General features: G+C 40.6%; 3 protein-coding genes across 5 annotated transcripts; 1 reads left to right on the top strand and 2 right to left on the bottom strand.

Annotated features, from left to right (window-relative positions):
* Positions 1-6,329: 6,329 nt before the first annotated feature.
* Positions 6,330-16,690, bottom strand: IDH1 (isocitrate dehydrogenase (NADP(+)) 1; the record flags this gene model as incomplete). The annotated part of the gene is made up of 8 exons (XM_082001817.1): positions 6,330-6,423; positions 6,936-7,098; positions 7,868-8,008; positions 9,432-9,583; positions 10,034-10,211; positions 12,805-12,910; positions 14,645-14,936; positions 16,569-16,690. 8 exons carry the CDS (start codon positions 16,688-16,690, stop codon positions 6,330-6,332), a joined length of 1,248 nt encoding a protein of 415 aa, XP_081857943.1.
* Positions 16,691-23,506: 6,816 nt separating this feature from the next.
* PIKFYVE (phosphoinositide kinase, FYVE-type zinc finger containing) lies at positions 23,507-85,552 on the top strand (the record flags this gene model as incomplete). Of its 2 annotated transcripts, XM_082001716.1 has the most annotated exons (41): positions 23,507-23,678; positions 25,292-25,447; positions 32,759-32,877; positions 35,683-35,854; positions 36,583-36,790; positions 39,214-39,303; positions 42,501-42,639; positions 45,295-45,452; positions 46,245-46,356; positions 48,122-48,269; positions 48,749-48,916; positions 54,180-54,242; positions 56,465-56,594; positions 56,942-57,122; positions 58,445-58,519; positions 59,187-59,294; positions 61,085-61,225; positions 61,916-62,042; positions 63,142-64,325; positions 65,775-65,875; positions 67,050-67,121; positions 68,737-68,908; positions 70,261-70,439; positions 70,928-71,041; positions 72,325-72,433; positions 72,546-72,700; positions 73,222-73,312; positions 74,274-74,334; positions 74,924-75,067; positions 75,238-75,358; positions 76,476-76,571; positions 77,227-77,307; positions 77,815-77,906; positions 78,548-78,712; positions 79,290-79,349; positions 79,802-79,978; positions 80,706-80,809; positions 81,074-81,202; positions 82,518-82,779; positions 84,318-84,392; positions 85,385-85,552. In XM_082001716.1, 41 exons carry the CDS (start codon positions 23,507-23,509, stop codon positions 85,498-85,500), a joined length of 6,327 nt encoding a protein of 2,108 aa, XP_081857842.1. The 2 variants fall into 2 exon arrangements, with proteins under 2 accessions (XP_081857842.1, XP_081857843.1); XM_082001717.1 differs by lacking the exons at positions 32,759-32,877; positions 35,683-35,854; positions 54,180-54,242; ... (27 more) ...; positions 84,318-84,392; positions 85,385-85,552 and having other exon boundaries at positions 48,749-48,927.
* A 14,783-nt stretch (positions 85,553-100,335) lies between these two features.
* On the bottom strand, positions 100,336-122,791 carry DNAJC10 (DnaJ heat shock protein family (Hsp40) member C10; the record flags this gene model as incomplete). Of its 2 annotated transcripts, XM_082001869.1 has the most annotated exons (22): positions 100,336-100,405; positions 100,977-101,093; positions 102,255-102,374; positions 102,822-102,969; positions 103,370-103,423; positions 104,929-105,062; positions 106,417-106,572; positions 107,582-107,683; positions 108,802-108,918; positions 109,186-109,313; positions 111,071-111,185; positions 111,973-112,086; positions 112,874-112,963; positions 114,087-114,224; positions 114,609-114,652; positions 115,859-115,936; positions 116,158-116,251; positions 117,133-117,264; positions 117,452-117,534; positions 118,926-118,976; positions 120,719-120,884; positions 122,591-122,791. In XM_082001869.1, the coding sequence occupies 22 exons, from the start codon at positions 122,789-122,791 to the stop codon at positions 100,394-100,396; spliced, it is 2,394 nt and encodes a 797-aa protein (XP_081857995.1). In that variant the 3' UTR covers positions 100,336-100,393. The 2 variants fall into 2 exon arrangements, with proteins under 2 accessions (XP_081857995.1, XP_081857994.1); XM_082001868.1 differs by lacking the exon at positions 100,336-100,405 and having other exon boundaries at positions 100,877-101,093.
* Between the last annotated feature and the right edge of the window lie 21,388 nt (positions 122,792-144,179).

Raw genomic sequence — 144,179 nt, 5'->3', positions numbered from 1 at the left:
ATCCATTCTTAAACTGTGAAGCTCCCTCAGATGATTCAAGTCTACAAAATTCACTTTTCTCGAGGAAAGAGACCTCAAGTGCCTGTGCTTTGCAAGAGGACACAAGTGTGAGCATAAAGAGTATCAGACAGAAAACCAACAGAAAAACTAGAGTAATTAGGCAAAGAGATGACTCTGATGAGGAGAATCTGCCCAACAGTATGAAAATACCAGAGGCCAAAGCTGAAGAACAGCCTAAAAGAAGCCAGACAAGCAGGAAGAAGACTGTCACGAAAAGCAGTCGTAGCAATCAGAGAAATGAAGTTGATGTTTTTGGGCCATGTATGGATGTTCAAGGAGTAGTTAAGGGGAGCACAAAGGATTCTCCAAGTAATCTTAAATGTAGCAGGAAAACTTATGTTGTCCGTCCTTTGGATCTTGCAGAAAACTTGTGTTGTGTCCAGGCAGATTTTGAAGGGGGTGAAGTTGTACCTCCCAGGTCTATTCCTGGGAGCAAAGCTAGCAAAATCCCCAGAGTTCAGAGGATGGTAGCTGCTCAGAGCAATAAAAAACAGATGGGGGGCCTTCAAGAAAAGGGGCAAGCTAAAGTTGACAACAACATGAATGCTTCAAAAAAAGAGGCCTATCCCAAACAGAAGCCTCAGCGGAAAAGCAACACCTCTAGACCTCCAGAGACCGATTCCCTGGCCAGACAAAGTGATGGTGCTGAGGTGCTCGTTGGAAGTTCAGCAGAACTTGCATCCAAGCAAACTGTCCTGACAGGGAAGTTTTCCTGCATTGCAGATCTGCTGTCTGAGCCAGATGCCTTCCTGGAGGAGCAGATAGCTGAGATATCGCTTACAAGTAATTTTATGGACCTTTCACACAGTTTTGAATCCTCCTCTGTGACCTGTTCTGCAGCTCTGCCTGTCAGCTCTAGGCTTACAGATGTACCGGTTTCCAAGAGCTTAAGCACTGAGGGTGACAGAATGCCAGAGAAATCCTCTGTTTGGCCAGGAAGCTCCCTGATATTTAAAGAAAAGACTGCAGAGGAAGGGAAAAGAAACCAGACTGAATCAAGTTCTCGGAGCTTACCTTCACAGGAACCTGGTAGGTGGTAGGCTGGGGAGGGGACCTGTGTTCGGAGATGAGTGCCAAAAATCCATGCAGCAAGTGCTTATATTTTTCTTCACCTCCTCTCTTTTTTCAGAGTTAAAGATCAGTGTCCAGTACACCATTTATGCTTCCACTTGTGCTGGCTAGTCATTTCTGTGGCTGCATTTGCTTCTAGTTTATCAGCATTCCTCTAAGAATTTCTGGTCACTTGTTCATGTGTGGATATTGTGAAAAAGACTACGAGCATGTGCTACAAGTGCTGTTTTACCACTCTTGTTATCTACAGGGCATGCCTGTCAATTTAGAAAATCAATTACTCGAGCAGTTGAAAAGTATAATTTGATGCTGACCCTGCCTACTAGAGTCAGCATTATTGGGGCACAGAATATGAAGAATACTGCAGGTTTTTGGTCCAGAATGGTTAGTGCTGCAAGGTTTCAGACTTTATTCCTCTAGGTGATTATCTGCAGTGGAAATTCATCAGGAGCTACCTAAATTCTCTTGGTTGTGTTTTTTTTGTTTTTTTTTTTTTTACAAGGGTTTGGAGGGTGTATCCATTGGCTGGTAATACAGTAGTTAAGCTGAGCCTTTTTGGGAGCTTGCTGTTATTGGATACTCTGTGAAAAGAGTTGTTTTTGGGGATTTTTCCTTCCTGTAGCTGTTGACAAACAGGCCTGTTAAAGCTAGAATGGTCTGTACTTTGTAGAGAGGGAGGAAGTTTGTTTTCCTGCCTTTCCCCTTTTGGCCAACTTCACTTTAAATGCTGCAGTAAACACTGGCAAGGGTTCTGTGTTTTGCTGGAAGTCGTGTAGGTTGTTTGGGTGCCATAAACTTGTTTTCTCCTCCAGGCTGTAAGTTTCTGGGCATTAGAACTATCAACTATCATTTTTGTGTCAGTTTTCTACACCAGGGCCCAATGATACTAGCAGTATTAGTGACCTCTATTTATTCAGTGAGGAACCTAATTTGATTCATGAGCTGACTTTTGAGGAGCAGGTCTGGGATTTTTGGACAAAAAATGGGCTCCTGAGTTTAAAGGGAATATGATTTGATTCAGGACTGTGCAGCGTTCAGAGAAACCTGGTAATGCAGCCCTTCTCTATTTGGCAGCTGTGTAGCTTCTTAGGATATCTGGAAATCATTTGTAAACACTTTGATCACCTCATGTTTGACTGTCTCCCTTTGCAGAGATCAGGCCACTACAGGACTTGACTAATGCCAGGACTCCGTCTTCCTCCAGCTCAGAAGAAGTGTCAGGGCGCTCATCCAGGCGGAGACGGGACCCAGCCTGCTACGCAGAGCCAAAACTCAACAGGTTGGGCTTTAAAGTAGTCCTTCGCATGACTGTTCCCATGCTGCAGCCCCCGCTCTGCTCTCATGTGCTCACGCTCCAGGGCTGGACCCTCTGTCACTTTATTTGTCTTTAAGTTCCTCTTACCCTTTGTGTTCTGTGACCCTCCTTTTCTACCACAGTGTGGTTAAGCCAAAACTCCGTATCAGCACAGATGCATGTGCAGGCTTCTGGTAACAAGCTACCAAAGATGTTATTTCCCTCACTGAAATGAGCACATCTCTTAGCAGACTGCACCTGTGGTACTCCAGTGTTAATGAGGGATTAGCATGAGGATAAACTACAGGCTAAATAAAGACAGCTAAGTGAAAGCCCTGATTTCACTTGCTGCCATTCTGTGATATCTGAAGTTTTATACAACAATTGAGTAATACTTCCATTTTAATTGTGTTTCAGTCAAGGAAATGCTAGGTTTTGAGGAGCAGGCTGTATATTTGCTGTTTCTGGCAGATATGAGTACCTAAGCAAGTAGCTGCATCTTTTCCCTAAGAAACAGTAGATTTTGTACATCCAATGGCTACTGTACAGAACCATTTAACTCCTAAAATGATGACTTTGTTGTTATGCTTCTGGGTAATACTATGTTTTTTCCCTGAAAAGTGTCACAGTTTGGACTTTCTGTGAGGAGCTGGTTATACTAGGTCAGAAGGCACTCCATACTGGTACAGCTGTTCCTGTACTGGTCAAGGAACAAACTGTACTACTCAGTCATCTTATAATGGAAGCATTTCAGAAAAACTAGAAACTTTAGAGACTGAAATCATACACGTATTCAAGAAATACCTTGATGGTTCAATCTAACCCCTTTGGTTCTCCAGGAAACTGAGGCGGGGTGACCCGTTTACAAACACGGAGTTCCTCCACTCCCCTGTCTACAAAACCAAAAAGAAGAAAACTGCCAAAGCCAAAGAAATGACCAACAACATCAAAGAGGAAAAAGAATGGCTTCCTGAAGGATGTCCCAGTGCCAAGGCAGGCAAGCTAATAACAATGGCAAGAGACATGGAGCCAGAAGTAAAATAGTGGTTGAACAGGCAGCCCCCAACCTCCTAGGGGCTTGTGTGTCTTTGCTAGATTATCTCTAATGTTTCGCATAGCTTATTTTTTATTTTAATTTTAAAGTATAAATAAATTCTCCTATGTGGACAGTATAAAAGCTTTTTGACATTTATCCCCCTCTGCCTTTAAATGCTAGGGTGCTTGTCTGCAAAGGCTTTGTGCACAAGTGCCTGTGGCACCACAGACAGCTAGCTGGCCAAGCCTGGGGAGAGTACACCTTGGAGAGCTGATCTTTGGGCACTAGAGATACCCACAAGGGCTGCTGAAAGGGTTGCAGCAGCCCAGGCTTTGACAGCAAGCAGAAGAGGCATGCTGACATGCTGCTTAGTATTACCTCCTGTAAAAGGTGGCTTCTGCACAGGTAGAGCAGTCTGCTGGGAAGTCACACTTAGGGTTGACTACTGAAGCCTTGCACAGCCCTGGAAGTCAGAGCTCTCTGCTCTTCTGGAGGGGAGCCATGTCAGTTAACTGATATATCCCCTCTCACTGTATTTGCTGTCAGTGGGCATTTGCATAACTATGGAATTGAAAACTAAGCCCTCCAGCAGGCCTGAGCATGCAGGGAGTGTTGGTGCAAAGGGCTATTATGGGTGGTAGGAGCTACAAGGGCCCTGTCCAAGAGCTCTGTGAAGCAGCTGGTATACTGTGAAGTAGACAACTGTGTTTCAGAAAATCCTGTGCTCTTTTCCATTGCAGACTGAGTGCCCGCTGGCCTCTAGCACTTGCTTTTTTAGGGGCTACTGGTGTCCAACTTTGAAGGTTATTGACATCAAATGTTTGAGGGAGTGATGAGGAAAACAAGTGATTATATTAGTAGTAAAGGGGAAGGGAATGTGCCTCCTTGGAGGTGGGAAATATGTTTCCTCTTTCTCCACAGCAGAGCAGGGAGAAGAATGCTCTGTTCATATGACCACACTTACTGCTGCTTCTCCCAATGTGGAGACAAGTGTTCCTTTCGCAGCACTTCAGCAACATTCATCAGTTCATGAGGATAGATTAGGTCTTGCTGTATTCTGCAATCCTCCAGAAGATGGAAACTTTGGTAGTACAGAGGAAAAATAGTGTTATCTGAGTCAAGTAAATGCTACTACATTGCTTACACTTAAGCTATACTGTTAAGTCATTAAAACAAACAAAAAGTGTAATATTTAAAAATGCCCCTTTATTTATTTGTTCAGTTTCCTGAAAGCTACTAAGCTTTCCCTGGTACTCTGTAACTCTGGAAGCTGGATAGGAGCTAGTAAGTAACAGGGCATGTGAGGTGCTGTTGTTGTATGACCTGCCTGACTGTGGCACTGTAATTTGAACTACTGGTGTCAGAAGCCAGGCAGGAACATAGCTCTCCAGATGTTCCTGATGATTGTTTCCATTGCTTCTATGGGTCAGCAATGGGACTTTTTCCTGTAAAGAAAGTCCTGTAAGAAGCTGCACTTCTTACATGATTGTGTTAATAACAGATTAAGCAGGGTAATGTGTTCACTCATATTGAAGGCACAGCAACAGTTGCTAGCAGTTGCAGAGCCGCATTTCAAACACATGCTTATCCCAAAACAAATGTTAATACTAGCTGATCTAGTCTAACATTGCATTTCTATCCTAAACAACACTTACAGCTAGTCAGCTGCAGGGTGAGAGTTTGTCTCATGTAAAACCAGTTTCTGATTTTTGTTCAGTGGTGATACATCAGTTTGAGTTTATATTATATATATACCCAAAATAAAACCTCAATGGAAGTGGTACCTCCATGTTCTTGTGCACTACCTGATGCTTACTGCCACACTACAGATCACATCTTGCCCTGAGCTAGAGAAGAAAAAAAAAAAAAATTAAAACTCTAAGAAGGGGGAGATTATTTTGTCTTTATATCACATTCCAACAGGCTGTCATAATGTACTGGACTGGAGTCACTCTCTGAGGCAGAATTTCCCCATATCTGTTAATCACACAAAGGAAGGAGAGACACAAAGAATGTTAGTTGATTTTATTTTAGTTTGAACTAAAATATTCATTAAAAAAGTCCCAAACACAAAACCATGGATGGAATAATTTTTCACAGTCAATCTGACTTGCTGTATCACAACAGGAAGGGTAAGTAATAGCCCAGAGAGCAGGAGAAGAGTTTTGCACCTTTATGAATTGTGGGGTGGGGGAAGATGTAACAGTTCCTATGCTTCACATTCAGTCAGAAGGAGTATAACTAAATGCATGGCCTGCATTTAGACACCGCAGCATGGCTTTATTAGGCTCTTGGCCTATAGGGCTTGTTTCCAGCATTTACTAAGTGCTTCTTCTCAAATGCTAGTCCTGACTGTAGCAATGGGACCAAATCCCTTAATATCAGGATACTATGCTCCAGTTAGCACTAAAAGATAAATTTAGTAAGAGAGGGGCTGCAGTAGAGCTGGCGTAGCCCTGTGAGCTCACTTATACTCAGTGTACAGTACTGGAGAGATGAGGACGGTTCTGATTTCCAAGGTCTGTTGGACAGTAAATCACCACTGGTTTGACCAGAGCTGTGACACAGACTGGCTTTCAGTCTGAGGGGAAGAGAGAAGAGAAATACAGATCAAAGTCATGGAGAAAAACCTCAGGTCTGCTGTGAATGACGTTAGGGATCCAGACCCACATTGAGCTTGAATACTATCACATTCAGCTGCTTAGCAAAAGTAAGGCCTAGCCCAGCAGTTCAAGAGGTTTAAGAAAACATGGTCTTTTAAACATTTAAAAAAGTGTACATGTTCATTTTTTTCTATTATTTGAAATGTTACGCAACACTGTGATTACAGTGCCACTTTGTTAGCAGAGCTTGAGTAGAAACCATGCCTTAAAGTTTGGGCAGAGAGGCCAGCTTCCCCTTCAAGTTTTCAGCAAGCTTGTCCATGAACTCAAAGGTGTTCAGGTAGTCAGAGCGTGTGACACTGCGGGGGGAAACAAAACAAGACAGCCGTTAGTTGTAAAGCCACTCAAATGCTCAAAGCAGGGGAAGACGGTTCGAAGAACTAAGTTTTGCTTCTAAACCCAAGAAAGTTATCTCCTACTCATCAGGCTGATGTTTTTTTGCCAAAAGGCTCTGGAGAAGAGGTAGGCAGGTCATATTTTGCAGTGAAGTAGCTCTACATTCTAATAAATGGACAGGGCAGGATCTGGCCAATGCAGCCAGCCTGTCATAAGAGAAATCTTTGCAGTTTCTTCTTTATTTTTGTCCCCATGCATTTGGTACAATAGCAGGGACAGAGCAGTGTAGACCAAGCTACTTGGGGCAGGGAGTGTCTCGTTCTGTTTGTACGGCACTGGGTACAGATGAGTCCTGTTCTGTGACCAGACTCCAGCAATTCTTCACCATACTAAAATAACTTTCCAGCAAATGCTGTTCAGAAACATGAAGTAAAACAGCCTCCTCCAAGCACAGCCAATTACTTCATACACTTACTTAGGTAGCCCTTTGATACAGGCAGCAAGATCCTTTGTCATGAAGCCAGATTCAATGGTCTCAATGCAGACTTCTTCCAGAGCAACTGCAAAGTTCTTGAGGCTAGTGTTGTTGTCCAGCTTAGCTCTGTGAGCTAGTCCTCTTGTCCATGCAAAGATGGAGGCTGAGAGAGAACACTAGATTACTCTGTCCTTCTAGAACTCGCTGAACGTTGTTCTAAACTGTCATGTGGAACGGTAATTATTTTTTAGTATCAAACTGAAAACAGACAGCAAAAAGATAGAAAATCTAGTATGGGAAAGAGAACACTTCATCTAGGCATTCTTTGCATTTTGTGGAGCTCTAAAGAAAAGCAAACCCCAGAAGCTACTCACTGCCTCCAGCAATCATTTTGTGTGTGCCATTTTATCTTATTTTGTTCCTGCCCAAGTCAGAAAGAATGATGGGTTACACAGAAAGTTGTCCTTATGATAGAAAGGTGCAGTCGTCTTCCTGATACTACATTACACTCTGGTCCCTATGCAATTGTAGGGGATTCTTTCCCTCATGTTCCATTCATGGTGCACTTACAATTTAAGTATGTACATGGTTTGGGGGGTGGCTGCATCTTTTGGAGCATCAGGAAGGGAGTAAAATAAAAAGACAACCAACCTAAACCTTAAGGCTGTTGTGGCTATAAACCCATTGTTTGCTGAAGAGTGAGAGCATGTCTTAAATGCTAGGTTAGGTCTAGCTTACTGCTCACACTCATTCCATTCTAGCCTGTGTTTGCTCTAGGCTGCAGCTGTCTCCATGGAAAAATAAATGCATTATGAACTACCAGTTTCACCACTCAGTGGTGTAATTCTCTGCAGAAACGATGCAGATGTTCTTACTCCGAACCTGTTCTTTCACGTGCAGAGATCACTGAAGGGCAGTGAAAAGCAGCTCACCAATGGGGTTAGTGGAGGTTTCTTGGCCTTTCTGGTGCATGCGGTAGTGACGAGTAACTGTGCCATGAGCAGCTTCTGCTTCAACAGTCTTGCCGTCAGGGCAGATCAGCACACTGGTCATCATCCCCAGAGAGCCATAGCCTACAGAATACACAGTTTAAAAAGTTCAGTGTCTCCTTCACACAGCCCCCTTAATTCCCCCATCCTACAATCCCCCTACATCTCCCAGCCTTGATGCGAGTATTCCTGAACAGCAGTGCTGCTGCTGCTACTGCAACTAACTGGCTAGTCCTGACGTGTCAAAATAACAGCTCATCTGAAGAGAAAGTGCTGCTGAACCATAAGATATAGATATGCAGATGTTCTGCAACATTTCAAGAAAATTAGTATTCTCACCTAACTTGCTGGACAGATTTTTACTGAAAAGGTGCAGTATGAGAACAAAGAATCCTAAATAAGCAGTGTTGGGCTGCTAATTGCTATCTTCTCCACAGGGTGATAGAAAACAAACCTACTTCATATCAAGAGCATCTGCTGTAGTGAAAGGAATCAGGCAAAACTGAACATTCACATCACTTCTAACCCTGTAGGTTTCAGGGATCTGTGCCTTTGAAAGCTTCTTTGTTCAGTAGTCCAACGCATATGCTTGTTCTGTGGGAGGCAGTTTACTGGCATTACTTTAGAAAGAGCATATTACATGAAGCCACGCATCTTGCCCTGTGGGTCTCTGCATCCATATTTGTTTTGGCACCAGGCAACTTGGTTATATAGGATTTTTATCAAGCACTACAAGTCTGTAAAGTCTCTCCCTTCGCACCTGACAGGTAGCTTTAGGTCCTGAAGGTTTTCTTACTTAGCTGTAGAGCACCTGCCAGTATGCTTATCACCAGTCAGCTTAAGTCAAGCTGTCAGTGACAGAATCCCAAGCTCTCTGGCTACCTTCCATTAGAATGGAAAGCCTATCAGTTATTATATTGGTAGGAACTGCCATGTGATAAAGTAGTGCAACTACACAGTCTACATTCAATGGATTTTTTTGTAAAAGTGAAATTGGAAATTCTTTGCCTGCCTGGTATCTCCATGATTGGCTGCAGGTTTGAAATATAAGTTCTGAGACCCAGCACCACCTCCTGGGCCATTACATAAGATACAACAGAGGTCACAAAAGACTGCTACTGAGCCTACTTCAGGGTAGCACAGGAAACATAGGGTTGTGTTCTGTGACACCTTACTTGCTGTATATGTTTCCCATTGTGCTGTCTGGGAAACAGCTCTCTGGGAGCTGGGTCAAGGTTATCATTGTGGTATTTGTATTCAGCATTGCCGTCATCTCTGTACTTTGGGAGCCATCTCTTGGAAACTATTAATAATTACACTTTTTACCTTTTTTCCTCGAAGAGCCAATTTATAGGGGACAATAGACAATGATTTGAATTATATGATGTTAATACAGTATGTCATGACTACTATGGTTGCTATATGCCATGTGAACGGTATTATAGTAAGCAGCACCCAGATTAATGAAACTGAACAAAGAGCAGCAGTGATAGAACCAGAACCATACCTTGCGCAACAGAGTCAGACTGCACATCCCCATCGTAGTTCTTGCAGGCCCAGACAAAGCCTCCTTCAGATTTCAGGGCCTGAGCAACCATGTCATCAATGAGCCTATGCTCGTACCAGATCTTTTTGGCTTCAAACTGGGACTTGTATTCTCTGGACAACAAAAACCAGAACGACTTGTCATATAAAAACAGGGATTGCACAATTTGTGCAAGTAATTGGGCATAGTGAGGTGCACAGAGATAAGAGTGGGGGGAGGGGGAAAATTAAAAGAAATTTGCATACTCTTTACTCTTTTTTTTTCCTTGCTTGTTTTGCTAGGCCACTGCAAGCCTGATTCAGAATCACAGAAGAGCCCATAGAGAATCTGTGACTCTCTGTTAGGAGAGATGAATGCCACAGCCACATTTAGCAGAGCTTTAGACCTTGAGTACCATGTCCTGCAGGACACGGGGGACTGTGTCAGGGAAGGTGCAGTCTCCCGCAAAGTGCTGCTGAGTGTCTGAAAATGCTGAATTAACTGTACAGCTCACAAGGCTGGAAAGGATGTTCCTGCTGCAGACTTACGCACTGTGGTAGGAAGTACACAAACATCCTATTTACCTGTCATAGATCTCTTGGAAAATGTCTTTAAAGCGGCCATCGTATCTCTTCAGGATGGTGTTCTTGGTGCTCATGTAGAGGGGCCAGCCTTTAGACAGTGCCATTTGGAAGGAACTGTGGGCAAAATCCTTGATAGACTGGTCAAGATTGTACATTCCCATGGCTACACCACCACAGCCTGTTAGTGGAAGAACAGATAGGAATCAACTAGATTTAGTTTTGGTTAAGGATTTGACAGTCTCCCCGTAGCACACTCTGGCAGGCAGGCTGGTGTTATCCCCAATTGCCTTGACATAGTCCTCAATTTAAGGCTGGTTCTTTCAGGAGAAGATTACTCTACCCTATCAGCTCAAAGCTCCAACAGTCCTGTGACACATGGATAGGAAGGTGGTTTTGTTTTACAGCTAGGTACATCTTAATACTGTGATCTAATACCCCTAAGAAGTTTCTTCCTAATCCAGCCTAAGCAGCAAAACCATAACTGAAGTGAGTGTGCCTGAACTCCTACTAGACAGAGAAGTAACACAGAGTATTTTTCTATCAAAGCAGCAGGCAGCAGTTTGGAGCAAGGGGTCTCAAAGCTAGAAATGGGTTTGCTCCCATCTTAAGTGTCTTGTACCTTCAGGCTTTAACTGCACTGCAGAACTACCTCCAGCAGTCAGAGGGTGCTTTGCCTAGCTCAGGTAAACGAGTCCTCTCATGCATTCCTGCATGTTTCCAGCACAAGTGTCTGGCCTAGCCTGCAACTTTGTTTCACCTGCTCAGGCTCACTTCCAGCAAGTTGTGGGAAGAACATGCAGTCACTTGGGTGCAAGGGGAAGTTCTGAGAAAGGCTCTGAGGAACTATCACCACTCACAGGACTTACATCATGTGCTAGCAGCTTGAATGCAAATGCCTTAAACTTACAGCCCAGCTCACCTCGGGGAAAGCAGCATTCAGATCATGGGAGAGGCTGACTGTGGGTGAAAGTAGGGTCTAGGGCTTCATGAAAAACTTTGTCATCTTCAGAGCACAGCTCTTTGTGTTTCTAGTGAAAAGTAGATACCATGTACTTAATTTTAAGCACCTCACTACCACTACCTCTCTAGTTTGTAGTACAGTGCCTTTATCAGGGATCTTTGCTCTGGAAACACCCCAGATTTTTTTTTTTTTTTAAATTTTTGAAAATACCCTTTCCTAATAGCATTTTGTCCCTAGCTCTAGGTAGTTGTTACTATATGGACATGCATGCAGAATGAAGAGGCGAAGCCAGAAGAGGTTTGTCTGTTTGCCAAGATAGCAAGGTCATTTAAAGTTGATATTGGCAGGGAATTAAATTCCTGTTGTTACCAGCGAAAATACATGTACCCCTGCCTCTCTTAGTGAGTCAAAGACAGAACAGGTTCTGATCAGCTACAGAGACTGTCCTCTGGAGCCATGATTTCATGGTTGCTGGATGACAGATATTAAGTTTTATTCAAATACTTATTTGCATATAGGTAAAAACACCAACTTGTTGCAATCATACAATCCTACTGCCTACTAAAAGCTCTTGATTCAGCGTTAAGGTTGAACATATTAGTATAGCAGTAGGGCAAGATTCCCTTATGCATTGTGGAGATATGCTGGCACAACAGTTATTTGTGGGGAGGGGAGTTCCCCCAGAGCAACAACAATAATCTGCCATCTTTGCGCTTTCTGCTTGCTGATACAACACAGAGCAGTGCATCAGACTAGCACCTGGAGCTGCCAGATGTCTCCAATACAGGCTCACCAGTCACCTATCAAATGAAAAGATTAGGACTGGCAGTGAAGCAGGTGAACTCCAGATGAAAGGCTGTGCAACAAGAGATAGCAGAGATTTAGGCTCCTGTGAGCAAGAATGACAGAGAAATCACATATTTCAAAAGAGGGTCATATGGCAGTTTGCGTATCTGTTTGCCAAGCCAACTGCATACAAACTAGGATTCTGTGGTTTACATGGATGTATGAGGTTTTGTAGATAGAAGCAAAACATTAGACACTCACATACACAGGTCACCATAAGGCTTCAAATCCTGAAGCCTTTGATCACTGATAGGCAAGAGAGACGATTTGTGTGATGTTTTCCCCGAATCCTGCCCCTAGAGAAACACCCTGGGTTCTAGCAACGTGTGTTTAATTGTTTTTATGCAACAAAGCCCAGCAGTGCCTGGACTCCTCCTCCTGAGCCTAGCAATGTCTGCATCTAGCACTGCAATATTGCTAGGAGGGACACCAATACCTTTGGAACTGCATCTGTTAAAACAGTTAGAGACTACACAATCAGGAGCATCCTTGGCAAACCTCCTTTCCACCTGGCAGAGTAAGTATCAGTTCTCATTTCTGTTAAGAAAAAGACTGCTTAGTAAAGAAAGGTACAAACTACAAAGGTATATAGAGCCCAGTAAGACAAACTAAAACCAGAAAGAATTATATCTGAATTCTTCTCAAATATATCTCCCCTTATGTCAAGCCCTGTTTAGTTAGCAAGTTTCCCTCTGATCAAAGAGAAAAACATACATGCTACTGCCAGAGTCATCATACAAGGAGCATGACAGGTAGCCACTCTAGTATGATTGCATGTTTGATATGCCTACTCAATCCCAGGAAGATTTCAAGTAACTTTCAGTACTTCCCAGATAAATGAAGAAGGCCCATACCTTCTCCCCCACTCTACCTCAAAGTCATTTTACCAAACAGATCTGATACTTTAAGGTTAAACTGAACCAAAAACATCAGTTTTAATCACAACTTAAGAGATAATACCTACTTTCAAAGTTATGGACCAGATATGTAACTGGTTTGCCTCCACCTTCTGGAGTGTAGGTCATCTCTACCTTTCCAGGACCAGGTACCACAAAATCAGTTGCTCTGTACTGTTAAAAAAAAAATGTCCATGATTATTTTATGTATCAGGACAGAACTTAGGAAGGCAGGATGCAGAAAAGTGTAAACAGTTGTACCAAAAAAAACATTGAACAGGCTGTGTCTATTGAGCCATGCGGTCAACAGATTATTTTACTAGAGATTAGAAAGACAAGTAGTCAAGAGTCTGCCTGTTTCAGAAAAGATCTTCCTCTTTAAGGGAAAAAGCTTACAGATTCTTGGGCCCCATCAATTGGCAGAGTAGACATTTTTGCAGATGCACTGAAATTTTGAACTGAAAAGTATCCAGAGTGTTGTGTGGTCTGTGAGTAGAAAGGCTCCTCTCCTTGCCTCAAAAAAACCCATTCATATCACAACTACTGATCTCATGAATAAGGGGGAATCACACAGCACCTTAATAACAGCCATTATTTCTACTCATCATATGACATTTGAAAGGCCAATCTGCAGTAAGAGTTCTTTGAATTCTGTAAATGGGTACACATTTTGCTCCTCTGAGCTACACAGACTCAAAAGAGCCAACATGTACTTCCAAGTTTTTAAATGGTGTCTCATCTTCCCAACTGTCCTGAACAGCACTATTTAAGGTCACATCTCCTTGGAATTCATCATCCTTTTTCATGTAGTTTCCTTCCTATTGAGGGAATCTGTTCCCTGAGCTGTTCTGAAGCTACAGAACTGTCTTGCTCATATGTCCTTTACATGTTCTTGTATTATCCTTTCACTGTAATCTCATACTTTGGCAGGATTTCAATCATTCCCCTCCTAATCCATTGTTTCCTATTATTATTTTGACCTTCTCAATTATTCAGTACCGTTAAGGATGCTGAACCCCATTCTTTTCTAGTGTCAGGGCTCTGCAATTATTTTCCTCTTGGAAATTTGTATTTTACCTTCCCACCCCAGCTAATCTTATGACTTGTCCTCAGTTTGTGGATTTACCCATCTATTTAAGCACTTGGCTCTTCTAGAAGACTCTTCTTTTGTTGTGTTTGGCTGCTTTACAGTGTATCATTACCCATGGAGAACAGTATGGTTGATTCTTGTCCTCTGGGTTGCTCAAAGGCCACGGAGTGCCATGCTAGGGCTTTCCCTGGCCTTGTACTACCTCTGCCAGGTGAGCTCTGATAAAGGATGCTTCCCTACTTCACTACAACAACCTGGCGCACCCAGTATGAATATCAACCCTGCAGGAGTGCTGTGCAATTAAGTTTAAGCAGCAGATTACAGTTTAAAAAAAGAACAAAACCACACCCACACACAGAAGGTAACTTTTCCCACTTCTTAAAAAAAAAAAAAAAAAATCACTCAGATCAATTTTTGCTGTGAGCAACATTTGCCACCAAAAAGTCCTTTTGAGAAGTAACAAAATATTCTTTACGCTGCCTGTCTTCTAAAGACATTGCTATGTAAGGAGGAGGGCTCTGCAGAGGTGAAGAATAACTTGGAGGACTTATACCTTGTGTTTAGGTACAGACCTACCTAACTGAAGCACAGGCCCTGGAACGCTGTTTATACAGCTACACTGTCTAAGTAAGAGATGCACGAACCAGGCTCTCCCATACTTCACCAGCCGCTGTATAAAGTGCTAGCAAGTACCTACTCCCAGGTGGAATGCAAGGCATAAAGCAGCAGCACAGAGATGTCCAAGTCTTTGTAGCTCTGTATCAGTCAGGACTAAGCCTGTTCAGATAAAAAGAGAGGTAAGCACTGAAGTGACTCACTTGATCCCCATAAGCATGACGGCCAATGACAATGGGTTTCACCCATCCAGACACCAGCCGGGGAATGTTCTTGCAGATAATAGCCTCCCTGAAGACAGTGCCACCTAGGATGTTTCTAATTGTCCCATTGGGAGACTTCCACATCTGCTTCAACTTGAACTCCTCCACTCTTTTCTCATCAGGAGTAATGGTTGCACACTTTATGCCAACGTTGTATTTCTTTATGGCTTCAGCAGCTTCCACAGTTACTTTATCACTTGTAGCATCACGATGCTCAATGCCCAAGTCATAGCTGTAAGAAACCCACAAAGATGGTCAGAACTGCCCAGGACATTTGTTCATGTCTGACAGGAAAGAAACCAGAAGCCATATGTGCCTGTGAGCATAGTTCCAGTACTCTGCTGTTAAGTTATCCCTCTTCCAGTGCAAATACTCCTGGACTGGAAGAAAACATAGGGTCATGTACAGATACTTCTGCTGCTGGTAGGAGGTTGGAGAAAGGACAGTTTATGGCTGAGGCCCTCTGCCAGCGTAGGACATAGCTAATATCTCCTTTGCTTTCCTGTCTGAGCTTCCTGCAATGGAAGCTTTCAGTCTGGGATTCTAATGATATGGAGCAGAATAATCCCCAGATGAATATGGGTCTTCATTTCAAACCTCTTGTTCTGAGGGTTCTGGCTTCCTTCATTTCATGAGCATATGAAGCTACACTAGGCTTAAAAAGTGCTTTGACAATGGACCCACAATCCTGCTCTGGCAGCAAAACTGCCACTATTCCCCTCAAACAGTCAGGGGAAGTACTTTTCCCACACTCACTGTTTTAATAGCTTTTGGAGAACAATGGGTGCCCAGCATGGGATAGCCCTGAAGCATAGCCAGCTGTACATGAATCTAGCCATTGTGCTTCCTCAACCAGGGGCCTGCTTTCCCTCCTCCCACCCCTCTTTGAAAAAGGACGTTCTCCAGATCGTGTGCATGTATTATGCTGCTTAGTTCCCATTTGCTTGGTTCTGAACACCAATAAGCAGAAAGCCTGATGTAGGTGGCGTACAGATGACTTCAGGAACAGGGGAAGAGATCAGACTTGTGGGTTTGATAATGGAAGATACCATTGAAGACCTCTGTCCACACGGCTAGGAGCAATGCAGCTGGATACTTCTCTAATAATTACAGCTCAGTGGCTAGAAAGGGAAGAGATTATTTGTTCTGTTGACCAGATGCTGTGGATGGCATGTCCCTTTTGCCATACCAGCTGCTAGTATTTGTTTTTTCCAGAAGGTAGTGTAGGAGCATAGCCTAGGCTCAGGGAATAATTGCAACAGTTAACTCACACTGTCAGCAGCAGAGTTCAAGCTTACAGACATCAGGGCAGAGTCTGTGCCCTACAACCACCCATTTGCCCTCTGGGCAGATCTTCAAACAGAGATGGGAAGAAGCCATAAACCTACTCAGAGTCCAGAGATGCTAGGCTTCGTCAGGGAGTGACTGAAACACCCCACATTTCTAACTGGATTAGGCTGCGAGAAGCCATGCAGACTGCCCAGGTGCTGGAAAGCCAGGACAGAGGAGATAAAAATTCAGACCATGTCTGTGAGAGACCTTCTTAGAGGCACAGTATAGGAAAAAAGCTAACTCACAATTAAGCTTTCACTGCTTACTGCTGTGAGGAACCTCAGAGGGGCTGCCAGAGTTTGACAAAATACCTTCACCATGAGCCCATGCTTTCCAGAGCACTTAGTGATGTTGGCCCTTAAGCTAACCAGGGGAGTCTGCTGGGAATTTACCAGTATAGACAGGCTAGTTAGCTCTTCCTGCACTAGTGCAAAGAGGCTATAAGGCTCTTAGCGCTAAGGGAAACATGATCAATGCCTAATGGCACAGGCAAATTGCAAGACAAAGTGGCTGTGTGTCAAAGATCCATTACCTGTGCAAATCCAGATCTACATAAGGAAAAATCAGCTTTTCTTTAATCAGTTCCCAGATGACCCGTGTCATTTCATCTCCTTGCATCTCCACCACGGAGCCTCCACGGATTTTTTTAGACATCTTGAGCTGCAACAGATATAAAAACCACCAACCTAAGTTAAAAACTGCCAAAACACATCACCAATACATGTGTCCTGCATTTTTACAACACAACTGTAACAGAGGCACTAACAAAGCATACAGCATCTCTCCTAAAAGTCTTTAGAATAATCACAGTTTATCCCTAGTTTCATGCTAACTGGTATTTTTCTTAAAGCCCCAGCTCCTAGGGAGATCTATTCAAGGATAAAAATAAAGGTTAATATCCGAGTTTTAAGGGGTGTGTTCTAAGTGCATGAGCTTTAATTATAGTTGTACAAAAGAATTTGAAAGCATGACCAAACTCTTCCCCCAAATTGCACAGAAAGAGATGAGTACTGTTCTAGATTTCATGAGTTCTAGTCCAGTTCCCTGTTTCTCCCCCTTTTTCTGAAAAATGGGGGTTAATGGACATTATTTTAATGACAGCTCATATTGCTTGCACTATTAAGATTAATACATTGCCAGCTTCTTTATTAGCTTCCTTCCCCAGGAAGGCAGGAAACAGGCACAGAAGTCCAAGGGCCACATCAAGAGTACTTTCTTGTGGCAAGCTTTATTTCTGCTGTTAAAATAAATACGGGACAGATTTGTTTTCTGTATGGAACAGAGGTTTCCCCAAGATATTTCTTCACAAGGCCTCAAAAAATAAACCTGAACTCTGCCCTTCTATTTGCACTTTGTTCATTTACAAAACCCAACCCCACAAGCCACTAAACTGCCCTAGCACAGTGCCCTGCTTCCTAACAGCTACAGTTTCTCAGTTCTCAGCTCTGATTATGCAAGAGCTATGACTTGGCAAGTTCTTCCTCGCAAGACAGCCCCGTTCTTGTATGTAGCTGTTCGGATACTACAGTGAGATACCAAGTCCTTGTGCCTGAGGTTGCAGTCTCACAGATACCAAGGTCCATGAATGGCTTTATCCAGAATGAGGAGTCATACTGTACACAGGGTCTATTCATCTAGATGAAGTTATTCAGAGGTGTGAGGTTTGCAATGCAAAGGCCCCAGGTTACAAGCACGTGGGAAGACTGCTCCCTGGTTTATTTTATTTTATTTCCGTTAAACTAACTTGTGCTGTATTTCCAAAATCCAATCCATTAAATATTTTTAGTCTGGGAAGAGAATAAACTTTCTAAGCTATGTTCTAGCTACTGCATCAAGCTTTTACAAACTTTAAAGAGCAAAGATTAAAAAAAAAAAGTAAAATGAGGTTGTGAGTTACTAAGACTATTTACTATGAGCACATAAACTTGAAAAATTAACTAGTCTGATGCCCTCCCATCCCAAAGGAAGATAATATCTTGGCTTATATTAGGCCTCTCTAGTCTTCATGGAAAACTTTAACTTCACATAGCCACACTCTGTCTGAACTCAGTTTATTTATGCAAGTATTTTGAACCCAATTTTCAATTGTGACTATGTAAACAAGGACTGCATCAACAGTGCCATGGCCTAGGCACAGGATTACCTCTCAGGAGACTTCAGTTTTGCTTTTGGCACTTACAGAGTCTGAGAAACAGTCTGATTCGCTTAAGCCAAAATGTACACAGACACCCACCCACCGTCACTTGTTTTGTGGTTTGGTCCCTACTTAAATGAGACAAATCAGATTATGTCAGTCATAGCAATAGGTTTTGCAAAACTGGCTTCAGACTTATATGGTGCTGCTGTCACAAGGGGAACACAAAGGTACATGAGATGCCACATACCTCCACTGGTATGTGGAAACAGCAGCTTCTTACACGACTCTGACAGCATCCTACATGTTTATCTGATCATGGTCCAAGTACTTTTCCCCTCTTCAAACGCTGATGTCCCCAGTTTCTCTACGCGCAGAGGCCGTACTGCAGTAGCATCCCTCCTCTGCGCACCAAAGCCAAGATGCCAAGCGGTTCCTCTAGACAGCACACACTCCCCCGAGCTCAACTCTTTCTGTCACTCTTCCCCTTTGATTTTATATTACCCAGAACTGCCAAAAGTCAGCATGGTCTTTCTCCTACAGCAGCTCTTCTTTAAACACACTTAACCCAGGCATTTAGCCAAGGCAGCTTAGAAGAAGCTTCGCGCATTTCCAAATACTCCTTGGTACTCAGGAAGGACTCAGGGCCTACAGTCAATAATTAACTATTGCAACAACTCCTTAATTCAAGTTTACAGAAGATCTCCTCAGATCAGGCGCGCTCCCAGGGAGCGCGGCACAGATGGTTGTCACTAACCGAGATCTTGCCGGCACTTGTTTTTTGGCTGCACTGCCCTCCAGCCACGCACGCAGCTGCCCCGACAAGGCGAGGCGGGCTCGCTCCTCCGGCACAGGTAGGATTTGCCGACCAGGCCGCGGGCTACAGCCGGTGCCGCGGCCAGGCCGAAATCCAGGCGCTGGCACCGGCTAAGCCAGGCGCTGGCAGGCCTGTCCAGCGCGGCGGTGACCGGAGGCGCTCCCCACAGCCCAGGAGGGCTGCCCCCGGATACGCGGGCGGCCTTAAGCGCGACCGGCATGAGGTGACGCTACGGACTATTAAGAGATATCTGGATTGCGAGAGGAGAAAGCCCAGCCCCAGGCCGGGGGGACCGAGCCCGGGGCGTCTTCAGCGATACCTGCAGCGTGAGGAGGTGCTGGGGGGGAAGCCTGCCGCGGAGCAACCGCCCCGAACCGCCCGAAAAAAAGCCCTTGAAAGACAGAACTACCCTCACAGGGTCCCTCTGCACAGTGGGGGACGGTGCACCCAGGAGGGAAAGGACAAAGGCCGCAGCTCGCCGCAGTGCGGGTGGGGTGGGGTGCGGCCCCATCCCACCCCGCCCGCGGGGGCGCTGAGCCCCGTTACCTGCAAGCAGTGCCACTCCGGCTCTCGCGGCGATGCAGGGCCCGGCCGTACGCTGCGCCTTTTATGGGGCCGCGCCCACGCCGCCGCCCGGCCCCGCCGCCGCGGCGCCCCCTGCCGGCCCCGCCTACCGGCGGCGGGGCGAGCGGCTGCTTGGCCCCGACCCGCTCGTACTGTGGGTCTGCGGCCGGCCCGCGGCGGTGCCCGCCCCGCCGGGTCTGCCCGGGCTTCACGCGCCGATGCCGCCTTGTGAGGAGGCCGCGGCCCCACGTAACGCGCCACGGCCGTCCCACCGGGCCAGGCAGCCCGGAGCGCGGTGGCCTGCCCGCTCAGCTGGGCCTTTTCCGCGCTCTCCCGAGACAGCCGCAGTAAGTGGCCTGCGTCGCCACAGGGAAGCCGATGGCGCTGGCGCGCACAAAGGCCTGGGCGCCGAGGGGGCTCGAGTGTGCCCGGGCTGCTGGAGCGGGCCCCAGGCAGAGCGCGGGCCTGGCGCTGTGCTGGCCCGGCCCCAGCCGCTGGGCCCCGGCGGAGCAGCGCCGCAGCTCAGCTCAGGGGGTGCGCGTACATTCGGGCGGGCACGGATACGGTGGCTGGCGCGGAGGCCGCCACGTCGGCACCACGGAACCCGCCCCGAGTAGCGAGGCTCCCCGCCCTGAGGGGCAGAAGAGGGCGTCCCTCTGGGGCCGGGGCGCGAGGTGGGGAGTTAGAACCGGGGAAGAAGCCCAGGGAAGCACACGTGCCTCCCCGGGCTCTCTCCGCTGCTGCGCTGCCGGCAGCATCCGCTGTAGTAGCCTGGAACTGCCGCGCCTGGGTGGAGCCTCCTCGCACCGCGTAGCCGGAGAAGGGCCGCGGGGCAGAGGCGGAGCGCAGCGGCAGGGCGGTGCAGCTGCGGGTCAGGCGGTGCGGAGGACACCGCCCCGACGGCCGGGACCGGCGGGTGGATTGGCGCGGAGCCTCGATTGGCGATGCCTCGGCGAGGAGCGCCGCCATCGGCGGGCGACTGGACAGGGCTGGCGGCCGCGCGGCGGGTTGCTAGGGGCGGGGCGGGGGAGCGGGCCGGCGCGGAGCCGGCGCGGGGGGGGTGTGTGTGTGTGTGTGTGTGAAAAGAGGCGGTGCTGCCCTGGGCCTGCGCCCCGGTACCGGCACTCGCGAGGAGCAGGTGAGGATAGCCTGTCCGGGACTGGGTGATCCTGCTTGGCCCTCGCGTGTGCCCGCGGTCGTGGTTTCTCGGAGTGCGCGAGCCGTCGCTGTGGGGCCCAGCCCAGCCCCTGATGGCGGGTGGCGGTGGCGCGCCCAGGGTGGCCCGGGGGTCGCTGCGTGGCTGCTGCTTGCGAGCAGCTTTTCGCTGCTTCCTCCTCGTCCCGTCGCAGGTGATCTTCCGGGTCCGCCATCCTAGGCGGGCGGCAGCCGCCTTCGGCTGTGGCGGGAGAAGGAGGGGGTGTCCCCTTCACAGAGAGGAAAGCAAAGCGGTCTGCGTGGCTCCGCCGCAGAGGTGGGAAGTGAAGTGTGTGTTATGCAGTTATGTTTAACTTACGGCTGTTCATCTTTTACACGTGGGGTGTGCTAGCCAGGTGCTTGGGAATAGCATCCAAGAAACAAGGAGCGCCTGGACCCTTCTGGCACTGAGCAGTTGTGGTCAGTTTTGTGGGGTGCAGGGTGTCACAGAGCCGTTTTGGATGTAAATGCTGAACGTGTATGGAGGCTCACGCCCATACTTGCACTCTGTGTTCTGTCGGTGATGAGTTGGTGATTGCTGAAGATGTTGCAGCCTAAAGTGGCTTTAGATAAATCCCCCGTGGCTGTTTGGTAAGGGTCCTGAGGAAGATTTAGAGTCTGGTTTTGTGCTTTTTGACTGATATGTGTGCTTTGCTTTCTGATTTCCCATAGTATACAAATAAGCGGCTATTTCCCTGTTTCTTTGAGGGGGGTCGGAGTGTTTTCCTTCTTGTGGTAGAACTAAAGCATGTTAAGAATGGGTGATACGTTCCATAGCTAATGTGTTGTGCAGCACAGAAAATCGAGGTGTTTCTGGAGCTAATGCCAAGCACAGTGCTCTTCTTTTCAATCTGTTTTAATTAGGCTAGTACTGCTGTCACAGAAGCAACTGTGTGTTGTTTTTTCCCTTGAAGCTAAAGGGAAAATTTTTCCAGAGTCACATATATGATGTATGCAAGCTCAGAGACTTCCTTGGGGTTTTTTTGTCTTGCTAGGCTATAGCTAGTTGCTGAGCGATATTAATATAGTTTCCCGTAAAACTTTTGGTTGACTTCATAACAGCATTTTTAATGTGGTAGAGTGTGGGGGAGTGCAGCCCTATAGTACATTCAACATTTAAAAAGCAAGTTATCAGCTGCCTTAAGAACTGTTTGGAATAGTTGAAGAAACTATTCCAAATTTACCTGAAGATATGCTCTTGGAGGCATTTTCCATGAACTCTGGTGTCTAAGCATGTTCAAATCATGTGTTGTTTGAATAATAATGGTAACCTGCACAACAGCAAAAAATACTATGACTTACAGGGGAGAGAGATGCAGAAGCATTCCAGACTAAGACTCAACCTTACATAAAGAACCTGACCAAAGTTTCTCTTGAAAGAAAGGTTCGTCTGTTTTCTTTCTTAAGGATATGTGGATATCAGGAGAAACTCTGAGCTAAAGGTGCTTGCTATGCAGAGCAACAAGCAAAAGCCCACTGAGAAGTGATATGATTGACTTGCAGATGCCATCTTCTGTGCATTCATTGTAGGAGTGGTCAAACCTTGCCACATCAGCTGCAGACAGCTTGTTAGCACTTCCAGTGTCACTTGCAACCACGTGGATTTTCTCTGCACTGCATAGATTTTTAGTGTGGCTTCTTAGAACTTGGAAGAAAATGTTATAGTCAGCAAAATATGCCTGTAGTTTCTAGGGAGCAGTTGTGGAAACTGGTATTTCATGAAGGAGCATGTATCAGCCACTAAGCAGGAAGTAGACTCATACAGGGTTTTGATGCTTGGCATTGGTAGAAGTCAGCTGTCACTTCCATCAGCTCCCCGTGTTCCTGCTCTGTCAAACATTTCACTATGTCTTGCTTAAACAAAGATGAAGGTAGTAAGCACCTTAGCCTAGTAGGCTAGAAGTGCAGGCTTAGTGAGGCAGAGTGGAGGAAATCAGATGTATATTGAGGTTATATGGGCTTTGGGAAAGTATGACTCTTGGCCATATGAAGGCTTTGGTACACAGCAAGTATGCTTAACGAGTTTGGCTTCCCCTATATAGAATGTGGTTTGGGTTTTTTTGTTTGTTTTTCCTTAAGGTAGCTACTCTTGAAAACAAACAAGTTTGGAGGTGTTAGATATGACAACAAATAAACCACAGTTTGGGTTGCTTCCCTTGTAACTTGCACAAGGCCTGTACTGTAGTGTGGAGGGGAAGGAAGCAGTGTGCCACCGAACTTAATCTTTCAGTCCTGCTTTTGTTTGCAGTTCATTCTGTTTCTCATTTTGAAGTTAACCGGGTGAAAGGAGGAGTATGTATTGTGCTTACTCAGGCATGCCTGTTTTCAGTTTTCTTGTTACAAGGGCTGCAGAAGTCACAGCATTGACAGCTCCTTTCGAGCCCAAGTTAAAAGTTCTTGGTGATATGCATGCAGAGTCTCCATTTGAAAACTTCCAAGTTCCCATAAAACAGCAACTGAACTGTGTCAGGCAGTGTGGTGGCTGTTTGCCTACTTCGATTGCTCTGTGTGTTTAACTAGGAGGTTGGAATTGCTCTCTGCAAAGATGCTGATCTCTTGCCCGTGACTACACAAGGGACATGGGCTCCTTCCTAATTCTGTGAGTCTTGACCTATGCTAATAGCAGATTTCTGTGGTAGGTGGGGTAAATGTCTCCCCTCTGGCATCTAATGAGACACCTCCTCTTCAGCTAACTGAAGATGTTCTGTTTTACCACCCTGTGTATAATGTATGATGCTGAACTCTTTCCAGGGCACGTGAAATGGCCGCAGATGACAAACGATCTCCGACACTGGAGTCTACCAGTGATCTACCTCATTCTCCTAGTAGTCCATCTCATCTCACTCACTTCAAACCCCTGACTCCTGACCAGGATGAGCCTCCTTTTAAATCAGCCTACAGCTCTTTTGTAAATCTCTTCCGTTTCAGCAAAGGTAAGTGCTTGGGAGAATGTGTGTGCATGGATTGTGCATGCTGTCTGTTTTATTGATCCCTCTGCTGCCACATAAACTTGTAAAAATACCTCTCAATATAAGCGCATCATATCAAATGGCTGGCCAAATGGATGGAGACTCAGTTCTTTTGTGAGGGATATTGCATCTTGCTTTTGGGTGAAAGCTGTGGGAGAAGATAGCCAACATCTTGCAGCTAGAAGTCTGTGGCTGCCCATGAAGGTCAGAGACAAGCCAGTTAGCAGATAGTATTGTATAGCTTCTTAGTTGGACATCTGGATTTCCTTTGCCTGTATGAAGTTTTTGGGGCTAAAAGCAGGAGTAACCATCTGCCAGCCTATATGAGCAAAAAGTGTGCCTGTCCTCCTAATGCCAGTTCTTACTCCAGACTTCCTCCACTCCTCACCTTCCTGTGCATCTTGTACCTTCAGTTGGGTGGCAGCTGACCTGCAATAAGGCAGTGCATTTACAGGAAGTCCACCCTTAATTTGCATGGCGTAGGTGTTCCCCATCAAGAAGTTTGGTGTTGTGAAAGTTTTCTATATTAAAAACTACTACTTGATTTTTGACCTTTGTGCTACATGTATCATGAAACTTATATTCTTAGTAGGCAAGCTGTTAAAGAGCTATGTGAGTTTTTCTTTTTTGTTTCAAAGAAATATACTGCAAAGTGTGGTGAATGAATGCACCTTGGTTTCGTACAAGATCTGTGTATCTCTTTGCTGGAGGTCGCAAACTGGTCAGCTGCTTTTGTTTAGTCTTTTTTCCTATCCAGCTCTGCTAAGCATACTTCTGCAGTGTTTGGGCTAGGGCAAAAGAGCCAAGATAGTTTTTTGCATAAGCAAACTGATCTGTTCAGACTTTTCTTATGCAGGATGAAAAATAATTACTTGGTATGACTGCTATTAATTTGCATAGTAGAATATCACCTGTCATTAATTTATTGAAAGTAACATAAGATGTGGTCAGTATTGGCTTCACTTGTTTGTTTCTGACAAATGTAGCTGGAGTCAGCAAAGTATTATGTTGAAAGAATGGGAAAACAACCTTGAAACGGCACATGAAAAGGGCATGTTACTGGAATCAATGAGGACCTGTCTATACTTGATCCTCTGACGGAAAAGGGTGCTTTATTAAAGGCTGCGGTAACTTTAATGTGACCTCAGTGCTGGCTTCTAACATACCTGGAAAACTTTTCAGGGCAGAAGCTGATAATCAAGTGTAGCTATTCCATATAGCAAGAATAATTCATGCTTGCTGGTTTGTGGGGTTTTTTTTTGGTTGTGGTTGGATTTTTGTGTGTGTGTGGTGTGTGGTGTTTTTTTTTTTATAGGCACTTTTCACATTAGGGATATTTCTGAAATAGCCGGAGCCTTGACAGACAAGTTCTACATACTGGTCTGTTTCCATGTTTTGTATGGTACTTTTCAGACTAAAAATTAATGACTTTGATGTATAATCATGATCCAAATGAGCTATTTGTGAGAGTTTTTTACCCTTAGTTTTGCATGCACTACTGGTTTTCTTTATCATGTCTGAACAGTTGGTTTCTTGCTTTTTGTCAACTCCAGATGATGGCAGGCTTTCGTCCCCAGTGGAGAGAGCAGAGGCAGGACAGAGTGATCCACAAGCATTGAGTGGTGGCTGGTCCAGTCCTCAGCATCCCACCAGGGCTCAGTCGCTGAGGTCACCGGTTTCACACAAAAAACAACTGACTGGTGAGCTGCAAAGAAGATCTTCTACAACCCTGGGTAATTTCATCTCTTTGTGCTACAAGGGAATGTTGTACTAGCCAGTCTGGGATGCTTCAGAGTGAGGTGGGAGGAGGTGAACAAAGGTTCTTTGACTGTCTAGACTGATAGCAGAATTTGGTATCAGGCTACACTGCTTCTGTTAGTGAGGACGCACTCTAACCTTTGTAAGCATGTTCCATCCACCTTTCCCAGTGTTCCAGCAAGACACTGTTGTTGGTGGCTCTGCTGTTTCAATTACAAAACAATCTGGAACAAAACAGGCTGCCAAGCGCATTCAATGTCTTAAAGTTACTTGAACCTTGATACCGAAAATTTCTGCTTTGTCTTGAGAGACTTCAGTTTCTTAACAGCCACATGCAAACTATAACTTTAGAGTTCAGTCTGAATGGGGTTAATGTTTGTGTCTTCACGGGAATTATAAATGCAGGTTTTTGCTTGTAGCTGTTTTGGGGAGAATTGAGTAGCAACTTGTGTATAAACCTCTTTTATTCTTAACCTTGGAATTATTGCCAGATGCCATACTGAGTCTCTTTTAGCTGGAATGGGAATTGAATGTGATTTCAAAGGTGCAATTGTGTAATAGCTTTATGAAGATCTGGGAGAGCTAAAGTAGATTGCAGGGGTTCCTCTTGAGATCTGCCTGGTTACTGTTGGCTGTTTGTGATTTCCCCCCCCCCCCCCCTCAAGTTTTGCGTTGAGCAAACTGCTAAGCTGGGTAAAAATCCTGTGCAAGACAGTATTCCCAAGAGTATGGTACCTAGTACAAACAAATCTGATCTTAAACCTTCTTAATGCGTATGGGATTTTTAGAAAGGTATGTAGTTTTGGTAACCAGGCAAAAGTCCAGTGCAAATAACTAGAATTTTCATCTCTCCAAGTCATTTACATGCTGTCTTAGTTGAACACATTCGTCATCTTCCTCCTTGCCCGCTAGTACTGTTTGTGCTGTTCAGTTGTACCTGTCACAAACAAGCCAATTAAGGTTTGTTTGTTTTGTTTTTTCTAAAGCTTTTTCTCAAATGCCCCAAGTCCACCAGTGTGCTCTTGGCCGATTTGCCAATTTACTCTACTTCGTTCTTAGTTAGATCTTGTAAATGACTTGGAAATTAGCTGGGGATTACAAGTCAGAGACCTTTAAGTGCGGTAGGTTGTTCATTACTCAGAAGGCAGAAATAATCTTGCTGTTTGACTTCCACTGGGAGTAGCAGCCAGGGAAATGAGACGTAGTCCAACATGTGGGGAAGGAACTGTTGCTGCATTATTGCAACTGCTTTTCAGGACCTCCATTCATGCCCCTGGGTTTGGACAGAAGTATGCTTAGGAAAATGTGATGATGAATTAGCCTGGAAAGCAGTAAAGTTAGACCAAGCAGGAACTGCTGGCTTTTTGAAGAGATTTCTGTGATATTGGGTGCCGAGTGGCCTGATTCACTGTTGAGTGTCTCCCCCTAAATAATCTGAGTGCTGTAACAAACTTGAACTCTAATGCAAGTAAAAGTATACTGGATTGATGAGGAAGTTTCAAGGGAGTTTTTCAGGTCATCTCACTGTATTTGAAGAGGGGAAAAATACTTGCATCTTTCCTCTCCAAAAATCAGGTATTGATTTTTTTTTTTTTTTTTTTTGAAGCAAACTTAAGAAAATGAATTTTCATGCCTTTTTTTGTCTTAAAAGGTGCTGAGTAATCAGGTCTTTGAGGATTTCTGAACATTGAACAGATGCTGGGCTGCACAAATAATCTTAGAAATTATTCTCATATCTAAAGAATGAAAAGTATGAAAAGAAGTGATGTGATTTGCATAAACACCTAGATTGGTAGGTCAGTTCACCCACTCAGTTCAGTGACAATGAAATGTCTAATCTAGTTGAGTTGTCTTGCAACCTCGTATCTGCAGGCCTGTAAACATCTCTCTAGGCTTGGCCCTTACTCAGATACTTCGTAACATGGGCAGGTGTAGGCAGGAAAATACTTACATCCTTCACAAAGGTCTTTTTAGCCTACTTGAGTTTAAATAAGGTGCCAGGCTTAAGCAAACTGAAAGGAATAAATAAATAAAAGGCTGCTGGTGCCTTAAAACAGCGATGGAATGAAATTGCTCCTGAAGATGCTGACTCCCACCCCTCGTCTGTCCGTTAGCTTGCACTGTTTGCACAGCAGATATTCTCATTGCGCAGGGACTATGCTGGCTGACAACTGCAAGTGCAGAACAACGTGAAGGGGTAGTGGCTTTTGTAGGAAACTGTCCAGCATCAAATATGTAGGATTTCAGTTGTGTGCTTCCCTTCAGGACCGCATACACGAGAATATTATAATAGCTTTTTACTGGCTTTTGTGAAAATAGGAGAAGCTGCTGGAAGCCTGGCTTATACCAGAGATGCTTTGTAGGTTGTACAGCTGAAGAACCAGTGCTGAGACTCTGCATTGACTTCTGCGGCACTTCTCTCCAAGAGAAGTAACTTCTTTTGTGTAATCTGTTGCATCCTCATGTGCTGAAGTAGGGTGCTGGGGAGCTGGTGTCACTTCTATAGAGACAGTGGGCCCAGCTGGCTATATTGGGCTGCATGTATCTGTGTGCTGTCAGCTGAGTGCTTCCAAGGTGCTGGATTGAACCAAAATAGTCTCATACTGAGATAATGTCACAGCTTGCAAATCCAGTTTAAGGAGAACTAGAAATACTGACCGATTGGAGACAGAGTGTTGGTAGTAAAAGCACTTCTAGCTTGTTACCCCATCACGCAGGATAATGCTGCTAATGCTAGAGAACTGCCAGTAATAGGGAATGGCAAAGGAGCTTAGCAGGAGTCAGGAAAGGCCAACGATCATATGAGGGGGAAGAAGGCCTGAGGAAAGTGTGTGGAGAATCACACAGAACGTGACTTATTACCAGAGCATCTTTTCTATTGAAAAATGTTTTGGAAAATGAAAATGCGTGTTGTAAAATGAAGTTAAGGACAGCTTTCATACTTTTCATGTCACTGCGTTGTGTGGCAGTGCCTTGAGGAAGACGCGATATTTGAACTGTGATAGTGAACTTGAATATGAAACGACATGCTTTGGCAGACCAAATAACTAGAAAACAATTAATGTTGATTTGTATTAGCAAAACTGTGGTATCTGTGGTGGGGGTATTTGTTTATTGTTAAAACTGAAGCATTCTGTTCTACTTCTTCTGTTAGTGTATGGTCAGCTCTCTTCCTGTAAACTGAAACTAGCTGCTAAGTTGCAACCAAGTAGTTCTTGTAGTGTTTTTGACTTGTCATTCACTGTAGAAATGAATGCTAAAATATACAAGGTCATGAAAGAAACTCTGGAAAAACATATTTCAGTGATTCAGTAATTGTGGATGCAGAACAATTGCACGACTTGCTGAGCACATCTTTCTGTGGCCTGAACTCAGAAGAGTGTGCTAATCATAGCTGGAATGGTATTGCAGGTTCCTCCCCAGTGATCACGGTTCAGGTGGGGAGAGCAGGAAAAAGAGGAGAAAAGCATTTCAGAGAATGTATAGATTTTGCCAAGGATCAGCAGCCATGAATACATGTAGGAAGGATAAGGATTACTGTTGAAATATGAGGACTTTTTTTTTTTTTTTAGCTGTAGGAGTTAATTTTTAGCTTGAGAAGGATACATAGGTTAGAAATGAGTCAGATTGGAAATATAGATGGGGTTCCTTTGGTATATTGAGGCTTGGTTCAGTTAACATGTGGGTGGGAAGGGAATGGATAGGGAAGACACAATTGCTGCATAAAGTGCTAGTCCCGAAAAGATGTGTTCCACACTCATGTTGGTGTGTTATGTTGAAGGGCTGAGATGCAGCTGTCTTTTGTTTATTAAATGCAAAATGATATCAAGTGAAAAATGACTGTCTCTTATGAGTGTTTGGCTAGGGAACAAGCGTAAATGGATGAAGATATGGTAGAGTTGTGGACTGAGAAAGTATAAGGACTCTGTGTATCAAAACCACGAGGAAGCTGTCTTCACTTCCTACAGTTGTTTTTGTGCTGGTTGGACAATGTCAAGTAAAAGTTTGTGGAGCTTATCTGGTTGTCATAATAGATAAAATTGCACTTAAATAACGTTTAATTTTATTTAAAAAAACTGATTTCTTGTGTGTAGTTTTAATTGTGGCTGGTGGTGTATGTGTTTTTTATGTTTGTTTTTTTTTTGGGAGTGGAGGGTGTTTGTGTGGTTGGTTGGTTGTAGGTGTTTTGGGTTTTTTTTAGTAGCATATACTGAGTTTGCCGCTTCAGGAGCACTAGAAAGGCTTACCAGTACTTAGATGTGTAAGTGTGGTCAACCCTCTTGGCATCAAATCAAAAGCAAATAGGAAATTGTTTCAGAAGTGCAACTGATGGCAGTTAGGATGATGATGTGGGCAAAGCAAGAAAAATACTCTTATAATTTCAGTGTTTGTGGAAGGGAGCATGACTTTTGCAGATTTAATGGTGAAATAAGGAAATACAGTTACAATGCTGAAAACATATTCATCTGTAAATAATGTGTGCATTAACTGAGAAAATGGCTATGGTATTTATAGTAATGGAATTTGGATCAGGATTAAGTGTTAACCTAAGATTGATAAATGTGAATTCTTTTATATAGATGGTGTTTTAGATGCAGTGTGTCCTGTACTGCAGGAACTATAACTTCGTACGTTCTTGCTATACAGCTTATTGTCCTCCAGAAAGGGAAAAATCACATGACTGAAAAGGAAAAGGACCAGCTGAATTTTAATCCAAGAATTGGTCAGCTTCTCTAGTGCAAACAGGTTAGCCATGCACTCCTACTGCGGATGGCCTGCTTTTTCTAATGTAGATGACATCCTTTTGACATTGTTTTGTGTAACATAGAAAAGGGCATTTAACAAGAGAACCAGTGTGGAGTTCCTCAGTGCTGTGTATGTTTCTCAGTTCATACTTGGAAAATCACTTGCCTGACAAGATTTATAGCTAGTTAGGCAGGAGGCCTGATAGTAATTTTTTGAATTGGAAGCAACATTCCTGGAAAGAAGATTCTCTTGAATTCAGAAGCTACAGCAGGTAAGTTGAGGAAGTAAATGCAGCATAGATCTTGTGATAGAAGTAAGGAGGAGCCAAAGGTTTCTATGGTATTATCAGTGTTTTCTTGAAATGTTAAAGTTCCTTTAATCACCCTAAAATACTCAACTTGATACTGTACGAAAGTGTATTTGTTGGACTTTTAAAAAAAATCATCCAAGTGGCTAGCCACAGAACTGGGTTTTAGCTCTCTGAAATCTCTTTAAATTCATCTCCTGTTGTGGATTCTTTGGTGTACATAGGTCATTAAGCAGCTATATATGTGGGCTGATTAACTAAAAACATCTACTAAGAACCTCAAGAGGAGGCATGGAATCCCAGAACTTTAATAATTATTACTCTAAGGGTTTTGATCTATGCACAAAAGCAGCAGCCTAGTTGTTACTGTACTGCAACAGTTAACATGCTTCTGCTAGTGCTGTCAGCATTCCTGCTGACATCAGTGATATCTAAAGCAGTAAACAGAAAGCAGCCATGTCTGTTCTTCCTGTACTAGGAGGAATGAAAATAAAATGCTAGTCAGATGGAGAGAAATGAAGCTGGTAAGAAACTTTAAACTATTCAGAAAAGTTGTTGATGTAGAAAAGTGACTCTGAAAATGTTTAAATGTTCTGGTAAATACAGCACTGCGTTTGCAGATCTTTCTGGAGAGAAGGATCCTATTTGTAACTTGTACGGCAATGCTTCAAAGTAATCTAGCATTTTACAGGAAAGAAATTAACTGTGTTACCTTTTTATTCAGGAGTCTTTGCTGTAGTTAATCAAGAATGACTGTACAAGTTCTCAACAACTTGGCTTTTTTCTTAGCAAAAAAACAAAATCAAAAGAACTCAGAAAGGTGAACTTCTGGATGCATTTTATTCTGAGTTACTGTTTTTAATAGAAACTGACCAGTTGAGTCCTGAGACTTGCTGTAGTCATTTATAAATAAGTTCAGGTTAAGGCATTGACTTATAGCAGTCCTAGAATGAATATGAATATTGTTGCAGCCATTTTGTAAGTATTAATATCCTAGAGGGCATTCTAAAATAAGATTTCAATGCTTTCTAAAAGACTATTACAAGGTTCATATAGCAGGTTGAAAATAACTTCACTTCTTTAAAAGATGTTTTCATTCCCTCAGTAAGTTTGCAGATGACACCAAGCTGGGTGGGAGTGTTGATCTGCTGGAGGGCAGGAGGGCTCTGCAGAGGGATCTGGACAGGCTGGATTGATGAGCTGAGATCAGTTGTATAAGATTTAATAAGGCCAAGTGCCGAGTCCGGCACTTCAGTCACAACAACCCCATGTAACGCTACAGGCTTGGGTAGAATTGGCTGGAGAGCTGCCCGGCAGAAAAGCACCTGGGGGTGCTGGTCGGCAGCCGGCTGAACATGAGCCAGAAGTGTGCCCAGGTGGCCAAGAAGGCCAAGAGCATCCTGGCCTGTATCATCAATAGTATGGCCAGCAGGAGCAGGGAAGTGATTGTGCCCCCGTACTTGACACTGGTGAGGCCGCACCTTGAATCCTGTGTTCAGTTTTGGACTCCTCCCTACAAGAGGGACATAGAGTTGCTGGAGCGTGTCCAGGGAAGGGCAACGAAGGTGGTGAGGGGTCTGGAGCACAAGTCTTCTGAGGAGCGGCTGAGGGACCTGGGGTTGTTCAGTCTGGAGAAGAGGAGGCTGAGGGGAGACCGCATTGCTTTCTACAACTACCTGAAAGGGAGTTGTGGCGAGGTGGATGTTGGTCTCTTCCCCCAACTAACTAGTGATAGAATGAGAGGAAATGGCCTCAAGTTGTGCCAGGGGAGGTTTAGACTAGATATTAGGAAAAATTTCTTCATGGAGAGAGTGGTCAAGCATTGGAACAGGCTGCCCGGGGAGGTGGTGGAGTCTCCATCACTGGAAGTGTTCAAAAAACGTGTGGACGTGGCAGTTCAGGGTATGATTTATTGGGTGTGGTGGTGTTGGGTTGATGGTTGGACTTGATGATCTTAAAGGTCTTTTCCAACCTTAATGATTCTGTGATTCTCAGAGAACTTAAATTTGCTCTTGTAAACACAGAGGCTGGTATTTAAAATGTCAAAGCAAGCTACCTGGCACCAGAAGCTCCTTTTGGTGGAGAAGAGTGCAAGGGCAAGAAGTGATACATGCTGTAACTTTGTAAAGTGCATACATATGTGAACATTCCTCTCTCCAATGGAGTTTTGTGTTGTGATGTAAATGTTGATGTGTCATGGAAGAAACGAATACTACTCTCCCTTGCCTTCCAGACAATCGAAGGAAAGTAGAACCACCTCTTGGAGGTCATGATCCTCGAACAGCAGTTCAGTTAAGAAGCCTCAGCACCGTTCTAAAGCACCTCAAAGAAATCATGGAGGGGAAGAGCCAGGTACTACTTCTGAGGGATTTATAAGCCAAACTATTTGGGAACTGAACTGTTTACTACGCTTCTCTGAGCTTCATTTTTAGATACATCACGGGGATTTTTTCAGAGGTTTGAAGGATGAGTGAATAAACTAAAGAATCATTGTGTGAGTGCAGAGGAAACAATTTAAGTTGACACTGACTTTTGACATGTCAAACGTCTGTCATATTGTTGGAGTGAAACACTGCAGTTGCTCAGCTTCTTGAACTTGAACCAGATGCTCTTATTTTAGACTCCTTCACTTCTGTATTACCTTATCTTGTATTACCTGGTGGTTTTCTTCCTCAAAGGCTAACCATGGGCAGGTGAAACACATTGACTGTCACAAATAGTAATGAGAATTCTGAGGATGAATTAAATCCGCTACTTACTGTGGTAATGACTGGTTAGCAATATTTGCTTGAAAGGCTTGTCCTGTTAATCAGTTTTGATTCAGCTGGATGATGGTGGTTGCTACGGACTTGCTAATTTCACCTCCCTCTGCTATGTTGGACCATGCCTTTAAGAGGAGGATCTAGTTAAGAAAAGAAACCATAACTATTTATAAGTGCTGATATAAATACCCGTGTCTGGGAGCAAGGCACGAACATGCAAAAGTACATTTAATTAAACTGAATGAAGAAGAAAAAGGCTTTTGGCTTGGTAGCTTTTACAGGTAGACTTTGAGTAAACTCACTTAGCTTCTGGTGCTATCCTGCTTGTAGGAGTAAATTTGCTTTAGTAGAAAGGGTGATATATTTTGAAGGTGAAACAACAGCCTTTCATTGCAGTAAGCAGGACATTGAGTGTGGCCCCTACTAATATTTCAGTTTGTGGCACCTTCTGAAGGCCCTGGAGATTTTCAGACCTCTTTGAAGCTATTGAAGGAGTAAATGCTCAAACAGACAACATGCAGCAATAAATGAATATGGCTAGATCTTTCTCTGAAAGCAGTATGTTAGTTGTCAGCATGCTGACTTCTGTACAAATGGTAATGCATCACTCCCCTTGAAAGCAGTCATGTCTTATTTCAGTTATTCCAGGCAACAATTGTGGACTTGGTCTGTCTCTACAGGAGAGCACTTTACTGCTGTAGAAAGCATGTGTCATATCCTGGAAGGTGCTGCTCTAAGCAACCTCTACTGCTAACAGGGGCCAGACTTCTGTTCTGAACCCTTCCTTGTAGGCTGTTCTTGTCATGAGTGTTGGCTTTGACTTGAGCAAGGCTGAGAGCTGGAAGGTGTCACCAGCAATGGCTGGGTTTCTAAACACCCAGTCGTGTGCAAGTGGGGCAGATGTGCATGTGGGACAGATGGTGGGCAGAGGCACTGCTGCTTGGAACAGCCACTCACTATGTGGTAGAACCAGAGACTTGGATTATCATGCAGAACTGCAGCAAAATCTGTTAATTGGCATCCCTTGCAGCTTTGCAACAGTTCCTTGGTAAAGCTCTTCACTGCATCTTTCCCTGCTTGAAGCTTAGTATTAACCTTAAAGATTTCTAGACTCTTTTGAACACTAGACTGCCTTGAGCAGCCTTCGACTTCTTTCTGTATTAATTTTCTTGGGTGAGGACAGCATAAAGTGGTTGTTTTGTTGATCATAGCTGTTTTAGTCTCAAAGTCGGTCTAGCAGCTATGTTAAATTTCGCTTAGTGAACGTCCAAAATGAAACCCCAATTCAGGGCATACTTTTTTAAGTTATGTGAAAATTAGTGTACAGATCACCTTTCTTCTCTGTGGTTTCTCTCTTCTTGGATTGTTTTGAGAAAATCCTTGCAGCATTTCTCTTCCTAAGAAAAACCCAGATTGTTCAGTCCCTCTGAAAAGGCTCATTGCCAGAACTGAACTCTAGCAAAGAGTGTTTCACAGTCAGAGCTATCATGTGACTATTAGCAGTTGTCTCCATCCATGGTAATTGTAGCTGGTGTGCTCAGAATCATAATTGAGAGATTTATCTTGGTCTATTTATAGCTACACCACCAAATGGATGTTTTAACTCTTTGTTTTCAAGTCTTAAAATCAAGACAAAAATTCATGTGGCTGCTGTAGATCAGTGTATGTCCTTCTCTGCTGAATGTGTATTCCACAGTTGTCTTCACATAGCAGTTAACCTGGAGTTTTGAAAGAATCTGGGACACAGGCTTTTACAACTGTTTACTGAGGTTTTGAAGAATTTGATCATATAACAAATCTTTTTACATGTATCTATAATCCTTTCAAAGTACATTCCAGTATTAGCTGTTGAAATTATCTTTCTGTACGGATAATACCTGATAGCTTGATTTACCCCTGGATACTAGCTTCAACTAATGTGTGTGGGGTTTTGTGTATGTGGGTTTTTTTTTTTTTTAAACTGTGCTAGTTGAGGGTCTGTCATGTGCTAGGGGCAAATGAGAGGGAAGAGCAATCAGTACTTCATCTGTTTGTTTCTTCTTGACCTTGATCTGCAGCTCATGATAGTTTTTTATCTGCTTTGTTTCCATCTTGGATCAAGAAGGCAAAGCCTTACTAGATTTAGATCCCCTCCAACCCAAACTATTCTATGATTTATTCTCACAGTTAAGAACTCTCAGCCTTCTGGCTCCCTGTAAAAGCACAAGAAAAATCCTTTCTGTGCATGTGTGTGCTTATACACAAGAGTTTGCACGTGCGCGCACACACACACACACACTTATTCATGAATACAGGGAATTGTCCTTTTTGTGTGCACAGTCTACAAAGCAATTGTGAATCTAAACATGCTTTTTTGTTTACAAAAAAAGTTTTTCTCTGCTGCTTTCCCTTGTAGGACAGTGACTTGAAACAGTACTGGATGCCTGACAGCCAATGCAAAGAATGCTATGACTGCAGTGAGAAATTCACCACCTTCCGGCGGAGGCACCACTGTCGGCTTTGTGGGCAGATCTTCTGTAGTCGATGCTGCAATCAGGAAATCCCTGGAAAATTCATGGGCTACACGGGTAGGGTTTATCTGTTGAGAAGCAGAACATTCTCTGTGTGCTCAGCTCTGTTTGGACCACTGCATTTTAGATTCTGGCATCTGCTAGACAATGCTGTACAGGTCTCTGGTGGGCTTAGAAATAAGCATAAAGAATCATGGGACCTAATTCTACTAATTTATTCATGAACAGTGGTGGATTATGCCATCCTTGCTTAGTTTTACCAACACTATGTCTATGATGACAAAACAAATATGGCCACTATTTAACTAGGATGTTCACTACAAAAGGTGTGCTCAAGTGAAAGCTGCTCTTACTAATAGTAGCTTTAAAATCTAATGAGCCACATGTTCTAATTGAGGATGAGGGAAACTCTTTCAAATACCAGTTACCAAACTCTAGACATCTCCTGATGAAGGTAATGATTTCCAGACATCAGTTGGTATGTTATATCTGACTGGCAGTTGTTGTACCTTGATTTCAGTGTGCACATGCGCTCTGTCTCCCTGCCTCCACAACCTATCTCTCCCCTACTGATCACGTGTTATGCATCATTTGCTTGGAGAAATTCCCTGAGTGTGTAATTATCTGGGGTTTTGCTGTTTAAGGGAATATGAGAACTAGACTTGAACATGCAAAGAGGTTTTGAAACAGGAAATCCTTATTTGCCTACCACTACACACCTCTGATCCTGTAGGAACAGAGTACTATTTGTTCCCACTTACACTCTCTGGTTCCCCTTTCCATAGGGGATCTACGAGCCTGCACTTACTGCCGCAAAATAGCCTTAAGCTATGCACACTCCACAGACAGTAACTCCATTGGAGAAGACTTAAATGCTCTGTCAGATTCTGCGTGTTCTGTCTCAGTGCTGGATCCTGGCGAGCCACGCACACCAGTTGGGAGCCGTAAAGCTAGCCGCAACATCTTTCTGGAGGAGGATCTAACCTGGCAAAGGTAAAGTGAATGGCTTCATGCTGAGCTCCAGAATCTTAACTGTGTTTCCAGACTGACAGCTGCCTAGCTAAAATCTGGTGGTTTCCATCTAGGAAATTTAGAAGTATATCTCCTGTAAAAAGAACGTAATCCTGTGCTTGCTTCTAATATTCTTCTCTTCAAGTTGAAATGTGGAAACTTTTCTAGTGGAGTTTTAAATTATTTGCAGTTCTTCTTTTAACCTATTCAATCAGTGATTCTATACCAGTGACAAAACAGGCTTTTAGCTTCAGAGTTTGAAAAGACACAACCAAAAAAACATCTGTTCTAACCACCAGTGTGTTGAGAGACAAATCAATGTAACACTGAAGCTTTACCTGTCAGGTTTTGGATTGAGCGAGAGAATATGAGGGATGTTTTCTGTGTAAATAAGAGTGAAGTGTTTAAACTGAAGTGGGTTGAAAGGACAGCCATAAAGGTTCTCTGATCTCCTTTCAAAGTGAGTTTCTTATTGGTTTCAAATGAGGGGATCTTTATTTTTGGAAGATGAATAAAAGAACACCGTACTTCTCAAGTGGTACGCAAGTTTATTTCTGAGGCACTTGATTCAATTTAATGTGGGGGAAGGAAGAAATAATCAGATGTGCTGTTTGTGCTCATTTCCCTGAAAACAGAAGAACAGGCAGGAGTGAAACTACTGAGGAGATTTTGCGTCAGACTTTTTTCAATTGAGGGATAGTGTTAGTGACATGTGCCTCTCTCAGCAGATATCTTCTAGTGATTCTGATAGTATCAAAAGAAAAACCTCAAAAACAATGGTTTTCAGAAAACGCCCTGACTTTTGCTTAGCATGTCGCTTTTCAGAGTATGGTGCTCCTGTATGGAAGCAGTTAAATAAAGGAAGGTACTTCTGGTTTAATGTCATGGTCATCTAAAGCAGTAATGTTGCAATTCTTGGGATAAATACTACAAAATTTTGAATTAGAGAATAAGTATGTGTGCTTGGAATGCTTCTCTTCAGGTGTACAAAATAATAGAAGGTATCTTTAGTTCTGTCTTCTGATGTGTTATTAGTATCTTCAGTATGGAAATTCTACAGCTTGTAGACATGAACACATACAGACAGTGTTTATATATTTTTGGGCAGCTTGTAGCACTGGAGAAAAATTCTGCCTATCCTTGAAAGGCTGATAGCTCTTTTTTTACTAGAACGCTTAGTCTTGTTGGGAGACACTGAGTAAACATGGACTGCTTTTGTGTGTGAGGGGGAGACAGATTGAGATTAGGTACTTTATTGTTACTTTAGGAGGATTAAAATTTTCTTCAGTACTTGTTGCTCTTAAAATGTAAAACTTTGCAGTGGGCTACAGTGCCTTTTTTTTTTTTTTTTCCTCAATACTGCATTTGGTGAGTTCCTGATTAACTTTCAAAGGCTTAAACTCAAGACACTGAACTTAAATGCCACCACAGTGGAAAGTGGCAACTCACAGCTTTGTAATGGAAGCAAGGTATTTTTTTCTAATATGTGGCTTCTGTGTGAGAAGTAATTTGCTTCAGAAGAAAACCTGGGAGTTGAGTCTCTTCCCAAAATAATATGTCTGAGATAAGGCTCTTGCATCTTCTGCTGTCATGCTGCAAAGCAGTGAGAAAAGCAGTTAAGAGAGTGATGCTGTATTTACTTGTCTGACGTTGCTCGGCCCTTTGAGTAGTTGGAACATAAAGGTATGGCCTCCTACTTTTAACTAAATTGAAGGGCCGTGTCCTTTAAAAGTGAAGGAGTAGTGTACTCTTGGCAAGTACACCTACTCAGGCAAAGTTATATTGTCTACATTTTCTCATGAAGAGCATTTATTGTGCTAGTAACATGTCTACATCCCAGAGCATAGCCAGTATGGCTGTATCAGTTGGAGTGCAGTGGCTTATATCTGATACAGTTTTGCCAGTAGGAATTACATTGATGGTGTACGAACATCTGCTCTCCTTCCTCCTGGGGTGGAAGAAGGCGGCGGGCAACGGTGATGGTGATCAGGTTGAACAGTTACAAAAGATTGTCAGGCTACCTTGGTAAAAGCTGTCTAGCAATAGCTATAGATATTGGATTGCAAAGATGATGTGTTGGGGAGATGGGAGGCAATGCCTCTACCTCCAAAGCATGGAATAGCAGCCTGTAAGGAAGAAGGCACAAAGGCGGGATAATACGAGAAGTGGGAAGAGGCTGTATTGGCCAAGGCTTGAGTCTGAAAGAAGAAGATTTGAGCACCGTCTTCCAGATATCATTGGCCTAGAGATGGAGAAACATTTCCCTATTGCCTCATTGATTTAATAATTATGGGTGTGAATGAGATGTAACATTATAATTAACTGTATTTTAATTCCAGCTGTTCTGATGGCGCTGCATGTGGCAAATCTCTCAAACATCTGTAACATGCTCCTTTTCCTTGCAGTTTGATTCACCCGGACTCTTCAGCTACGACGTTGTCTGCACGCCTTGGGCCTGTCCAGGAGGATGCAGGGAAATCGCCAGCTAGGAACAGGTAAACTAATCATATCTGAGTATTTTCTGTTCTAGATGCACTCCTAGCACACTCTTCACTGTAAAGCCTGTATTTTGGGGCTTGGTTTTACGGCGCATGCTGTTTCATGTCTAAAATGGGACACCCCATTACCCATATGGTAAGGAAAGACCATTTCTGTACATGTTCGTATTAATAAACATACTACCTTTGAGGAACTTGTAGTTTGCTGCTGAGTCAGTCAAGTAGAGGTGGTGGTAAAGAGGACAGAAAGGGAAAGAAGTGGCTAAGAACGGTAGAGTTCTGAGGAAGCTGAAGGAAAGGGAGTAAGAGAGACTTGATAATGGGAGGCAAAGGCTGAGGTCATGGAGGAGCAGAGGTGTAGTTTTTGGTCACTTGGTTTGTGGGGTTTTTTTGTTCCTTCTGCCCCAATTCTGCTCCCTCTGCTCTCCCATTAAGTATAATCGCTTTTAAGTTACCAGGCTTCCTTAGACTAAAATCCCATCATAGGTCTTTATGCAAGAGTGCTGGAATGAACTTGGAAATGTTCATGGGAGCTTTAGTATAAGTTGTGAACACTTGATCTTTAATCTCACTAAACAGGCTGGTATTAGAAGAACAAGTAATTTCCACTTCACAGTGTTTCTGCTATGGTTCTGGTTACATACTTCCATTATGTTTAAATTGGAGAAATAAAGATGAGGCAGGGATATGAGGAACAGAGCAAAGATAATTCAAATTCCAGTGTTGGAGTCGAGAGATGTTCAGAGACTTCTTTGCATTGGTGTTAATGGGAATGCAAAATGTTTAGCAATTTTGAGAGATCTGGCAGGACCGGTGAAGACTAGGGAACTCAGCTGAGGAGGATGCTGGGTGTGCCTTTCAGAGAATGGTCTGCTTGGAGTCTTTATCTTCTGTGTGATGGGGACAGGAGAAGATGCACACTGACTGTACAGCTGAGAACCAAAGATCTCACCTAGGGGGAGTAAAATACTAGTGAATAAACTAGTACCAAAAATCAATTCTGGTCAAACATGGCAAGGAGTCCAGAGTTAAAAGTTCAATGCTAAATAACTGCAGTGACGTCAAGAAATGTTGGAAACCTTGAGGATGATCTCCTACTTCGCGTTTGAATTGATGTTGTCTATTTTAAAAGACCTTTGCTCTTTGCTCACACATGCAGTAGTAGGAGGGTTCTAAGCTGGACCTGGAAGGCCCAAACTGGCTATTCATAGCCTTACCATAGTTCTTACCTGTCTGGACTCACATTTGAGAAGTTATGATGAAGTATAACCTGTCTCTGTTAAAATTCTGAACCTGTGGAAACAAAGCTGTTGGCTTTGGGCTAAGCAATGCTAGCAGCTGTAGTTGTTTCTTTGATGCAAGTTTGACCATGCCTCTTTCTAGACGAGATGAAGCAAAAATGATGCAGGTTGAGTGCATTTAGATGCAGGTAGCAGAATTTACTTAGTATTATTTGTTTTCCCTGTGGGTGGGGGAATGTGTGTGGTTTTTTCTTTTTTTCTCAGATTGATTATTTATGGGCAAAAAACAGCACAACAGTCAAATGTTGCAAGCAGAGGGATTCGAACTTCTCCTTTGCAGGTCCTTCTGAAGGACAGGGATTTTCATTGCAAAATCTCCCCCTCTGTTTTTAGAAAAAGATAAATACAGTAAAGTCCCGGATGTAGTTGGTGATGATAAAGACACAGATACAAACTCCGACTGTTCTAACTCATGCTTAATGTCCTTTTACACAAATTAAAAATTCCTGCTGCTCAAAGGTAGGTGGCACAGTTAAAGTAGCTGTTGTGAAACAACTGGGAGGAGTGCCTAATGATGGACTTTCATGTCAGTCTCATCTTCCACATAAGAATGCTTTCTGTTAAGCTGCGTAACTCTGCCCATTTTAAGTTCAGAACAGCAGAAGGCTGGCAGAGTTTTAGCCTGCCTTGAATACCTGACTATGACAGAAAGTTTTTGCTTATCGTCCCTGGATGTATGTGGATGTAGTGCCAACATGGTTTCCTTTGATTCTGCATAAATGACTAAAAAGGGACCTAACTAAAACTAAAATCAGCCCAGTATTCCTCCTCAAGAGACAGAGGAGGAAAAAGCAGTGATTTTGAGACTATTGTACTTTCAGTGCCTACTTTCTTGCAGTACAAAAGCTGAAATAGGGTGACATTGTTATTTCATGCCTGGTCTCAATCACATCGTCCATTGAGAATTCTTGGGAATAATTAGAGTGTCTGTTAGCCAGTTAGCAAGCTCTGTGAAGTTATCTGAGTTTCATTCCAAAGACTAGAGGCTGGCAACAGGTCTCATTGCTGAGGCTGCTGCAAGCCTCTTGAGTCAGTTCAGCATTGGTGTTTTAAACGTCCCTGTTGCTGTATGCAGGACTGTTTTCCATCCTTATTCCTGAGAGCGTTGTTATCGTGAATATCTTACACTGAATGCTTTTTGCTGCTGCGTGATGAGAAGTTGCACTCTGGTTCTTCAGAGGCTTAGTCTAGTTGTGGAATATTGGAGCAGAGGGTATCTGGAACTTGTATTTGCATTTGTAGGTTTGCAATGATTATTGCAAAATGGTGTGTTTGTACTGGAGTACATTTCCTAACAGCTGGCCTGAGATCAGGTGGATGCTCCATATTGCAGTACAAGGAAAATTGCCAGCTGAAGTGACCAGCTTCAGCAGACAGTTTAGCTGCCCTAGGGAACAAACTTCCAGACTCTACAAGGTGTCAGCCATGTATTTCAGAGAGCTGAGGAGAAGGAATTTTAAATGGGTCAAGGAGAGGGGGAATCTCAGTGCCCTGTTACAGGGATCCTGGTGCTGGCTGCCCTTGCGGGCATCTGTCTTACCTCCAAACTGCTGGGGCTTCTAAGTACCTGGCATCCCATCCCTTCCCCAGTCTATTCAAATGCAGACATATGAATTGCTGTGCCTAAACTTAGTTCTAATTGCTTCCTACAAAGAGCTTTACAAAAGTTGTATGTTTAACTTAAACATTCCAAAGCAATGGACTTCCTTCCTAGGGATCTTTTCTTCTGCTTTGACAGTGGAGGAAGCTTTAAGCAGTAAGTCTGTACTGAGGAGAGTGAACAATGTCACAGGCTTAAGTTCCTTTTTTAGCATGCTACAAGGTCAATGCCTGCTCTGGCAAAGCACCACACAATGAACACTTACACTTCAACTCTTCTCTCTTCCACTACAGATCAGCCAGCATCACTAACCTGTCACTGGATCGATCAGGTTCACCAATGGTGCCTGCCTATGAGACATCTGTCAGCCCCCAGGCCAGTCGCACACATATGAAGGCAGAGACCAGCGAGGATGAGCGCAAAATCCTTCTGGTACCGATCAGACTTCTGTTTGTCACACTCTGTGAAGGCAGTGAAGTTTGCCTTTCTTGTATCGTGCAGCAGGATTATCTTGCTGCCTTTAAAGGCTCTAGTCTGAGCACTCTTACCTGGATCCCTCTTCCAGGTGGTGTGGGGATGCGAGCATATTGATGCTACTTTAGGCACTTCTGTCTTCCTTAAACAAATCATAGTTTCATGTGGTGTTTGCCTAAAACTGTTTACAGTTTTAGTCTTGGGAAGTGTTACGCAGTGTGGAATTGGTGTATGGTGGCTCCTTGTGGGTTAAACCTGTCATGGTTGCAGCTGTAACGGAATGACCTGATTCTGTGTTTCTCCAAGTTCAGATTTTCCCTTTCATAGGCCACATAATCAGAATGTTTAAATGGCTGCTTCAAAATGTTTACACCATGATGTGAATGAGTTAAAGCTGTTACAGCTTATAGGGCCAAAACATAACTTGGCCCCTGCCCTTGCTTGTAGAAGAAATACAACATTTTCCAGAAGGCTGTAGTGACGTACCTGTTTGAAGAAAAATCAATGTGCAACAGTGTTCTGTGTAATCCTATTATCCCCTTCCCACAGAGGCACTGTTGTGGGTGGCACTTACTGTACAGTTTCAGTAAAAAACAGTGTTTCTTTTCTTTGAGGGGGGGAAGTGTTTCCAACAAATGGGGCAAAAAAAATGCAGAGAAGAGAAGGGAGTGTTTTTCACACATTAAAAGGTTCAAGATTGCTCCACATGGCCAGTTTAAAATCAGGAAGGCTAATTTCTGTGTTGTCAGGTAGTTGCACACTGTGAGCAAAATGCATAGAAGGATTCCTAAGGGTACAGAAACACTCTAGTTCCTGTTCAGTTGCACAACTCCTTTCCAAGGTGCTCCGTAAGTGATAACCACATGAGGGAGAAGCATTTTTAAGGCATATCACCCTGCCCCATATGTTAATGCAGGAAAAAGGAAATTTAAAATGCTATGAATGCAACTTGGACCAAGATGATCAAGTCCCAGTGCACTTCAGCTTCACATTGTTTAATTTTTTTGTCTGCTTCCTTTCTTGAGGGAGAAGAGGATTTGTAGTATCACTTCTGTTCATGTTAGAGCAGAAGATGCAGTGTCAATTAATGTAGGATTTTCTGTGAATTCCCACTGTTCAATGCCCTTAGCACGTGGAGCTGACTCTATCAGGAGTTAATTTAAAGCTTAACATATTCCATTAAGAAGGCTAATGAACTTTGCTCATGAAATAAAAGGTAGGGGAAGATATACATACACTGAGGTAAGCATATACTTCTGTGAACTAGAGGTCAAAATCCTTGAGTTGAAAGGATTTGCTGTGTTCTGCCAGTTTGTTCAGTTTGCTGAAGTCACATGTGAGTTAAGGGTAAACTACAAGGCAGCTGAACTGTGGAATCACCAGTTGCATCAAATCTTGTGATCCTGTGACACGTTCCGTTACTGATCCATTTGACCCTGTGCCTGCTACAGAAGGGGATCTGAGCTGATGACGTATTTTTAGGATAGTACCTAGGACAGCCACTGCTGGAAATAAAAGCAGAAAGCCAGTTCAGTAACAGAAATGGAGCAAAACTCTTGGATCTCAGGGCACCCTTGGTAAAGTGCAGTCATGTGGGTCTGGCAGTTAACTGGAAAACTGAAACCAGTTAAAATTTAATTGAAGTTCTTTTTTATTGTTACACAAAACCAGAATGAGTGAGGCATTTGAGAGAGTGAGCTGCATTGTCTCTTCTCCACCCCTTGGGGTGCTCTGTTGCTCTCTCAAAATGATCCCAGGTCCCATTTTCCACTCTGCAACAATGGATTATGCTGTGCCAAGCCAGGTTACGTATGGGAGAGCAAAAGGGGCCAGGTGCAGAGAGACAGCTCAGCTTGGATGGAGCATAGCCTACACTAGAGTTGGTGTGTATGCTTAACAGGCCTGAAAATAAGTTTGAGGTATAGGCTGAAGTGTTCCAAGTAGTGAGGGGAAGAGATCCACAGATTCAAAAATGGTTAACTGAGTTGAGAGGGGTACACACCTCTTTTGCTTAGTGGCCAAAGCTAGCAGTGTCTAAAAATGGCTTGATAATGGGCAATAAAAAAGGAATCCTCAAAAAGAAATGTTATCCCTGAACCTGAACATAGCAGTGTGCATTGCTGTGTCAAGTACTTGCTTTATAGCTGGGCTTGACAATGGACTAGTATGCTTCACAAAGCCTAGGTTGAGCACATAGTTTTTCTATAGTCATATAGAAAAAATCTCTTGCAAAGTATTGGTTTACATTGTCCTCTATATTTACACACACTACCTGAGTTTGAGAGTAGGATGCAAGAGGGCAGTAGTGAGGGCATAAGTATTTTGTAGGCAGTACAAAGTCTTGCTAGATTAAAAACAAAACTCCCTTAACTCTGAGGGTACCCACTTTGTTTCTTCCTTGTTCTCAGCTTTATAGAAAAGGAAGGATATAATGAGCTGACGTCTGTTTGCTATTTCTGTTTAGACCTTTGCACAGGTTGTGCAGAAAGGCTTAGATTTTATGCCTGTTTGGAGGGCTTTTGATCTAGAAGGTGATTTGAGGGCCCAGATTGATTGCCTTGAAACCCTTGCTAAAGTCAGAGTAGCAAGTAACTTGCACATCTCCCTGTCCAGGACTCAGTCCAGCTGAAAGATCTGTGGAAGAAAATCTGTCATCACAACAGTGGGATGGAGTTTCAAGACCATCGCTACTGGCTGCGGACACATCCCAACTGCATTGTGGGAAAAGAGCTGGTCAACTGGCTCATCAGAAATGGGCACATAACCACAAGGTAACCCTGATGCTTTAGGACAGTGGGTGTGGCAGGAGGTTGTGAGTTTTAGCTGATATAGGGTACCTTAGACTGCAGAGATAGACCCCTTTGCAGGGAGATGAGAGAGAAAGAAAATTGATTTCTCTACTGCCTACCAAAGCAGGTAGGGTTCTGACTCTGTGTGGCCCAAAACAGCAGGGCACAGGGGGCTGTCTGTTTTGGGAGATAGTGTGGGAAGCAGCTTATAGGACAAGTATCCCTCAAACAGTTGGAGAACAATGAGTGTATTACAAAGACTGTCCAAAAATGTTCACTGATACTCCAAAGGGCAAGTCTGCCCCTGGGATCAGAGATCACTAACAGCGTTTGACAGCTAAATTTTTGGTGGGGCTGGCAGGGTCTTAACCTTGTAAGTAAGTATAAAGAATCTGGTGTATTTAACTGTGCGAGAGGGGATAAAACTGAGACAGTTCTTAAGTGTAGAGTAACAGTCCACACTCAGCAGAGATGCTCAGTATATATAACTCAAGCTAGCAATATTGGAGGAACACAAACAATATGTCTTAATCATCTGTTGGACACCTCAGCTGAGTTTAGAGTACTGGCAGTTTCTTCATCTAGGTCCATGCTTGAATCCGTACGCTCTCTCCACAATGTTTTAAATAGTGTCTGGTTAAACATAGCAATGGGATACTGATGAGTCAGGTAGTGCATAGTAAATGACTCTTTCCTTTTGTAGCATGCTTGTACCATAAACCATGTGCATTTGGAACTAGACTTAGAAAACCATCTCTGTTCTTATACCTCCAGGGCTCAAGCCATTGCAATAGGGCAAGCGTTGGTTGATGGACGCTGGCTAGAATGTGTCAGTCATCATGATCAGCTCTTCAGAGATGAGTATGCTCTCTACAGACCATTACAGGTAAAAGGAGTAGGAAAGCTATGGTTCTTGCTGGGTTTGGCTACTGACTAGGATCTCTTCTAATCATGTTCTCAGCAGCTGTTGTATGCTTTCTAAATCAGCTCTTCTGTACAGAGACCTGGGGTCCAGGCCTTTTTTTCTTGGTGGTTTCAAGCCTGAGGAAGCTGCATTTGCCCAGAAAGCTTTGGGGCTGTCCTCTGTGGAGGATCAATTGTTACACGTGCTGCCTAAAGTGGAGGAAAGGGTCTCTAATCTAGGCCAGTGCATCTCATGGTGGACATCTTCCACGGAGACCTTGGAGTGGCACAGTCTGTGCTTGTGGCAGCTGTGCTATCATGCAGAATGTAGAATTTGAGTGCAATTACTGGTCACTGAGACACAATGGTGGTCTTCAAAATTCCTTCTTTAAAAACTTCCAAAGAATGGATATTTTAGATATACAGTATTGAATGTTCTTATATATTGTACTGGTAACCTTCTTCTGATCTGCAGTGATGGCAGTAATAAAGAATTCAGTACCATAGCCCATGATGCAAGATTGGGAAGGGGTCTCACTCATGCCTCTGAAGTAGGACTGGCTAGCTGAGTGGGAGGCAGGGAACCAGTGACCAGAGATGCTAGCCTACCATATTTCATTGCAATCAAACTTGCCAAGGGGTAAGAGCAGTCACTGGCCTCAGTGACTAGCTTGGGTTTTTTTTAACTTCAGTAAGATATCTCTGTAGCCGCTTTGTTACCTGAAAGCATTCAGTTGAGAGTCTTCCATGTTCTGCAGCTTCTCACAATAAAGCATAGCTTAGTTGTCCCATGGGCCTCAGTCAGAAAGCTTGCAGCCATTACCATCTTGTCTTCCTCGTGCATTTCAGCTCTTGGCCACAGTCACATGGTCTTCTATTGAGATTGCTCTGGGCTTCATCTGGTATCTCAGCTAGTTAACTGCACTGTCTCAGTTTGGTAGTAAAAGCTTGTCCTTAACTAGTAAGTGCTTGTGGATCTTTGCTTGCAATTATTTGTAAGGGCCTTAGGTTATTCAAGGTTTAAAGCCAATTCTTGTTCTAATCAGCTGAAAGCACTGTCTGATCTCATTTCTCCTGGACAAGAGTCAGGAGAAACAGTGTTGCTGACTCAGTTGGTTGCTGCACTCACTGTAGCCAACGGAATGATAGTGAGAACTTCCTCCTGAGGTGACTGGAGGCATCAGGATGGCTGACAGAAATTGCTTAGATGCTCTCCAGGTTCTCTGGCACCCTAGCCATGCTTTGTTTTGACACAAAAAACAGCTAGAGCCTGATTTGTGGGTGAAACTTAGAGCTACTTTGTTCAGTCACAGAATTGCTCCAGCAACTTAGAATTAGCCTCCACCAAAAGATGCATATTCTGGTTTCTGGGCAAAGGACATGGTCATCACCCACTTTGGCTGGGGATAGGAAGCATCCAAAACAGATTAGCTGGATGTGGTGACAGAAAACATGCAGTAGAATAAACTTGTCCTTTAGTGCCACTTAGTCACAACTTGTGTGGAGGTGGGGAGGAGGCAGAGACTAAGCATGTGGGAAGTGTAAAGAAATACTTGTTTCCTGTCCTGAAGAGTTCCTATTTCATGCCAAGGGAGGGTGGCTCTATGACTAACCTGACTCAGCCCACTGAGATTGTCTTCTGATTTTTAAAACGTCTGATGTGCATTTGTAGCAGGCTGCTTTCTAAGGCTGCTTAATATTCCAGCAGAGCTGCACTTTGACACTTTTTTTTCTTCCTTGTCTTCTAGAGCACAGAGTTCTCAGAAACCCCATCTCCAGACAGTGACTCTGTGAACTCTGTGGAGGGGCACTCTGAGCCATCCTGGTTCAAAGACATCAAGTTTGATGACAGTGACACAGAGCAGATTGCTGATGAAGGAGAAGATAACTTAGCCAGTGAGTTCTCGCTACTCTGCCTGCTCCCCTGTTATCACCAGTCCTTTGGGACATAGTAGTTTAACCATGTCTTGCTTTAGGTGTGTGTGTACGTTTGTGTGAGTGTGCATGGGGCTCTAAGGATCTAAGCAAACTATAACCTAGCTATTCCTCCTGTTTCTTATGATGGATACAGTATTTTGTATTTAGTGGAACTGGTAAAGCTTCATCCTTCTAATGGAGGAGAAGCACGTAAATTGCTGCCTTCTCTTTCTTAGGCAGACTTCTGCTTGATTTGGGCCCTATAGTAATGCACTAAAGAAGGCCCAATATGTCAGCATGCACACATGAAGATAAGAACTATGAAAATACTGTATTCCTGTAGTATTGCACACTTGTCTTTATGTATTAAAGACAATTTTTCTCCTCTCCGGTACCCTCATGATACCCATTTGAACCCTTCTCCTCCCTGTATCTTCCCCCTTACCCAACACTAAAAGACTCCGCCAGTCCTAGCAAGCGCACTTCAGTAAGCAGCTTCCAGTCCACAATGGACAGTGATTCAGCCGCCTCCATCAGCCTGAACGTGGAGCTGGACAACGTGAACTTCCATATCAAGAAGCACTCCAAGTACCCACATGTGCCCCCTCACCCTGCCGACCAAAAAGGTATGAGGTAGTCATCAGCTGGAGTTGCACATGATGGAGAGCTGGGCCCTAATAATACTGACCTGTTTGGACACTACTTTTGTAGCTGTCTTACAGAGGGGGAAGTATGTTATTTAGCTGGCACTCACTTGCAATTTTGATGTGCTCACCTCTGAGGAGGCTCAGTAGACCTGTTGAAACACCTTCTCTGCAGAGTGTGTAACTTCCCCTGTGACTTTCTCTTTGCAGTTGAAGCAAAGTCTCCTGCCCTTACATAATAGGGCAGATCCACATATACAGTTTCTGGCTAACTGGGGTGGAAAAATAGTCCACACATAAACCAGTTTGATATGTGTCTCTACAGTTTGAGATTAAACTGAAAAAGAAGACAGGCCTTATTGCTCATCCATAAGCTTCTTCTAACTTAATCCATATGTGTAACATTTGTTCAAAAGGGAACATCCACTTAAGTGAAGTAGGAAGAAATCAGATACTCAGTGTTGGAGACTTCTTTTGAAAGTTTGTTTTTTTTTTCTCCTAAATAAGTACTAAATTGAAAGACTTTAAGTAATAGCAAAATCCTTATGGAAAAAATAATGTGCTTGCCTGTTGACAGCTGCATTCTCTAAATTGGACAAGGTCTGACTGAAACGAGGGCTTGCCACTGGCTTGGGTCTAGTATTTTCTAGTTGCTTTACGTGCTGGGTAGCAACTGATGTCTTTGCTCTGCTTCCTTACCTAAGGTTACATCAGCTTTGTAGACTTCTATCTTTGGCTGGTTCTAAGGAGTTTCTTATTCTTAATTATTGTTTCACTCCACCCCTTCAGTATATCTAACTGTGAAAGATGATCCAGTGTTAAATAATTTGGACTCCTTCTAATGAATTCATCCTTCTATAAAGTCTAACAGATCTCTTCCGTTGTTGTGGATCAGAATACAAGACTTAACCTTATGCTTGCATACAGATTGCATTTTTTGAAACTGTGAAATGGCCACTGAAGAGAGTGAGGGAGGAGAACTGGTCACAGCTGACTGTAAAAGTGTGGTAGACGTGGGAGAGAGAGAGTGAGGCGAATTAGAGGGGGCATTTATCAGTGCTTATTGTAGTCACCTTTTGTTATTTGCTAAAAATATGTCTAGAAGAAGGGAAATCTAACTGCTTATTTTTCCCCCTAAAGAGAAGAGCCGAGCAGGATCAAAATTTGAGTTGATGTCAGATGACTCAACTGTAGGGAGGGGTTGTCAGTACTACTGACACTTGTTACTGGTTCCTTTCAACTTGTTTCCAGCTCCTGCCCTAATAAAATGAAAAGATAATGCATCTGCAGGGAAGGAAAGGTGTGGAGAGGGAGAATATATCAATTTATTCCTTTTAGGAAGGAGGGATGCTGGATTAAGTTAGCTTGAAACAGTCCCAGGTGTGCTGCAGTATCCTATGAATTTACAGCTGTAGCAGGTTTATCTTTATCAGTGTGTGTTGGCAGTAAAGCAGGCAGTAGTCAGTTTGGCTCTGGCCAGTGTTAAAGGACTTGTAGAGTGATAGTCCTGGTTTCAGACATATCTCAGTCTCTTTTTCTTTATACAAAAAGCAGTACATGATGAAGGGGAAACATAAGAAAGCCTACCTCTCTCAGAAACTGTTAACCAAATCAAGGCTTCTTATAGCCAGAACTGAAGCTTTTGTGAGAAAGGTTTTGATGATGGAGAGCTTGGAGAAGATCAGCAGAAAAGGCAAGTGGTGAGGGGACTGAAGGGAGAGAGATTTCTGCTGTTGAATTATATATGTTGGCAATACTCTGCTATCTTTGATGAATCTCTGCTGACCTGTGTTTGTTATCTGTTCCTGAAATGTGTGGTCTCATAACCAGGTTATTCTGTAGGAGTGTAGTTCATAGTAGAAAACTAGGAACGATTCCTTTTAAGAGAATGGATTTTCCTTGAGGGGAAGGTATCAGTAATATGTCCAGAACTGCGATAGAGTGGAGGTGTGAGTCATTAAAACACACTGTGGAGAGGTAGGTATTATCCTGCAGGTTTTTTTAAAAAATCTGTATCCTCTGCAAGTACAAAGGACTTACTGTACATCTTTTTTTGGATCCCTGGCATGAGAGTCTCTAGAGGAGAGACCTAACCAGGGTGCAACAAGTTAAAATGAGTGATGACATCTTGAATAGCAAGAAACACTTGGCAATAGGGAAACTGGAATTTCGTCGGTACTTTGGACTAGATGTCCTAGATGTAACTAGATGTTTGTTATTCAAGGCCTTCGGAAATTAGGTGGGACAAAACCCTACAGTGCATACTGCAGTGCCTACCGTAGTGAAATGGATGACCTCTAAAACTTTGTTCTGGAAGTATTAAATTTGGAGTGCAAAGAGTTTCTTCTTGTGTTCCTGATTTATCCTGGCTGTATTCAACAAGAGATGCCATCCAGGATGTTAGAGAGTATCACAATGATTAGACAGCCAAGACTAGATAGCTAAAATTCTGTGTAAAATGGGAAATGGTTATTTTAAGAACAGAGTACTGTGGTCAATCAGTGACATGATGTGATTGCTGCTGTCAGGGGTCAGTAACTTTCCTGTGACCATTGTGGGCACACGTATTTGGCTTGATTTCATTGGAATTGTCTTTTTTCCTTTGACTGGATGACAGTGACTTAATTTTGTTTGAAATAATGAAGTAAAACTGAAGATCACACCCACCTTTTGAGGCTAGTAACTCAATTTCCTCACAACTGTGTAAATTACAGTCACTGGGGGAGGACTGACAGGACAAAACATCAATGCTAGAAGTGCAGGTCAGCTTTGATCTAAGCGGTTAGTGGGTTTATTCAAATGATTAAGGGATATGCAATTTCCACCAGTCACAGAGGTCAGCTGCTTTGAAGCAATGACCTGTGATGTACCAGCTGTGTTTTAGAACAGAGTGGTTTGTATATAGTCAGAGTCCAATGGCAGGACTTCTTGTGATGTTATAGGCTGACTAATGTCTGGTGTGTTTTCATGAAATTCTAAGTGACTCCAAGTTAGCTGGCTTGTAGTATCTTACAAGTGAGTATAGCGACTCATTTTTAGTGTCATCTGCCTAAAGACAATGGTACTTTATAGAGTGTATCAAAATGGGAAACAGTAAGATTGCTTTCTGCATTTAAATGGGGGGAAGAGATTAAATTACTTATTTTAAATGTGGGTTTTAGTTGCTGTTTTTAAAGATAAACAGTTATCAATATGGGAAACTTTATTTTCTAAATGTCCTTTCAGCCTGATATCCTTGATCCTGGTAGCAGGTAGTTTGGATAGTTAGTTTTTGATGCCTGCGTATAGTTAGGAGGGGGAAAGAGAAGAGGATCTGAGTAACTGTGACACAATTCCTTATCACCATTGCTTGCCAAGGCTTAGTGTACCGTTGCCAGGAGCCTTTTCGGTGCACCTTCTTTTGAAAAGGTGCACCTCAGTTTTCAGTGGTTATCTGTGGATGCATACATGTTTTTTTGCATATCTAGAGGAAAAGCTGTGGTTGCTGGCCAGTCTCCTTGATGTTTAAGGAGAGCAATCTGTAAGGTGTATAAAATCTGTATCTGCTGGTTTCCACTGGACACCTTGTGAATTTCTGTGTGCATTGTGGTATTTGCTTCCAGTGATGCCCTGGAATATCAGACCTAGGAATTTGTATGTTCTGGGTGGGTTTTTTGCTTCTTTTTTGTTGTGGGGATTTTTTTTTTTTTTGTTAAGCTGTTCAGGGGAGCTTGTAAGATAGTCTCTTGATAGCTAACTGCTTGCCAACAAGGCTACAAAATATGATACAGGAACTCCCTCCTCACCCTCAGCATTCTGTGGAGCATGAGGCATGTAGGGATGGTGAGGTAAGAAATGTACATGTTGGCCACTCTCACGGTCTCAAACTCACACCTATGAGCATGTTATCTGTCCAGTCTAGGAAAGAGGTATGGAACTTTACCTTGTCAGGAACTTTCCCTGGGGCACAACTGGAAGCAAAAATTATAGGAGGTGAGGCTGTATTGAAGAGAAGCAAGTTCATGTGTAGGTACAGCACGGCATGACTTTCTGTAGGTAGTCTGTGGGTGAATGAATGCTGAGGGTGAGCAGGCTTTTATCAAGCAGTAGGTTGCTTGTAATGCTAAACTCTTCATCTAAGCAAGAAATGGAAGGAATCTGCAAGTAACCATCAAGCTGCAAGAGAGGCTTGCAACTTCTCTTTGGTACATTGATTATCTATTGAGTATCTGTTTGCAAACTGGGCGACTGCAGAAAAGCTCAGATTTTTAAACTGGCAGCTTGTAAGGGGTCTACTGAGTGCTGCTGTTCAGAGATTTGTGATTGCTTGTGTCCTGTCAACTTTCTGTTGCTTTCTCATTGTGTCTGAAAGCTGCCTGACTTTGCATTCTGTTTCTTGCAGTAGGTCTGGACCATTCTCAGGAAAGGTGATAAAGGGTTACCTTCAAACTTCAGATCATCACACTGTATAAGTAGTTGGGCTATTGCTCTTGTTATCTCACTGTACAATTCCTTTTTGTAGAAACAAGAAACCAACTAAAGGCACAACAAGCTTTTTGTAACCAGCCAGCCTGCATGAAAGATCAAGATCTAGCAAGCTAAACAAGTATAACAGATGGAGCTTCATCCTGTTTCCCATATGTAAAGTGATATATAACTCTTGCTTTCCTTTGTTGCTGAGAGTCCACCTCTGTCAGCATGGATTCCTCAAAATACTTCAAACTGTTTTAGACTTCAGACTTACAGCTCTTGAAAGGCAGTCTGTCTCTTTTTTTTTTTCAGTGTGTAAGATAAATCTTATGGCTGGTCTCTCCCTTAATCTGAGATACTTTATTGGAGTGTGAGAGCAAAATGGCTTCTGAAGCTGCATTTTTAGACCAGAGTGAGGAGGCCATTCCCTGTCTGGACATTCCCACGGTGTCTGCTTCTGTCTGTCTATTCAGATCTAGAAAAGTGTGGTGTGGGGTCAATTGGAAAAGCAAATTCTTAACTCCTAGTTCAGTCTTTGCTTGTGTCTACTTTGTTTTGTTTCTTCACAGTAATAAGTACTATTCTTGTTGTCTTAGAACTTTTTGATAGAACAAGAATGAGAGGACATTCTTGTCTTGACCACTCATCAAGCTGTTGCTAAATTGGTGACTAAACACTTAGATGAGTAATGCTGCTTCTTCTGGTGTGGGCGTGTACATTGTAATTATATGGGCGCACCAGTGTAACCTGTCATTTTTTTTGTCTCCGCCTATCTCCCTCTTCTCTCCTCTTTCAGAGTACTTGAATCCTGAAAACGGAGGGCAGCAGATGTTCTCTATAAGTGATGCTTTTATTAAAGGTAAGGAGAAACTTCTAATGTTGCTGTTGTATGGTTTTAATGATAAAAACGCCTCAGTACTCCTTTAATAGGGCATTGACCCATTAGACCTTTAGAAATATTTACTTGACAGCCAGTCTGAACTTACTTGTGGCAAAACTGATACATAAACTATACTCTAACTATTTTGAATGCACTTTCAAGCTTAAATTTCTTTCACTTCTCAGATTTCTTCATTCAAAAGCACTCAAAGAAAAGCTTTTACTTATTTAAAAAAAAGTGTAAGTGGCAAGTCTCTTCACAACTTCCCCACCCACAAACTTATGTAACAGCCACCAATTTTAACTTTGTGTGCAAGCAAATGAAGATGTGATATGATTAATTGCACTTCTTCTAACAGAGTAGCTTAAAGCTTCATCTCTCAAATCTTTCTGTGTTTCCCACCACCACCTCTACTGCTTCTGAAATGAAAAGCCATTAGATGCAGTTGTGAGTTTTAAAACCCGTGTGCCTTCCAATATCGTGGCCACGTGCACTTGTGGGCTTTTTTTCTCCCAATTAGTGTTACTGATTTTGGTGAGCTTGTAAGAGGAGGAAATGAGGGGGAAACCCCAATGTCTGTGCAGTCAAAAGAATAAAATCTTTGATTAAACTGATGCTTAGTTTTTAACTGAGCTTTTGCAGGAAAAAGGAAAGGAGAAAACCTCATCTAACTTCTGTTAATCTTCTATGCAGCTAATTTTGGGTATGGAGCATCTGGAAGAAGTTAATTGTTTGTTTTCTACTATTTTTCAGTAGTCCTGCTTAGATTACTATTGTATAAGAATTTTGCAGTGGTATCATGCACTCTGAGGAGTTTTAAGCTTGAACTCTGAAGGCTTACATACATGCTGATGAAAATTTATATACTGCTAGCATAAATGACTTATGACATAGTCAGCCATTGTGAGAATGGGGAAGTTTATAACTTCCCTCTATAATATCATAATACCTGTGTGGAAAATAACCTAGTAACTCTTTCAAAGCACAGAAAACTGTGCTGAAAAAAACTCTAATCTTGGTGCTGCAAAACAGGGAATAGTTCTAAGGGGTTACTACACAATATAGTGATTGAAAGCAGCAGGCCCCCTCCAAGTGAGGACTGTCTTGATATTGTTGAAACCTGCTTTCCGTTTTCAAAACCAGAAATGGATATAGATCATGCTGACATTTAGGATTCAAAAAATTGTATTCAGTGGATTCAGCCTTCATTGGCATCCTGTTTATCATAGCAGAGGGATACCTGTGTATATGATGGTTAGGTAGATGGAGATAAGAAGATTTGCTGAGATCTTTTGAAAAGCTTGTGCCGCTTTCTTGACAGAAGAACCTTCAGAATTCTGTAGCATTCTGTGACGTAGTCTGGATGAATCACAGAATCGTTATGATTGGAAAAGACCTTTAAGATCATCAAGTCCAACCATCAACCCAACACCACCATGCCCACTAAACCATATCCTGAAGTGCCACGTTTTTTGAACACTTCCAGTGATAGTGACTCCACCACCTTGCTGGGCAGCCTGTTCCAATAAGGCCAGCTTGCTGGCAGCTCCCTCTGCACCTGAGCAGCAAAGAGGTGGTGTGTGGGATCAGGGCTGCAAGTCATATAAAGGTTCAAGTGTCTGACATATGAATTGGTAGCGTAGCATTTCTTTAAACTATGGTTGGGAGATGCACTAAACAAGGCTTTTACCAAGATATTTTTGATAGTTGTCCTGCAGCCTTAATGAAACAACTAGATCTTTTAATGCCACTTATACATATATGCCTTCAAAGCAGAAGCTTTTTATGGATCAAATCAGTGCCTTTGACCAATATTCTAATTCTAAAAGCCATTTTGATTATGTATTATGAATATATATGGTATTTGGAATTTGCTGCTTATTTATAGGCAGAAGTGGAATATAAGATTTTTTTTTCTTTGTCTTAAACTTGGTAACAATTCAATTCCAGAAGAGAAACAGTCTGCTCTGTACTGGCAGTACAAGGATTTTAGTAGCTCACTTTTCCTTTGTATGCTCACTACTGTTATACTGAATGCGGTTTGCTGCATCATGTTACCATGACATCTAGCTCAAACTCAGTGTCTCAAGAGGCTTAGACTTACATCTTAGTAAATTCTTTCCTTTTCAAAGTAGCCCTTCAAAAAGACACAGGCATTCAACTGTGACCTTACATTAACAAGGCTTGTTTCTCTCTTGCAGAGTCATTATTCAATAGGAGGGTGGAGGAGAAGTCCAAAGAACTCTTTTTCACGCCCCTAGGCTGGCACCACAGCAATCTGGATCTGCTGAGAGAGGAGAATGGGGAGAAACAAGCCATGGAAAGGCTGCTGTAAGAAACATGTAGAAAAAGGAATTTGCATATCTGGAGTAACAATTCCTGAAGCCCCTCTATTCCAGCAGTTTTCAGTGGGACTTGATCTACAGTGGACAATACAGGAACTAATTTGCATTAAGAAAACAGTATTTTACAGTATATTTTGATTTGGTTTCTTTCTGTGATTTTTATATATTGAAGTACAGGACCAGAGTTGACTGTAGACCATTCTAGACAGCTGTTCCTTCAGAGAACTTCCTGCACTGTGAATGTTAAGAAATTTACTTCTGAAATGTGACTTCAACTAATCACTGTTCTGTATTTTTCTCACAAGAAGTCTATTCATTGTGCCTTTTTTACAGGTCTGCTAATCACAACCACATGATGGCACTGCTTCAGCAGCTTCTGTACAATGAGTCCCTGTCACTGTCCTGGAGGGATATCATTGTACCTGTGGTCTGCCAGGTAGTTCAAACTGTAAGGCCTGATGTCAAGAACAGAGATGATGACATGGATATCCGCCAGTTTGTCCACATCAAAAAAGTAAGTTTCAAACAGTGGATGTAGGGAAACAAAAGGATGCAGCTGCTGGCAGCACCCCTTGTTGGAAGAGTCCCCTTCCCACTGCCCCTAGCATGTTCAGTGGTGTAATTGGCCAACATGGCCTTTGGATAAGGTGGGGTTCTAGAAGAAGTTGCACAGAAGGAACCTTGCGTCCTGTGAAAGGTACTTTAATGCCCTGGAGCTGACCTCTTCTTTCAGGCTGTAGGCTGTAGAAGGTAGGAAAGAGGAACACCTCTGTAATGACTTGCTTCCTTTTTTGGTTTCTGCTTGTTTTGTGCTTGGATTGGAGATGTACTGAATGCCGGTTAAGTAACTTGCAGGACTCTGTGTAGCAATCTGTTGCCCTGTAACTATCCATTATGGAGGATTGAACTCCTCCCATGCCAAGTACAATGACTTTCTTCAAGAGGAAAACTTAATTGTTATGGGATGGTGTATCCAGTTCTGCCAGATGGCCCAGTGTTGGCATTGTCGAACTGTAAGGCTGGAGTTGTGGCATGCAGAGTTTCTTCTGAGAGTCTGATGTGAAACTAACATACAAGGAGCTAGTGTGACTGGGGATCAAAGGCTTGGGCTTATTTTTCTTTGGCAAAATTTGCCTCAGGAGGCCTGTTTTGTTTGGAAGCCATGTAAGTTAATGAGGAGAGCCTTATGGTTCTGGTGGTACCTCTGTGGCCTCTCTTCAGACGACATCGGTTGTTGCTGCCTCTCCTGAAACTCCAGTTGAGAGAGCAGATGTTCAGAGGTGGAAGTTCTTTGTAACCATCTACTGCTTCTACGTGCTGATAACAGAAATGTCCTCTGAAACATGTTATTTAGAAACCTGTTTCATGTTGTTTATTACTCCTGTGATTGGTTGTGACTGTAGGCACACCAGTCAAGTATTTGATGTGTTCAAATAGTAAGTAGAGGTTTGTTTGATTCTCGTTTTTCTTTTTTCTTTTCCCTTCTCTCTTTCGTTTCCTTAAAACTCGTTTGTTGTTAGTGGAAGTGGCATGTGCAGAGGTATATGCTCCCCATGGCCTATAGAAGGTTAGGTTCCCTTATCTTCCAGAGTGTACTTGGTTTAACAAATAGGCATCTGTTGGTAGGGGTGTAGAGATCTTGGAAATTGGTACTTGTTTTGATGTTGTTCTTAGTTTGCCAGGCTTTAAAGGAAAAGTGTTGTGTGTCCAGCAGGACTGTATCTGATCAAAGCTTGTACATAACCTACAACAGATATTCTGTGTATTAGGTTTACTGCATTAGAAGTTATGGGAGCATATGACTATATGTTCTAAAAATGTTCTTTGCTTTATTAGATCCCTGGTGGAAAGAAATTTGACTCCATGGTGGTGAATGGATTTGTTTGCACTAAGAATGTTGCACACAAAAAGGTAATGCAGGCTTGATTAATCAAGCACTGGCTGTAGTGTATGCTGAGGAAACAAGTGTGCTGTGACTTCCTTGTTCTGTTGTGAAGCTTCTCTCGCCACTCAGGACGTGTGTGAGCTTTCTGTACTTTGAGACCCTAAACAAGAATGGCTTTTTAAAGCATTTCTTTTCCAAGCTCTCTTCTTTAAGCCTAGAGATTCTAGGAGGGGGAAGCTTTCCTCATGCATGTGTAGAAAAACATCCTTTCCACCCCTACCACCCCAGAAAGCATCTAATAATTACCACAAGTTTTAGCCAGAAAAAGGCATTTGGGGTTCTGACTTATGACAATATAGTAAAGTGAGTCTTTAAATAAGGCAGGAGGTCAAGACAGAAGTGGTCTGGATGGAGGCTCCAAAGTGTACCAAGATTTTGGGGTTCCTGGAGGTGACTGTAGGAACCTCTAGCATTGCACTATTACTGGACAGTAGCTGTGAAATTCCAACAACTGGGTGTGACATCTTTGTAAGAAAGAAGAATGTCTAGTTGGGTGCGGGGGCAGATAGCTGAGACATATTTAGGGGAGGGGGGGGGAAAAAATCAATCGTGGGAAGTCTGTCTCTTTCGTGTGTGCTTTTTCCCTTCCAGGTGTTTGTATTTTTGTTTTCACTATTTTTGTGTCTTTCTTAGATGAACTCTTGCTTAAAAAATCCCAAAATTCTTCTGCTGAAGTGCTCAATTGAGTACCTCTATCGAGAAGAAACAAAGTTTACCTGCATAGACCCTATAGTACTTCAGGTGAGAGGATCCTTTTGTTCTTCATTAAAATTGCCTGAGGTTTAGTGATTAAAACAAAATGATGCACATCTGATTTTTTTGCTTTTCAGTGTGTAACGTGGAGATGGGTGAGTGGGATTGCATAAGAAAGAAAAATTTCCTCTTCTAGCAGCTGGCTAAGAAAACAGCTGCAGTACATTCAGTACAGTAGTCTTGTGCTGAGGATTTTTGTCCTCAAGTTACACATACTGAGAGCGATCTTATCCTCACAATTAAATGCAGCATTTTAGAAAACACTTTTTGTTTTTAATAATACATTGTATAAGGAACATATGCTTCAGAAGGTCTGAGCTAGATACAGTTTAGGTGCACAAAGAAATATTAGACAAGTTAGTGTAGGTGGGTGTTAGGTTGCACTCGTATTGTTTCTTGTCAGGCTTGAACAAATGGGGCAACAACCAACCTAATGGAGTGATGAATGAAAAAATGCCACTTGGGAACAGGTGCCCTGCCCCTGTGAGCAGGGAGGTGCCCTAAGTATGAAAACACTGAAACAGTTAGACCTCTTCTTTAACACACTGCATTCCTGTCTGAGAATTGGACTTCAGGTGTTTATCAGGTTACTTGTGACAAGGATATTTGGTGCCATATTGAGCTTGGGCCATCATGTTTGTTTCGTATTTAACTATTTCCTTAGCACGCATTTAAGACCACTCTGGTGATTAATAGACAGGATTACAGGTATGAAAGCTGTGGCAATAAAGCTTGTCTCTACCTACTGAGTTGGTTTTCTAGTAAAAAAACTAGAGACCTGTCCTTTGTCTGAATGGGGTAGAAGTATCTACTATACTTTCTAAATATTTTTCTCTGAGCATTTCAGTGTCTGCTTCAGAATGTGATTGTAACTATTTGTGTATCTGCATTAAAATCATATAGGACAGAAAATACTACAGAAATACTAGTGCAATTGAAAAAGGTTAGCTTTCTAGCAAAAGCTTTATCTTTGCTATGCTAACATGAATGTTTGTGTTCTGAGGAGCTGGCAGACCGCTTTTGTGGTATCTTTCTTTTGCACAGATCTCTTAAAATGTGACATGTGAGCTGCTGAGAATACTTGGCTTGAGAAGCTGTATCCTCCCTCTAGTAGCGTAGGCCTTTAGTTCTGACAGAGTTGCAGCCCTGCTGCCTCTTTCTGTACATGGTAATAAAAGGGGGCAGGGAGGGTAGTGAGATGAGGCCAGAAAGTGGGCATGGTTAGAAGAGCAGTTTTGCTGTGCACAGAATTTGGGATCCCACTCCAGAAACACTGTCCCCAAGTACGGATCTAGGGACTGAGGCTCAGCGTATAGACTTGTAGAGGTATAGAGCACTGGCATACTCTTCATGAACGGAAGCATCTCAGAGTGCCAGCACTCTACGTTAGCATGTATCTGAAGGTGGAGAACACAGTATTGCAAACAGCTTTGGTTTCGGATGCTAGATGCTCTAATTCTAGCATCTTTTTCCATGTAAGGTGTGTGTGTATATATATGTTTGGATTCTGCTGCAGGTCTTTTACTTCAGACTGTCATTGGACTATATCCTCATGTGCAATTAGTGCATATGACAAATTACTGATAAACTAGATGTTGTGCTTTGGGGGTGGGGAAATGTGCACAATGGGCAACTGATGGTGCTTTCTGGATATCTGGTTTCCCTGTTTCATAGGAAAGGTCAGTATATAAATGAGAGAGAAAGTAATATTAAGCATTTAAGTGTTTTTTCAGATGGATTTGCAGTAGTTAACTGCGATACTTTGTTCCTACCTGCAGGAAAGGGAGTTCTTGAAGAACTATGTACAGCGGATAGTTGATGTCAGGCCTAATTTGGTCCTTGTTGAGAAGACTGTGTCCCGAATTGCCCAGGACATGCTCTTAGAGCATGGTATCACTCTGGTCATCAATGTCAAGCCGGTGAGCATTTCCTGTCAGAGTCAGACTGGGCCTTGTAATTGCTCCTTGTAGCAAGGTCCCTGGAAAAAGCAAATTGTCTTAATTTCTCCTCTAACCAAACCTGGACTATTTTTTAATGGTACTTCTCTTCCAAGAAGGCAAGACAGGCAAACCTAGAGAGTAACTCTTCCTCAGCTCTTCACAGCTATTCTGCTGTGTCCTTCCTTGGTAGGTCCTTGTACCCTGGCTTGGTTGTAGTTAACTCTGACTCTTATTTGTAGCAAATCCACATGGGTCCTTTGTGATCCCCAGAGAGCCTCTCTGTCCCCGTGAGGCAGGGTAAAGACAGCCAAACAGAGAGTGGCTATGGGATTTGGCTGAGCTCCTGATAGCCAGCACTATGCTGACTGTACTGTACCTCCTGGAACTTTTTTCCCTTGAACAGATCCAGGTATCTCCAAGGAAGGGCAAAATCTTACATCTCACCAGAAATATTTACCCAACTTCTTTTCTAAGGTTCTTGTGTATGGTGGGTGTGTGTTTGTGTGACTGAGTTTAACCCAGAGTTTACGTCTCGGTGAGAGGTTTCCTGGATCATGCTAGCATTTTTTTCCTTTTCCCTTTTTTTTTTTTTTTTTTTTTAAGAGCAAGCTAAGGATTCTAGTGTCCTCTTTGTACTGTAGGTTCTTACTGTTCTTTCCATTTTTACAGCAAGTATTAGACCGGGTAAGTCGAATGACCCAGGGAGACTTAGTGATGTCAATGGATCAACTGTTGACCAAACCACGTTTGGGAACCTGTCATAAATTTTATATGCAAGTTTTTCAGTTGCCCAATGGTGAGTAAAGCTTGATATGTCTTAGTTTGTGTGTGTGAAAGGATAAATGCTTTGCTCCTCTTAACTAGATCTGAACTGTTGAGTGCCTTGTGTGATCAAGTATTATCCTTCCTACTCACTTTTCTTCTGTTACCCCTTGGAACTACAGTGAACTGGCTATGGACACAAAAGCATGATCTTACTAAGATGAGACACTAGATTTTAATTAGGCTGGCTTCTTCCTTCCAAACTGTTTTTTCTCTTTCCGCCACCCTGGAGTTTTTCTAGTCCTACTTCCTGTTCAAAACACGAAGGATTAATTTCAATGCAGGATCAGATATCTCAGGGCTTTGTCCGCCAGCTGTTCAAATTATTGCAGAATGGAGATTTCATAGCCTGTCTGGGCACCTGTTCAATTGCTTAACCATCCTCAGCATAAACACTTTTTCTGCATAGAAGCAGAGAATCACAGAACAGCCAGAGTTGGAAGGGACCTTGAAAGATCATCTGGTCCAATCTTGACATATCCAACCAAAATTGGCCTTGTTTGCAATTTGTGCACCTTTGATAAATTTGCTTCCTTTTTCTCTGTAACCCCCTTTAGGCAGTAGAAGTCTGCAAAGGAAGAAGGAAGAAATGCTCCACAGGTCTCCAGTGGTGCTGGCAGACATAAATGCTGTGGATGCAAATCTTTGTAGAGGTGCACTCTTTGCACCTCTTCCACTTCCCTGTGCCCCATTCTGGTCTTTAAATTGCACTCAAAATCTTGTAGGCTTTTGACTTGAAAGGATGAGTAAATGTGCCTGGGAGGGTAGTGGTTCTTTTGCTTCACTGCTGCAGTCTGCAGTGGTCTTAGAATATACTGTTTACTCCAGCGTGTTCCATGTGGCTTTATGATGACTTGTTTTACAAAACAGGAGAAGTTTTACAGCAAATACTTGTTTTGCTGGCAAAAATAAGTTACTTCAGTACAGTGATGTGAATTTCTGTAGCTGGATTGTGCTACCACTGTTGCTTGCTCTTACTCTTTGTTACAGCCTCTTCAGTGTGGGAGATACCTAAAAGCAGGTTAACCGTAGTTGTCATCCTAACTCCTATGATTTGTTTTTTTATCTTCTAGATCAGACAAAAACCCTGATGTTCTTTGAAGGGTGTCCCCAGCACCTGGGTTGCACTATTAAGTTGTGTGGTGCTGCGGAGTACGAGCTGGCCCGTGTGAAGGAGATTCTGATCTTCATGGTCTGTGTGGCTTATCATTCCCAGCTGGAAATCTCTTTCCTTATGGATGAATTTGCCATGCCCCCTACTCTGACCAAAAATACCTCCTTTCACTCTCTAATTGAGGAGCCAGGAGATGAAAACGAGCAACAGAACCTCTTCAATGGCGAGGATTTCAGCACAACAGTCAGAGACATTGAATTATCCTGTGAAAAGCTGCCTGTAATCTCCGAGTCGGTGTCGTTTGAGGTCAGCTTGCTTGAACAAAGAGGTTTATTTGAGAGAGGTGACCAAGAGAATAGCCAACTGGAAATGGCATCCTCAAAACAGCAAGAGCACCACAAAGTGGAGTCACCATTTCCAGTGTTCAACTCTGTACCTCCTGCAATACCTGAAACATCTCTGCTGCCCCTCCATGGCATGGACCAGCACTTTGTCACTCTGGATAGTCAGACACTAGAGCCTCTTCAACAGGCAGACGATCTGCAGGAATCTAAGAGTCAGATGAGAGTCTTCAGAGACCCTCTCCAGGATGATACTGGTTTATATGTCACAGAAGAGGTAACTTCTTCTGAGGATCGTCTTAAGACTTACTCTGCAGCATTTAAGCAGGAGTTGAAAGATGTCATTCTCTGTATTTCTCCTGTAATGACGTTTCGTGAACCATTTCTTTTGACTGAAAAAGGCATGAGGTGCCCTGCCCGGGAATACTTCCCTGAGCAAGTTTATTGGTCTCCTCTCCTCAATAAGGAATACAAAGAGTTGGAGAGCAGAAGGAAGAGGCAATTATTGCGGGATCTCTCTGGACTACAAGGGATGAATGGGAGTATCCAAGCCAAGGCTGTCCAAATCTTACCTTCTCATGAGTTGGTTAATACTAGAATAGCAGAACATCTAGGTGATAGCCAGAGCTTAGCCAGAATGTTGGCTGACTATCGGGCCAGGGGAGGGAGGATACTGCAGAAAAGCACAGATCCCTTTGCCCAAAGTAAGGATGTGTCTAGTGTCCATACTGGAAAAACTGGGTGCAGAATTGAAGAGGATGAGAAGGGACTGACTCAGAGTGAATCCTCATGGTCTCATAAGGTAAGGTTCAAAGCTATGTTACTGAAAACCCAGGTTACATCAGTTTCTCCTGGTAACACAGAAGGTGTAGTGTCTCATATTACATGTTAAACCAGAGTTGTGTGGGTTTTTTTGTGGTTTCTTAGCATTGTTTTTTGACTAGGTCAAAACTGCATTTTAGATTGCAGTGCTGGGCACTTAAGGAAGTCAATATAACCAGGGATTGTGTGGATATAAGAAAGCAGAACAAGAGTCTGACTGCAAAATTTCCCTGAGAAGGGAAAAGGTTGTGAGACTTGACTTTCTAAGAAATGTACAAAGTCAGTCAAAAATCGGTGTATTACACTGCTTGTTCAGCTCAGCTGTACATGACCTATTTCTGAAAATGAATACATGAAGGGGAGCAAACTTAAAGAAGTATTTTCTAAAACTGAGCTTTCTTGTATTGGTGATTTCTAAAAGTGTAGTATTTTCATCTTCAGAGGGCTTAATGTCATGGAAACAGCAGTAGGCTTTAATTACATTAAAGTATTTGGCTGTTTGTAAAAGTTTGGGTGATCTGAAGAAATGTGACTATCTTATAATGGGGGGGGGAGAATCTTCTTTGAAATTTCAAAGCAAGGTTGTATGTGCTTGTAATCAAAATATTTAAAGTTGTGGGAAACTGCCATGAAAGTAACTAACTTGTATCTAAGGAAAAGGATCTTGAGACTTTCTTGAACTGGAAGCTGTTCAGGAAAAAAGTCTATGAACAAGAGTAGCAGAACTGACCTCTTAAAATAGTCAAACATTTTGGTCCCTGAGCCAATTAGCCCCCAAGTTGATGAGCAGAAGTCACTTTTTAGTTGGTGCTTAAGTGTAAATCTTTGTAGCTTCACAGGCCATGATCTTGTAAACTGTAGTCCTTGCTCTGGATGATGCAAGTTTGATGCTGTTTTAAAGGTTGATGCTGTTTTAAATTTATTTGGTGAAAAGTGTTTGGTAACTTCATAATTCTGTAGGGTGTGGAAGGGGAAACCTCTCCATTCCAGCAGCAGCATGGTACATCTCCTCACAGAGGGCAGAAAGTTGGAAGTCTTTCTATAGCCTGAATGAGTAATTGAGGTATATATATTGGCAGAGTTTTGACTCCAAGGTGTCCTAAACTGTACAGTGCTTTGGAGACTCCAGATGTTTGTCTCGGGGCTTTTGTTGCTTTTGGTTTCCCTTAGCTTTCTTTTACCAGAAACACATACGTGTGCATTGGTTTCATTATGCATATTAGTTTTGCTGTTCTAAAAATGGCAGTTAGCAGTTATACATGCTACAAGTCTGCCTGAAGTTCAGAGATAATGCAAGGTTAATCTGTACAAAAGGAGCAAGAAGAGATTCATCTGTAAATAAAACTACTGGAGTAGAATTTTGTCATCAGGAGGTGTGTGTGGATAGAAGTGTCTGTAACCAGTAAATGAGTTGTTTTCTTTCTACCAGGTGGATTGCTTGAGTCCAGTAAACCATCAGAGGCTCTGTGTTCTCTTCAGTAGCTCTTCTGCTCAGTCCAGCAATGCTCCAAGTGCCTGTGTTAGCCCCTGGTATGAAAACTACTCCTCTACAGCTTGTATAGTTGCTATCTTTTTTCCGAAGTCAAGGTCAATGCTCACCTCACAGTGATATTTCTTTGAGGACTCCTTGGTAGGTTGTGCCCATCCTGTAACAGGAACTGTTGCTGAAAGAATTTTGTCTTGCCTGGTCAGGTGGATTCAGAGCTGTATGCGATAGCTTTTGTAGTCCCCAAGGCATGAGTGAGAAAACCCAGCCTAAAACTGACTGCTTTAGTTGGACCTTTCACTGCAGAGTAATGTGTGAGGAGGGCACTGCATGCAGTCTTGTGGGGAAAAGTTAGCGTATATAGACACAGAATGCCGAAGCGTGAAAACAAGCCTTGAGGGAGACCGAGTACTTCTAGACTGTATTATCTGAGAGTGGCATTTGAATATATTGTTAATGCCACTCACTACAGTATCAGCAAGGTAAGAGCTTTAACTGTATTTTCAGCTTAGGGAGATGTACTTTGTTAATTTTGTGCAACTTATGACACATGTTTAGCTCTACTAAACAGGACAGGTGGTGGTGTTTCATCATGTAGCTCAGGTGAGAACATGGAGATGGTTATCTTACAGGGAAAGGTCTAGAGTTCCTGTAAAAGCTTAGGAATGAACCAAAGAAGGTGGTGATAAGCTCACTAAAGAGCAACAATAAGAGGATGTAAATTGCTGATATTGGAGAGGTCTGAATTGTGACACTTAAACTGATACTTACACATTTTAAGTGGCTTGGTCCCCCTCAGGTTCTGAAAATCAAAAATTGCTATTAAATCTTCTAGAAGAATAAGGTTTTCTTAAGGCTTTTTTAACCTTATGGATGTACTCTTTTTGAAACTGTTTAAATGTTAATGTTTTGAGGCTTCAAGCTGTCTAGACCTCTGTGCTTAGGTATTCTTGAACATGATCTTCAAAAGTGCGGTCGAATTGTATTCGACTTCTAAATATCAAGTTTAAAGTTGTTCTAGTAGGACTCTGATGTCATTATTAGCAAACGTCACAGTAGGGATCTAGGAAGGGTAGTTAAGAGGGGGGGAAAAAGCCTTTGAAGGTATACAGGGCTTAAAACAATCCAAGAGTGGGTGCAGATCTGTGCACCTGAAGGCCATTGCACAGCTAACAGTGGCAGCATCCACACTCTAAAGCTCTTCTTTGTCTGCTTTAGGATTGTGACCATGGAGTTCTATGGGAAAAATGACCTGACCCTAGGGATTTTTCTGGAGCGCTACTGTTTCAGGTGAGGAGGAACTTGATCTAAATCTCACTTTAAAAAAACAAAAGCTTTTGGTGCCTCTGAAGTTGACCTGCCTCCCTCTTCATAGACGCTACTTCCTGTGCACTTAGGAGAGTAGCATGCAAGTCTGCAGAGCTGGTTGTGTCATAATAAAGCTTACCACTTAAATCTATTGCTCCCTTTGCTTTATTAACGTGCTGTAGTGAAACAGGAATTGGATTCAAGAATTCACTTACTCAAGCTCACTGCTTACAAGCAAATACATCCACTGCTTTCCCACTTCAGCCCTGTCCCTCTTATTTCTTTTAATGAGGAAGTGGAACAGATTACGGAACAAGACTGACAAGTTCGTAAAGACAAATGTCTTCACTTAGCACTTTCTTGTAGAGATTAGGGCTCTAAGGGCCTGTTTAAGACTCTGAGCATGTATTCCAAATTTTTTTTTTTTCCCAAAACGAGCAACTGAACTGATCATAATTTTCTGATGTTCCTATTTGAACTTTCATATGCGTTCTGGGAAAAAATCCTACTCCTTTAGTGTTATGTGAATTTCTCAGTGTAAGGCTTTGTCATATCTGCAAGGTGGCTAATGTCCAGAACACTTTTAGCCCTGGCAAAGTACTGTGTAATTCATTTAATCTGACAGAGGTGCAAGTTGTTACGTTTCAGTAATAATCAGTACTGCCAGAACCCCATACAGAGTCTGAGCAGGCTGTGAAGCTGGATAGGTAGCCTGTGGCTCCTCAAAAGATAAGATTACTTTCTTTTTTCCATTGGCCACTTGCAGTAGCAAAATGCTGTTAATGTTCAGCTTTCTCTGGAGGAACAAGTATTCTTCCTTGTGCTGATCAATGAGGAGGAGGAGCTTAGCAGCCCAGTTAAGTTCTTGTTTCTCTCTGGTGACTAGCTAATGTGTGCTAAAATGAGTGCTACTCAATCTCCATAGTTTCAGTAATTAAAACTCTTCTTTTTTTTTTTCTCTCCGTATGAGCAAGGAGGATCTGAGCTTTTTTAGGCTTTCTCTGTTTTTGCAGAATTTCGTATTTCACTTTGGTACTTTTATTTTATTTTTGATGTCAGTCTCTCTTCCCTGACTTGAAAGAAATCATCCAAAGAAAGGTCACATTTTTTTTTTTTCTGTTCAAAGAGGTTATATGATACTATTTTGCTCACCTCTTCCTTCAGGAGCTGAACCATTACCATTTTGAAGGCTCTTCGGCACATCTTTGTCTTCAGTAGCCTTTGCTTCGTTACACTGCCAAAATGGTCTTCTAATTTGGTGCCAGGCACTTCCAGGTGCTTGATCTGTCTTTTGTGGACTAAATGGAATATGTTGGTAGAAAGTGATTCATTGTAAAAAGATTATGATAGTAACTGGTATCCAGTCACTGCTTTTGGGACCTATAGAGCCATTGCTGGCAAGGGAGCTTCTCTACATGCTATTTCTAAATGAGTACAATTCATTCTGCAGAAACAGCCTTTTCTAATGGCTTAGGAAACTTTTACAGTAGAGATAAATAGTTCAGTGATATTAAAAGGCATATTAAGTATGTTGAATCAATTCTTCAGCAGTGCCTAGCAATGATGATTCATAAGTGTTTCCATTTCTCTCTATAAGGCCTTCCTACCAATGCCCCAGCATGTTCTGTGAAACACCAATGGTGCACCACATTCGTCGCTTTGTTCATGGGCAAGGCTGTGTGCAAATTGTGTTAAAGGAGCTGGACTCCCCGGTCCCTGGCTACCAGCACACGATTCTTACTTACTCCTGGTGTAGACTGTGCAAACAGGTAAGGATGTGGACTTATGAATTGTTGCTATTCCAATTTAGTACTCCTGTTGTGACTGGCCTAGTACGGAAAGGCAGCATTTTTGAGAAAGTGCTCATCCCTGCCTGGAGCTATGGCTAAACTAGCACAAAACATGTTATTGATACAGATGTTCTCATGTATCTACGAATTTCTCGTGTAGAATTGGGGCTGTTGAGGGTGAAACATCTTGTGTGAGGTAGTCCTGTTGGAAAGTGTCAAACCTGGCTCTGAGAGGATAGATTTAAGTGAAGTTGATATATTGCTGGAAACTAATTTCTGGAAAAAATGGAGTTGCCCTCTTAGAGGTGAGGACTATGGTTCCCTTCCCTGCAGTGAATTAGTACGAGCATCAAAAGAATGTACGTATGTATGGGGAAGTGCAGACACTGAGACCTACTGGCTTAGTAATTGGCTAAAACCACTTCATATTCTTTGATCTGCTATGGACTGGACAATCTGCATTATGTCAATGTCATGTCTGGAATTCCTTTAGTAGTCATTAGAAAGTAAGTAAAATCTTCATTAGAGGAATGATAAAATGCTTTAAAAACACAAGATAGGAAGATTGTGTATTATCTGAAACTTGTTCTGTAACTTAGCTAAGAAAACATTACCAGTTGGCTACTCATTTCTAGCTAAACAATGCAAAACTTAAGAGCCTTCAAAGACACGAGAATAAAACTTAATTAAAAAAAGATTCGTGCAGTGCCTGAAATGCTGAACATCTCAATTAGCCATGTGGATGACTCAATTCACCTACTTATGCTGGCTTAAACATGGGTGTTGGATTTAAAGATACCTGGAGGAAGTTAATGTAACTAGTGAAGGCAAGCCCTATGCTGCTGTGTATACACCTGTTCTATAACCTTTTATTTCTGTGTGCTCACATAAACATTAATAAGTTTGTGGCTATTAAGTATGCATAAAGCAGTGGCTACTCTATGCTTACAAGCACTGCTGAAGTCGAAATACACTGCAGAGCAATACCACTGTATTTGTAGCTGAAGAAAAAAGTACATGATGAAACCACTGCTGCTGACTGGGTTGCTGGAAATTGTCTCTGTGCAAAGAAATAACATCCCAGATATAAGCTTCCACCAAAGATATGTTTGCAGTCCCCCAACTTTGCACCTGTCATCATCAACTAGCAGTTGTTGTCCACTCGATTTATTGTAACTATGTGTTAGCCTTAGCTTTGAGTAAATGCTATCTTGTTGTTGTTTCAGGGTCATGGTTTCTGGTACTAGAAATACTAGATTGCTATCTAGGTTAGCCTGTCCTTAATCTTGGTTGAAGGATGAAATTAAGACACTTGGCTTTCAATTTTCCAGGTGACACCGGTTGTTCCCCTTTCCAATGATTCTTGGTCTATGTCTTTCGCAAAATACCTTGAGCTGAGATTCTATGGGCACCAGTACACTCGAAGGGCCAATGCAGAGCCTTGTGGTCATTCTATTCACCATGACTATCACCAGTATTTTTCCTATAATCAAATGGTGGCATCTTTCAGGTGAGGTCCACTGCTAAAAACTTCCTTCTCTCTCTGTAGTACTATGCGAAGCATATAGCTCTTGTAAGGAAGGATTCATCAGGTCTGTCCTTCACTTTGAGTACAGCATGGGATAGCAAAAGGACACTAAAACCACAAGTGCAGGGTTGTGTGCTGGCTTGCAGAGGGCATGGTGGGTGCCATCACTGTGCTGGATGGGGTGGGCAGTGTTCCTAAGAATGGATGGCTCCAGTTCATGATACAGTAGGGGAACATTATTCCTTGTCTAATCTCAAAAACTTTTGGAATTTGTTTTTGGAACATGACCTGTGGTTTTAATTTTTGCATACAAGATAAAGGAACAGGGTGTTATTGCTACTAAAAGTAACTAAAGCCTGGGACACATTAACAGTGACCTCCTTCATAGAAGGGCTGCAAACTGCAATGTGGTGTAGAATTAGTACTATGTGGGGAGAGTCTTGTTAACAGCTGTCGTATTGCTTTCTCAGCTACTCTCCAATCCGTCTGCTTGAAGTGTGTGTCCCACTCCCCAAAATATACATCAAAAGACAGGCTCCGTCAAAGGTTACTATTTTGCAGGATCTGAAGGATTTCTCTCAAAAGTAAGCTTTGTTTTTAATGCCTTCCTCACCTTATTTGTATTTTAGACTTCTATTAACAGAACAGAAAACTATTTTTTCTAGTATAGATAAGACTTGCTAAATATTCATTATTTAATAGAAAAGTAATGTTTTTAAACACATTTATATGTGCATATACCTCTAAGGGAGGGTGGTATTGTAATCTTCTTTATTACCATTACCAGCTCTCTCTATACTAATCTCTTGCCTTTTCATGTGGTGATAATTCAGCTTAAACACAGCCAGTAGATATGAAGAGTATTCTCTTCTCCATCCCTGAATGTTGCACTGGTAGTAGAGTGATACAGCATGTTTCTGAACGATGTTGCCAAATAGCTACTGCAAGGTTGACCATCAGCTGGTGTCTGAAATGTCACCTTTTCTTACAAAATGCCTTCTCAAGCACAGCTAAAGTATTTCTAATTCCTCCCTCTAATACTAAAAATGGAACAGAGGAGGTGGTCCTAGGAGGCTTAATCTGAAAATTGCAGGTAACACTTTGTACCCTTACTCCAACATTCCTTTTTGGAAGATCTGTCCAAGATTAAATTCTGCCTTCAGCCCAGAAAAACTGCAAAGGCATTGCTCAAATCTATTGTCCAAACAAAACTGTTTTCATTATATTGGTCATGTGGCAGCTAAGCCACATTGCCTTTGTTAGCTGTTGAATATAATAACAGCAGACAGTCTGGTACCTTCTTGCAGTCTAAGGTAAACTACTGTGAGCCTAGACACCTTCTAAATGTAGGAACAAAAAAGTGGGAGACAGGTATGATAGAAACTGTATTAAATCCAGCCTAACTGCTGTTCCGCCTGGTGGCAGCATTCCTGGATGACTGATGTCTCTGTGACTGCCTGACTTCAGAACCTGTGAAGCTTTGTTTAGAGCCAAAATAGTTACTCACTCTCTCTGAGCCCTTCTGGTGGAGGTGTAGCTTGCAGTCCCAGATTCTTCCCAGGCACAAATGACACAACAGTTCCCCTCTGCTAATAACGTGTTTGTGACCTTTGTATTGCTCTCTGACTACTTCCCCTGCTAAGAATAAGCTGTGAAGAGAAGCGTCGGTGTGTGTAACTTCTAGGTTTCTGCTATGCTAATGAATTTTTTCCAGCTTTCCCTGTAAATTCAGTGGGACAGCCTACTGTGCAGACAACTGTCTTTTGTATTCTTAAATGCTAACATTAAACTTGTTCAGACTTTTATTAAAGAATGTTGAAGATGTTCTAAGTAGTCACAGCTTAACTCTTTGCATCCCTGTTCGCAGGGTGTCACAAGTGTATCTTGCTGTTGATGATCGTCTTGCTTCTCTGAAAACGGATACTTTCAGCAAAACGAGAGAAGAGAAGATGGAAGACCTCTTTGCCCAAAAGGAGGTAATGGACTATTTCTGCATCAGCAGACCCCAGGCTGCAAAGTGTGTGGAGAAGCCAATCAGCTCTAGTGTCATCTCTGGTCACAGAACCCTGACAGTTTTTCTTTTGACAGATGGAAGAGGGGGAGTTTCGAAACTGGACTGAGAAAATCCAAGCAAGACTGCTTTCATCATCATTAGACACACCTCAACAGCTGCAATCTGTTTTTGAGTCTCTGATAGCTAAAAAGCAAGGACTTTGTGAGATGCTGCAAGCCTGGAATAATAGGTAAGAGGACACATGTTGGAATCATGAACAACACTGTTACTGTGTTGATTATAGAAAGGAAGAGGTTCTTTTGTACTTTCTCTCCCTGTAGTGCTGTTGCTATATAGAGTGTCTTATGGTAGCTTGTCATGAATGTCCGCTACTGGTTAAGACCACAGAGCTGGTTGATTGAAAATCATTTGAGGCCAGATAATAGTATTATGCTGTAGAGGCCAGCTTGCATCTGAGAGGGGAGAGTGTCATTTGAATAAAGGTGGAAGTAGGGAGCATAGGAAAGCAATTAATTGAGTGAAATTATCTCAGAGGTGAAGAAAATGTTCTGGTTTTGGCCATTTGAAACATAACCTTGGCACATGTTAGCAACCATCTGAGTTTGCACTCAGGACGTATGAAGGTATGCTTGGCTGTGTTCTAGTATGGAGAAACTCTGTAACTTGTGCCTTTAACACTTAATACCTGTAACCTATCTTTTGATTATTTTTTCTTTTTTTTGTGTGTGTTTTGTTTGTTTGCTTTTTAAGATTGCAGGACCTCTTTCAACAAGAGAAAGGGAGAAAACGCCCATCAGTACCACCCAGCCCTGGGAGACTGAGGCAAGGTGAAGAAAGCAAGGTATGAGTAGCAGGCTAGAAGCTACCTTTTTTTTTTTTCTTTCTCCTGGGGCAACACAGTAGTCTTAAGACTGGCTTCAGTTCCCTTAGTAAACTTGTTTTACTGCATCATGTAGTTTTCAGCTGTAAAAGCTTGAATTACATCTTTTCCTAAAGATGTGGACTGAGAGCCATATTACTCATAAGAAGACTAAGTATGAACAGGATTTGATTATTTTCTGTGGTATTTGTGTAGTGTTAATTTGAATACTGACAGTGGAGAGCTGCAGTCATTGTCAGGTGTATGCCTAGATAGGAAGGAAGTCACCTCATTAGACCCTAGGTGTTGCCCTTGCGGAAAAGAAACGGCAAAAATTGTCAAGAAAAGTAGAGCAAAGAACACAGTAAGAACCGTTAATGAATTTGCAGGTTCCTATCTGTTCTGTGATGTATCCTGTATGAACTGGCTGAGGGGATGTATGAATGATTTTGGACTGCAGCCTCAAGAGCTCTGTCTAAGGGTACAGTTGCCAGCATGAACAACCACCCTTTGGGGAGCTGGTACTCTCAGAAAATGTCCGGACTGAAAGGCAGTACGATACAAGCATCATACAGAGAGGCTGAACTCCCCATATTTCTAACATTAGCAAGGTGCACTAAGAAACCCCATGAGACCCTGGATTTATGTGTCCTTTCCACTTAAAACATATTAGATGCTAAAATGCACTTAACCTTCATCTAGCAATGAGTAGGTTTATACAGACAAAGAGTGTAGTCTTTAAAATAGCATATAGAGATGATAGCAGTCATAAGCATCTTGTGAAGTTGGGTTGCTGTTGCCTTGTTTTTTTCATGTGGTGGCAGATACAGTGGCAGTGCAGTGGGTGGGAGTGTTCTGTTGTGGTACATCTGCTTTTGCAAGTGTTCCACAGAGGAAAGGATACAGCTTGGCATCAACATTGGTGTTTTGTTGTTCTGCCTAGATCAGTAGCATGGATGCTTCCCCACGCAATGCTTCTCCAGCACTGCAAAATGGAGAGAAAGGTCTGTTTATTTATTCATTTTTCTTAAGCTACCAAAAGAAGCTTGCTGTAATCCTTTCCCTGACGTAACATGGGAGCCTGTATCAAATTTGATAGAGAGACAGTGAAATCCCCATTGTATCAGGTGGGAATAAGACTATTTCTAGCTTACTATTATAAAAACCGAAGTCTGCTTCTAATATGAAGCTGAATTACTAATGACACTGAATTGGCTGGCAAGTGTTTTCCTTTGAACTTGAGTTTAAAAACTTTCAGAGGCTTTCTAAATAACTGAATAACTACATGGAATTTGGGAAATGCCTCTTGACTCTTCCATGAAGTGGTTATGGGTGCTGAGACCTCTTACCTGTAAGGCATACTGAGAGTTTGTGGGAACTAAAGGTAATGGGTATAAGCCTACGCAGCTTCTGGAGGTTATGTGCTACAGTGATCAGCTTGCCTATTCCTTTGCTCTGGGTGGCCTCGCCTGCTTTCCACGTAAAAACTTCTTGAAAGTAGACCCTGGTGGTAGCTTGGCCTGGGAGCAAGCATCACTTCTGACAGCCATGTAAAATGCTCTCTTCTGTCCTTAACTGTCCTTGTATTCTCAGAGGATCGTTTCCTGACTACTTTATCAAGTCAGAGCTCCACAGGGTCCACGCATCTTCAGCTGCCCACCCCTCCAGAGGTTGTGTCAGAGCATGTGACTTGTGCCAACACACTGTCTGAACAGGATACAACAAGCAGCTCAGAAGGTATATTTCAGTTGTGGTCTTGTATTCTCTCTCTTGCTTCTCTGTGGCAAGTGTATGAAATCTGATTAGAAAATGGCAAATCTGTTAACTCTGTGGTCTGCAACCTTCCTTCTGAATTTACAGCTTGAAGTTTGATATTGTGATCCAGACTTAACTTATCTCTGTTCCAGATGTGTTTGATGGACACTCACTGGGATCTACAGACAGCCAAGTGAAGGAGAAATCTACTATGAAAGCTATTTTGGCTAACTTTTTGCCTGGAAACAACTATAACCCCATTCCATTTCCCTTGTAAGTACTGTATAATACATATGATGCACAAAATTAGCAGCCTGGTCAAGTTGCAAACAGAGCTGCGCATGCTTCCTTTGCTCAGTATATAATTTAAATTATCACTTGGGTTTGCCTCTGAATAAGCTATAGAATTTCTTCAAGGCAAAAAGTTTTCAGTGTCCCTCCTAGGTGTTTGTAGGTCACCTGCTTTTCTTATTAATGATCCACCCTTGTGCATATACATTATCAGTTTCTCCTCCTCCTATCAGGCATACCTCCTCAGAACTCTTGTGGGAGGGGAAGGGGTGGGAGGAAGGTGCCTTCTAACTTCATTGCTGCAGGGAGGGAGCAGAAATGTCCTTCCTTAGCAAAGACTTACTAAAGCTACATGCCTGCCTCTTGTTTTTGCTTCCAGACCTCTTCTAAGGGTTGGACTCAAATTGGCGTTGTCTGGGTGTAGGTCAGGTTCAATGGCTACTGCATGTGCCCTCAAGTCCCCCTCTCATGTGAAAATGGGCAGGCTGGAAAGTCTTTCAACTACTTGGTCTGCGTGCTTTGTAGTGTTTCTTGTCTGACACGAGCCTAACGTTTGGCAGCCTGAGTTTAACCTTTGAATCCTACCCCCATGGTAGTAGTGGAGGCCGTGGGCTAATGAGGTAAAAGCTAAATGAATGCACCCTACAGATAAGTAAAAGAAAATTTTACAGAAACCCAGGAGGCTTTTGGGAATTTTCTATGCTAAACTGCTTGTTCATAAAAGATTCCAGGTTTGTTCCGTAACTTCACTCTGCGGGCTATGCTGCAGGACAGTCAAAACAAACTCGGGCAGGTTTTGGTGCCATTAGAAACAGTGGCTGCTAAACAGAAATAGATTCTCACTTTAACTTGGAGCTGGTCTTCTGATATGAGCAGCTTGCTTGAAGTGTTGATTGTCCTAACATGTTACCGTTGAGATTTAACCACATAGCTATGGATGTGTCAGAAGCTGATCTGGGGAGCTTTGGTTCCATGCTGAGACTTGCAGCTTGTGCCTGGGAGTGCAGTGATGAGATCTGGGTTTTGACCAAAACTTAACTTTTTCTTTCCACAAACTTTTATGATTTACTAACATTCTCCCTATGTTGTTTTCATTTAGTGACCCGGATAAGCACTACCTAATGTATGAGCATGAACGTGTACCTATTGCAGTCTGTGAGAAAGAACCAAGCTCCATCATAGCTTTTGCGCTCAGGTACTGGTGTGATTTTGCTGTTCATCTGACACATTATGTACTTTTGCAGCTTTTTATTATTTTAGGAATATTTAAATCCTAACGGTAGGGAACAAGCATGACAGAATTTCTTCACTTAGCTGTGTTGAGAGTTTCTGCCAGAGCTGAAGTTCTCTCTTTTTACTACTGAGATATGGAAAGTAGGTTTTCCAACTTGCAACTGGATTTTGGGCTTTTCTTGCTGAACTCTAGTACACAAAAATGAATTAGTTGTCTAGTGTTCCCTGTAATGTGATGATGTTAGAGACAGAAGTGCAACTAAATTTTGCTCAGCGCTCCACTCTGGAGGAAATACAACTGAGCTAGGGATCAACAGTTAGGTATTCATGTTGCAGTCTGTCCCTTGCCTACCTTCGGTTGTGGCAGCTCTTGCTACTACTCAGCTCTCCAAACCAGTTGCTTCAATAAATCTTGGAGTTTGTGTGTGACAAGGCAGCAGACTTTTAAAGAAGTGCATTCTTAAATTGTGGAAGAGGGAGAAACGCAGGTGTGTTTCTTTTTTTCCTGCAGTATGATCTAGAGCAGATTGTCTTCTAAGCGAACTAAGTTCTAATTGTAAGAAAAAATAGAGAGGTTTTTCTACTGTGGGTTTATTTTTTTTTCCTTTCCCCTTCAGTTGCAAAGAGTACAGAAATGCCCTGGATGAGTTGTCCAAAGCATCTCTGAAGAACAGTTCTGAAGAAGGACTACAGTCTTGGTACAACCAACAGGTTACATGCAGGGACTACAGTACACAGAGCGAAGGCACAATGATTGTAGTGAACAAGGCAAAACTAGGATGGGGAAGGACCCTCAACATATGCCTCTGTTAGGATCTCTGCATTCTGATGGAATCTGACACATTCTATGTAACCAATACATAGTTGCAGTACCTGAGTTTCCATTTCATGTCAGGGACTGTGCTGGCTCCATCAATGGATGCCTTGAGTGTGTGTATTACTAGGTGGTGATTACTGAGCCAGCTTACCTTTCCTGTGGTGATGTATGGAACTGTTGCTATGGAGCCCTGAGAGGTTTTTCTCAGGGAGGTGGAGGAGGACAACTTTGGAGAGTCCCACACTGTTACAACTTTAAACTGTATCCTCTTCCCTTAGCAGTACTTAGTGCTAGGCATGGAGGAGAAATAAATGCACAGGAGTAAAGCAATAGTGTCTTGGGTAGCAGTATTTGTTGGGCTTATGACATTTTTTCTTTCTCCTTTCAGCATGTCAGACAGTAAACCAAAGAGCAGTAGCCCTGTCCGCCTGCCTGAGGCTAACATGGGTCCTTCAAATCGCAGTGCAGAACCAGAACAGCGTAAGACCATTTTGCAAAATCATATGCTAATCTCGCCTCAGACTTGAGTCCACTTAACCTGGGTTCTAGCTCTTGTGAAAGTTAAGTTAGAACAAAGAAAATGCATTCTGAGTTGAAATTGTGGCTAGTCTTAGAGTTGACTTGATGTAGAACATTGGAAGGGGGAGTGTATTTGTTTTTTGAAGTCTGTGCCCATGGTGGCTTTCTCTGATTCTTAGAGATCAGACTATCATTCTCTGATTTAATATAATGTAGTAGACCTTGGGTTGTTCTTGAGTCTAGCTTGTTCAGTGGGGTATAATGCCCATAATATGTTCTGATCTCTTTTGGCACTGCCTTCTTTAACATAGTAGGATCCTCACTTCTCCATTTCAAAATATTTTAATTGTCATCTTTTTTTAAAGACACTTGCGGTTGGTCTGTGTTTTCAAATGACTCAGCACTCCAGAATGCTACTCAGAACACTAAAGTCAGCTAACCTGATGGATATTGATTACCTGAAGAATAGCAAATGAGTTACAGTTGAATGACATGATTCCTGCAGTTAGAACAATGAATGGACAATGCTCGTATGAGTCATGCTTTTAGCAAACTACCTGTGGAAATGCCAACGCCAACTTCTTTATTCCTTTTCACTCTAGCAAAGAAACCATCTGGTGTTTTATCTTTCTTCCGTGGCACGGGAGGGAAGAGCCCGGACCTGTCTTCCCAGAAGAAAGAGACCTTACGTGGTGCTGACAGTGCCTACTACCAGGTTGGACAGATGGGCAAAGAGGGAGCAGAAAACCAAGGAGCAGAGCCTCAAGGTACAAGACTGTTGAATCAATCTTCTGTCTTGGACTCTTACTTCTCCCAAACCTCAATCATACTAGTAAGACCCAGAGTGCATGCCTACTCAAAGCTTTTCAGCAGTCCAAGATTACTCAACATGCATTGAAAACGAATGGTTTGAGCATCAAATGTAGGTTTCTCCTAACGACATTGCTTTGCTTTAAGAGAAGGGAAATAGGGTCTTTCAAACCCTGGCAACTGTAGGGACATTGAGTAGTCTGGGCTTGAATGCCTTTGAATTGAGTTGACTATAATAAGTCTCTTTTCCTCGCTTCCTGTTTAACTTTCATTGTTTCAGCTCATGGAAAATGAATGAAGAGAAAACAAAGAGGAAGCTTGTACTTATGTTGCCTATGAACAGTACTGCCCTTCTAGCGTACATATTATATCATACAATTATAGCTGTATCTCTAATTCCCTATGTATAGTTCCCTCTGTATTCTTGAAAAAAGAAAATATTTTTCTTCTAATGTGAGTTTAGTGAGAAAGCCATGTAAGATACTACTTGCAATAGAAATGAACAACCCTGACTGGTCCCTTTTATGCCTTTAGATGACATAGATGGAGGAGATGGACAGAAGAAACAGCTGGTGAATCCCCATGTGGAACTCCGTGAGTAGTTGTAAATAATAAGTTGAAGTCCTAGCTGACAAACTCCTTTCTTTGTGCAAACGTAATGGAAATCTTGAAGTTAATTATTATTTTTTCTTAGTTTTTCTTTCCTGCCCAATACAAACCAAGAACAAGAGCAATGCAATTTTTGCTTAACATAATCAATCTCTCCATTGCAAAAATACCCCATAAAACTTTTTTTTTAAATTGATCTTTTGTCTGGGCACTTTCCCATGGTATATACTGTGAGCTCCCAGCTAAAAGGGGTTGACTTTCCTGTAAGTTTTCAATTTAAATCCTATTGGTTTCAGCTTCCGAAGTACAGTAGGCGTGAGTGAGGTATGTTTAGCACAGTAATATTCTTCCAGATATTAGTAAAATCTTTAAGTGTCACCTCAGGTAGTCAGTGAGTATTGCATGCTGTTAGGAAGACTTTTTTTTTTTTTTTGCAGAGTTTTCAGATGCGAATGCCAAGTTCTACTGCCGGATTTATTATGCTGGCGAGTTTCACAAGATGCGTGAAGTGATACTGGGGAGCAGTGAAGAGGACTTCATCCGATCCCTCTCTCACTCTATGCCCTGGCAGGCACGAGGTGGCAAGTCTGGGGCTGCGTTCTATGTGACTGAGGGTAAATGCAGCTTCTTCCTTCATACTTAAGAGGCTATTATTTGGGGATGGTAGTGGTTAGTGTGTCGTTGAATCTCTGATTATCCCTAGCCAGAGGGTTGCTGACTCTGAAGTGGCCACTTGGAATGGAAAGTTAAATGGATTGTTCTGGGGTCTTCAATATCAGATTATTTGTCTCTTTACATGTGCAGGAGAACAAAATGTAGTTCTGTTTCAGTAGTAGCAGCTAGGGAGGCCAGTTGAGCAGAGGGTTGTGCTCTCTTAGGCAGGCTTCAGAAAACAAAAACTTGAGTATAATTCAAGGAAAACTGGTTATTAAAGACACAGTGTTTCTTATAATCCCATATGCTATAGCTGATTTATAGGAGAGGTGTTTTTTTTAACCAGCTGATTCTAGGCCCCTACTTAAAACAAGTCTTGAATGGCAGGGTCTGTAGGCTGTTTATCTTGTCTGTTTAAGAAGCTCATATAGCTGAGGTAAATTTAACTTAGGCAGTCTCTTCTCACTGATTTGCTAGGAAGCTGAAATCCTGAAAGGCTTAAATTCTGAAATTCAGAATACATGAAGTAAAAAAAATTCCTAGAAATGAGTGTCTGTAGCGAAGGATTTAAGAAAATTGTAGTCCTTTAATTTTTCAAACCCCTTTAGCTGTGCAACAGTTCTAAAGAACTTGCAAAGAATACATCACTTACTGTATATAACTCTGTTGCCTCTGATGTTAAAACAGATGATAGATTCATCTTGAAGCAGATGCCTCGTCTGGAAGTCCAGTCGTTCCTCGATTTTGCTCCACACTACTTCACTTACATCATTAATGCAGTTCAGCAAAAGGTATTTAAACCCCCCCCGCCTTTTATTTTAGGTGGTGTTCTGTATTTTACACACCAGTTAACAGCTTCCATTAATCCCTTTCATTTAAGGAAAAGAAAATGTCAGAGGGTATGAATTGTACTAATAATGTGTTTTTAAGATGAAAAGTGGGAATTTTGCGAGAGCTTCTCAACTGTAATACACAGACAGAATAGTGGTGCCTCTAGTATTTGATTGCTGATTGCCTGTACACAGAGATCTTATCCCATGTCTTCTCTTCATCAGAAGCCCACAGCACTGGCCAAAATCCTTGGGGTTTATAGAATTGGATACAAGAACTCTCAAAACAACACTGAAAAGAAGCTGGATCTGCTTGTCATGGAGAACCTTTTCTATGGCAGGAAAATGGCTCAGGTAAGAGCCAGCTGCTCCCTTGCAGTGCAGTTCTGGGAGTAAGAGCAGGGTTACCAGTAGCTGTCCAGGCAACTTTTAACTTTGCATGTGCTGTCTGTATCTAGCAATGCTCAAAGGTGACAGTTCCTGCCTGTTTCCTCATTACATGATCCTCAGTAACTTGATGCCTGTACTGGCTAGTTCAGATAACTGTAGTGCAGGCTTCAGTTTTTAGAAGTCTTATTTGTCCATGCATCTCTGGTGTCTGAGAGAAAGCATTGCTAACCTTATTAGGAAAATTTGAAACCTTTTTCAGAGCTTTTAGAAGAACCAACTGGGATTACAGACTAATTTGTTTAGAAGGTAAGCCTCACTGACTGTGTAGTGGCAGGGAAACTAACAATGTTTTGAACCCTCTGTCCTCTCCCTGAACCACTTCATGTGTGGACAAGATTTTGAATTCAGTCTTGCTCTTAGTAAAGGAAAAGAGACCTTTATGAGGCGGTAGAATAAAGACCTTAAAATGCCTGGGGAAAAATACAGAGTTGATGCTGAAAAGGAAGTTCAAACAAATGTTGCTTCTAAAACTAGATAGTATCAATTCTCTTCACCTTCCCTTCTGGTGTCAGATCTCAAACAGGGGGTGTTTGTGGGAGGAAGTGAACTGAGGGAATTCTAGATAGACATAAAGGATGTCGTTGTGGGTTTTCTTTTTGTTTGTCTGTTGCTTTTTGTTTAAATCTTGAGCGTGGTCAGGCACTAGAACAGGGACCCAAAGAGACTGTGGACTCTAGCCCTGAAGTTAGACAAATCTTGACTGGACAGGGCTTGAACAACCTTCTCTAACAGGACCTGCTTCAAGCAGGGCATGGGACTGGAGACCTCCAGAGACCCTTTCCATCCTAATAATAGTCTGTCTCCTGCCTTGCCAACAGATGTTAAGCAGTCGTATGTGCAAGACCCACTTCCCTCTTCAGTGGCTTTACTTTTGTCAGCATTTGAGTCTGTAGAAGCTGGCTGGAAAACTGAGTTTACCCATACAATATAAAAATAGGGACACCCTTTCTCCCTTAAATTAGGCTAAATATTAATGAAATAACTTGCCTAAAATTTGTGACTTGAGATGGCAGAGCTTTCATGTAGGCTTACATGCTCCTCTCCACTCAGGAAACTTTAATTTTTGTAGTACAAAAATGTTTTTTGTTGATGGTCTTCCTCCTGCAGAGAAGGAAAGAGTTGTCCTGCTGTGTTGCCTTCTCAAACACTGCATTTAGGTATGCTGAAATCTTTAAACTTGCAGAACAATGGAACAAGTAGTGCTGTTCTCCTTTTGCAGGTTTTTGACCTGAAGGGCTCCCTCCGGAATAGAAATGTTAAAACAGACACAGGAAAGGAAAGCTGTGATGTAGTACTGCTGGATGAGAACCTTCTGAAGATGGTCCGGGACAATCCTTTGTACATCCGTTCTCATTGCAAGGCTGTGCTGAGAGCTTCCATACACAGTGATTCCCAGTTCCTCTCCAGCCACCTCATCATTGACTATTCCCTGCTGGTGGGTCGTGATGATACCAACAATGAGCTGGTTGTTGGGATCATTGGTAGGTTGTCTTCTGTATCTTCTTGCTCTTCTGGTTTAGGTGTTTATGGTACTTAGAACTGTACCACCACAGAGGTGTGTCAGGCAAGCTTGTCTTCTCCCTGATGGAATACCACTCTCACTTCTCATGCGTCGTCAAAAGTGGAAGCAGGAAGTTTTCTCTCCAGTTCTTGTGTGGGCTTGCGTTAGCATTTGCATTACTAAGAATATACGCAGGAGGCCTGACAAGTAGTGAAAAAGCAGTCAAGTTGGTGTTTAACCTAAACTTTGACTCCAGTTGAAGTAGGGAAGGTTAGTTGTATGCTTTTATGTGTTTAATCTTTAAGTTAGTAATGTTTACATAGCCATTTAAATTTTAACTTGTGTGGAGGGAATCTAAAGAGAAACAATATTGGTAGAGATGGAGGACGGAAGTTAAATGTCAGGGGATCACTTGTGATCATGTAGTCTGACCTGGATAATATGGGTGGCAGCACAGTAATTACCTTGCCACATCCTCTGACTTGTGACTGGAAAGTACAGCCTCATCTTTAAACAGGCAAACTTGTATTGTGCAAAAGACTTGGAGATGAAGCCATACTGCAAGATGTAGAAGTGACTCTTGGAAATGAGGTGCTCTTGAAACCTAGCTCAGAAATGCTTCCAGATGAGATCTCAAGCCAGGAGGTCTGGATTACTCTTTTCCTGATAAAGCTTGAAAGCCATTCCAGTAACACTTCCCATTGAGAATTGAAGTCCCAGCTACAAAGAAATGCAAGTTTTTATTACTTTCTAGTTTTGTAGACTAGTTTTTTGTACAACTGTAATTACAGTTGTAGTCAAATGTTAGGAGATATGTTTTTCATTACTGGATTTCATTAACTTACTGCAGCTTCAGCTTTGCAGACAAAGATGTTCATGTGCCTGTAATGACTGAGCATGCTCTCTCTGAAAGGGGCTTGGAAACAGTTCTGAAGTCTTCTTGCAGCCCTCTCTTCCCATCAGGGTCACTGATGGTGTTTCCAGTCCTCCATATCATGAAGTGAAATGTGTTTGCTTTCTGTTATCAAACCTGTAGGTGGCTGCAATGATGAGGAATACTACTGGCTTAAATGGATAGCTGTCCAAGCCTTGATGCTGATAGCTGTTGCAGTAAAGTAGTGGGAGCTGTTATGGCAAAGTGGGGCTTCTTGATATGTTTCTGGGATGAGGATCAGCTAAGTGACTCTTATGAGCTAAATTCAAGCTAACTGAGCCCTTGAAATTCTAACATGGATACAGACAGAGAGGCCTGGGCAGTCTGTTTTTGTAGAGGCAGGAAGAGTTGATTGTGATCTTGCTGGGCTTTTTGAGATATTGCATTCACCCTACCCAAATACAATGAATACTCCACAGAATGAGGCAACTGGTAGGAGGAACGCTGAAGTTTTGGCTATGGAAGCCTAGTGCTTTCTTGCCCTTTTTGAGGGGATGTTGGTAAGTTTTAGAACACTGTTACTTGGGTTCTAACAGATACGACATGTTTGTGTGTGGAATTTTTTTTTTTTTTTATTGCAACAGACTACATTCGCACTTTTACCTGGGACAAAAAGCTTGAAATGGTGGTGAAGTCGACTGGCATCTTGGGAGGACAAGGTAAGCCCAGAATGAAAGCAAAACTTTTGATCATGTTTCCTTGTTACCTGGAAGCTTCCACTATTAACTGTGCTAATAAAGCCACAACTTCCCCACCATGCAGATTTGCAACACTAGATTGAGTTGTCCAGAACAGGGAAAGGAATAACAAGTTTCAGAAAGATTAATAGATTGATCTGCCTCCATGAGTGACCTTTTAAGTACTATTAATTCCTGGGAATGGAGTAAAGGAATAATAATAATATAATAATAATCTACTTATCAGACTGTTCCTTTCTGTTTCTTAGTTACCAACTACTCACATGCAAACTTAGTCATCCATACAGAGATACTAGCAAAAAAAACTTGCTGCCTGATTTCTGAAGATGTTTTGAGAGTCTAGAAAACCAGATATACTCTGAGCTATTAGGGTGGAGGAATCCTTGTCAAATGATTGCTGCCTATGTTTTGAGGAGCTGAGGACTTCCCTTTGTGGAAGTGAGTACAGTACCTTTTGTGCAGCATTGCCTAGTGTTGGCCACATGTTAGTAGGAGGGCTGGAAAGAGAAGGGAAGGAGAACACTTGATGTAGTACTGCTCAAGTGTCTAGAGAAGATAAGAGCATGTCCAAAGAGTGAAATTCTTCATGTGAGAAATTTGCGTCTCTGCTGGGAAAACCTCAAAGACTTGTAAACAGGAGAAGAGAAAAAGAAACAAACTGATCAGGGCTGATGTAAAAAGCCTAGATGGTTCCTCCAACTTCAGGTATCTCAATTCAGTGTTAGGGGTCCAGACCTTGATCTGTCTTCTCCTAAATATTAAACTAAAAATCAAAAAAAAAAAAAAAAAAAAAAAAAAAGGCAGCTGATAATGCTTGTTGGTTTCAAGACCCTTCCTTGTATAGTATGCCTTCATGATTACGCTGTCTGGTGTTGTAATCTCACGTGACGTCTGTCTGTACTGTAGTATACTCTTTAGTCCATTTCTAACTGCTCTTGACTCTTACACATTAGGTAAGATGCCAACTGTGGTCTCTCCAGAACTGTACCGGACCAGGTTTTGTGAAGCTATGGACAAGTATTTCCTGATGGTGCCAGACCATTGGACAGGACTGGGCCTGAATTGCTAAGCTAAAGCCCATATTGGGAAAGCACAAGAGGACAATGACATTATAGGCCACTCTTTTTCTGTGGTCTGTCCAGCAGTAAGCAAGAGGATTTCAGTTCCATGTCTACACTGACCATGTGCATCATCATGTGAAGTGTGAAATCTGCTTGTTGCACTTTAATCTTCTCCTGGAGGCTGATTAGCGAAGCAGCCTCACTAAGGATCTAAGCTGTAAGGTACCACTGAACAGCATTGATTAGAGACATTCCCTCTGTCAGTAGGGAAGGTGATACTATCTCCATGTAAGAGCACTGAAACATACTATCCAGTTCATGATGGTGTCGAAGTACGTGATCTCTTTAAGTCTTGCACTGCCAAAGTGGTGTTGAGTATGAGCAGCTCATGTTTCTGTAGTGGATGTGTGGTACTGCAAATGTGAAATAAATCCCCCCGCTGTGTGTGGGTGGGTGAGAGAAGAATGAAGTTAATTCCTGGGTTCTGCTGTTGTTGCAGTGGTCTGTAGTTGACCTGTCTAGGATCCATGAATAACTTGTCCTGCTTATGCTCTGTAGCTTCAATTTTTTCCTGGGTTTTGTAAACAGTATTTTTTTTCTTTAAAAGGCAGCTCCACAGCTATAATGCCGTATCACTACGTATTTTAAGTTATATTACTGCAGTACAACTCTGTCTTTATCTGTCATAATTTCATTTTAGCAGAATCCCATAAAAATGGGTTGTCAGTCATCAGCACACTGCAAAACCCAAAACATATCCCTTCAATTCTAAACAGTACTTCGATCTGAATGTTGCCCAAATCCCTGGAAAGAGGTAACTAAAAAGATACACTCTTTATTTTAACAAGACTTGAATAATTATAGTAATGAAGCTGATTAACCCTTTCCTTAGCAGAAGGCACTAAGTTGCTAGACAAAATGAAGCATACTACCTTAGAGTGACAACTTTCTCATTAATGAAACCATCACTCCCTGGCAGATCACTTCAAATCCATTTCAGTTCCCCAGGACTTTCAAACAATGCATTTACCTCATGGTGAAACTTTGCCAGGAGAATGTTTTTCTTGTATTTATGACATGCTGATGAGAATGAGCATCCAGATCTCATCACATTGTGCAGTCCCAATGGAAAAACTGTCTCTTCAGCAGTATTAGATTTTTTTTTTTGCACCACTGAGATGAATGTAGTAAACTTTTTCTGTAAAAAGAAAAACCTGAACTAATAGATATCTTGTATGATGGATAAGATGTGCAGAGATCTGTGAATCTCTGTTATGACAATAAGCACTTCTTCCCATTTTATTAACTTTTACCTGGTTTTGTAGGTGATGAGTTTACTTTTTAGCTTCATTATAATATAGGCCAGTAAATAAGAGAGGGTTTTATGAGTTTGAGAGGTGAGAATACTGTCCTTTGACTTCCAGTCTCTGATGGAGGGACTTGAAACAAACGTGGAGTCTGGGATGGTATAGCTCTGTATGACCACTTGCTTGTTCTGACCAGTTGCCTCATAATACCATCTTCACTGTAACTATGGATTGAAATGTGCATTTTGCTCACTACTTCTGTGTTAAGTATTTTCTTCTGCAGCAGATGGTGGTCGCTCTGTTCAGGAGTGACAGCTGGGCAACACTGAGAAAAGAAAATGCCAGCAGTGAGAGTTGAACTGTTGTTTCTAAAAACAGCCAGTGCAGCTCAGGTCTTAGCTGCTGGGAGACAACAGTTATTTGGGTTGGAAGAAGTCTTCCGCAACCCATTGCAAAGCTCTACTGGAGGGTAAGCAAAGATGCTGACTTAGAATACTTTCATTTCTGCTACTTCAATCTTTCTCTGTACAATACAGTCATTGTTTCTGGGGTGCAGTGTTGAAGGCTGCAGCGATGTGTGCTGTGGGAAGTTGACAGAGTACTTGCTTCCTTTTGCCCAGAACCCTTTCGGTCCAACACAGTGCGTCAGGTACAGCTGACCACCTCTGGGACACATCTTGCCTCCTGTGTTGAAATGTACTCCCAGGGTGGCTAGCTGTGTGTGAGGCCTTGTGTAATGCGGAACCAACCAGTCCGGTAGCTCAATGCTAGTCTCAGTTTTGTGGCTTCTACCTTCTGTCTTGGTTCATGAATGTGAAAGAGCATACCATGCAGCCTGAATCTGTTCCAGTCTCAGTTGAAGTTTACATGTGTTCTTCCTCCTTCCCCTTCCAAAGTTTACAAGGAAGAAACTTGACTTGCCTGACTAGCTAAGGTCACCCAACAGCAGCCGGTTATGTTTGCTTCCACCTTTGTCAGTATGTAGATTGGTTGATGGAGCATGAATATGAGCAGTGTCATGGCATCTGCACTAGGCTAATGTAGAGCTGTGATCTGCTAGCGCTGTCTTGTCATCAGTAATCCTTAATCCAGTGATGTGTGGCTGCTCTATTCTGCTTGTCTTTGAGTCCCAAGCAGCTGGCTCTATAAGTGACATGATCATCTGACTGTAGCTAATGTTTCCTTCTATGTGACAGCATGGGGCTCTCAGCACTGTAAAAGTGAGAACTTTCCACTGGCCAGCTGTTTTGCAGCCTGTGAACACAGAGCCCAGGTGTGTGAATTGTGACCTTCCTAGACTGAAGTTATAGCAATTGGAGAGATTTGCAGGAGTGATCTTGATCTGGCATCAACAGCTAACTTTGGGTCAGGATGTGGCTGATAGACTAGTCCTGCTCAGACTGCAGTAAATAGCAAACTACTAGTCATGGGTAACACAGTAGCTGCAGTATCAACTGGAATTGGGACATCTTTGGCTGCCATGTGACATAAAGCTGTAAGCATTTCTTAGTGATTTCAAATTCCAGAAGTTGAACAGATCTCCTCAAACGTTCCCTTTTCAGAATAAGAATTGTCCTGGCGTTTCACTTGCTACAAAGCTGACTTTCTCAAAAGGGAAGCAATACTTCATGTAGAAGAGATCTTTGAGAGAGTTCCTTGTGGGACTGTGTCAGGTCTGTGTCCCGGCAGCATGCCTAAGGATGTCCTAGGGGAACAGCCTAGGTATTACATGAGACCTTTGATTACAGGGATTTTTTTTTTATTATTTCTTTATAACACAGGTTTAGCATATAGGTGTGTAAGCAAATCCCAGTTGCAGACAAGATGACTGCATTTCTTCAGAGCTACACTGGCTCTTTCTCTTTTGTTGTTTTGATCTGAGGCCTTGTGACCAATGTCTAAATCTTGTCCCAGTCAGAAGCGATGACTTGCTTTGAGTCATTGTGTAGACAGCAGAATGCCTTGTAGTGGCTCAGTGATGCATTCTGTCCCCCAAAAGCACATGAGGGACTCTTGCTGGTTAAGTAGCTCTGCTGGGCACAGAGGAGTTACCTGTGGAACAGACTCTCCTCTGTGAGAATGACCAAAACCAAATGAATCGCTCACTAGCAGGTGGCCAGACTAATCATTATTCAAAGCACTTAATGTACCATAATGTATGTATTTCTAATCTACTTTGGTTCAGCTGTATTTTATAAAATTGATGTACTAAACTATTTGAGAATAACTGCCTTGACTACCTGGAGAATCAAAATGTAATGTATATAGATACAAATAAAGTGACTGAAATATACTTGAGTCTATTCCATGTGGTGGAGCAGTTAGGTCTTGTACATAGGACCCCATTTTCTTGATCAGAGGCTAAGCCTTCTGCTTGCTCTGCAGCAATTGCTTTGTTGGAGGTTGCCAGTTTTGTGTGCAGTGTAAGCATGCCTGTTATGTCTCTCTGCCTGCAGCTCGTCTCTTCTAATGGAGCAGGAGCTCTGGGAAGCTCTCCCGGTCGGGGTGGTAGAATGTGCAAATAACCTTTCATGCACTACTCCCACCTTCTCCCCAGCTGCTTTTCAACACACAGTGCTGCATGAGGCAGGGAGCCAATTTTGTCCAGCAGATGATGGTGTTGCTGTGGCCCAATTCTTCCAAGAGATAGAACTCATTCCGCAGGAAAAATCTCCAGGTATTTCCATAGTTTTCTCTTAAGTGAACTAGATAAAAAAAAAAAACCAAACAAGGAGGTCTGAAAACTAATGGCGTATCTTGATTGCTTCATATTAACCTGATATATAATAGCCTCTTCTCTTAAAGCTAAAAATTATGTGTCATTAATTCTGGAAAGGGGACTTGTTGGTTCTTAGAATATAAAACTCAAAATCTGAAACTGAAGGATTTTACTTGTAATATGTGTCATCTCCACTTGGCTGGTGAGTTTGAGGTTTTTTTTATCGGCTGTAGTATGAATCTGCATCAGAAGCTGTCTGACCATGGGGGTTTGAGCAAGGCAAAAGGTGGGATACTCAATTCAGGGGCAGTGCTGCCTTATGCTGGTGTAAGGTTGAGTGGTGGGACTTGAGGGGCTTCTGGCACGAAGTTGAAAAGCACAAATGCAGGGTTATCAGGACAGCAGTCCTGTAATACTTACTGCCAACACCTAGTAAAGGCTAAGAGTTTGCACTCTAAGTGAAGCTTCTTTTGGTCGGTACTGAAGTAATCGATATTAGAAAATGAAATGGTAATAGCATTTGTTTTCCACTAGTGTGGCTGATGGTATAAGACGTTGGTCAACTCCCCCACTGCCACCTTGATTTAGACAATACTACTGTTTAAAAAAAAAAAAAAAAAAAAAAGGAAGAAACAGTTGGGATTCAGCATCTCAGTCTATGCTGTAATGTCTCAATTTGTAGAGTCCTGTGGCATCCTAATGTGAAGATACACAAGCAACAAGGAGTACTTCAGTTTAAGTCAGTGCAGATACAGAGTAACTTTGCACAATGATTTGGAAAAGCCAGGCCATCCCTCATTTCTCCCTGTTTTCAGGACACTGGAAATCTGGCACACCAGAGATTCAAGATCAAGCTGTGCTAGACACTGATACTAGCCTAGTATTGCCATTAAGGTACTAAAGTAATAACAAAATGTGAATCTAGGGTCTCCAAGCTCCCACTGTGGAGCCTTGGTTTGTTGTCAGATCTCTAAGGAACAAAAGGAACCAAAAAAACTCTACACTTTTTTTTTTTTTGGTGGGAGGAGGTTTGCCTTTATCTTGTGTGCCTGGAGGCAGAGACTGCTTCTCAAAAGACGAAGGATGACAAACGGGTAAGAGTGGGTTGGGCGCTTGTTTGGTAATTCAGCAGAGCAGCAGAGTCAGAATGAGCCCCAACATGTACACCCTGTTACGACGCCTTGTTCTCCAGCCCGTGCTGCCTCTCATGGCGTGAAAGTCTTACACCAAGTGATGTGAGTGAGGGTAGAAAGCAATGCTTAGTTTGACTGATGAAAATTAACACTGAAATATCCTTGGTCATGAATAATCATTCTACATACTGAGTCTAAGCTTTGCAGAGCTCCAAGAAATCTCGTTTCTTACACACCATAAAGCCAGTGTTCTTGAGTGCTTCCAAAGACATAGGGTTTGTCATCCTGCAAAACCATGCTTGTTCACACAGCTTGTGCCAGTTACAGAGGCTGTTTCTCTGTGTAAGTTCTGCAGTGGCCTACAATAATGCATAAAAGCAGAGCTGTTAGCAGCCAGCCAACTCCTTGTTCCCTCCACGTTTTTCCCTTAGGTGAGATCCTTTCTTGCTGGTCTGTGTCGTTTGGGGAGCTACTTTCATTGCACCTCCTTTTCTGCGATTATAGGTAGCTTCTCTTGGATGCCATGCTTGTAGATCTCTGTAGGTAAACTTGCATTATAAGAATTAGCTGATACAAGGTCTCTGGTCCTAACCTGAAGGTTCTTTCTAAGCCCAGTCTGAAGGCTACCTAACTAGTCCTTAGTCCCCGCAGCCTTAGCAAGCTATCTCCTGACTCTTTCCAGTTGTTTACAGCCGTATTAAGTAAACAAGTTCTGGAAACAGGAGAAATGTGCTAGGTATGCAGGCGCTGTGGCGTGAGGAGCCCTGAGGGGAATGAATAGAGCTTTGGCAGTGAGAGGTGTGTTGCAGTCGATACTCTTAGGGTGACAGAACTGGCTGTACATGTAAATATGCAAGATACGTTGTAAAATCTCATTGCTATTCTGAAGGAGAGATGTCTAGGCTTAGTAATTACAGCCTCACCTTTGAAGATGACTTGTGTGGGTAAAATAGCAAGTATGTAAAAAAGCAAGCATGTCGGTAGAAGAAGAATGCAAGGGGAGAGTATAAAAGCTGATTTATGACAATTATCATATTGGAAAGTTATTCTTACAGAAGGGTGTGTTTTGGCTGCCAGAAACAGAAGAATCCTGACTTCAGCTCTGAGGATGTTGTGGTGCTTCATCGATGAAGCTGACAAAGAGAAGTTGGGAGAAAGAGGCACAAAACAACACTGCTGAAGTTAAAAAGAAAAATGAGAACCCCCCAAAAGAGGTAAGAGTGTGCCTGTAGCTGAAGTAGTAAATTACTGAGAAATACACCCTACCATTCCCTAAAGCGTTTAGCCTTTGGTTACCTGCACATAATCCTGAAATGGCAGTTTTGAGTGAAGTTTCCAGGACTTTGTCTTCAAAATGGAACTTCATGTATTACAGGATCCTGCATGTTGTTATTTGTGCTTGTCATAGGGACAAAAGAATTTAAAAGTTTGCTGCAGTTAGGAAGCTCTTTTCGCTGCAAAGGTAGGTGTGAGGAAAAACTGACTGATTAGTGGATACTTACAGCAGCAGGTTACAGATTGTTTTGTTTTGCTTGTAAAATGCAAGCTGATGGAGGGCCTGCAGGAGAGCGGCTCCCGAGTCATCGCTGCCACCTGCTGCCACTCCAGTTCAAACTGTTAATTCATCCTCTAGTGCCCAGGCTGGCTATACGTTTCCTTAAGTTACCGCACAGGATATAAAAATCGTAGGGGAAATCGTAGGGTCTTAGTGGCAGTTCTGTATTGTTTTCCGGGTGTCTAAATGTGCTGTGAATCCACCTCTGAAGAGGTGGAGGACTGAAGTCCCGTAATAGCTGACTGCGTACTTCAGTGAGGACGGGTATCTCTCCTGTTAATATCTATGGTCAGTAAAAACACGATGGCTGTATCCAGCACCTTGTCGAAGAAAGGCTGTTTGTACTCAATTTGCTTCCCAGATTCCATCTGAAATAGCAAGAACTGAGTGGTGATCTCAGTACGTCTGCACAAAACCAGTTTACAGCCTTTTGTGATATGAACACAGTACTCTTAATTTTTTTTTAAATTTTGTACAGTGAAAATAAATTCTTAATTCCATGTTATCTGCTAGTTATATGTATTTCTATAGTAATGTGTTTTTACAGATCTATTCTATAGTAAATAGTGGTTGAATATAGTATTATAGTTGCTTTACCAACCTGATCTCCTTCTATGACCAGGTGACCCGCCTAGTGGATGAGGGAAAGGCTGTGGATGTTGTCTACATGAACTTTAGTAAAGCCTTTGACAGCGTCTCCCACAGCATGCTCTTGAAGAAACTGGCGGCTCGTGGCTTAGACAGGTTTACACTTCGCTGCGTGAGGAACTGGCTGGATGGCCGAGCCCAGAGAGTTGTGGTGAACGGCGTTAAATGCGGCTGGCGGCCGGTCACAAGCGGTGTTCCCCAGGGCTCGGTTCTGGGGCCGGTCTTGTTCAATATCTTTATTGATGATCTGGATGAGGGAACCAAGTGCTCCCTCAGCAAGTTTGCAGATGACATCAAGTTGGGTGGGAGTGTTGATCTGCTGGAGGGTAGGAGGGCTCTGCAGGGGGATCTGGACAGGCTGGATCGATGGGCAGAGGCCAACTGTATGAGGCTGAATAACAGCAAGTGCCGGCTCCTGCACTTGTGCCAGGGGAGGTTTAGACTAGATATTAGGAAAAATTTCTGTACTGAGAGGGTGGTCAAGCATTGGAACAGGCTGCCCAGGGAGGTGGTGGAGTCACCATCTCTGGAAGTATTCAAAAAACGTGTGGATGTGGCACTTCAGGACATGGTTTAGGGGGCGTGGTGGTGTTGGGTTAATGGTTGGACTTGATGATCTTGAAGGTCCTTTCCAACCTTAGTGATTCTGTGATAGTATTTGAAGAGTGATTACTCTCACCATAGGAATGTCAGAATTAATGACTACTATAACTTATATTTACTTGTTTAGTTTTTGGGGAAAACTACTTTTTTCAATATGTCTCATCAGTATTTGGCTAGAGCTGTCTTGTGTGCTTGAGATTGTCTGTCAAAACAGCAGACAGCTCTGTGGTTCTATCTCAGAGCTTTCTTCCTTTCACTGGCAATGGCAACTCTGCCCATCCTTGAATAGCATACCAAGCCTAGTAATAGCCCTAACAGCAAATTAATGATGAATATTTTCATACCCAGTTTCTGTAGGCACCCTTATTTATATGCATAAAATATACAGCAAATGAAGGCATATGTTAAGGATTGAATCAAAGGCAATTTAATGACTGGCGCTGTTTTTACTAAAGGTACCTTCAGAAAAAAATCAGGCAGCTTAACTGTTTACTACTCTTGACTCAGCCCTGCCCCTCTGTTGAACTGCAACCACTGAGTGGGTAATGGATGCAGCTGAGGAGCCAGCACGTGCTCCCTTCTAGAGTCCCTGCCAACCTTCGCAGAAACAGAAGGCTGGGATCGCTGATCTGGAACACTGCCCCATAGGGATCCCTGAGAGGGAAGACTTACACAGTACTGTCTAAACCTGAGAGTGAGCAGTAAACCGGTCTAGTAATGCCAACCTGTGTTAAAGATGCAAAGACAATTAAGGATCAAAATACCGATGTCCGCCTTGCATTCTATAATGGGTGTTAAAATGACTAATACTGATCTACACCAGTATCGTTTGTTGGTGCACTTATGGCTTCTGAAGCTTTCAGGTTAGGACAAACTGAGCAGTTAAAACTTGGTTGTCTTCTAAACCCAGTATGCTTAGGGAAGTAGGGGACCTGCTTGTACTTGGTGATAGATCTGGAGTTATTTCTAACTTTAAGGGCAAGTATGCTGTAATTTAAGATTAAATTTAAGATTAACCTGGCCTACAGTTTGCTGTCGTATGATGTTTCGTGTTTTTGTCTTGCTGTCACATTACACAGGGAAATTGTACACCGAGACGCTATGTTGTAAAATAAAGTGTTTATATGTTTATGCACACAGTATTTTTCTGCACAGGTAGGGAATTTTTTTTTCCCCATGCATTCAGATGTTGATGTTGTAGTATAACCTCTCATGGCCCACAGTGGTATTCACAAGATCAGAACTCTTCCACTTTTCTGCAAGTACAAAAGCAATGGAAAAAATATTTTTGAGGAAGGCCTATAAATGTTTTCTTTAAGACAAGCTTATTCTGTGAGCTCAGTGAAATTTGCTGCCATTGTCCTTATTTTACCAGAAAAAAAACTTTGACTCTTTGTTTCAGAATCAAATCTGCATTTCTCACTTGTCCAAAATTTTAAAAGTAATTTTGTTAAATTCCTGTATGTGCATTGCAGTATTTACTTAGTTTTCAGCCTGTTAGATCCCTGTGCTCTACTACTTATTCTGCTACAGGATAACATTCTGAAGTAAAAGTTGTGCAGAATACCTGCCGTTAAGACTCTTTCCTGCTATTTAACATTGAAAGTAACACTTCAGCTCTGCTCTTTTCTGCTATATTTAGTATGATGCCCCTTTATTCTCAGCTAAGCAAATATAGGTACAAAGTCCTGTAGGAATCTGGTCTTTTCTGTATAGTGCACATGCATGCTTATGTGCTGTGGCTTAGCCCTTAGCCTTCGAACACCTTCAGAACAGAAAGGTGAAAAGGTGATCAAGCGCCTACCGGTCTTAACTGAACCGAGTGCAGCTGTGTGTGTAACACCACATCCTACGGAGAGTTACCACACCTTGTGTGATGTCTCAAGCATAAGGACCCGTGTTATTACAGCTGTAATTCCCCACATGGGCCTTGTTCTAACAGCAGTGGCTGTAGAACAGGGTACTCCACGGCCGCAGCTGCGTGGGAAGACACTTACGCTAAAAGAGAACAAGGCAGGATAGGCGGTACTGCCGGAGCGTTGTGCCAGATCGTACTTCTTGGCTCTAGTGCCTGGCCAGGCATACAGGTACTTCTTTGCATGCTGTTCCAGGCTTGAGCCCGAACAGAAAAATTGTGTGCTATAAACACAGTTCACTTGCTGTAGTATATAATTGGAATAGCGAAGTCATTCAAGACATAATCATGCAGGAATCAAAGGCAGGATAATAAAGTAAGCAAACATAATTACCAAAAAGAGAGCATTGAATTACAACTGCAGAGACAGGCTGGGAATATAGTAACTTTTCTCCATGGTTTACATAGGGTATTTTTCTAATACAGCCCCAGTGAAAATGAAACACAAAATATCCTGGACGTGGGCTTCTGTTACTGAACTAGCTGAGATCTTCTGACATAACAAAAGTAAACTAGCTACCTGATGAAAAAGTTATCTACCTAGGATGGCACGATGGGGATGGCTTAAGGTGCACATAACAAGAGGAAGGAAATGTTTTCTTTTTCTACCAGGATTATAAAGGCATACTATGAAATGCATACTACAGGGAGAAAATTGTTTTCTGGAAAGTCCAGGTCAGCTGTGTGAATTTCTAATGGTTGAAAGCATCTGTAATCAATTCTGTTTGAAGTGTGTTCCTGTTAACGTGTCTGGTATTTCACAAGGATGGAAAAGAACAAGGTTATTCTTTATGTGGCTCCATGGTAGCCTATGATACGCAGAAATTATAGCTACTTCATGTAAGTCTGAGCTGCTTTACGGAAAAACAAGATTCTGCTTTCAGTCCCCTAAGCCCTAGAAAGCAGAGAACATCTTTAAGGCAGTATTTCCCATTCCAGCTCAGTTGTATAGTAAGAATTCACCAGAACTAACTTACTTTTACTGTGTATCATACTCTAAAAAAACTCCAACCCCTACTTAATTCAGCTGTTGAATATTTTTTGAAACACTGACATTTAAGTAAGGTAGGGATTTTCTTACAAGATGTGTTGGCTTATGCCAAATGTTAACAGACATGACTTGCAGTTTTAGTCAAGAAATAGTATGCACAATACACTGATCATATACATTCATTTAGGAAACACTCTTCTTTATGCACAACTAACTAATTAATTTCTATTGGCAGCTAATAACATATAGAGAAGTGTACTAGAGCTTAGAAAATTAGCAGTACAAGAGTCTGTTTAACGTTGGGGGTAAGTACTTAATATCATGTTGATGATTCACCTTTAGCTGTTTATTATCCAAAGTGTGGTGGCTCACATACAGATGGAAGAAAAAATTAATAATGCATTCTAGCATAGAGAGAAGGCCAAGGCTTAAAGTATTTGGACTTGGAACATCCCTGTTTTCAGATGCAAAGTTTCAGTAAATGAAGTAAGTTCTTTTTGTGGATTCCTGTTGAAAACTTTAAATATTAAAACATTTTAAGTCTTTTTATAAACTGATAAAAACATATGGAACTTCCACAACTAATTAAACCTGAAGCATGCCCATGAATGGGAAAAAAAAAAAATCAAACTTAGCAAGTTTGATCAACCCATGATCTTTCCAACTGCAGACCATATGAACTCAGTATGTTGCTTGAAACTTCTGCTATATTCTCTCTATTCTGTTTTTATGCCTTAGCAGCGGTAGAAGCTAAAGGAGCCAAATGTTTCTTGGGAACTTTGTTTTAGTATAAGGCATCATAGCTAATGAGTTCAGTGACATGGAACAGCCATGGAAGTTCTTTTAATTAAAGCAAAATAGGATGCCAGAGATAAATTTGAAAGCCATTAGTCCTCCGTACGTACTAGGTCACCTATTGTGCAGCATACAGGTATGGTGTGTTTTATGATACGCTGCCCTTTCTTTGTGCATGTGTAGTTACACGAGAAGGAGAAGGTCCAAGACCAGCCTCGGGGTCAGCTGCTTGTAACTGGAGAAATGGGGTGAGGCTGCCAATGTTTGATACCCAGACAAGGCCTAAGCAACAGAGGCCCTGGAGCATGTTGGGCCCTGCTTTGACTCGAGACCTTTTGTGGCGTTCGGTCAAAACCCACAGGTCATTGCACTTGTCCACCCAGTTGAACAGTCACAGCAGAGTGGCGCTAGGAAAGAAGTGAAGAGTAAGGGGTAATAAATGCTATCCACCGGGAGAAGTGGAACAACCCCGGTCATATGATGAGAGTAAAATTGAAATTTACTCTTGGGAGGAGAGAGCGGGACTATGGAATGGTGGAACATTATTTAAAAATCAGAGCATTCATTCATGTACTGTTTCAGATTCCTCTTCCACTTGGTTTATTGCTTGGATATGTGAATTTGAAGGTTTTTCTTTTAAAATATGAAATGAACCTTAAGTATCAAAACAGTTACTAAAATATGATTATAATTTGTTTTGAATTATGTTTGGCACTTTGGCATTGGGGGTGGGGGAGTATATTCCAAACTATTTGTTCAACAGTACAATTCTTCATTGAATTTTGAGAAGATTTTTGATTATTCTGGGTGGTTTTTGTGGTTTGGTGGTGGAGGTTTGATTTCTGAAGAATGAGGCAATGCTGACACCTCCATGATTCTACCTGAGAAAATGGAGGGACATGGCTACTTCCAGATTTTCTTATTTAAAAATAGTGCTGCTCCAGAACTATCTTGAATAACCAGTTTAGACCCTTGACTAGTAAAAATTTGATCATGTAATTATGTGAACTTGCCTGGAGAGAAGTTTGGCAATAGAACCATGTATAAAAAGTTTTATTTCCTTGTAGGGCTAGTAATAAAGGCAAGATTTTATTACTCGCTGCTTACTGAGAAATGTGAGAAAGGGCAGCTGGCAAAAAAACGCATGAAAACTTGGAAAAAGTTCTTGGAAACCTCTATCATGTATAGCTCCCTCTCTCTTCCTGTTCTGAAGATTACTTTACTTTTCCCCCATACACATCCATTTGGTCTCTAGCTTAGAAATTTAAAAAAGAAGTATGCAAAGAGAATATCATGATACAGAATTAAGTCTTAAAAGTGAACTTTATTGATATTTAAAATAAATCCTCTTCCCCCCAGCCAAAATGAGTTTCCAAACTAGTAGCCCAGATGAAATAAGTCAGTGTAGAGGATATTTTGATGAGGACAGTAGTGCTGTCTTTTCATAAGTTATCTATATGCTTCAAATTACTAAACCAGAAGGAAGTGATGAAGTAACACTTTACAAAAAGCTGAATTATGAATAGAGCCCTCGTAAAGCCAGAAAGTTCTTATGTTACCATCACCTTATGGAGGAGCCTGTTGTGAAGCACTTTTTTTTTTTTCGTACTAGTCTCTTCCTGTTAGCAGAAATTAGATAAACTGTACAAATGTCTATACTAGGTTACTTTTGATTGGATTTTTAACAGTAGGATCCTAGAGCATGTAACCATGACCTCATTCTCCAGGAACTGAATTCACAGTTAACCATACATGCAAAAACTGACCAAAACCAAGTTTGTATTAAAGCCACAAACTACCAAAATCTTCATTTTTGATTGTGATTGAGTTTGGATGGGGGAAGGTCTACTTCATTAAAAAGCAGATGCAATACATTTTCTGTTTCAGAGAAAAATATTGCAAAACCACAAAGCAATAGATGCAACCCTGAACACAGGGGAAGATGTATTTGAATGTCTCAAAGTTACTAGGATCTCTTCCTTTTATTTCTTGCTGCCTTCTTTATAAAATAAATTACTTGTAGATAACAATATATTTACAAATTTGTAATACCCACACTACAGTGAAGAGTCATGCCAAATCTAGATCCACGGAGAGCAGGGAGAAAAGTCAATCTTACAAGTTCTCAGCAGCATTTTATTGAAAACACAAAACATTTCAATGTTGAACTCTTAAATGCAGCAGGCATTTTACAGTCTTCTGTAATTTTTCTTGTCTATTGAGAAGCTATGAAAAAATATTATTCTACAGCGTGGGAATTCTATTAAGATGTATAAGGAGACATTGCCATGTACAGTGTTTATTATTAAATTAAAAAAAGGCACTTGCTATCCTGCTTGCCTAAGATTATATAAAAAAAACAAACCCCTCAAAACATGTCTGCAGAGAAAGGAGAAGTGGTAATACCAAAAGTGGGTAAATATATCCACAGAATACATTCATATTTAAAAAGGCAATAATAAAGTTATGACCTAATAACTTAAGCAGATGCTTCTATGGCATAACTTAAATTTTGAAAGCCAATGAAACACTAAGTTTGGAGTCCTGGATTTTTTTTTGGATTATTTAAAAAAGAAAATTAAAAACCCCACAAACCAAACAACCAAAGAGACTCTTCAAAGTTCTCTTCCCTCCCAGCACCACCCCCAGTGCCACCATAGAGTAATCCACTCAAGGGCAGGAGCAATGTCATTCAATAAACCTATCCTGCTATCAGTTCTTGATTTTATTTCTTAGCAGTTAAGTAGACAATAATGCAACCCCAAAGCATCAGGTAAACCTGTTCGTCTTTCAAACAGACAATCCCTCATTGTGTTTCTGCATTGCAGAGTGGTTTGAGTGCATATTCAGCCACAAGCTGAGTGCCACATTCAAAAACTGTTTTTTGAAAAGAGACAGAAAAATATAGGGAACTAGTAAATGGGTAGGCAAAAGTGATACAGTCCACATTTCTGGTCAGCTCCAATGTTTGACTAGGAAGAAGGTAGTTGGTGTATCAGAAGAGGGACATGAAGAATTCTTTTGCAGAAACATTGAATGCCTCCATCAAAACCAAAATGCTTTCATCTTACCACAGTTTCAACAGAATTCATAGAGTCACATATGCCCATGAACTCAAACTAGTTTTCCTATCTTTTGTCCTGTCATGAATGTAACCAGCCTCATATTTTTCTTGTGGTGTCTTCTATATTCACAGCTTCAGAATATTTTGAATCGTATCTACCTCCAGTACCACTTAGAGTTCATCCTAGTGACAAGAAAATAAACAAGTTATTCTGCAAGTACAAATAAAAATCAACACTATTTGGGTTTTCTTCCCCTGTAATTTTAAGTTTCTCTTTCTCTGTGGTACTAATTTTTCAACAAGGACAAATGTTTCTTAAATAAAATTCAGGGTACTTCTTAACAGCTGTGTATTAATATCTTCTGAGTTAGTGTTAATCCCAAACTTGCAGTAATCAGCCTCTCTAATGTGGTGCTTGCTTGCTAAATCTAGTCTAAGGATTACACCTAAAGATACAGTTTATCTCAGCCATCTATCTTTAAATGCAGCTGTCCCATGGATATCTATAAATTCTAAGTCTTGCCATAACTGATGTGGCAACTGCAGTATGCAGCATTCTCTACTACATCCGTGGACATAGGAGAACTGAGTTTGAATAAATAATAACCACCACCACAAGACTGGAAGTAAAATGTAACTGGTACTATTTGAAGATATTACAGGCTGTATCTCATGGACAAAGAGCTGGTTTAAAGGGCTATTCTTTACAATAATAAAAGTCTTTTGCAAAAGGCCCCACAATAAGTATTCTTACCTTATTTCTAGATTTTTTTCTTTTTCCTTTATTTTGAATGGCTTCTAATTTTTCATTCAAAAGGTCAGCAATACCTTTTGCATCTCTGCTGTCTATATATTCGCCAAGAACATTTTTCTTAAAGAAAAAAAAGAATTGTGTAACATGTTACCCATGCTCCACACTGAACAGAAAATCTTGGAGGAAGACAAGGACTCTGGTATATTGATTTACATGGATATGTTTTTGTCTCTGCTTAAACCATGTTAATTGTCTTTATAGCAAGAACCAACCTTAGCTGCTAGTTTTCAAATCCACGCAAATTTTGTCATGATCCCTAAAAAAATCTGAAATAGGTATAATTTTCTCACAGTTATTCATCAAAATATTTAATGTAGATAGCCATTACAAAGTCTGCCACTTTGTAATCTATGGTCATGAAATCTGTCAGTGTGGATCGCTGCTTTTGAGACCTGAAAAGTTTACTCTTTACCACAGAAAAATCTTACTGAATTTAGGATTCTCTGAAGGAAGGATTTCTAGAACTTCCCATAAGAGATTCCGTTAAAAAAGGAAAAGGAAAGTGTAATTAAAAGAATTGCCTTAACTATCAGAATGTATTGAATACTTTATCTTCAGCATTAATACATTTAAAAAGATGACTATAATATTCTTGAAATGTAATAGTTTTACATGAATAAAGGCAATTTCCTAGAACTATCTGGATACTTTTTCAGTTTACTTTATTACTACTAATCTGTTAGTAGGAAATGCTGAGAGTCACACTGATAATTGAAATGGTTTGATAAGGTTTGTTTTTGAGACAAAACTAAATATTTTTAATCAAATTTCTGTCTTAAAAATACTTTAAGTCAAAATTGTAACGGAATGCTATGATTACAGTGAAAGAATATTTCTTTTTAGCCAAAATTAAGTTGTCCACATTTCATTTAGAGGGAGACTTTTCCTACTTTTGGTAGCTGGTGGTGGAATTGGTAAAGGTTGAAAAACATTTTGTCACATGAGATCCCTGCAAAATTAAACCTTGGTTCTGCTTAAGCCCACGTTTTAGTTACTGTTCTATTAAATTAAAGTTTATTATTTTTCAATAACGCCTTATTACTGTATCATTGTCTTCCTATTTTAAATATTAGTGAAATAAATTATTATTGTATCTCCCAACTATCTAAATAATGCACTTTAATATGTTACAGAAATAGTCTCTTAAGTCTTAATGTGAAATAAAATGCATCTACTAACAGTACCTGCTCACCAGCGTACACAAAGATGACACTTTACCTGTGTTCCTTGGTAGGGGTAAAACTTAACAGTAGGGTAGGCTCTGATATCAGCAGTTTGACAGGTCTGAGCGTAAGTCTGACAGTCTACTTTTCCAGCTTTTACTTTTCCTTTAACAGTCTAAAAAGAAAGGTTTATTAGAAACCACCTTCAAGTTTCCATGGGTGACTGTAAGCAAGTAACTTGAACAAGCCAGCAGTGCAGCTAAAAGTAAATGAAAGACATTGCTCAAATCTTAAATATTTCAGAGTAGTTGCTTGTTTGCTTCGCAGACTGTTAACCTTGTATCAGAAGCCGCTACATGTTCAGCGGAGCACTTGAATTCAGGACAAAGCACATCACAGTTCCAAAGGTCACCCCATCATAAGCTGAAATCTGTCTCAAAAGAGGGTCTGTGTGTGTCTGTGCAAGAGATAATACCCACTGGCAAGTGAGACTGAAGAGGGTCCTCCTAAGGAGGATCACTGGGGCTATGTGGTTTTTGGATGACTGCTAAAAACTAAAGTGCTGATGAATTCCAATAACCATTACAAGTATAACAATCTGTCAATACAGTTAAAAACCTACCCTTGCAAGGATCTCAAATTCAGGAGCAAAATTTTGGCAAGGTCCACACCAAGGAGCATAAAAATCAATGACCCAGTGATCTTTTCCATTCAGAACTTTCTCTGTGAAACTCTGAGGAGTCAGGTCTACAGACACTTGTGGCAAGTATCTGTGGAGAGGAAGAATAACAGTCATAATCCATTCAAAGTTTTAAATGTATCCAAATTCCATTTAAACACAAGAAAAATTTCTGAACTTAAGAATATTAGTAGCCTGGAAATCACTACATTACGCTTCGTACCTATAAGAGAATCACTTTTTTAAAGTGGTAGACAAAATAATAATATTTATTATTCAGGTCTTCAGAAAACAGGTGGACAGTAAGGAGTATGCTATTTCTCCACATTTGAAAAGCTTGAGTTAAGAGATGTGGAAACTTTAACATCTTAAATTAAGCAATATATATACTTGTTTCTAATTCTTGATTTACATAGCATTTAAATATTAATTTCTCCTTGCAAGCAAACTATCTAAGCGGCTTGTGAACAAAGTTTAATGCACTGACTTACCCCAATGCCCAGCCTCTCAGTGAATATGAATCTCTGTGCCATCCATTGTAGCTACTATAAAAAGATTAAAAAGAAAACAAAAATTCAGTTGCTCAGTAGTTTGAATTATGTTTGGAAAAAAACAACACTCTGTAGAGTGGAAATGATGAAATAATGAATTTAAATGTATGTTTTAGGATGTTTTTTTACCTTGCTCTCAAATCTGAGTAAATAAAGTCTCATTAATACAATTAAAAGATACAGAACTAAGGACTACAACATGAATAGAAGAAAATTCTATGTCAAGAGAGTAAGAAAGTTGGTTTGGAGTACATAAGCTTTGATAGCTAGAACTATTTTGAATGAAGGATCTTTGGTAATAACTCCAGGTAAAATGCAGGCTCAAAGAAGCGTGAGAATTAAACTGAAACATCTTAATATATTTTCTAATTGATGTTCATTCATTACAATGAAACAATTATTAATTATATACATTTCCCTCAATTTGACAGTAGAAAGTCCAGGCAAACTGGTTACTTGGACAAGGATTTATTATTTGGACTTCCAGGGCATTTTGAGATTCCAGTGACAGGTTAGAAAAAAGATTAATTTAGAATTCATATCCACTAATTTACAACTTTATAACAAAGTATTTTACAACAGACTTACCTTGTCAAAATCTGACTTGATAATTGCTTTTGGTAATCTTTATTTCAAGAGACAAACTTCCATATTTTTTCACAAAAGAGCTGACTCATAACTAGAAATTTGGCACTTAGTCATATTCACTAACTTAGTTATTTTCAACAGGAAAAAAAATTCTGCTTTTAAGTAAAACTTCATCTAGAAGACCTGAATAAAAGCAAGCAGTCCAATGCTGAAAGCTACTGAAGTCTATGACGCACTACGATGAAGAGGCATTACAGTTTGTGATCTGACAGCATTTTAATTTTGTAAAATAATGAAGGAAGACATCTGCTATTTCAGATGGTTATCTATCTTTAAATATGCATGTGCTTCCTAAAATCTCTGGATCTTCAAACAGTACTGTGAAATGGAGGGGACAGGCTCTTTGCTTTTGGCTGGATTTCATTTCCCATAGAATTTTTTTTGTTTTGTTAATGATTAATGTTTCCACACTAATGATGCAACACATGGGATGACTAGATTTTTTTTTTGCAGTGGTGCTAACAGCCTGTTGGCAGGGAGGATGATCAGATGGCTACATCGCTCTGTTCTCTGAAGATAAAGCTACAATCAATTAGGCCTAGTAGTATTTTTATATTATACGGTTTAAATAATCTACTTTTACAGGCAATTAAAGTTAGAAAACTGGCAATTGATAAAGAACAAGAAATAAAAATTAAGATTCCTGAGGCAGTCTCAGTACAAATCACTGAAATGAAATGGCAAAATAAAATGGCACTAGTTTGAAGTAACGAAGTCAGTAACATCTGGGACAGTAATATCGTAACAGCCTATTTTAATAGCTGTGATGAACCACGTGTACACAACAGAAGATGTATATTCATCTTGTTCCACATCATCTAACATCTCCTAAACTAAACTAGACTACTTACTAATATTGATGAGCTGTGTTTGATTTTTGAGGAAAGAGTCTTATTTCAGGATATCCCCGAACATTTTCTTGGTGACAGAAAGAATAATATTTTTGACAATCCACACTGCCTACACTGATTAATCCATTTAACATCTGAAAAAAGAAGAAAAGCTACAATCAGATATGCTAACCAATAAAACTACAGTTTCAGTAATACCAGAATTTAAGTCTTAATCACTTAGTTGGGAAAAAACCCCAAAACAAACCAAGATTATCACAAGGCTTGCTTCCTTCCTGTAAATGGGTCACTGGTATCTAATGGGAGCCAGCTACCCAGGTACATTCCCATCATGCACGTACATTTCAGTATAAGCTGCATGCCCGTGGCTCATGAGGCACCTACCTTGCCTCAGAGGTACGTATGAGTGTGGTTATTTAGTATAAGGACTACCATATTACCATGTTCCGTATCATCGGCTCTGTAATTATGGCGGATCCCGGTACAGTGCAGATGTGCTATCAGCACACAGCTGGCCTGTGTCTTGAACACACTGTATTTGCTGCAAAGGCCCAAACCACCTGGCATAGGCAGGGAAGCTGATGATTACCGAACATGTACTATAGAGCTAGTAATACTTCACAGACATTTGACTAGAATATAGAATCCTGGCTAGAACTCCTAGTTTGGCAAGTTCTAAATATCTGAAAGTCATGTACTTGTTTCCAAAGCCCTATTTTTTTTGCCCAAAGTTTGTAGTTCAAATTCCTAGAAACATGTCCAGGAAAACCCAGATGGTTGTCAGTAAAGTAATATGGCCTTTGCAAATGAGAGAACACAGTAATGACCTTGCAAAACAAAAACACCCTCCCCAATCCCAACAATTCCACACTGAACTATGTGTAATTCAGCTAACTGACAACCCGCTTTGAAGTGCATGTTATTTAACACTTACTTATTTTCAGGGAAAAAAACAAAATCGTAGGAAAAAAAAAATCTTTCTAATATAGGAAATAATTAAAATGGATAAGATGAATTTAAGATTAAACGAGTTCAAAGTCAGAGGTTTCACCAAGGTCTAAGTGCTATCTTAAAGATGACTAATGATCATAAACACTACTGAGAATAAAGTGGCAAATTATTTCAACCATTTCTTACGGGTAAATCCTTTTTTCATATTTTGTTTTAAACAAACGCAGAGCTGTTGTCGAGACAAAGCACTAAGCATCAAGGAAAGTTAGTTACTCTAAAGTTTCTTAGATCTTTGAAAATAGGAAAAAGTCAATTACAGTATAAATGTACCAAACCTTTAAAAAAAAAAAAAAAAAAAGAAAAGCTTTGTATTTGAAGCAATATAAATCTGTCAGGTAAGAATCCCCTGTTTTGCCTGCAATATTAATCACTAGACTTTCTCAGTTGGCAAGTCTCTATGACAGTAGTTGTACCATCTCAATAATTCCACGGAACAGGACACAAAAGCAGAAAAAAAAATGTTTGAATGTCATTTACCCTGGCCATTTTCTTCCATTCTGGCATTAAAGCCTGACAAGGTCCACACCACGGAGCGTAGAAGTCAACCATCCAGATTTCCTCTCGTTTTCTTCTCTGAACTAATTCAACAAATGTCTCTGGTGTTAGGGAGACCACTGATGGATTTCTAAGATCCTAAAGTAAGGACAGTTAATAGACATATTTCACAACAATAAGTTATCCTGTATCGAGCGCTATCACATACAAACAGACTGTACCAAATTCTGAGATTGTCCCTGTTGTCCCTCTTTTAGTGACATTTGCTTCCTGCTCTGATAGGGAAGACCCCACACCACCAAAAGGCATGGAAGCATCAAAAGTCATCCTTTCAACCTGACAACTATATGCCTGATTTGCTGAGAAGAGCTATCAAAAAAATACAGCCAGGCTGCAAAAGAGGGGCAAAAGGCAAGAAACTCAGCTTACCTGGCAAGAACAGGCATTATGAGACTCAGCCATGCTGTTCAGGCTGGGATGCAGAAGAACACATATGGTGCACTAGGGGCCTCTGACTATCAACTGAAAAAGACTGCTCTCCACCTGTTCCTGCATGTGTGCTCTGAAACCTGCTTTCTCTGGGCTGCCTGGAGAGAATGAACAGTCTTTTCAAAGAGTGGAAAATAATCTGCGGACCTAGCAGTGAGAGAACCTGAATGCTGGCGCCAAAACTCTGGCAGCAACAGCAATGACTACCAACTATTTGTAGTTCTGTGAGTTAAAAAAGTTCAAGAAACCGCTGAGAAGCATGGAGAGCAGCAAGCTAACTGACAAAAATGTGAACTTCCTCCTATGTCAAGGTGTGTATGTGAAGCATTTTCACCTTAACATTACAGCACTTCATACTTTTAATTCCTTTATCCTCTCTCTGAGACAGAAGTCTTTGCAGATTGGAAGGGCTCTTAAGTTATTTGCTAATGATCTCAAAGCAATTACTTGACAGAGTAGAGAAATTAATCCATTAGGTGTCAAGCCCCTGACAGCTGCTAGATCACTTTTCTTGCCCAAGGTTTTTTCCACTCTTTATCTTACTAGTCTAATAAGAGTAACAATAAAAAAATAGTCTCAGAATTTTTGAACTAGAGAACACGTTTGTGGATGAGCTGCATACAGAGCATGACTGCAACAAGGGTTGTAATTTACGTACCTCTATAAACTCCAAGATCTGCTCAGCAGAGTGATGTCCTTCATATTCATGAACATCAGATTGATTGAACACAACCGTTGTTGGATAAGCTCGAATGTTATGCTAACAAAACAGACAGTAAGAAACGGCGCAGCATTGTTAGGTTTCTTGTACTTTCCTCTAACTGCCATCGGTATTGCTAGCTCACAGCAGCTAACCTGTTCCGTTTGCACATTACAACTGCTCACACTTACATGCAGATGGGAGTCTGAAGCCATTACAAATCAGGACCAAAAAGATGCCAATTGTATTCAGAGATGGCATAGTTAGCTTTGAAGTTAAAAACCAGCCAGTAGTTATTTTGCCATGCTCCACAAATACAGGAATTAATCCACAGGCCTCCTAAGCCTTAACTTTAAAGCTATTCCTGGTCTTCAGGGGAAAATGCTTGTACTGTATGTTTTGTTTACTACTGTATTGTTTACTATTGAACACAGATGCTTCCATGACTTGAATTCTTCAGTATGTAAACACATCTCAATAAAACTTTAAAAAGCTTGTTCTTTTTTGCTCATTTTTCATGTGTTTTAAGACATCCACATTTTAAAGATAAATACATTCTAGCGTAAAAAGCTTTTGTGAACCACAAAATAGGCAGTTTTTTTAAAATTTAATTCCATTACTATCTGTTTAAATAAGCATAACCCGGTAAGTAATAAACTTTGTTTTGCTTTAAAATTAATCCTGCACTCCTTAAGCACTACAAAACAAAAATCAAAGTCAGTTAGGGTGAACCGAATTAGAAGTAGTTTTGCAGACATCTTCAAAAAGTGTTATACCAATATAAAACTTGTATTTTTTAATGTTTTACTATTTTTTGTCCTCCTATGTGAAGAACAAAAAGAATGCATGTAGATATTTATATACACACTAGAAAAAAAAATTCTGTCTGCTTTAATTCTAGTTTGCTCTTTAAAAAAATAGGGATTAGTAAATTCTGACACTTCCAGAGTCTTCCAATAACACTATGAAATCAGAGCAAAAATGTGACCTGTATTTTGCATCAATATATTATCTGTAGTGGTTACATAGTTTGCTCCTTTGAAAAAAATTATGATACAAGTGTCCTGTTTGGTTAAAGATCATGCATTGTCTGCCCCCATCTCCCTACTCCCAACTAGAAGAAAATAATTTTCTTTGGAAGGATTTTTTTTGTTTTCCCCCCAGTTCCTGCAGCTTACCATGTTGCAAAGCCCTTCATGGACAGTACAGTCTAGTGTTCCAAATTTAAGCTGACCATAAAGATGTTTTGATGCTTTTCTCAGCTCCGGCAACAAAGCTCGACAAGGAGGACACCACTAGAAAACAAAATGCAAGTTACCGCAATTGCTTTCCCCGCAGCTGGCTCTCAGGAGAACGTAAGCTGTTTGAGATTAATAATATGCTGCTTTGACAGCAGACTCCACTAGATACAAAACCCACACAGGTTTCTAGGAACTAATGCTGCCAAGGAATGAGAAATTACAATACCATCTCATGAATGCTGAAGGGCACTTTCAAGATACTGCTAGTATTTTGTTACATAACATTTTAGAAGAAGGGAAATACAGATATTAAATATTTACCGGTGCAAAGAAATCCACAAGCCATGGTTCCTTTTCTTTGTCAGGAAAATTCTGAGGTCCCAATGTGATAACATGAGAGTTGACACTTTCTTTGGCAAATGCAACAATGTCATATAAGATCTTCTTTCCTTCAAAGTACAACGCAGAAAGGAAACTTTATTTTTCCCTGTGAGAGGTCTCATTAAAAAAACCTCAGAGAGAGCAACAGGAATCCTTCAGTTCCCTTGACTGATCTTTAAACATGGCCTGCTTAAACAAACTGAACAGCTACTGGCTTGCTTTTGCTCAGGAAGACAACGTTAAACTGTCCAAACCTACATAGGTAAGACCTACTTTAGGCGATAGTTGATATTTGGTTAAATACTAAACTGGATATTTAACCAGTATCAGCCAAATAAATGTTTTATTCAAGACAAAACTTTGTTTGTCAAACAAAATGAATGTTTTTTTGTGTCTGGACTGCTGGCTGTTTTACCATCTTACTAGTGTTTGTTGAAATTAAAAAGTTACTATTCTAGATACACTTGCACAATAAAGTCTTAAAGCAAAATATATTGATAAATCACAGCTTTTTAGGTGTAACTGAAGTTTCTGCTGACACAGATCTAGTGGGCAAAGATGAAGGCTCTTCATACCCTTCAGGTGCATATTTGTCAGCAGAAATCAGAGTTTGTGTCTTGAAATGAACCGAGAATAAGAACTTCAGGTAATTAAATCTGAAGTCATGGCACAAAGACTTATTACTGTTTGTAGATTTTAAACTGCTGAAGCCCTTGAACATAGCATATAAAAGCACCTGATTCTTTCAAGTATTGCATTGTTATAAATACTGGAGTGACAGGACTATTGGCAAACATTCTAGATGCCATCTATTTTGTAAATAGTGCACCAAACATTCAGAAAAGAATCTGTGTACTGTAGTCCAATGTATTTCTCTTACACTATTTGTAATCTTGCCATTATAAGATCTTAAAATGCTGTATGTATATGACCCTTTCTTGGCTTCTCTGCAGGAGTGGAAATTTCAGAGTATATAAGGCTTTTCCTGGCAGCAATTGTGAGATGTACAGGATCATCTTTCCCCCTTAGATACAACTAATCTTTTCTAAGTGGTCAAAATCTTTTGTCCTTTCTTCTTTATCACAGTACTGAGGCTCTCACCTAATTCTAGCAAGCTGTTTCTAATACCTCAGCAGCTAGAAAATTAGAACGTTATCTTGCATAATTGTCTTGTGCCGCATTCTGGATGAAGCTACACCCATTGCTGCAAATTACAGTTTTGCTTCAGGTTCCATTCCCCTTCAGCCAGCATTTTTGAATCCTTTCAGTGGTACACAGTAACATAGTTCCAACCTTTCCTGGAAGGAAACTGCTACTTTGGAAATGAAAGTCAGTGGTAAAAGTCTCAATATAGATTTTCTTGGATGGAAGTCAGCAAAACATGGAATTAGTTTTAGTGCAGTGACACATGAAATCAAATCCAAGTTTGTTAAGTTGGCAGCACTGTACAACTAGCATGTTAATCCTCTGTGACGGGTTTGCCTTACAGCATTCTTTGGTTATCCTACCCAAAGCAGAAGCTCTCCTGGTCAGCTTCAGAGATTTCAGTTGTATGCAATTATGTAAATGACACTGAAATAGGCAGAATAGTAACGACAAAATACATCTCTTGGCATCTAATGACTGCTTACCCAGGGAAAAAAACCCAACCAAACAAAAAACTAAAGGAAATAATAAGTTTGTGCAAGGCTACAGTAAGGTCAGAGGAAAAATAGCAAATATTAAAACTACAAAACTTCTTTCGGAAAACAAATGCAGTTTGCCAAGGATAGTGTCACTGCAAAGTGATTATGTAATGATTTAAACTTGCCAAAGTTTCCCATACCGTGATGAATTTCATAATCTCCAGTTCCTTTTCCTTTGAAGACTGCTAAACAAGGCTGATAGACATACAGTTTGTTGCAGATAGTTGGTGAGGAAAGACAGTCAAACTTGCCAACCTATTGAACAGACAGTGCCATTTTAATTAATGCATCCTGATTTATACAGATTAACATATTTTGAAAAGCAGTAAGAGTTAGGATAGATTCATTAAAAAAGGTAAAAAATATGGAAAAGTAGTAGCCTTTTTATAAACAGCAGATGTCTTAAGACAATCTTGTAACCATGATGTTCGGGGAAGCTAGTAGCACAGCTATATTAGGTTGTTTGCTAATTTTTTAATTTAAAGGCCAAAACAGCGAATAAAACCTTAAAGAATCCTCTCCCCCCCGCCAACCAAAATAGTAAGGAAGGAAAAAAGACACCTAAAATAAATGTGACATTAAAATTCTTCTAGTCAATGCAACAATTTTTTAAAAATACATACCTTATAGAATAACACAATCCATATGTCTTTAGTACAGTTTGAATTTGTACATTTTTCTTTTTATTAAGAAAAAATTCAAGATAATTACAGAGTTTTCTGAGTAATTAAAATACAGTTTCACATACATTAATTTGAAGTTTTAACTTTTGTTAACTCAATGGGATCTGCAGCAACATTCCCATAAGAGAGCAGATTTAAAAGATAATCCCTCCTAACTACTTTTAAATTATTCAAACCATATGGCAAACTTCATTGCTCGCTTTAAATTAAAAGCTTACTACAGATTTACCACGTGATAATGTACCTCGTTCAGTACCAGTGGTGGCAGGTGGTAGTAGCAGCTAATAATAATGAAAAACATATTGACTTTTTCTCTGAATGTAAATGGTATTTAACACTAGGTAAGTGAGCAGTCTTACCTGAATATGTTCATCTTTAAGTAAAAATTTAAGTTTCTTAAATTCCTGTACGTTTGGTTTATCACTCTCGCCAAACTGGAAGAAAAGCAGCCATCGGTGATGAGCCAGACGGTCCTTTAAATGAAGGGGAAGGAGAAAACCCAAACAAACAAAAAATGAAACAAAACAAAAATTATTCCCAGCTCATACCAACTTGTAAATTCCTTTGATGTTTTATAACAGCAAATGCCCAATTTTTCATCTGAGTAACCTCCTCCACGCAACAAATTCTTTCATGCAGTCCTTCCACTAAACTTCATTTTACTGCACCATAAATGGAAAAGAGGAAGAAATCTGAAAACAAGCTGGCTACGTGCTACCCTCTATACTTTTTGTTTCCATATGTGTCTCCTATTGTAGATCAAGCTGCTAAGTGCCCCTACAAGTGTGAAAAGAGGTTTCCTCTTTTTTCCCTCCAAGACAGGAGTAACTTTATGACTTCTAATTTCAGTTCAAACAGAACTTATCATGGATGAACAAGTATTTTTTCTTTCTTACATTGCTAATAAAATACATTTTAAAAAAATTCTCTACAATGTAGTTTATTTAAAAAAATAACTAGAAAGTTACAGTTGTTACAGTTGCAGTGTGTTGAAATGGCAATTTCCTTGGTTTTCTATTTTACTATTAAATATGTGCCCTTCTCCCTCTTACTTTTGTTGTTTTACTAAGCAACAAAAGTAAAATGTAGACAAACAATGTTAAATAATTTTGGTTACAGAGGAGAAAAAAATATAGTAATTTTCAGTTAAGTAAATGTTAAATGTTATGTCAACAGGATTTGAAAAATGTAAAAAAAGTAACAATAAAAATGTAAAAATACATTATTTAAAGAAATCTTAGCATATTTTTAAAAATTCACCTCTAATGATGCTGCAGAGATAATTTCAAAGTCTGGCAGATGCTGCATTACTTCCTGATATATTTCTCTGGCATCCAAGGAGTTAAGAAACTAGGAAGGAAAGTTAACGGTGTTCTTTATATGGAATTACAAACACCAACCTGATTGTTGCTGATTAGTACTCAGTGTCAGGGAAATTATTCTGATTTGTTCCTTCCCATCAAGTGAAGAGTACAGTTAATAATATGTTGTTTGATCAACTTCTTTTCATATATATAGTTTCACAAACGTCACCCTCAGAATACTGCGTTTTAGCTTTTTTCCCCCAATATTAAACTCAAGATTCCATATTGTGCCAAAGAGGGTGCTACGTCTCAAATTCAAATCGCAAACCAAATTTGCCAATCAAGTTTACAAGATTTCCAATCTAGTTTTACAGCCTTCCTTAACTGCACTGTACGGACATTTAAGTTTCAGTAATTTTTTAAATTTAGGAAGTAATATGAATCAGTAACTCAGAGTTGGTAAGTTACAAGGTTGAAAGTAGGCAGGTTACAAATTTAATTTTCTCCTTTTAAAGACACAGATAACAGTAGTGACAATAAGGGAGCAAGCCACGCTTCAAACTGAGAAATGTCTCCCATCAGTTAAGGAAGTTAGAACTACCACACAAACGTAGGAGGAGGTTGCAATATTAGAATAGAGCCAAAATGCATAATCTGTACCAATGGACAACACGGGAATGCTTTTATCACACATGTCAGTACTCCGTTCAGAGTAACATTTCTCAAACTTGTGATACCTGAGGCACATTCCTTCTGGAATAAAAATTGGGGGCACATGGCAAATCTCCCAAGCTTGCCCAAGATAGCTGGGTAGCAGCTTCAGAACTAGCTCTTGGGCCTGTCACAGAGCACATCCCACCCCCGGATTCCCCCAGCTGCGCGGGGGACTCCTGAGGAGGTGGCTAGGCAGAGCTACGGGCTGCTGCTACTGCAGCGTGCTCCTGTTCACTCTCCCTGCAGAGCTGCCAACTGGGGACCACCTCCAGGGATCACTGCCTTAGAAGCCAGGAGGGATATAAACTCATACCAGAGCATACAAGCTTAGAAGAAAAAGAAAAAAGCGTCTTTACAGTTATATATAATCAATTTGGAAATTATTTATACATCCCTTTGTCATTGTCATCACCTTATTTTAGCTAAATACAGAACGGCTATGAAACAACTCGTACCAAAACACCTCCTTTCTCTTTGTTATTTATGGTGGCTCCAGGTGGAAAGTATGCTGTAGTACTAGATGAGATATCTAAATTATCACAAAGCTCACCCTGGGTGCCACAGTCCATCCAGCCTACATTAACAAGACCTTCCTGTAATTAAAAAAACAAACAAACAAACAAGGAACAAACCACAAACCAACAAAAAACAAACACATAAAGTATTTTTTAATTTCAGGTTCAGAAATGCTTTTGAAAATCCCAACACAAGCAATTATATACAACATTTTGAAAATTGCAGGAGACCACATTGCAATTAATTTGTTGATATTCATTCATATTTTATAAAATTCTTTAAAAATTTTATGTTATTCCAATAGCTACTATGTCAAAATACTTCACTCTTCTGAAAGTTAATGGGTGAAATCTTGGTTCCACTAAACTCAGTGAGAGTTTTGGCTACAACTTTATGCTTTCACTTCTGTTGTTTTGTTTTAACGGTAACAGGTAATGCTTTCAAAGTGAAACACCGCTTACCAACATGCCAGCTAGCTTAAGGCGTGTTTGGTAACTCAAGCAATCTGCAAAATAAAAATTAGTTATTTACAAACATAAAACTTCAAAAGGTGACCATTTCAAAAAGCATGCTTCCTGGCTATTTGTCTGGTATTTTGTGACTTCAAGGTGTAACATCTAGCAATCAGCACTTGATGGTTGTCTACTCTAAGTTAAAAATAACATGAATAACATTCTGTTGCTTCATCAACACAGAATTCTAATTTTATTAAATTAATTAAAAAAATGTTAATATTTTATTTGGTATACAAAGACTGACGTTTAAAATTTCTTCTTAACCAATGTTTAAAAAAAAAAACAAACCAAGAGGTATATCTACATGCTGTCTTGGAATGAGATTTCAAAGGAAATATCAATTTTCTGTCATTCAAATAACAACTTACTATTATAAATACATCATATGCTGTAATTACCCATCCAGACTTTGAATAGTTGCCTTCTGATGCAGATTTTTTTTCTGAAATAAGAAGATGCATCAACCTCGCTTTACTTGGACCAAAGTCGAAAACTTAGTAACAAAAGGACTGCAATTTGAAATCAAGCTATTACAAATGTAAATCCAAGACTGCAGCTCTGGTTATTCAGTTCACAGAGCAAAGGTCTCTTCGTAAGATGGAGAAGTCTTTGTTTGTCAAAGGTGTAGTGCATTTACTTAGCTCTATCAGCTAACTAAGGCAACTTTCTCATATACCATATCCGGTACTGATCTCAAAAAAGTCAGTGACAAACAGCTACAAAAAAATAGTGCAACTCTAAACTCAGACATGACATCAATGCTGTGTCCACACCTAAGTTCTGAGAAAATATGCAGCTAATTTTTGAGTATTGGTGGTTTAATGGGGAGATACATCCTTCCTTCTCCTCAGCTATCATTGACAAGCTGGCACGCACCTATGCATATCTGTCATTTGAGCTTGAGCTGCAAACTGCAGTCAGAGGCCTTTTCTGCCAGTTCCCTTCCTGAGGGGTTACACTTGAGTGCTGCTGTAGTGACTCACATGACAATACGAACGTACAATAGCATAATCTTTCTACTAATGTCCCTTTTGTCAAACCACCTCTAAAATTGTGCTTAAATGACCCATAGTCCAGATACTGTGATCATCTAAAGATGTTTTACAATTTTTTATTAGAAAGAGATTATGCCACTATCAGCAAAAGTACTTTTTTTTTCCTGTTTGCTTTATTTGAAAAGTATTTAATATACCTACCCCCACGTTCAGCACAGAAGGTGATCAGCCAACCAACGCCAGAAGCAAATGAAGTTTCAATGGCATTAACAAAGTTTCCTGAGAGTGAAACAATTTGCATCAGTTTGTGACTTAACAAGAGTACAAAACAAGAAGGTTTTACCTTTATATTAGCAAGTTACAGTAAGATATTTTTAATCTCAAAAATAACACTTAGTAACACAGTTGACAGATGCGGTTGTATACATAATTTCTGCCATATGTTTTATTGTAAAAGCAATTTCAAGAACAACACCCCCAGAAAAATAGGTGAACATTACCTGCCCATAACTCAGTGACCGTGCTTGTAACATACTGCATGGCAAAGTTCTTTAAGCTCTCTTTTGACCTGTCTCCATAATATTTCACTGGTTGCTATAGAAAACAAAGAATAACGTTTATAAAAAGTTAAAAAAACCCCAAAACCCAAAAATAAACCATCCCAAAACCTACTTTTTTTTCCTCTATAACAGTACTTATGCAACTGTGGGACCCTGCCACCCTTCCACCCCCCAACCCTTAGCGCTAATTGTTCTCTCCTTCCCATATTGGAATGTGTGGCCTTCAACTTTCATTTAAATTTTGTAATGTGTTTTCTTTCCAAATCCAGCAACACAAGGATAATTTAGCCTTAGAAACACCAACTCCCAGTGATTATACTTCTATTTAAATAAAAATTTCTTGCATCAGTCCATTTGTGTATACACAATCTCTGCATTCAACCTCTCAAATCCTATCATGGTCAAAATGTAACGGAATGCAATTTGTACTCCGCCCCTGGCACCGCTACTTAAGAAGCAGCTATAATGTGTGACGTACATAATGCAGCTAGCATGCAGGAAAGCTTGTGGAAGGAATTTCCAAGTTTCTTTAGGCACATGATCATATTCTTTAGACTCAAAACCACAGACTATTCTCTGTATTTGAAAGTCCTTTACAATACTCTAAGAGAAACTGTCCAAGTAGATTTATTGCTTTGCTATAGCACCACTGCCACCCGTATCTTCCCAAATTAGAAGTGGTATGTTGCACAGTGAAATGATTCAAAAAAAGCACTGTATAAACCAGGTATCTATTTCTGAAGTTAAGTTTCTGAATTACTTTAAGGTGAAAGAAGAGAAAAAGCAATTTATTAAAAGGAAGTAATATGTTAAAAGGAAGATCTTTCTATAAAGATCTATGATTGAACAAGTATTAAAAGAAATACTCTTCCAGATTTCAGTCTTTCTCTAAACCCTTAAAATTTTATCACTCACCATTCCAGTTTTGAAAACATACAGACTGGGATAACTGTTAATCCCTTTAATTCGACAAAGCATCCTATTATCTCCACAGTTGACAGCTCCAATGCGTATTACTCCATCCATCTCCTTAGCAAACTCCCTCCACTAGAAAAAAAGGGGGGGGGAAAAAGGATATTTTCCTATAAAGATATAATGAAAAATCAGGATGTTTTAGTCCTAGCATCTTGAATTGTTGGTTTTGGTTTCAGCTTCAGTGTAAAAATCCACTTCATTAGGTTTTATGCTGTTAAAACCAGTTCATTTTCAGAGTTAATTTGCTTGTTATACATACCGTAGGTGCTAACTCATGGCAGTGGGAGCATCGAGGAGAATAAAAATTCACAAACCACAGTTCTCCTGAGTTAACAGCAGCATCTGGATGGAGAGAAGAAAATTTTACATAATACTCATCTACAACGTAGTTATATCGAGAATGCACATTTTTACCAGATTGTTTTTCCCCCAAGAGCTGAATTCAGTATTTATGTCAGACACAGCAGCAGTAACGCAGATGGGATAAAGATTGCACCTCATTTGCACATATGATTTTTGTGCACTTCCCTACCACAGTGACTATTTCAGAGAATATCAGCAACCTGACTTTCAACATCTGTTCTATTAATTAAGAATAAATTTACTCTCTACAGATTAACCTAGCTGAAATGTGTAATAGTGTAAGTCTGGTTACCTTAAAGACAAAGTAAGAGTTCTAAAAGATTTTTACCCTCTAGAACTTTCCATTTCCTTATAACACTTCATGTATTTTCTGGGTTCCACCAGGCAATCTTTTTATGTAGAATCCCTGTCTAACAGGTGAAAATGCAATTTAAAAATCCAAGTTCATATGATTACTAGAAAAGTCAAGGGAAACATAATTAAATGCTCTTGCTTATAAAAGAAAGCAACAGCAACAAAATATACACACACAGATGTTATCAGCTTGAATTACATGGCTTTCAGTTTCTCCATTTTTGGACATAATTTTTATAGTGAATTTTCTAAGTTATATTTGCCTATATTAAAATGTCCTCACAAACAAGCCAACTAAGGAATGTGTAGATTCTGCAAATCAATTAACCAAAACAAGACCAGGTTCTCATGGAAAGCATCATGACACTCTGCTATTAGAACAGTTTACAAAACTGGTTCAGCATGTAGATCCAGTCCGTATAAAGGAAACTGTACTCAAAATGCAGATGAAAAAAACCCACACAAAATCCAGTATTTTTTCTCTTTTAGTTATAAACTGCTATAATTAAAAAAAAAAAAAAAAAAAAAGGATGATGTCCTCACTGAAAGCATTATCTTTCCAGACCTTGTTTTACTTAGCTGTGTTTTTATTATCTGGTATCACCTTCTGGATTTGAACCTCTTGTGCAAGGCACAATTGACTGGATTTCACAGAAAAAAAAATAGTAGAAATATAATAGAAAAGTTCTATCAAGTGCATTTTTAGACAAGAGACCAAAAAAATAGTAAGTTAGGAGAAACAAAATCTTAATTCCTTAATTTCCTCCTACAGATCTCAGAAAATATCTTTCAAACTTAATCTAAACTGTTTATTGATATTGATGCTAACTAGCATTACATTACTGAACACAGGAAGGGTTTGGTTTTGGGTTTTTTTTTCTTATCTGAAGATGATTTTCTGACAGTTTTTTTGTATAGATATGTAAATAGAAGTCTATAGATGTATCACTCAATGTAGAAATTGCTACTTTGGGTTGCCATATTGTCTAACAGGTAGCTATTTATTTAAAACTTACCAAATTCTCCTCTATCCAATGTTATAATTTCAGGATCATCATCATAAATACCTATTGAAAAAACAACAATTGCTTTCCATTTTTGCCATCTTTAAAATGAAGAAACAGACTATCATCTTATTCACAAGACAGAAAACAGAAGACAGTACACTTAAATTGAAATATTAAACTGGCAATGAGAGTTTTTACAACAAAGCTATGTTTGCTTAGTAATATGTAACCTTAGTTTAATCTCTTGTGAACTCCTGTGCCCCCGTGCTACAAAAGCCACCATCAATTCTTTTGGTGTTTAGCAGAGCAGCCAGCGAGTGAGTGGAGGACACGGCAAGAGTGTTAGAAATAACATCAACCAGTTGTCAGATTAAAATTCAAGAAGCTTCAGCTCTCACTGAGCGCGCTATATGTGATGTCTGGAAACCTTCACTTCTCTCAGCCTCTGGTTTTCTGAACTATTTAGATCACAAAGGCGTTTCAGCCACAATGTTTTCCACTAACAGAATGTGTGAACGCAGTGGAATAAACTGGACAGAATAAAGGAAGGAAGACAGCTTTTCTAAAATGCTAACCAGTCCTATCTAGAACATCACTACAAAACAGTCTACTACTTCAAGTACGCGAGAAAGGCAGTGCAGAGATACCAAAAATACTATTAGACAGCATTATATTACACTACTATGGCTACAGATCTTTTACAGTACCTAACATGGTGAGATGCCATTTCACCTGAGGTATACAAGGATTAAATACAAATAAATAATGAGAGAAATTAATTTCAACAGGTGACAAGGTACTTTTTATACCACCATCCATTTATATATCATGTAATGCAATACATACACTCACCCATACATATATAAAAATATGTATGTATATTCTAATATACATACATATAAAAGAAAAAAGTATCTATAGATACTCTTGAAACGACTGGTAAATAGACAGTCAAGGATATCGTTTCTCAATCAAGCAGTGCAACTTCAGACAGATAAAATTTCTTAAATCTGTTCATCTGAAGAAGTTTTAGGGTAATTTCCATATTTTCCTGTGATAGGAACCTCTGGTTTAGTCAATTTCAATTTGCAGAGACATTAATTTTTTAGAGATTGGGACATACTAAATCAAACACCACCAGAAAAACATTTTGCCAAGGTGGAGGCTCATTTCAGCTTTTTTTTTTTTCATATCAATCAAACCATATTCCTCAGTCCCCTATTTTAACTACCTAAAATTTGTTAAGACAAATATTAAATAACTTGTCTCAATATCATTTTGTGGATGATAGTTATTGTTTTTTCATTTTCTACTACCTCTTTACTGATCTCTAATTGTATAACTGCATATAAAATAGGCTTAACAGTACAAAAATCTCCTCTCAAAATCCACTGGAGAATACTTTTTCTAAACAAAAAAGATCCTTCTGCATTAAAGAGTTAAAAAGAATGCTGATGAAACCGTAACACTGGAATTTAAGTTAAAAAAAAAAAAAAAGCAGCTTCGCACTTTAAAAAAATACACAAGAAGTTAGATGACCAATAAAAAGGTAAGCAGCAGGAACAGCAGGAACAAAAGACTGGGTAAATAGATTATTACATTTTTGGTATTTTTGGGTAGCCATTAGCAGCATAAATGAAAGACTGGGTCAGCAGAGAGAAAATGACAGGTACAGAACAAGAGAGCAGGCAGAAATCTGGAGAGGATACATCAGAAATGTGTAAAAAGATCTGATATAGATCTGAATATTGCATTTACTTGTGACTGTTTTAAGCAAGTCACAAACATACATCATAACTTACCAAAATCATAGCGATAAAAGTGCCAGCTTTCATAACGACCTCCTTGCTGCTGATCTTCAAGACCTTTCTCTCCATATTTATCATACTTCTTCCGTAGATCTTCATCTTTAAGTACTTCATAGGCTCTATTTATTTTCAAAAAGTTTTCATGTGCATTTGGATCATTCTATTTAAGGAAAACTATAATTAGTAAGTAATTAATAAACCACATTGTACAGATAATGGTGAGAAAATAATCTTTGGAAATATTTTTATATCCCTACTAAAGATGTCATTTGTGATGGAAGCAGACATTACACAGTGATCTTCAAAGAAACTACAGTAAAGTTTTGCTTTCCTGAAGCCAGATGCACCTTCTGCTCATTTCTTCATCCTCACTAAAGTACCAACAGAAATACAAAGCGAACTGGTAGGAGGCTGTAACATTCTCCAGTGACCCCTCTTCTTTCAACTCTCTTTCTCCAATGGGGAAGAAAAAAAAAAGAAAAAAAAAGTACTCAATAATGAAGACTTACCATTTCATCTATAATCTTTTCTACTCCCCTAGAACACCACTAGTCCAGTTTGAATATCTTTGCTATAAAGACAGATTCATCCCTTCTGATCTTACAGTGTAAGCAGAGGCCCCCTTTTTTATTTAAAAAGCATTCTGGTTCTAGGTAGCTTCAGAATTAGAATAGTGAAAAATCTGCAGACATATTTTGAACCCCAGTTTGAGTTCTGAGCTGGTGCAGTGGAACAGTGGTGAGCGAAATCTGCAGCACTCTCATAACCTTTTAACTTGTGCTTACACAGTTCATGCAAAAGACACTTTTTCTTAAAAATGCTTGACTTATTTACCAAAATATACATGAAATGCTTTACCATTATAGAATTTGTGTAAGGGCTTCATCTTCTATATACCATCTTTAATGTTGAACATAACCTGTTGAAAAATCTTTAGTAGTATTTTAGTAGTGTTTGCATACTTGGAAACTACAGAACCTGACCCAAAATGTTATTATTTTGAAAGGTATCAACACAGGGAAATAGCAGTTAATAGCTACAAGTTGTCATTTCTAACTTTGTTGAGATTTGGCTTTCTCTTAGAGCTTCGCCATGTTCAAATCCATTGTAAAACATGAGAGCCTCAGAGGCTTCAACGTACTCTGTGCAGGCAGGCCCTGAGCTCATATGGAACATCACTGTTTTCTGGGGCTCTGTGCAGCTGCAGTTGCACATATAAAGATCTAAACCCTTGTATTTCATGAGAGTTTCTGATTACTTCAGTAAATCTTGACGAAAAACTGATGATATTTACATTTAAAAATTATTTCTTTGTACTTCAGAAAACATGGTAGCACAGACTGAGCTGTTCTCAGTCTTCTCTCTAGTTAGTCTAGAGCTCCTTATTACCCTCCCTCGTTATGCCTTGGCAGTCCCAGAATTCCTTCTTTGTGCTGTTTGATACTTGGAGACTGATGTCTCCATACAGGCTGGTGGTGTTTGCTGTTTAGATGATACTTCATGTTAGGGAAGCAGTAAGTTCCGCTAAGTTAAACAAAAAGAGACAAACTCACCAGTTTACCAAGGTAATATAGTAGACATAAGTTTTCCTCTATTTACAAAAATACAATTAAGAATTAAATGATCTTGCCTCTTTCTTTTTTTTTTAGTACAGCAGTTTAATATGTCCGAAATTAAACACAACCATAGATGACCAGTCTATCCCTTTTAGTAAATTTTCTCTACAGAAAATCTGAGCTGAACCATCAGGTGGTTACATTACTTCACAAGAACAGAGAAACATTTTAGATAAATGAAAACCACTTTTTGTTTAAACATTAAGATCCATTAACTCAACAACTTTGACCTGTTAAAGATGTAACTTACCTGATTTTTATCAGGGTGCAACTTTAATGCCAGTTTTTTGAACGCTTGTCGTATTTCTCTACTACTTGCTTCTTTGGATACTCCAAGTAAACTATAGTAGTCCTGATCAGTGCACACAAGAACTATTACATATACTAAAACTAGCAATAAAGATCTTTTCAAATATCTAATATAATCTCCTTTGGATACTAAGAACTGCATTATGAAGCTTTTGGAAAGTTTACAGGTTTTGATTCGAGCAGGCTTTGGGAAGAGTCTCCAGTAAATCCACCAACATTCAGAGATGCAGCCGTATTTATGACGGAGCTCTTCAAAACGCTGATTGTCCTACTTCATGTCACAAGTCTTGCAAAAGTTACAACCTGTAAGAAAAGGGAAGAAAGAGCAATTAAGTACCTGTTACTACTTATTCAATAGTATACGTTAGTAAAGAACCTCATTGCCAGCTTGATCAGACTGCACATGAACTTTAAGTTTCTTGATGGCGAACTACTTTCTTTCTGAAGACCACACAAGTGACAGACCACCTGTGGATTACGTACATTGTGAGGTAATCACGCAAAGCTGCACTCAACGACACCAAATACCAGCCCCTTACATCACGTTAAAAAAAGCGGTTGTAGTACGGCTCGCTTTTCCCTCAAAACTTACTTTTAGCACCGCAGGGGGACATTCCTTCCGAAAGAGCCGGTGGCTGTGAGCCAGCCGCCGCCGCGGGGCGGAGGACTGCTCGTCGAGGAGGCGGCGGGCGCCCCTCGCAGATAAAGCCGGGCAGAGGCCGGCGGCCGCTCGCGCTCAGCGCCCAGGCCCGCGGTTGGACCCGCCGCGGTGAGGCCGGCCGGCGGGACGCGGAGGGGCGCCGCCGGGTGCCGCCTGCCGCGGCGAGGGCGGAGGTAACAGCCCCGCGAGGCCGGGAGGCGGCCGGGCTGCGGCGGGAGACGGGTGTCCGGCGAGCGGCCGCCACCGAGGCGGGGTTGCCGCGCGGTCCGCTTCGCTCCCCTCCCCGCTGGCGCGGCCTCGGTGCCGGGCGAGCCCCGGGGAAGTGGCGCGGCGCTTACCGGGCTGCAGGGAGGGCAGCGGCGCCAGCCGGCGGCTCAGAGCGGCGGAGAGCCAGTGGAGGGAGCGGGCCAGGCGCGGAGCAACATGGGACAGCGGCGCCTTCACCGCGGCGCCGGGCGGAAGGGCGGCCCGCGCCGGGATCCGGCTCTGGGCCGGAGGCGGGCGGGGCGGCTCCGCGGCTGACGTGGCCGCCGCGCCCGCTGCGGGTGGGGGCTCGGCTCCTCCCGACCGCTACCTCTTGAGCCACCCCGGTCCCAGCCCGCCCTCTCACAGTCGGGCCTGGCCTCACTGTGGCCTCATTCCCGCCTCGCTCGACACTCCCGCGCCCGGGAGTAATGTGGAGTGGTCGGTACCACGGCGGGGCCCGAAGGCAGCCGTTACGCGGGAAGACCCAGCCGCCTCCCCAGGGAGCCCCCGGCGGGCCGAGGGGCCTGGGAGTAAAGAGGTGCGAGTGGCAGGGTGGAGGAGGGGCCCGGTGCGGCTGCTGAGGAGAGCCCGCCACAGGGTCTTCAGTCAGTGCTCTCACCGTGGCTCTGAGCCCAGAACCGTGTCCCAAGATGCCTCACAGGTCTCCAGAGATAAAAGCTGCCCTCGGCGAGGTTGGAGGTGGAGGGAGGCGCCGAAGGGCGGGTGGACTGGTCGGCCGGCGCGGTGGTCTCCCTGCAGTCGGTCACTTGCCTCTCCCGCTACACTGCCACAGTGGTGTAAGTGCCTGAAAACAAACAGGCCTAAGCCATTGCCAGAGGCTTCCTGCTGGGCAGGGGACAGCGGAGCACGTAACGCCCAAAGTGTAATTCGGGTTGCCGGATCCCTCCCGGAGGGCCCTGGGGAGCGCCTCCATGCTGAGGTCAGGCCAACAGCTAAGTACCGCGCCTCAGGCCGAGCGTTCTGAAGGGGTTGGGAAGTGGCAGGGTGCTTTGGAGGATGGGGTGGACTTCTTTTGAAAGTTCAAGTATAGTTATGAACTACTGCACTTGCTGCCAGTTGTTCTTATTTGTTGAGACAAAACATACTTGGTTTTATGAACAGGGCCTGGAAAGCTGGTTTGCAAATAGATACGCATTACAAGAAATATTTGAAGAATTATCTGTTTTGAAGATAATTTTGGATTATATTGCAATGCGTATAATCCAGAATTTCTTTCAGTTTGCCCCTCCATGTACTTGCTTTGTTTGAAATTATGTCAGTCTTTTGGTTCACTCTCTGAACTTACTCTTATTTACATAGGCAAAACCAAATGTGACTTAGATACTTCAGCCAATGTCAACCTGACATAGAAGCACCTCAGGCTCATTGTTGAAAGTGAATGGATTCATGCTTTTTGTGTTTGCTTCTCAGTCTTAGCTATCTAAACAAATGTTTCCATTGTGAAATATTTGGGGAAAAAAACTGCTTAGTCAACAAAGAGAAAAATACTATACCAGTAGAGTGTACCTGAGAAATTAGTTTATAATTTTCATGTTATTACAAATTTATGGGAATCAAAACATCTGTCAAATTAATGGTGAAAAACATATCTGCTGAAACATTTATATTTCCTTCCTAATGGTTATGTGGCAAAGTAGGTTAGTTGATGGTTCCTTTGTTTTTAGTTTTCAATTTTCAGAATTTAAATGAGACTTCTTATAGAAGGACTCACTGTTTGTTGCAACATTTATCTTTTCATGTGTGTATTCAGTGACTTGGGATCTTCCAGATGGGGCGGGGATATTGTCTTGCAATGGTTAAAACTTTATTTAGCGCATGATGATACATAAAGTCTCTCAGGGGTATTAAGGAAATAATGCATGCTAAAACATATGAAATGTGTCAGTCCTACGTTAGTTTAGTGTGATTAACTGTCAAGTGTTTCTTCCTTTCTTTCAGCCCGAGCTTCACTTAGGAATATAAGCAACTGCTAGGTAAGCAAAATCAGTTCTCTCAACTCATATGCAGCTAGAAGGCAATGCATGATGTATTGTGGAAAAGTGTAAAAGCTCTCTTGTTTAGCTAGAGGATTACAAGAGTAGGCATTTCTTGATCTTCTGTCAGGATTAAAACTTTAATAATAACTTTACCTTAATTTAAATTGCTATGTTTTTGAAAGCAATGCCTGTCTACAAATATTCACTAAAGTATTTGCTTTAATTCCTAATGTTAGTGAGTTCCATGAGTTAGTCTGCTGTTCTTTTTGCTGGGGGTTTTGAATGCCTAATTTGAGTGTTAAAGGAGATGAGGAGCAGACATTCTTATATACTCTTAAGGATTCTGATCACTTTAACAGCTAGCTAACCTAGTTTTAACATCTTACTGCAATTCTTTTTTCAAGTTGATATTCTGATTTACTCAATAAAATGCTGCAGTTTTTTGTTGATTTTTTTTTTTTCAACTGCTATTTTTAATCAAAGTACATGTCTGTATGTCTAAATGGAAAAATAGGGTTATGTATCGTTCTACACTACACTGGTCAAATATAAAGAACTGTACTGTGCCATAGCTGCGTTTCACCAATGACGGAATATCTATTAATGTTTTGATTTGCTCCTGTGCTCATTGGTGTGGGTGTTGGGTCAAGAGGAGCAGGTGAGGACCCCAAAGTTTTGAATTCTGAGCTGCAGAGTGCTGAACAAGTGCTCAGAAAGAACAAGGAAAAGCTGCTGTAGCTTAAAATGTGCAACATTCCCTAATGCTAGAGCTTTTGATTTACGTGGAGGGTGTAATGACTTGCGACACTAATGGCTTTACATGACTCACAAGTCACTTAAAAGTAACTTCACTTTGTGATAGCCATTTGTCATCTGCTTACCTAAGGATTGTACTGAAGTGTAACTGAGCAGGGCCATTTATGCACACAATGAATGATGTTACCTTCTCTTGCCAATTTGAGCTAAAAGCCATGAGAACAGAATGAAGTTCATTATAATCTAAGGTTGTCTTCAGTAGACACACACTTAAACAAGCCCGTGACTCAGTGGTTATATTGTTGTTTTGTCTATTTCTATGTTTTACTATGTATGTTTTGAATCAGCTTTAAAAAGTCATGCCAGTAACTATAAATAATAATTGTGAAACCCTTCCTTTTGCTGGAATTACCGCATCAAATTTGTACGCGGTAAAGACCTAATGAAAGCTTTACCCACTGTGCTCAGTCTTTTCTTTGCATCCTTCCTTCTTCCAGCTGTGTGACTGTGGCTTTGTGGAACTATGTAACCTGATTTTATGTTCCCCTGGGGAACTTAGGGACAGCATACCTTCTCCCAGTTGTATGTCTTTCATGACATGAGTTCTAAGCCATTCCTTTAAACCTTCTTCATTGTTATCTCTCTCAGCTCTTTCACACTCATCAGTAATAGTATCTTACTCTCATAGTAGCATCCATATCAATATCTTGTTTGGAGTTGTTTTTCAGGTCTTCATAAAATAAATTCCACCAGGCTACAGATGTGTGCAGGCTTTTTTTTTTAAAGTTACCCTTTTACCACAGGATTACTTCAGTCTCTTCACCTCGTTAAAAAGAAATTTAATAGGCAAATATCCAGACACTAACAAGTAAACCCATCCACCCCCTTGTGAGCACCTACCTTTCCCCGTAGTCATAGGGGATAGGAAGGGAAAATCTGAAATATTGTCTTTTAAATTAGGAATATTTAAAATAAAGGAACCCAGTAGAATTATAAAAATAGTTAGTATTTGCATGAAAAAGAAATAAGAAAGAGGTGGATAATTACATTTTTCACATGCATTAAACAATAGAAACAAGGTTGGTAAGTTAGTATTGGATAAGAATAGTTTAATTAATTTTCTGGTTAATATGGTGCATACATAAAATTATTTTGTAATTTAAATTTAGAAAGCCAATCGCAAAGAATGTAATCAGATACCATTTTATAGAATATATAAAATGTTTAATTAAGCAGTAAAGCCATGTAAACCATCTGTTTCTGTTTAAATAGTCAAGATGTAACAGAGCCATTTCTTCTAATTTAAAACATCTATGCATTTTTGATTGCTTTAAAATTGGCATTCAGCTTTCCTAAGGACTTACTTCTTTTTTTGTGCAATGAAATATGCAATAGTTATTAATGAAGAGGATTTTGAGCAGAAATTCTGTTCATTTTAGCCCATTTTGAACTTTAACTTACCAATTTTTACCATTTAAGTTCTTTTTCTTACCAGCAGTTTAAAGAAGATCAAAAGCTAAAGTAGGCTGCGCCAGTCTGAAGGTTTCTATATGGTGCATGGTGGGTAACTTAGGAGGAACTGGGTTTTATTTTTTTTCCATTCATCAGCTGGGCCTTTTCCTGCAAACTATTTAATCAGTGCTTAGCTGAAAGCGTCATAAGGTACGGCTCTTTCAGACCATGGTGTCTGCACACTAATTCCTGTTGCAGGCTGCTAAAGAATCAACACGAACTCATGTTATGTGGAGCTGGCAGGAGAAGGGATGTGAGCAGAAAGGATATGTCTCTTCAGTCATTCCTGGTGGCAGAATTCCCGGGGAACCCTTACACAAATGAAAACCACCTGCCAAATACAGACTAAACCCTAAAAATTCAAAAGGGCCCACCAGGAATGCTATAGCCTTGTTAGCAAACTCAAAATCTTCTGTAAATGGAGTGTGGTCTTATAAACAGGCAGAGCTTTATTTGACTGTAACTTTCAAGTGTATTTGGAGGTTCTCTGATGCAACTGAAAAGCTGTTTGCAAGGTGCTTGTCAGAAGGACAGTTTCTGACAGTTTAGAAAAGATGAGGAGATAAAATGAGATATGACTGTGGGGGCAGAAGTTTCCTGTAACATATACTTCACAGTTTAAGGGTTTCTTTACAGATCTTGAATGCAAGAATATACTTTCTGTCTGACTTCGTCTGCCAGTGGTTGATCTTTTGAATTCCTGAGTATGGTATTATAAAGTGCTTTTTCCCTTGTACATTCCAGGAATTTGTGCTTCACTTTGTTTCCTAACAGCCTCCCGGAAATCTTTACATCTGTTTTAATGCACAGTTTAATATATACAGACATTGTTATAATAACATGAAGTGTTACCGCCAATGCTTTTGTAAGTCTAAATAGGATAAACTGTTTTGTAGAAATAAACTTCGAGTTATAATATTTTATAGGATTTTCACACTTAGCTGAAGAGATGTTCAGAGATGGCTTCACTATAGTCCACTAAAAGGTTAAAAATTTTGACAGATTTGATTCCAAAACTCCTGTCTTCCCCTACTCTGTCATTTCTTAACAGTTTTTCCTAATTCAGTAATAATTTAAGGACAAGGGTGACTAATTTGTATACAAAGCATCCATAAACTTTACTGGGTATTAAAGAGAGTCGCATCTCCTGAAGTGAGACTTCACATGGGGCGGGTGGGGGGAGAATCATGCAAACTGCCACAGCATAGCAGGTAGTGGAGTTGTCTGACTATTTCAACATTTGATGTTTTAAATATTGACGATTCAATTCCTCGTATCCTTGAAGGAGTTTTTATTAAAGAGAGCAGAATAACAAAAACAGTGCAGCTCTTCAAAAGTCTAAAACCAAAGCAGAAACCTTCAAAATTTATGATGGATATCTCACTTTGAAGAGAATAGTAGTGGCAGTCATCTATCAATTTAAAAAAAAAAAAAAGGCGCAAACAAATAGAAGCTGTTCTTAATGTTTACAGTATTTAGTCAATATGCAAGATGGCCTTGCTTATTCTTATTTATCATTTAAACTTCACTTGGGGGATTTCAGATTTTTAGCATCCTACTCTAATTCTGCTGCCAGTTTGCATGCTGCACTGGCCCCTTTCAGCATTCTGAGCTGTCTGGCACTGTTGGGAAACAGCCCAAAGCATTCCTACCATGGTACTAAGATTTCCCGTCTTCATAAACTGCGTACTATGGCTATGGCTCACAAACAGCAAGTCAAATTGTTTGACTTTAAGCTGATGATATGAGTTAGGACAAAATGAGACAAGTCTATATTTGTCCTACTTCCTCTCTTCACTGTGCAGCTTTCTCATTCCTCAGTGTTAGGTCTGCTTAGTGTGTCTATGTGCAGCTGAATGATTTGCTCCAGGTTGAAGTCCAGGTTTTCTGCTCTCCATTTGTGGGTTTATGCCTGGGTTTTGTGCTCTTTAGAGAGTGCATTGTGGCCCTTTAGTCCAAATTTAGCTACTTGGACTAGGAAAAGCTCTGCTCGCAGGAAATAGAGACAGAAGATAAAAAGGAGAAAGAAGAGTCAGTGATTATTAGGTAAATTGCGTTGGAGGAGGCAGAGTTGCACATTTTTAGGCTAGAGGATATAAAATCGTGCTTGTCAAAGGCAGTGAAAGTGACTGCTGGGGTCATATTGGGTTAGTTATTTAAAGATTCTAGTTTTCATATTAATGGCTTAGGTTGTGATCTTTTACGCTCACTGATGAACATTTATTCACAAAAATAGTTCCTTTGACACCATGAGCATTATTTTTGTAAATGCTCTTTCAAAGCAAGGGGTTTTTGATGGGGCTGAATGGTGCTATTTATGCAGGGTACCTCCCCTCATCATTGTACAGGTCGGTCACAGTTGCATTCTACTTGTCTTTGTGCCTCAGTTATTTCCTCATGGCAGTTGCATTTCTTCTAACCTGAACCATAACATGCAGCATGTAGTGGAAACCATACAATCTCTACATATGCTCATACACTACTGTGTATAAATATATATATATATATATGTATGTGGAGCAAACTGCGTGGCAGCTTGTTTGCAGACTAGAAACACAACTGTTCTGCTGCCACCGAGACTTAAAATCATCCTCCCTTGGGGCACATAGGTCATTCCTTTGGTTTTATTTAGTATTTTACCACTGAAGGATGGAACAGGTGTTCAACTGCTGCTGTTTGCAGTGATGATGTTGCCCTTTCCACTTTGCAAGTAGGTAAAGGTTTATTCATTATGGACATGTAACTGGAACATCAAATTGCATACACTTATGTGCTGTATTAACATGACCTCTTGTACCTGTATTGTAGCTGCCTTAATGTACAAGGTGTTTTTTGTATTTGGTGTCATGCTTAGTTTGATTTCTGAAGGAGGCTTTATGAGAAAAAGCTTTCATTTCCGCTGGTATGCCCTATATTATTGTTTATACATCTGACTGTACAGGGTACTGCAGCTCAAGCCTTTGAGATAGTACTGAGACTTTAAAACTGATTTATTTGTATTGTCCATTTATTTACTTTGTATTTATAATTTCCGATGAAAAGAAAATGTTTAAAAAGCCTGATGGATAAACCCAATATATTATTTTAAATTTCTTGTGAGTCATGTTCAGATATTCTTAATGAGCCTAAGGACTGATAGCCAGCTAAACTTGCCTCATTAATTTAAAACTGATGTTAATGGCATTATTTTTATCTAGATTCCTTTGAAATTGTTCCCTGTGCTTCTGTTAAAATTCATGATCCATAAATAGATTCCTAATTTGTGCTCTGAATCATCATAGTTTTAACTTCTCTGCTGAAATTGTAATAAAATGAAGATTTCTAATAAACACTAGCTTTTTAAAGCCTCTATCAATTCAGTTTGCACTTGAGACTTGCAATAAACGTATGTGCTAAAGTCGAAATACAGAGTGTTTTAAATGCCCATTCTGGTTGCCAGGCTAGATCCTGAACTGAGAACTGCTTTCTGTGTGGTGTGAACTGGTGTAGTTTTATTGAACTCACTGGGAATTGTCACAGTGTCCTCTTCACACCTCTTGAAATCTCAGGTTATTTCAACTTCTTTACTAAGTGGTATTTGAATAAAAAAAAAAAAAAAAGCTTACATTTGATTTTAACTCTGTCCTCAATTTATGTTTAAGGTGAAAGGTTGTAGAGATATGTGATTTCTTACAAGAAAATTATAAGGATATTAATAGGGCTATTATGAAAGAAATACTTTTCAAAGAGGAAACTGTTTAGCACATGTGGTCTCGGTTCTGTAGGTACTTTGCATTGATGTGCATTTATTTAAAAAAACCAAACACACAAAAAACCCCCATGACTGCACTGACGTGCTTTATACTTTAAAAAAAAAAAAAAAAGATGTTTGTGTGTGTGAATGTTTGCAGAGCGTAGGTCTGTACAACTGAGGTAATAAATTTAACAGCTGTAGAAATGCCATAATGTATTGAACATTATTCAATAATTTATCAGAATATGGTTTAAGCCAAAGTCACTGTGATTAATTTTTGTTATGTAAACTAGCATTCATACATAGATTGCAAATCAACATGCTTCAACCCTGTCTTTGATATTTATTGTAAATATATAAGCAATCTTTGACTGCTTGGCATTTGTTCGAAAGTGTGATATTTACTAAGAGCTTTGTAGTTCCTTTTAGAGTCAACAACTTTAATATCAGTATTCAACCTCTGTCGTAGTCGAAGCCGAGCTGTGTGGTTCTGCAGGGGGATGGCAGGCATGGGCCTGCACCCAAGCGGCGTGGCCCAGCCCTGGAATAATGGCAGAGCCAAGACGTGGGCAGATCCCGGTTTCGTTGGAGAAGGGCATTGCCAGTGTGCATGACCTTGCGGTGGGACCTGGGCCTGCTGGTGGGGTGCCCAGGTCTCACCTGGACCTGCTTTCCTGCTAGAGTCTGGGCTGCCACTGGTAAAGCCAAGGGTGTTTGGCTGTGGGCACTTGCCTGAAATGGATTGCAGCACAGAGGAGCTGTGATCGTGCAGTTGTGTTGATCTCGGCAGCAGGACGGGTTAGCAGTAGTAGTGTTATGAAGAGCACTGGAAAAGAAGGTACCAGGCTCAGCTGAAAGGGATGCTTTTAACTGTTGCTTCCTAGGAAGTGAGAAATCATGGTGCTAGTCTCAGCTAGGGTGCAGCAATTTAATACTTGGGTCCCTCTGCTTTGGCTCCATCCCATCTTAGCTTACAAATCAGAGCTCACAGAAATATGCTGCCTTGGTTTTGGGTTAGGAATATTAAATGCTTAGCCTCAGCTCAGCCCCAGGCTAGCCTGCTTGCACTAGCTGCAATAAGAGCGTGGAGCCACTGGAGGTGGGGTAGCAGGTTGGCTGCTGTGGCTGCTGATTGCCTAAGGAAATCAATAGACAAGTGGTTTAGAGTAACTACTTAACTTATTCACGTTTGAACGTATTTTTGTAGGCTGTTGTCATAAGACTATTTTAATCACAGACTAAATGTTACTATGCTTTCTGATTGGTATATTGTGAGATGCAGTATATTCATGTTTTGGGATGAACATTGACTGAAACCCTTTTAAATAAAATATGGAGTTACCAACAGGGGTTCTCCCTGAAGAAACTTATGTTGATAATGACTCCTTTGATTATTTTTCAAAAACTTAACTTCCAAGCATGCTAAACCACCCCCCTGCCCCAAAACATCTTTTACCAAGCTTGTGGGGAACTGTAGGACCTGTGAAAGAAGAAAGGAAGCTAATATGAATTAAAGGCAGAGTGAGGTTTGTAGAAGGTCCTGAATTAATTTTGTGTTTGAAAACTTATGTGATGTTATATGTAATATTTGATAATCCTTTCCAACCCATAAAAACAGATGCTAGCTTATTTTATTAACAGGTAAAACTAGAAGGAAGTCTTAACTGTGTTAGTAATGAAAATCTGTGTAATTACAGATGTAATTTTGCACTGAAGCATTAAGAAAGGAAAACAGAACATAATGCATTTATTTCCATTTGTCTTGGTGCTTACTCACTAATATAAAGTGATTTAAAAAAAAATAAACTCTTCTAGAATATTGTTGCTGTCTAAGCCTGTAGTCCTATTAACTGACTGAACTCTGGCATATATGTATCAAAAGCCTAAAGGACTGCAAGATGCCATTCAACATATTATTCTTTTAAGCAGTGCCAATGTTTTTTAAGAGATTGTACAGACAATTTTCTGTACTCAGCCTAAGAATTTAAGGAAGACTGAGATAGTCAAGGCATCAGGCTCTTGTTACACCTTTTCCTTGCCAGACTCTGCAGAGGGTGACTGGTATCAGCCCTAGCAATGCACTTAATACATTGCAAAGGGAAAATGTAAGTTAACTGTTACTCTGTGGTGAGGGGTGAAATCTGTAAACTATTCTTAACTGTTCTGAAGAAAACTTAATAGCCATCTTAATTTAGTGATGTGCTAGTTGATTTGTGTGTGTTTTTTTTTTAAAGTACAATATAACATTTAGATGTAGAACTGTAGAGCAAAATAAGAGCATGAATCCTAGCATCAGGAAGTGAGGGAAGCATTTATGATTTGTTGTATCTCTGTTAATAACAGATTTTAATCCACATGTTGGTTGTCATTTATATTTGTGCAGCTGTGCTAATTACATAATTGTAATAGTCAGATTTATGGGGAAGTAATGATCTCTGTTCTAGAAGAGGCTGTCACGTCTACAATGTAATATATTTTTCTGAAGGCAAAGTCTTGTGTTTCCTTTCCCAATGAGTGGGAAACAAAAGAACATTAAAACACAAGGCTGTGAAGGTGCTAGATTTACACTGGCGTTTTATAAATTCAAACTTTTTTCCCAGTTGTTTGTTTCTTTTGTTTTCCCAGTTTATAGAAAATGAAATGAAACAGTTTATTGTTGTAAAATTTTTGCATTTCTTGTCCTTAGGGATTTGTCACTTCTGCTTGTATTAGGTGGAGAAAGAGGTACTCTATATTTGCATGGAACCACTCATGGAATAGTGTCAGGGACTATATCCTGAGATTCGCATTATCATTTCCCTTTGCTTAGGGAAGAAAAACAAACAGTGCTAGTTTTTCTCCTGATTCAACCTACTCCCCCATCTATGCTGCTTCAGCTCTGCTACCCTGGCATATTTGGTGGGGGAAAGAAGACACAGCGCAGTCTCACTCTGCTCACTATCTCCCCTTCACACTCACTGTGTTCTGTGTGGAAGACAAGAATATGTCTTCCATGAGTATGGGTTATAATACAATTTTCATTAGTTGATGGCAAAAGTTATCCACCTGCACTATTTATTCCCTTCTCTAGTTACTGTGGAGCTGATAATCTTCTTGCATGTTCTCACGCTTGTATTAGTGGTAAAGCATCCACTGACCTGAATCAAACAAGATCAAACTCCAGGTTGCTATGAGTTCTACTTGAATTACTGAAACAACTTTAAGAGATGTTCAAGGGGAAAGGTATATTTTTACATATATGTAATGCCTTTATTTAAAGTTATATTTTTAATACTGATAGAGGATTCCACTTCTAAGATTAGCTTCAGGTTTTTGAAGTATCCGAAAATTTATTTGGATCTTGTGATAGCTATATGGAATAGCAAAATTCACTGCACTGCATTAAGAATTTAATTCATCTGTGCAAATACATAAGCCTATTTAACTGAGAATGTGAAGTTTTTTCTCACTAGTGGTATCTCAGAACCTTTTTTTGGAAGGGAACTAGGTAGGATGTTGGCATGTGTTAATGACCTATGCAATCTTTTATAATTCACGTTTTGTATCAGAGATAAGACTCTAGAGGGAGCCCATCTCACAGTTTTCTGCATGGAGGAAAATGGCTTTACAAAGATAAAACTATTTCTATTAAGGAGTAATTTAAAGTAAAATGTCTTCTGGCTCTGAGATACAAAAGAAAATATCACAGTACTGTAGGACACTTATTTACAAACATTTTTAGAAATTTCTTAATTCATAAAGTCAATTCTACCTTACCATTATCTGTGTTTTTTGAATACTACAGAAAGTATACAGTAGAGGAATTTTCAGTCTTGTGCTTACACAATAAAAGGCAATTTATGACCTTTCTCTTTTAAAGAACTCTCAAGACCCTGTGAGTTGCAGCAATGCAGAGGAAAGGTTTGAGTACGTGCGTTTTGAGTCAGTCATCTTCTGCAGGCAGTGTGGAAACATGAGGTTTTTGAGGAGAAGGTCAGAATACAGGACTTTACATTTGTTTGTGAAAGCCTGTATATTGCATATAACTTCGTGCCACGTCTCAGTGGGCACATAAAATACAGGTCATGCAGTAATAACTTTTTTAGCCGTGATTTCTTGCTAGCTAGCTGTGTGTCAGATGACACTGGACAGTAGACCTTGCAGAATGTTACAATAGCTTATGGTTCATGGCTATAGTGATTATTTAATTTTAGTCCTTAACCTGTTGATTGCATTTTTTCATCACTGAATAAAGAGGCTTTAGAATGTAGCAAGGTTTTTGTCCGAGACAGATTGTTTAAGGCTGTACCTGCATTGCATGACATCATTTCCCTCCTGTGTGACTGGGTTTCCTGCCTGTGATAATTCCAGGTGATAGTGCCCACCCAGTTGCCTCCCATTATGTAGTCAAGATGCACACTCAAATCTATAAGATGGGAAGCATTCCCAGTTTCAGTTTGAATGCAGCTGGACTCGCCCAAAGTGAGACTGAAAGTCTGGATCAGAGTTAAAAGCAGACTTTAGTTTCAGCTGCCCAGCCTTATATTCGCTGTGTTGGATACCTTCATTTCAAGGAACTGGGAGATGGAATGTTTCCAAAATTTGTATTAGTAGAGAATAGTGGCAGGAAAAATGTTGTTTTCATAAAATACTGAAATGCAGTATTTATTAATTCTGAGTGACAACTTCCCTAATTCATGTAGGAATTCACAAGGGATTTGGTACCAAAGACATTCAGTATCCTAATTGCACTTTATGTTTAGTCTCTTGGTTTGTAAATGATGACGCTAAATCCATCAAAATCTGTTTACAAAGACAGTATTCAGTATTAACTGCTTTTTATTTGCGTTCAGATCACTCTGTCATGCTTCTCGCTAACAGCAGGCATTTTTTTTTCAACACTTCACATTAGCAGATGATTATGTAAGTGTGTACTGCAATTTACTCATGGGGTAACTTGTATCAACATGGTATTTACAATTCAAATAGGAACAGAGGTATATGTAATTTATCAGTACACACTCTCTCCATCCGTCTGTTACACTGTGCTCTTAGAATGCTCTGTAAACTTAGAATATTCAGAAAATACTAATCCAAACATCTTTCTTCAGTGTAGATACCATTTGTCACCATGCACTATATTGTAGTGTATTCCAGATTGTTTAGTCCAGACTATTGTGGTTTAGTCCAAGGTGCCTTCTAATCACAAAGAACTTGACTGAAGTAGCTTTGCAAAGATTAATAGGAAACTACTCCTAATAGTAAGAAATCACAGCCACTTGTGCAATTTTTAAAAAATTAGCAGCTGTTATGGTTGGCTGTATATGTGTTTATATATATCAAAATATGTTAATTAAAAGATTTTATACATTTAGTGCAAATCTATTATTTATATTTTTTCATTAATTTTTTTTTGAAGAGTATTCAGTGCTTTTTCTGCTTTCTGTCCTTAGCACAGAATGAACACAAAACTGTTAATTTTATAAACCTTTGTGGTGCTTAGCATGGATGTACAAAAGGTTTATGGATTTCAACCAGCTGATTTTCACAACATTCCTCTGAAGCAAAGGGATGATATTTCTACTCCTGTTTTAAAACTGGTAATATGATATTCAGATTAATAGTGGAGTAACAAGTACATTCATGTGCACCTTTAAGGAAAAGAAAAAGCAAAAACTATGTAGCCTTCTGAAACTGAACATTAAGTCTAGATGCCGGTCTTGTTCTAGTTCCACCTATGCCAACAGAGGTTACCAGCACTCCTGTTTTCCTGAAGGTCTGTGACATAAGCAATTTTTTATCCATTAGAGTAAAAATATGCGGTAGAATAAAAACAAAACCATTAAAAGTAAAAATAAGCAGCAGATATACAGTTCTTCTGGCACAACTTTTCTTTCTTACTAAAATGGGCCAGGGTATATTATCATACAAGCAAATACGCAGTGGATTTGGAAGGTGTGACACCCTATTTCAAGAAGGACAACAACCAAGCAGCTAGAGACAGAATGACTTCTTAAACGCTTCAACTGACACAGTGACAATAAGAGGAGAATATAGTCCCAGGTTAGCAGGTTACTTGCAGCCTAACAAACTGTCATGTTAGGAAATCTTTTGTAACTACCTACCACTTACTAGCCTTTTCCATTTACAAAATGTGTTAGCTTGCCCCACAAAGGCACGTGAATCCCAGTTAGGTTTTGTCAGTTCCCTGCCCAGCCTTCTCAGCCTTTGCTTACCTGTTATCTTGGGAGATGTGGCTGTAAAAGGCACCTGATAGTACTGTTCAAGTAGCTCTTTTTATTAGCTGTGGAGTATAATGAGCTCAAATGGGAGAAAGTCTCTCTCTAAAGGACTGGCTGTAGAGGCAGGTTCTTGTGTTAAGTGGAGAAAGGAGCTTCCTGACTTACAGTCATCAGGCTGTAGGGTTCTAAGTGTTCTTCAGAAGACAGTTGACCTGGCTGGGATTGATGTATTAAACAGTATTCAGGTGTTGGTGGAAGTCTGTACTTGCCAGATTTCAGTGTCTGAAGTTCATGTTCAGAGGATCTGGAGAAATACACAGACCTGTGCATCTCGGAACTTTCCCAGTAGCTGGAGATAAAGATTTCTGGACATGAGTGAGAACAGAAGTTAACAACTCACAAGTAGTGAGGAACTGAGGTTAAGTAGCTATGAAAAGCTTCTGAAAGCATAATTTGGAGGAATAAAGCAACTTACATGTTTGAGTGATTGACAATTCCATCACTAGCATTTTACACAGCCTAAAAGCTCTTTCCATTAGGCAAAGCGAAGTATATGCTAGTCCTGCATCATACTGATGCATTTAGAAAATAATTCTGGCTTTCTGTAATTGTTTACATGAACAACAAGCTTGAAAGAAAATTACTGGAAATTAATTGGTGGATCTGCTCCTAGTCATATATACAACTGTGTTTGAAGAAAAAAAATTTTGAAGTGTCCTTCAAACAAAATCATCTTACATTTTTATAATAAAGGTGATTGCTAACTTGCAGAAGTAAATCATAGCAGGGTTTTTCCACTTGCCACAAAGAGGGAGAAAAAAGTCCCAAGTACCTGCCCACTTGTTCCATGTACTTTCCAGTCTATTCTTATGTGAAGAAGAAAACTCATAATATGACATTTGTTACGTATTTACGATTACTCTGAGCGATATTTTGTTTGCATTCCCTCTCTTTGCTATGTGAAATGTGGGAGAGACTGGAGCTGCGGCTGCAATAAGAGATCTCTTGGTAGAACCTTGTATTATTACAATCGGTTATCTTGACCTGAAGGTGTGGAAAGAGAAATAATACACTAATACAAATCTGTATTTAAGCATAGCTACAGAAGCCCGTGTTGTCCAAATAGCATGTCCTGTGCCCTGTATGTGCACATGTGATTTCCTGTGCCCTGGCATGTAGTGGCTAGAAAGCTTATGTGGGCTTGTATTTATTTGGCTGGACTCTGATGAGGGATTTTGGTATTTTTACCGCTGTGAGTAAACACCAACTTCTTGAGAATGGGCTCTGTTTAAAGAAGAGCAACATGCTAGCCAGCATGCATGAAATTCTGAGTAAACAGAGGATGAGCCTTGCTCCAGTGTCTGTCTTATTCTAGCTGATTCACAAACTAGATACAAAATTTGCTGAACGTTTTTGTTTAATCCAAGTGCTGGGGACACATGTTTCTACAATAAAATGTCCAGGACTGTTTTTCAAAGGCTGTGTGAATATAGATTGCTGTTTTCACTATATGTCGATAATCAAAGTTTAATACCAGAATAATATACTTATTTTAACTAATTATTTACTCTACACTGATTGTTTAATACCCTTTTTGAGGCATTATTTTTGTGAGACTTTGTTGTTGGTACTGATGTCAGTATAATCATGAAGATATACGACGAAGTAAATACTATACTTGAGAGGTATGCGAAGTAAATTTCAATGAAATGTGGCTCATTTGAGGATTACGTTTTGGTTTGTTAGAAAGAAGTAAGCAAATACTTGTGATTTAGAAATTCCTTAGGATGGACAAAATGTGTAATTCACATCTAAGGTAATTGCACTTACCTTTTTTCTCGAATCCCTGACCAGATGTGGGCTTCATTATCTTTAGGCAGATGCTTTTTGTAGACTGTTGTGCTTTATTGAACAGTAATTAATTTCTTGCTGTATAAAGACATAACTCTATGGACTAAGCTGAATGAAAAGGAATATCATCATCGTAACTTAAGTTACCTCAAGCTAGAGGGTGATGAATCTGTGGAAGAGAGGTATGACGAGATAGGGGTGACCATGAAGTTAAGAACTTGCAAAAGTAAGTTTTGAAGGGTGTCCTCTGTAACACTAATGAACTAGGAGCCCAAGGGGGATTGACAAGAGTCTTGTCTTGACCACTGTTGATCTTGCTGGTTTTGCACCATATTATTTAGTGATCCAGAGAATTTCTTGTCTCTCCTCCGCTTTCTCCAGCCCCAGTATAAAGAATTTGCTTCTGTAGTATTCCCCTTCCTTTGAAACAATGAAGGTTGAATGTGGAAGAGGGAGATGATGTACTTTATCAGAAAATACAAAATTGTTTCTTCTTGTGATGCTAAATTCCTTCAGTTTACAGTGTTTTGAATCTGGACAGGAGTTTCTGGTGATTGATAGAACACATTTTGATTGTTTTTGTTTGTATAATTCTTGCAACATGGTATGTTATCCACTTAAAAAGTCATCTGGCAGTTTTATCTTCTGAATTCCCTGCTGTTCTAGCTTATATTCAACTTAACAGTTTCTGTGACTGTCTTGAAAATTGGATTGTGTTTTGCTTACTTAAAATATTTGCTTTCCTATTTAAGAAATAAAGGCCTAATCCTGGTGAATGGTGAACAGCTTCCATTGTTCTAATGACTTTTCATGCCTCATGTTATGAGAAATACTTGAGTGAACCCTTTTTAAAGATAAAACTTTACCTTTCTGTAAGCATGAGGTACTGCCTACTGCATAACAGTACAGGTAAGCTTAGGTAATATTATTAGCAAATAATCTGATTCTCTGTGAAGATCAGTATGACTATGGGGTTCAAAGTGATTACTGATTTTTATTCCCTCATGTGCAATCTTGATTCCACTAAAGCAAGTCTCCTTTTTTACAGGATTTGACAAAAACTTTCAAAATATGCTAAACCTTAACATTATGTAATATGTTATATTTTATATCCTTCATGGGACATAAGTCCCCAGTACTACTGCAGGCAGTTAAATTCTCCATTGTCATTTGTAGGAAATATCTTATTGCTACTTATGCAATCAAAATAGATTAGATTTTTTTCCAAATCTTTGTTTGCCGTTTGCATTTTATATAGACATTTATTTTCTAGCACATGCTTGGGGACCACTGCAAAAATTCTGACGATTGTCTTAAAGTCTTCCAAAAATACATCTCTGCCTGATTTGAACATTAATTGTTCACTTGAGAACAGGTCATGTTACATGTCTGGTTTTAGAAATTGTTTCAGAATCTTGCATGTCCAAAGATGAGTAAGAGCTATGCCTACCATTACTTTTTACAGATAATGACGTATTTTCTTCGTTATATAATTGTAATTCCATAAGCTAATTAATGATTTTTGCAAATGAAACTGGAAATGGCTACTGATAAATTATATTCCAGTGCTGATTAACAGCATGGTCTAGGGTTACTTGATTAAATGCATTATGTATTTGTTTAGAAAGGACAGATAGAATGTGTCACTTGCAGCATGGGTCAACTGCTATTGAGATCATTGTTCTATTTTTTAAAAAGCAACCATTAAAGATAAAGGCTGATCTTTCAAATATTAATGCACACACAGAAATGGAGAAAGTAATTTCTTTAGAGACTGCAGCATTGTCTAGCAAGTATAATGTGATATATATAAAGTCCAGCCTCAAATGATGGTTAGCTTATTCTTGACTTGATTTCTTTGCCTTGTTTTTGTCACTCTGAGAATTGAATTAATCTATTAAAAATGCTGGATGGAAGGGTTCTATATGCTTTTATTCATCTGTGTAATATGTTAGAGAATCCCAATTGAACTGGATATTAAAAATTGCAATATTTAGCAATATGTATGCATACACATATGTATATATGTATGTGTATATACACATATGTAAGTATACGTATGATGGACAACAGAAATTCCTATGTCCTCCGCTTTTTGTGGAATCATTGACACTTTTTTTCGAAGGGGGTCCTATGTCCTAACTATAGCATTACTTGTCATATCATTTTAAACAGATAGTTCTTCCTCAATATTACTTAATGATAATAGGGATTGCAAAATCCTTTACATAACTGTGACTTTATGGTGTGCAAGTTTGTTTAATGAGAGTAGCCACAGTAACGTGAGTGCGTGTTTCTGTAGGTACAGAAATCATATGGAAGTTAGGAGTGGTGCAGCAGAGAAGAGAAGAGTGCTTAAGTTAGGAGAGAGGAGTACTGCATTAGATATTTCAGGTGACAGGAATCATATATATGTGTTTAATTTGCTTCTTTTAGTTATGTGCTGCAATGTTAAAGGCTGCTCTATCATTTTAGAATTTTAAAAATACTTTTTACCAGTGAAATGCAGCTATTTTTCTATCATGGATTTATGGGCATTAATATCTTGCCATTTTGTTCTTAATCATATAAGATCAATCTGTTTCTGCGTCTGAGTTGAGTGACTATAATGTTATAGCCCATGTGTATTGTATCGTGAGACTATTAGAAACTTGCATTAATTAAAATGGGAACTTCCTACAGTTAGAAATGCCTTTGTACCGGTCTGGTCAGATTAAAGTTGTGGGAGAAACCAAGGCTACTCTTGTGTTATTAGCTCTTGAATCAGAATGAGTGGGGCAAAGATGTGGAGAAAACCTGTGTATAGACTGGTGGGAAAAGGCAGAAACTCATGCCCTTTTTGCATTAAAGAACAAAATGCCAATGGAGTTTTATAATCTGTGAAGAATATGTAGATTGGTGTAGTGCCTTTAGCTGCCAATTCTTTTGGAGTACTGAGTGCTGGGAGGATGCTGTGATGTTGGAGATGCCACTTTCTAGGGGAGAAACTTACAGTTGCAAGTAAATGCCATTGGCAGTCAGCGAATGGGAGGAAATAGGGACATAGCTATCCAATAGTTTCAAACGCATGTGTTTCCTTAAAGGTGTTATCTTTTATTATACAAATAGCGGCACTGCAGCAGTCCTGCATGGGTGAATGTTGTAGAGCTCAGTAATGTCTGCGTATGTCTTCTGCGTCCTTTTCAAAGGCAGGATGTTATATAGCCATACACTTATACTAGTAATTCTTCCTGTTTTCTTTCATGTCTAATAGTGAATATGTAACTGAACTTACATTGAAGACAGAGAGCTGAAATCTAAGAAATGCCGTGATCAAAATTCAGTGTTATGAATATCTATAATGTCAAGTATTGGAAGAATTTAATTAAATCCTTATGCACAGTTGAATACCTCCTGACTTTCATTCCAGTTGCAATCAAGCATCTACAAATGGAGTTGGTGTAATTGCAGGTTTTGTGACATTTGATAAAGGATTTTTATTAGCAATCTAAATCAGCTACAAGATTTGAGAATAATTCTTCACTGTGGCTTTTGCAAGTCCAGTAGTAAAAGATGGGTTTTATTTCATAGGAAGTCTAGTTGGTAGGATGTTTTAGGAAGGAAGTTGTTTAAGGAGTAAAGATCCTAAAGTTGTCATTCAGCAATAATCAAACAAAAAGTTAAGATTTAATGCTTGAGTTTTTTGTGCTTTTATGCAACTGCAAGAAATCGGACTCACATTTCGATTTCCTTGGGGAACTGTGGGCTCCGAAGTGCTTGTATCTTTTAAACAAGCCATGCGTCTCCAAAAAAGGCAAAAATGTCATAGGAATGACATTTTAAAATAAACTGTGTTTTTCCACATTAAAGTTTCTTGTTGAAAGGCATAAGTTCCCTCACCCCCACCCTCTTATGGGAGAAATAGACACAGTTTTGCATAACCACTTCTGCATAATAAATTATCATGTTGATTTTGAATACACATAAAAATGTAACTACAGAAGAAATAGAATTGAAGAAATTAGATTGTGCTTTTTGCTCAATAATGAAATTGAAAAGCTTCACTTGCAGATATATCCAAATTATGTGAAACTAAAGCAGTTCAGATGTGGTTAGTTTCCCTGAAGAACCCTGAGCAATGGTAATGCCTCAGAGATATGAAAAATTGTCTGTACCATGGAAATATATTGAAAAGACAATGAAATTAAGAATTCAAACTGCAGATCCTTTAGTTTCTCTGCTTTATGCACTGAGGTTTTTACAGTGATTAATTAACTCCCCACCTATGATTCATTCAATAGCATACCCAGCCATTGCTTTCATGTTTTGGAGCACTGACTGCAGAACTACTATTTTGGTCTCCAAAGCAGGCTCTCTGCTTTGTGAAGTGTGTACCATTTATACCAAGTTTCACCTTTAGAATGACAAGAACAGCGTTACTTTTCACTTCAGTAAACTTATGAGCTTAAAGAAAATCATAAGCACTCCTCTATAATCAAAGATGTGTTACTGAACCAAGTATCTCTGATTTTTATTACTGAAGAAATGTTGGTGCTTTTTATTACATCTTAATT

The sequence above is a fragment of the Phaethon aethereus genome (assembly GCF_964289735.1).
Source record: "Phaethon aethereus genome assembly, chromosome: 6".
NCBI lineage: Eukaryota > Metazoa > Chordata > Aves > Phaethontiformes > Phaethontidae > Phaethon > Phaethon aethereus.
Note: the sequence above shows the minus strand (reverse complement) of the source record. Positions and strands in the feature narration are given on the sequence as shown.